This window comes from Lepus europaeus, chromosome X, assembly GCF_033115175.1.
Source record: "Lepus europaeus isolate LE1 chromosome X, mLepTim1.pri, whole genome shotgun sequence".
NCBI lineage: Eukaryota > Metazoa > Chordata > Mammalia > Lagomorpha > Leporidae > Lepus > Lepus europaeus.
In genome coordinates, this window is record NC_084850.1 from 67,878,692 (window position 1) to 68,022,870 (window position 144,179).

The 144,179-nt window shown below is 38.7% G+C and overlaps 1 protein-coding gene across 1 annotated transcript; it reads left to right on the forward strand.

Annotated features, from left to right (window-relative positions):
* The first annotated feature begins 7,562 nt into the window (after window positions 1-7,562).
* On the forward strand, window positions 7,563-97,097 carry CYLC1 (cylicin 1). Its single transcript, XM_062183054.1, has 7 exons — window positions 7,563-7,657; window positions 58,316-58,369; window positions 65,810-65,902; window positions 86,747-86,787; window positions 88,267-88,385; window positions 94,348-96,093; window positions 97,065-97,097. Exons 1-7 carry the CDS (start codon window positions 7,563-7,565, stop codon window positions 97,095-97,097), a joined length of 2,181 nt encoding a protein of 726 aa, XP_062039038.1.
* Window positions 97,098-144,179: the final 47,082 nt, after the last annotated feature.

Genomic DNA, 144,179 nt, shown 5'->3' on the forward strand with positions numbered 1-144,179 from the left:
CACGTGCAAACACATGGAGATTGAACAACATGCTCCTGAATGAACAATGGGTCATAGAAGAAATTAAAAGAGAAATCAAAAATTTTCTGGAAGTAAATGAGGATAACAGCACAACATACCAAAACCTATGGGATACAACAAAAGCAGTGTTAAGAGGAAAGTTTATATCAATAGGTGCCTACATCAAGAAATTGGAAAGGCACCAAATAGATGAGCTTTCAAGTCATTTCAAGGATCTAGAAAATCTGCAGCAAACCAAACCCAAACCCAGTAGCAGAAGAGAAATAATTAAAATAAAAGAAGAAATCAACAGGATTGAATCAAAAAAAAATTACAAAAAATCAGCCAAACGAGGAGCTGGTTTTTTGAAAAAATAAACAAAATTGACACCCCATTGGCCCAACTCACTAAAAAAAGAAAAGACCCAAATCAATAGGATCAGAGATGAAAAAGGAAACGTAACAACAGACACCACAGAAATAAAAAGAATCATCAGAAATTACTACAAGGACTTGTATGCCAGCAAACAGGGAAATCTATCAGAAATGGACAGATTCTTGGACACATACAACCTACCTAAATTGAGCCAGGAAGACATAGAAAACCTAAACAGACCCATAACTGAGACAGAAATTGAAATAGTAATAAAGGCCCTCTCAACAAAGAAAAGCCCAGGACCAGATGGATTCACTGCTGAGTTCTACCAGACATTTAGAGAAGAACTAACTCCAATTCTTCTCAAACTATTCAGCACAATCGAAAAGAGGGAATCCTCCCAAATTCTTTCTATGAAGCCAGCATCACCTTAATTCCTAGCTACAAAAACAATCAAATACCTTGGAATAAACTTAACCAAGGATGTTAAAGATCTCTACGATGAAAACTACAAAACCCTAGAGAAAGAAATAGAAAAGGATACCAAAAAATGGAGAAATCTTCCATGCCCATGGATTGGAAGAATCAATATCACCAAAATGTCTATTCTCCCAAAAGCAATTTATACATTCAATGCAATACCAATCAAGATACCGAAGACCTTCTCCTCAGATCTGGAAAAAATGATGCTGAAATTCATATGGAGACACAGAAGACCACAAATAGCCAAAGCAATCTTGTACAACAAAAACAAAGCCGGAGGCATCACAATACCAGATTTCAGGGCATACTACAGGGCAGTTGTTATCAAAACAGCATGGTACTGGTACAGAAACAGATGGATAGTCCCATGGAACAGAATAGAAACATCAGAAATCAATCCAAACATCTACAGCCAACTTATATTTGATCAAAGATCCAAAACTAATCCCTGGAAAAGGACAGACTATTTAATAAATGGCGCTGGGAAAATTGGATTTCCACATGCAGAAGCTTGAAGCAAGACCCATACCTTTCACCTTACACAAAAATTCACTCAACGTGGATTAAAGACTTAAATCTACGACCCGAAACCATCAAATTATTAGAGAGCATTGGAGAAACCCTGCAAGATATAGGTACAGGCAAAGACTTCCTGGAAAATACTCCAACAGCACAGGCAGTCAAAACCAAAATTAACATTTGGGATTGCATCAAATTGAGAATTTTCTGTACTGCAAAAGAAACAGTCAGGAAAGTGAAGAGGCAACCAACAGAATGGGAAAAAGTAATTGCAAACTATACTACAGATAAAGGATTGATAACCAGAATCTACAAAGAAATCAAGAAAATCCACAACAACAGAACAAACAACCCACTTAAGAGATGGGCCAAGGAACTCAATAGACATTTTTCGAAAGAAGAAATCCAAATGGCCAACAGACACATGAAAAAATGTTCAAGATCACTAGCAATCAGAGAAATGCAAATCAAAACCACAATGAGGTTTCATCTCAGCCCGGTGAGAATGGCTCACATTCAGAAATCTACCAACAATAGATGCTGGAGAGGATGTGGGGAAAAAGGGACACTAACCCACTGTTGGTGGGAATGCAAACTGGTTAAGCCACTATGGAAGTCAGTCTGGAGATTCCTCAGAAACCTGAACATAACCCTACCATACAACCCTGCCACCCCACTCCTTGGAATTTACCCAAAGGAAATTAATTTGGCAAATAAAAAAGCCATCTGCACATTAATGTTTATTGCAGCTCAATTCACAATAGCTAAGACCTGGAACCAACCCAAATGCCCATCAACAGTAGACTGGATAAAGAAATTATGGGACATGTACTCCATAGAATACTATACAGCAGTAAGGAACAATGAAACCCAGTCATTTGCAACAAGATGGAGGAATCTGGAAAACATCATGCTGAGAGAATTAAGCCAGTCCCAAAGAGACAAATATCATCTGTTTTCCCTGATCGGCCACAAATGAGCACCAAAGGGGAAACCTGTTGAAGTGAAATGGAAACTACAAGAAACGATGACCTGATCAGCTCTTGTCCTGACTCTAGATGTACAATGTAATACTTTATCCTTTTTAGTATTTTGTTGTTGCTGTTGTTGTTGTTCTAGTACTAGTGGTTGAACTTTGTAATTAACACACAATTATTCTTAGGTGTTTAAATTTTAACTGAAAAGTGATCCCTGTTAAATTTAAGAGTGGAAAAAGAGAGGGAGGAGATGTACAATTTGGGACATGCTCAATCGAACTTGCCCAAATGATGGAGTTAGAAAGGTGCCAGGGGATTCCAACACAATCCCATCAAGGTGGCATGTACCAATGCCATCTCACTAGTCCAAGTGATCAATTTCAGTTCACATTCGATGGCTCTGATAGGTCTAAGAATCAAAGGGATCACACAAACAAGTCAAGTGTCTGCTAATACTAACTGATAGAATCAAAAAGGGAGAGAAAGATCCAACATGGGAAGTGGGATACACAGCGGACTCATAGAATGGCAGACGTCCTAAACAACACTCTGGCCTCAGAATCAGCCCTTAAGGCATTCGGATCTGGCTGAAGAGCCCAAGAGAGTATTGTAGGCATGGAAAGCCAAGATACCATGGAAAAGAAAAAAAAAAGAAGACCTAAATGAAAGATCTCTGTGAGTGAGATCCCAGTGGAAAGAACGGGGCCATCAAAGAAGGAGGTGGTACCTTTCTCTGAAGGGAGGAGAGAACTTCCACTTTGGCTATGACCCTATCGGAATAAGATCAAAGTCAGCGAACTCTAAAGGCTTCCATAGCCCTGGCAGCTCATGACTAGAGCCTAGGGAGATTACTGACGCCATGAACAGGAGTGTCAGATTGTTAAGTCAGCAACAGGAGTCACTGTGTACTTACATCCCATGTGGGATCTGTCCTTAATGTGTTGTCTAATGTGCAGTGATGCTATAACTAGTACTGAAACAGTATTTTTACACTTTGTGTTTCTGTATGGGTACAAACTGATGAGATCTTTACTAATAATATACTGAATCGATCTTCTGTATATAAAGATAATTGGAAATGAAAAAAAAACCTGGTGTTAAATTGGAAATGGCATAGAAAATTAATTAATTTTTCTTTAAAAAAATTATGTAGGATCTCTGCCTTTAATGTGCTGTACACTCTTATTTAATGCTATAACTAGTACTCCAATTGTATTTTTTTTCACTTTGTGTTGTTATATGTGGGCAAACTGTTGAAATCTTTACCTAATATATACTAAACTGATCTTCTGTATATAAAGAGAATTGAAAATGAATCATGATGTGGTTGGAAGGGGAGAGGGAGTGGGAAAGGGGAGGGTTGTGGGTGGGAGGGAAGTTTTGGGAGGGGGAAGCCATTGTAACCCATAAGCTGTACTTTGGAAATTTATATTCATTAAATAAAAGTTTAATTAAAAAAAAACAAATTGGGAAGGAGGAAGTCAAACTATCCCTATTTACAGATGACATAATTCTATATATAAGGGATCCAAAAACTCCACTAAGAGACTATTGGAACTCATAGAAGAGTTTGGTAAAATAGCAGGATATATAGTCAATATACAAAAATCAACTGTCTTTGTATACACAGATAATGCCACAGCTGAGAAAGAACGTCTAAGATCAATCCCATTCACAATAGCTACCAAAAAAATCAAATACCTTGGAATAAATTTAACCAAGGATGTCAAAGATCTCTAAGATGAGAATTACAAAAAGAAATAGAAGAGGATAAAAAAATGGAAAAATCTTCCATGTTCATAGATTGGAGAAATAAGTACCATCAAAATGTCCATTCTCCCAAAAGCAATTTATAGATTCAATATGATACCAATCAAAATACCAAGGACATTCATCTCAGATCTAGAAAAAATGATGCTAAAATTCATATGGAGAGCTGGCGCCGCGGCTCAATAGGCTAATCCTCTGCCTGCAGCAGCAGCACCCCAGGTTCTAGTCCCGGTTGGGTCATCGGATTCTGTTCCAGTTGCTCCTCTTCCAGTCCAACTCTCTGTTGTGGCCCGGGAGTGCAGTGGAGAATGGCCCAAGTGCTTGGGCCCTGCGCCCGCATCAGAGACCAGGAGAAGCACCTGGCTCCTGGCTTCGGATCAGCGTGGTGCGCCAGCCGCAGCACTTCAGCCACAGCGGCCATTGGGGGGTGAACCAATGGTAAAGGAAGACCTTTCTCTCTGTCTCTCTCTCACTGTCTACTCTGCCTGCCAAAAAAAATTCATATGGAGGCACAGGAGACTTTGAATAGCTAAAGCAATCTTATACAACAAAAACATACTACAGGGCATTTATAATCAAAACAGCCTGGTACAAAAACAGATGGATAGACCAATGGAACAGAATATAAATGCCAGTAATCAATCCACACATCTATAACCAACTTATATTTGACCAAAGAGCTAAAACCAATCCCAGGAGCAAAGACAGTCTCTTCAACAAATGGTGCTGTGACAACTGGATTTCCACATGCAGAAGTATGATGCAAGACCCCTTCCTTACACCTTATACAAAAATACAGTCAAAATGGATTAAAGATCTAAATCTATGATCGAAATCATCAAATTATAAGAGAACATTGAGGAAAACAACAAGACATTGGCACAGGCAAAAACTGCTTGGAAAAAACTCCAGAGGCACAGGCAGTCAAAACCAAAATTAACAAATGGTGTAGTCAGGCTGCTCCACTTCTGATCCAGCTCTCAGCTATGGCCTGGGAAAGCAATGGAGAATGGCCCAAGTCCTTGGGCCCCTGCACCCATGTGGGACATCTGGAGGAGGCTCTTGGCTCCTGACTTCAGATCTGTGCGGCTCCAGCATTTGCAGCCAGTTGGGGAGTGAACCAGCAGATGGAAGACCTTTCTCTCTCTCGCTCTCTCTCTTGCTCTCTGTCTCTCTTCTTCCCTCCCTCCCTCTCCCTCTCCTCTCCCTCCCGCCCTCCCTCCCTTTCCTTGTCTCTCTGTGTGACTCTTTCAAATAAAATAAACAAATCTTTTTTTAAAAAAAAGCACAAAGATAGCACTCATAAGTAGATAAAAGCCAATACATTTTTTAAAATGGGACTACATCAAATTAAGAAGCTTCTGTACTGCAAAAGAAAGTCAGGAAAGTGAAGAAGCAACCGATACAATGGGAGAAATTATTTGCAAACTATGCAACAGATAAAGGATTAATAACCAGAATTTACAAAGAAATCAAGAAACTCCACAACAACAAAACAAACAACACACTTAAGAGATGGACCAAGGGCTTAGACAGGCATTTTTCAAAAGAGGAAATCCAAATAGCCAACAGACACATGAAAAATGTTCAGAATCACTAGCTGTCAGGGAAGTGCAAATCAAAACCACAATGAGGTTTCATCTACCCCAGTTAGGATGGCATTCATACAGAAATCAACAAACAACAAATGCTGGTGAGGATGTAGGGGAAAAGATACAGTAATCCACGGTTGGTGGGAATGTAAACTGGTGAAGCCACTATGGAAGACAGTATGGAGAGACCTCAAAAATCTGAATACAGACTTACCATATTACCCAGCCACCCCACTCCTGGGAAAATACCCAAGGGAAAGGAAATCAGTAAACAAAAGAGCTATCCGCACCTTCATGTTTATTGCAGTTCAATTCACAATAGCTAAGACATGGAATCAAACTGATGTCCATCAACAGAAGACTGGATAAAGAAATTATGGGATATATACACTATGGAATACTTCACAGCGAAAAAAATTAAATCTAGTAATTTGCAATGAAATGGAGGAATCTGGAAAACATCATACTCAGTGAAATAATCCAGTCCCAAAGGGACAAATACATATGTTCTCCCTGATCAATGAGAACTATAGAGCACCTAAAACAAATCTATAGAAGTGAAATTGACATTTCAAGAAGGGATGACTTGAGCTGCCCTTGTCTTGACTATTGAGGAACAGTTTAGTTTTTTTGTTTTTTAGTTTTTATTTCCTTCATACTATTTGTTGAACTCTTTACTTAGCATAGTGTTAATCGTATGTGTTTAAAGTCAATTGAAAATAGAACTCAGTAAAAAATAAGAGTAGGAATAATTAGTGAGGAGGAAGTTTGCAACCGTAAAGTTGTATAGTTCTGCATACATTCCTAAGGACTTACTTCTTAGAATACAGGTTAAAAAACTTGTCATGTGCTGTACACTGTTATTTAATGCTATAACTAGTACTCTAACAGTATTTTTTCACTTTGTGTTGCTATGTGGGGGCAAACTGTTGAAATCTTTACTTAATATATACTGAACTGATCCTCTGTATATAAAGAGAATTGAAAATGAATCTTGACGTGAATGGAAGGGGAGAGGGAGCGGGAAAGGGGAGGGTTGCGTGTGGGAGGGAAGTTATGGGAGGGGGAAAGCCATTGTAATCCATAAGCTGTACTTTGGAAATTTATATTCATTAAATAAAAGTTTAAAAAAAAGAAAGAAAATGATAATTGAGGGCAAAATACCTTACTTAAAATAAATACATAATTGACCCTAATGATAGAGACATAAATATGACTAAAATTAATTTAATTCTTTATGTGTGCCCTCCATTCTCTCTTTAAACCTAACGTCCAATCAATAATCTCACTGGCTTCTATTAAGTATATCACATGCTCTGGAATTATGTTATCATTGACTTTAAAGGAAGTGTAAGAGAATATTTTTCACATGGAATGGCAAACAGTTTTTAGCGAAAACAGAAATCCTAAAACAGGCATGAGATTTCTCTTAGGTATTGTGTAATATATATTTCTCTTATATGGTATTCTTGTAAGAGAAAAATTGTCATTTAGAATTTGTCTCAGAGAATTCAAAGGTAGGAAAGGACCTGTTATAAGACTTGATTAAATTATAGTTGAGGAAGAAAGACTGAGAAAACTTAAAAAGGAAAGAAAATAAAATATACATGTAGAAGATGGCAGAATAGTGAGGGCATGCACCGATAGTCTGGGAAAACATAGTTTAATAAAAGTGGAGTTACTGTAGCCTCAGGAAAAGGCTCAGGGAAAAATTGCAGAGGAAAATCCCGAATCTAGTGGATGTGACACGGAGGACCTACGGGGAGAGCAAGGTCACCCACCGCGTGGAAGCCCAGCCCCGCTGAGCCACCATGGGAGCCTAGCCGCCGTGGGGAACCCAGCCGCCATGGGGAGCCCAGCCACGGGAGCCCAGGCACAGAGTCGGGAGCCCAGCTGCAGAATCCACTCACCAGCGCTGAAAGGGGAGCTCTGGAAGCCAAGGTGAGACAGCGCGCTTGTGGGGCACCGCTGCACCAGCCACTGCCGCCCTTCCCCCAACCCACCCTGGGATGGACATTGAGACACGCACAACTGAGTGAGGGAGGAAATAGAAAATGGAACAGAGTGAGTAGCACCTGCAGAGAGTGCGCGATTCAGGGGGACTAATTGAGGGACTAAACAATCCAGGATCCCTCCCCCAAATCGGAGCTGCGGGGTGGGGGGGGGGGGAGCAGCCATCTTGTTTGTTTACATTCAGGCTTAAAGGAGAGCTGCTTCCCTGGCACACTAACCTTCAGGGGCAGAGCCCAAAGGTAGAGTAGAGCAACAGGACACCTTGCGCAGGGATGGGCAGCGAGGGAGGGCAGTTCAAAGCCCTGATGCCAGTCTACTCAAGTTATCAGGAAAAAAAAAAACCTGAATAGTGCCCACGGGAAGAGAGCAGAATCCAGGGGGCAAACTGAGGGATCAAAAATGCCAGGATCCTTAGGAATCGCCCAACCAGCAATCAGAGCTGCAGCGGGCAGAGTGCAGCCATCCTGTTTGTTTACATTTGGGCTTAAAGGAGGCTGGCCTCTGCTCCAAAGGGGGAAGCAGCAGGGGCGGAGTCCAAAGGTGGTCTGGAGCTACTTGACACTCCTCATGCAGGAGGTGCAGTGAGAGAGAGTGGCTGACCAACGAACCCCAGGCACAGACACGTAAGGACGAACATAGGAACAAGGAAACTGGCCCCTAAGGGGCGGAGATTGGCACCTCAAAGCCCTGACACCAACCCACGCAAGCTACAAAAAATAAATAAATAAATAAATAAAATTAAAAAACAAAAAAAAAGTAAAAAATAAATAAACAAACTCTAGAAGGCAGAGCAGCCTGCTTACACTGGATATTGGTACAGACTCACAGCAGTCTATTACAGAGGGAAATCAACTGGAAAAACCACCCAGATAGAATGCCAAAAAACAAAACAAAAACCCACAATAAGAATACAGAAGAACATATAAACTCGCCAATGGAGCACACTAAATCAACCATAACAGAGGCTGAAGAAGAAGAATTTGAAACCATGCCAGAAAAACAATTCAGAAAATTAATAATCAGATTACTTAGAAATAATGAGAAACAGTGTCGAGAGCTGAACGAAAAACAAGCCCAAGGATTAGAGATCCTAAAGAGAAGCCAGAATGAAATACTGGAAATGAAAAACTCAATTGACCATATAAAAAACACCGTGGAATCCCTCGGAAATCGAACAGATGAAATAGAAGACTGAATATCAGAATTTGAAGACAAAATTCCAGAAATAATACAGTCAGTTCAAACGCAGGAAGAAGAAATTAAAAAATTTAAAAATACGGTCAGAGACCTACAAGATTCAATCAAACAGTGTAATGTTCAGATAATAGGAGTCCCTGAAGAGATGGAAAGAGAGAATGGATTGGAAGGTGTTTTCAATGAAATAATATCAGAAAACTTCAAACAAAGGCAGCTGGATAACAACAGCCAAATTCAACAGATAGCCAGGACTCCATATAGGGTAGACCAGAAGAGAAATTCACCGCAACACATTGTGGGAACACTCAGCTCAGTGACACACAAAGAACAAATCCTAAAATGTGCCAGAGAAAAACGACAAATCACATTCAGGGTTAAGTTAATCCGACTCACCCCAGACTTCTCATCGCAAACACTGCAGGCAAGGAGACAATGGCATGATATATTTCAAGTTTTAAAAGACAAACAATGCCAACCTAGAATACTATACCCTGCAAAGCTATCATTTATGAATGAAGGGGAAATAAAGATCTTCCAAGACAAACAGAAACTGAAAGAATTTGTATCCATACATCCAACCCTACAACACTTGCTCAAAGACGTGCTGCACACAAAGATACAAAAACAAGAACTTCACTGCAAAAAAAGCGAGTGTAGAGTAACCTAAAAACAAAGTTCAAAATACATAAACAGCTCATTTCAGGAATCATGAGTGGGAAAAGACAGTGCTTAACAGTAATCACACTGAATGTGAATGGTCTTAATTCTACTACCAAAAGATATAGACTAGCTGATTGGATCAAGAAAGAGAATCCATCTATATGCTGCCTTCAGTAGACACACCTTATCAGCAAAGATGCACACAGACTGAAAGTGAAAGGATAGAAAAAGATACTCCAAGCTAACGGAAAGCAAAAAAGAGCTGGTGTGGCCATCCTAATATCAGACAAAATAGACTTTAACATAAAAACTATTAAAAGAGACAGAGAAGGGCACTATAGAATGATTAAAGGATCTATCCAACAGGAAGACATTGCTATTATAAATGTATATGCACCTAATTACAGGGTGCCTGGCTACCTGAAAGAATTACTAAAGGATTTAAAGGGAGATATAGATTCAAATACAATAGTAACAGGGGACTTCAACACCCCACTCTCACCAATAAACAGATCAACCAGACAGAAATTCAACAAGGAAACAACAGAGCTAATTGATGCTATAGATCAAATAGACCTAATAGATATCTTCAGAACCTTCCACCCCACAGCCACAGAGTTCACGTATTTCTCCCCAGTACATGGAATGTTCTCTAGGATTCACCATATGCTATGCCATAAAGGGAGCCTCAACAAATTCAAAAAAATTGAAACTATACCATGCAGCTTCTCAGACCATAGCGCAGTGAAACTCGAAATCAACAACCCAAGAATCTCTACACCATATGCAAATATATGGAGAATGGACAACATGATCCTAAACAAACAGTGGGTCATCTAAGAAATTAAAAGAGAAATCAAAAGATTTCTAGAAACAAATGAAAATGATAACACAACCTATCAAAACCTGTGGGACACAGCAAAAGCAGTGCTAAGAGGAAAGTTTATAGCAATTGGTGCCTACATCAAGAAGCTGGAAAGGAACCAAACAAATGAACTCTCCATGCACCTCAAGGATTTAGAAAAACAGCAGCAAATCAAGCCCAAATCCAGCAGGAGGAAAGAAATACTAAAGATCAGAGAAGAAATAAACAGAATTGAAACCAAAAAACAATACAAAAGATCAACAAAACCAGGAGCTTGTTCTTTGAAAAAATAAAAAAAAATTGACACACCATTGGCCCAACTAATCAAAAAAAGGAGAGAGAAGACCCAAATCTGTAAAATCAAAGATAGTAATGGAAATGTAACAACAGACACAACAGAAATTAAAGAATTATTAGAAACCACTACAAAGAGATGTATGCTAACAAATTGGGGAACCTGGGAGAAATGGATAGATTCCTGGACACATACAACCTTCCTAAACTGAGCCATGAAAATATAGAAAATCTAAACAGAACCATAACCATGAAAGAAATTGAATTAGTAATAAATGCACTACCAAAAAAGAAGAGCCCAGGACCGGATGGCTAAACTGCCGAATTTTACCAGACATTTAGAGAACAACTAACCCCAGTTCTTTTCAAATTATTCAAAATGATTGAAAGGGAGGGAACCCTCCCAAATTCTTTCTATGAAGCCAATATCACCTTAATTGCTAAGCCCGGAAAAGACACAACAGAGAAAGAAAACTACAGACCTATCTCTCTGATGAACATAGATGCAAAAATACTCAACAAAATTCTGGCAAACCGAATCCAACTGCACATCAGAAAGATCATTCACCCGGACCAAGTGGGATTTATCCCTGGTATGCAAGGATGGTTCAATATTCGAAAGTCAATCAATTGAGAAACAAAAATCATATGATTATTTCAATAGATGCAGAGAAAGCATTTGACAGAATACGACACCCTTTCATGATGAAAACCCTAAGCAAATTGGGGTTAGAAGGAACATTCCTCAACACAATTAAGGCAGTATATGATAAACCATGGCCAGCATCATATTGAATGGGGAAAAGTTGGAGGCATTTCCATTGAAAACTGGCACCAGACAGGGATGCCCACTCTCACCATTGCTGTTCAATATAGTCCTAGAAGTGTTAGCCAGGGCCATCAGGCAAGAAAAAGAAATTAAAGGGGTACAAACGGGAAAGGATGAAGTTAAACTATCCCTATTTGCAGATGACATGATACTATATATAGGGGACCCGATAAACTCCTATAAGAGACTATTGGAACTCATAGAAGAGTTTGGTAAAGTAGCAGAATACAAAGTCAACGCTCAGAAATCAACAGCCATCGTATACACCGATAATGCCAGGGGCGAGGAAGAACTTCTAAGATCAATCCCATTCACAATAGCCACAAAAACAATAAAGTACCTTAGAATAAATTTAACCAAGGATGTCAAAGACCTCTATGATGAAAATTACAAAACACTAAAGAAAGAAATAGAAGATGACACAAAAAAATGGAAAAACCTGCCATGCTCATGGATTGGAAGAATCAATATCATCAAAATGTCCATTCTCCCAAAAGCAGTTTACAAGTTCAATGCAACACCAATCAAAATACCAAAGTCATTCTTCAAAGACCTAGAAAAAACGATGCTGAAATTCATATGGAGAAAGAGGACACCGAGAATAGCTAAAGCAATCCTTTACAATAAAAACAAGGCCGGAGGCATCACAATTCCAGACTTCAAGACATACTACAGGGCAGTTATAATCAAAACAGCCTGGTAAAGGTACAAAAACAGATGGATAGACTAATGGAACAGAATAGAAACACCAGAGATCAATCCAAACATCTATTACCATCTCATATTCAACAAAGGACCTAAAACCAACCCCTGGAACAAGGATAGCCTCTTCAACAAATGGTGCTGGGAAAACTGGCTGTCCACATGTCGAAGTATGAAGCAAGACCCCTACCTTACACCTTATACAAAAATCCACACAACATGGATCAAAGAACTAGAGATGCACCGCGACACCATGAAACTAATTGAGAGCATAGGGGAAACACTTCAAGATACTGGAACAGGCAAAGAATTCCTGGAGAAGACCCCAGAGGCACAGGTAATCAGAGATAAAATAAATAAATGGGATTACCTCAAATTAAAGAGTTTCTTTACAGCAAAGGAAACAGTCAGGAAAGTGAAGAGGCAACCAACAGAATGGGAAATGTTGTTCGCAAATTACACAACAGATAAAGGATTAACAACTAGAATCTACAAAATGATTTAAAAAAAGCACAGAATCAAAACAAACAACCCAATAAAAAATGGGCCAAGGACCTTAACAGACATTTTTCAAAAGAGGAAATCCAAATGGCCAACAGACACATGAAAAAATGCTCAGGATCCCTAGCCATCAGGGAAATGCAGATCAAAACCACAATGAGGTTTCACCTCACCCCACTTAGATTGGCTTACATACAGAAATCAACCAACAACAGATGCTGGTGAGGATGTGGGGAAACAGGGACACTAATCCACTGTTGGTGGGAATGCAAACTGGTAAAGCCACTATGGAAGATAGTTTGGAGAGTCCTCAGAAACCTGCATATAACACTACCACAGGACCCAGCCATCCCACTCCTTGGAATTTACCCAAATGGAATTAAAGGGGAGAAAAAAAGAGCCATTTGCACCTCGATATTTGTTGCAGCTCAATTCACAATAGCTAAGATGTGGAATCAACCTAAATGTCCATCAACAGATGACTGGATAAAGAAGCTATGGGATATGTGCTCTATGGAACACCATACAGCAGTAAAAAACAATGAAATCCGGGCATTTACAACAAAATGGAGGAAGCTGGAAAACATCATGCTGAGTGAAATAAGCCAGTCCAAAAGGGACAAATATCATATGTCCTCCCTGATCGATGGCAACTAAACGATCATCTAAAATGATACCCATTGAAGTGAAATGGACACTATGATAGACAATGACATGATCAGCCCTTGTCTTGACTGTTGAGGAACAACTTACTATTTTATTACTTTTAGTATTTTTGTTGTTGTTGTTGTTGTTGTTGCTAAGTGAAATGGACACTATGAGAGACAATGACAGGGTCAGCCCTTGTCTAGACTATTGAGGAACAACTCACTATTTTATTCCTTTTAGTATTTTTGTTGTTGGTGGTGGTGGTGTTGTTGCTTTGTTTGTTCTACATAAGGCCACTGGTTGAACTCTGTAATCAATGCACAATCATTCTTAGGCATTTAAAATTAACAGAAAAGTGATCTATGTTAAACATAGGAGTGGGAATAAGAGAGGGAGGAGATCTATAGGTTGGCACATGCTCACTCGGACTTACCTCCAATGGTGGAACTAGAAATGTGACAGGGGATTTCAAATCAATCTTACCAAGGAAGCAGGTACCAATGCCAGCGCACTTGGTAAAGTGATAAATATAAATACACAACCGATCAAAAGATAGGGTATGTGTCAAAGAAATTTCACAAATAAGACCAGTGTAAGCAAATAATGAAGGATAGAATTAAAAGGGAGAGAATGATCCTGCGGGGGAAGCAGGACACACAGCAGACTCATAGAATGGCAAACACCCAAAACAGCACTCCTGCCTCATAATCAACCCTTGGGACATTCGGATCTGGCTAAAAGGTCCATGAGAGTCTCACAGGCATGGAAAGCCATGACACGGTGGCAAAAAAAAAAAAAAAACAATCTAAATGAAAGACCCTGGTGAACAAGACCCCAGCAGAAGGAACAGGCCATCAAGGAGAGAGGCGCCTTACTCTGAAGGGAAGAAGGAACCTCCACTGTGTTACGGCCTTGACTAAACAAGTTCAGAGTCGGTGAACTCAAGGGGCTTCCATAGCCTAGACAGCTCATGGCAAGAGTCTCGGGTGATTGCTGACGTCATAAATAAGAGTGCCAAGTGTTAAATCAACAACGGGAGTCACTGGGTACATGCTCCCCACGTAGGATCTCTGAACTTAATGTATTTTACTATGAAACTTAAAAACACTACTAGTCAAACAATACCCTATACCTTGTGCGGTTGTGTGAGTGCAGCCTGTTGAAATCCTTGCTTAGTATATACTAAGTTGATCTTCAGTATATGAAGGTAATTGAAAATGAAACTCAATAATGGGCGGGATGGGAGAGGGAGAGGTGAGGACCATGGGAGGGAGGGAGGTTGGGGGGGGGAGCCACAATAATACAAAAGTTGCACTTGCACTTTGTAAATTCACATTTATGAAATAAAAAAAAGAAATATCTACTCTACCACATTTATTGCAGCACTATTCACAATAAACAGAAAAACCATAATCACATGAATGGTTAAAGAAGCTGTGGCATATATACACAATAGAACACTATCCAGCTATAGAAAAAAATGAAATCCTATCATTTGCAGCAAAATGGTTGGAACTCATAGACATTATGTTAAGTGAAATAAGCTAGACACAGAGAGACAAATATTCCAAATTCTCCCTCTTATTTGGAAACTTAAAAAAAAATCTCAATCTGAACATGGAATACTAATTTCTAGGAGTTAGTTGTGAGGCATGGTGGGAATAAAGGGAGATTGGATTTAAAAATAGGGAGAGATGGGAGTGGTCATACTAATATGAGATGTTAATGGGAAAGTTGGATAGGGTAAATGAGAACTCTTTGTACTACCTCACAATTTTTGTTTTCTAAACTTAAACTACTCAGAAATAAAAAGTTATTAAAAATAAAAATATTTGAACAAATAAGCTCTTTAAAACATATATATATATATATATATATATATACACATTAACAGGTTGGATATCAGTATGATTTAAATGTATTGGAAACAATAAGAGAACCATTGCTGTATAGTGGAAAGTAAAATCGCATAGAGAATTGTGTGCCTCCATGACTAAAGCGATTTGGCATTGTAAGAAAATTTAGAGGTCATATCATATAGCCCATCATCATATTCAAGGAAGTAACGTAGTTCACATATCATCCTTTTCATAGCCCTACTTTAGTTTCTATACCCATCAAATCATAACCTGAAAAAATGCCTTTCATTATCTTTCACACTGAAACCTATAAGACAATCGTGAAAGAAATTGAAGACACAAATAAAAGGAAAGCTGTCTCATGACTATGAATTGGACAAATTAACATTAATTAAATGGACAAATCAATATTATTAAAATGTTCATACTACCAAAAGTGATCTATAGACTCAATGTAATCTCTATCAAATTTTCAATCAAGTTTTCATGGAAATACAAGAAAATTCATATGGAACTTCAAAACCCTGAATATCTGGCAAGCATGAGCATAAGAAAGAAAAAAAAAACAAAGCTGAAGAAACTGCACTATTTCAAATAATGCCACAAACCATGAAAACAACATGGTACTGAAATTTAAAATACCACACAGACAATTGACAGAAATAGACTTCAGCAGTGAACCCACTCATGTATCTAGTCACTTGATTTTTGACAATGATGCAAAGAACGTAAAACAGGAAAAAGATAACTTCAATATTTGATGTTGGAGGACAGGATATCCATGTAACAAATGAAATTTTACTCTTATACAATACTGAAAAATTCAAAATGAATTGAAAGCTTAACTGTGAAACTTGAACTGTAAACCTTCCAAACAAAAATATAAGCAAACACTTTTCAGAATGGCTATCATTAACAAATTATTAACAAATATTATTAACAATGAGAGTGTGAGGAAAAGGTAAAATTTGTACATAGTAGGGGGAATATAAATCAATACAGCTATTATGGAAAACAGTGTGGAGAGTCCTTTAAAAATGAATATGATATTATCCAACAATACTGCTTCTGGATTGTAATGAAACCAGTTTGTCAAGGTGTGGTATAGCATGTAAAGCTGCTGCCTGCGATGCTGGTGTCCTATATGGGTGCTAGTTTGAGTCCCTGCTGCTCTACTTCCAATCTAGCTCCCTACTATTGTGCCTGAGAAAGCAGCAGAAGATGGCATAAGTATTTGGGTACTACACCCCTGTGAGAAACCTGGAAGAAGTTCTTGGCTCCTAGGTCTGGCCTGGCCCAGCCCTGGCCATTGCAGCCATTTAGGGAGTACACCAGCAGATAGAAGATCTATGTGTTGTCTTCCTTTCTCATTGTAATACTGACATTCAAATAAATAAATAAATAAATCTTCTTTTTAAAAAAGGAAATATGGGGGTTCCAAGATGATGGAATATTGACCGGGCAGTCTGCTCTATGCAAGGTGAAAATAGTAAAAAAAAAAAAAAGTGGGGAAAGTGCATTCTCAGAGGAAAGTTGCAGGGCTAACTGTACTGGAGATTCTGTAGAATCAGGAGAGACACTGTGGATCTGCGTGGAAGGTGCAGATGGTCAGCAATGAGCACGGACACAACAAATGACCCCAGTAGCCCTGAACCAGAAAAAGCACCCACTCTGGAAAGCAAGGTGAGGTCAGACTGCACCAGCCCATGCCAATGTTAATACAACCTGAGGGAGAGCCTAGTGGACTACGCTGTCTGGCCCAGAACCCTGAGGGGAACAGGGCGACTGCTCACCTACAGGGGGGAAAATGGCATGTCTCTCTCTCCCCATCTCCTTCACATCTCTCTCACACACAACAGCACCCTGTATCCAGCTGTGAGAGGGTGGGAACCATTTTAGACATAAGTAGGTAGCAGTTGCTGCAGCTCTTGTGCGCTCACCTAGCAGCTCGTGGGGACATTCTCCATCCTGTCAGTAGGGGCAACCACAGCAATTCAGGTGCAATTGGCAGGAAGGTGTCCAACTTGCCAGAGAGGCAAAAGCAGCAGCTCTGCTGTGCCCACTCAGCAACAGGCAGGAAGGGGGAGCCATTCTGACAGAAGTACCACCTGTGGAGACTCTTGTACATGCCCAGCATGATTGCGAAACTTGTAGGGCTGCAGCCGGCAAGTTTTATGCACCTGTGTGATTCAGGAATTCTATCAGAAAGAAAAACATGCATTCCTCACTGACTTTGAGTCTGGTTGGGAGGGTTAACAGGGGGCTGGGTATGAACATTTAACTATGAGATGCCCCTAATCTCTCAAAATATCAGTCTCTGGGGCTCCAGGGCTCAATCCACCTAGGCAGAACACCCACAAGCAGTGGTTCAGGGAAACCCTCAGCCTCATGACAGGGAAACCTGTGGTTGGCACAGGTCAAGAAGGTGGAGTGGATCCTCTTGCAGTCCTTGATCTTGGGAGTGCTGAGTGCTGAGACTGTGAAAACACTGTGAGTGCATGAGAGGGTGCAAAGTGAAGCTGGGTCTCTGTGCAAACACTGGATGGCTCCACATGCTCAGAGCTCCCTGATTGCCTAAGTCAGGTCACTGCAGCAGGATCTGGGCTCACAATGAGGACTGCACAGATCCCTGGTGTGGTCCATGTGGGAGCAGTGGTGAGCATTACATGCACAGAGTGCTAACACCCAGGCACCAATCACCTTGGAAGAGAGGAAGTGAGTGTGTGGTCAAGCCAATCGAGGTGAATACATCCCCCTTCTGTTAACAAGAGGAGATCTAGTACACCCAACTTGGGTGTCAACATTAATACTCACCCTACACTGTGGAAATTACCAGAATTTCATGGCCACACCCAGCACACACCTCTGGGTATTCACTGAAAGAGCAGACATTCCACTAAAACACAGAAGCATACTTCAAAGACAAAAGTCATCAGAGGAAATCAACAAGTATCTCCACAAATGCCTAAAAATAAATAAATAAACTGAAGAAACAACATTAAGAGAGACAACAGGAAACCCCCAAAGGAACACAACAACACTTCAACATTAGACTCTGAAGATGAAGAGATCAATTAAATGCCTGAAACAGAATTCAAAAGATTAATCATAGGATTATTCAGAAACAATCAGAAGCAAATCCAAGAAATGAAGAAATTCATACATGAAATGAATGAAATTTTTCCCATGAAATTGAGATTTTAGAAAGAAATAAAATGAAACACTAGAAATGAAGAATTGAATATATTAATTTTGAAAATTCAGTGAAAAGTCTTAACAGACTCAGTAGGGCAGAAGAAAATCTGATCTAGAAGACAAATCTTTGGAAATTTTTCAGTAAGACAAAAGAAGAGGAGGAGGAGGAGGAATAAGAAGAAGAAGAGGAGGAAGAAGAAGAAGGAGAAGAAGACAAAGAGGAGGAGGAGGAGGAGGAAGAAATAAGAAAAATGAAAAACAGTGTTGGAGATTTATATTATACTATCAACTGGCCCAACATATAGGTCTTACGAGTTCCTGAAGGTTTGGAAAGAGAGAATGGATTAGAAGGCCTGTTTATCGAAACAATTACAGAATGCCCCCCCCATTTGAAGAAAAAAGAGATGTCCAAGTAGAGGAAGCACATAGAACTCCTGATAGAAATGACCAGAAAAGATCTTCGCCAGGACACACTGTAGTCAAGATTTCCACAGTAAAACATAAAAAATAATTCTAAAATGTGCATGAGAGAAAAGCCAGATTATTTTCAGAGGATCTCCAATTAGCCTTACAGCTGACTTTTCAACAGAAATCCCACAATCTAGGAGAGATGGAGAGACATAGTCCAAGTCTTAAGAGAAAAAACTTGGGCTGCCACTGTGGCATACTAGGTTAAGCATCTTACTGTGGCACCAGCATTCATGTGGGCATAAGTTCAAGTCCTAGCTGCTCACCTTCTGATCCAGTTCCCTGCTGATGGGCTGGGAAGGCGGCAGAAGATAGCCCAAGTGCTTGGGGCCCTGTACCCACGTGGGAGCCAGAAGATGCTCCCAGGTTGAATATGCTGACTTGCTTTATGGTCTAGAGTACTACACAGCAGTAAAAAAGATGAAATGGATGCAATTGGAAAGCATTATACTTAGTGAAATAAGCCAGTTCCAAAAAAATAAATACCTGATCTGTGGAAATTAATAGAGTATCTAAAAGGTAATCTATTGGAGTGCAATTGACACTTTGAGTCGTGTTGATTTTCAACAGTCCTTGTCTTGACTATTGAGGAACAGTGTTTTTGTTGTTGTTGTTATTTTCTTTTGCTATTTCTTCATATTCTTTGTTGAGTTGTTTACTTAGTTTAGGGTAAATGTTATGAGTATAAAATTAACTGAAATTATATCTCTGCAGAAAATAAGAATGGCAATAGGAGAGGGAGGAGAAAGAAGGATTAGAGATGGGAGGGAGGGGTAGTAGGGTGGGAAGAATCATTATCTACCTAAACTGTGTATGACATTTGTATTCCTTAAATAAAATTTAAAAATAAAAAAGAAATATCTATGCTTCTTTTTTAAAGCCACAGTATTCATGGCCAAACTATGAAATCAACCTAAATTCCCTTCTACAGTTGAATGGATGAAGAAAATGTGGGATACACAGCAGACTCATAGGATGGCAGATGTCCTAAACAACACTCTGGCCTCAGAATCAGCCCTCAAGGCATTCAGATCTGGCTGAAGAGCCCATGAGAGTATAACAGGCATGGAAAGCCAAGATATCATGGAAAAAAAAAAGACCTAAATGAATGATCTCTGTGAGTGAGATCCCAGTGGAAAGAACGGGGCCATCAAAGAAGGAGGTACCCTTCTCCGAAGGGAGGAGAGAACCTCCACTTTGGCTATGACCCTATCGGAATAAGATCAAAGTCAGCGAACCCTAAAGGCTTCCATAGCCCTGGCAACTCATGACTAGAGCCTAGGGAGATTACTGACGCCATGAACAGGAGTGTCAAATTGTTAAGTCAGCAACAGGAGTCACTGTGTACTTACACCCCATGTGGGATCTGTCCCTAATGTGTCATCTAAAGCCAAGTGATGCTACGACTGGTACTGAAACAGTATTTTTATACTTTGCATTTCTGTGTGGGCACAGACTGATGAGGTCTTTTCTAATTATATACTGAAGTGATCTTCTGTATATAAAGAGAATTGGAAATGAAAAAAAAAAAAACAACCTGGTGTTAAAATGGAAATGGCATAGAAAATTAATTAATTTGAAAAAAAAATTATGTAGGATCTCTGTCTTTAATGTGCTGTACATTGCTATTTAATGCTATAATTAGTAATCCAATGGTAGTTTTTTCACTTGATGTTGCTATATGGGCATAATGTTGAAATCTTTACCTAATATATACTAAACTGATCTTCTGTATACAAAGAGAATTGAAAATGAATCTTTACATGAATGGAAGGGGAGAGGGAGCGGGAAAGGGGAGGGTTGCGGGCGGGAGGGAAGCTATGGGAGGGGGGAAGCCATTGTAACCCATAAGCTATACTTTGGAAATTTATATTCATTAAATAAAAGTGTAATAAAAAAAAGAAAGAAAATGTGGTATATACATGCAATGAAATATCATTGTTTTTAAAATAAACAGTAAAAACATTTGCAACAAGGATGAATTGAAGAACATCACATTATGTGAAATGTCAGGCAAAGAAATACAAAACTTCATGTTGTCATGTATATATGGATTCAAACTCAAATAAGCAAAGTGTAGAATGCTGGTACAGAGACTGGTGGCTGAGAGAATGCATACATAGTGACAAAAGGATATAAAGTCTCAAAGAATATGAATACATTTATTTGGAAGTCTATCGCACAGTGTGGTGAATATATTTAACATTATTGTATATTATATTTCAAAATCATAGAGAATCAATTTCAAAAGTTCTCACCACAAAAAAATTATCTAGATGATGAACATATCAATCAGCTTAATTCAATTATTGCATATTGTATTCATAAAGAATACTATAACTTTGTATCCTTTAAATATATATGATTATGAACTATCAATTTATAACTAAATTATTTGAAAAGAATATAATACTTAGGAAGAAATTTAACCAAAGTATTGAAGGATCTGTACAGCAAAAGTTAGGAAATGTTCATGGAAGAAATTAAAGAAAAAATATTGTTTACATGGAATGGAATGCTTGATATTGTTAAAATGTTTACATTAAGAGCCTGGTGCTATGGCAAAATAGGTTAAGCCACTGCCTGCAGCACCTGCAACCCATATGGGCACTGATTCATGCCCTAGCTAGTCCTCTTCCCATCCAGCTCTTGCATAATAACCTGCGAAAGCAGTAGATGTTGGCCCACATGCTGTGCCCTTTCACCCATGTGGGAGACCCAGAAGAAACTCCTGGCTCCTGGCTTCAGATCAGCCCAATTCTGGCCATTGTGGCCATTTGGGCAGTGAACCGGTATGTTTCAGTTGATTTCTCAACAATGTTGCAGTGGGTTCGTTTCTGAGAGGAGCAGCGTGGTGGGGGCAAGAGGCGCGGAGTCACCACACAGACCCCGGGAGTCGGGTGAAAGCAGGCTTGAGGCCAGCAGCCCGCAGACTTGTTTATTACAGTTGGTACAACAGCTTATATAGCCAAGACCAGCCAATCTGGTCAAGGGGTGGTCTATGACCAAACCAATCACAGCCTGTTGCCAGGCAGTTTCCAAAGCCATCCAATCACAGCCTATTGCCAGGCAGTTTCAAATCCATCCAATCACAGCCTGTCGCCAAGCAGTTTCCACAGCCATCCAATCACAACCTGTCACCAGGCAGTTTCTGTTGCCAGGTGGGTTTCAAAGCCATTCCTGAGTAACTGATGCTCGCTTGCCAGTGGCCACCTTGGCATGGCCTTCTCATTCCACTACATGTGCATACATGTGTATACATCCATTGATGGACATCTATATTGATTTCATTTCTGTGTTATTGTGAATAGTGCTTCCGCAAACATGAGATTGCACATTGTAAAGCAAAAGTAGCTGGTGGACAATCAAATGGGCACTGTGAATTCCCATAAAATTGTATTTACAAAAACAGGTGATGGGCTGGATTTGACACACTGGTAGACTCTTATTTATTAGTTTATTTTTTAAAAACAGAGATGGATACAGAAAGAGCTTCCATTTCCTTGGCTTACTTCCCATGCCTGCAAGATCTGGACCTGGACCAAGCTGGTCAGGAGTCAGGAAAATAATCCAGTTATCCCACATGGTAGCTGGGACTCAATTACTTGAGCCATCACCCTCCGCCCCTCAGAGTGATCAATAGTGGGAAGCTAGAATTGAAGTGGAGCCAGAACTCAGAACCAGGCATGTTGGTATGTGTTATGGATATTCCAAAAGACTTCTTTTTTTCATTTATTAAACTTTTATTTAATGAATATAAATTTCCAAAGTACAGCTTATGGGTTACAATGGCTTCCCCCCTCCCATAACTTCCCTCCCACCCGCAACCCTCCCCTTTCCCGCTCCCTTTCCCCTTCCATTCACATCAAGATTCATTTTCAATTCTCTTTATATACAGAAGATCAGTTTAGTATATGTTAGGTAAAGATTTCAACAGTTTGCCCCCATATAGCAACACAAAGTGAAAAAACTACCATTGGAGTACTAGTTATAGCATTAAGTAACAGTGTACAGCACATTAAAGGCAGAGATCCTACATAATTTTTTTTAAAAAAATTAATTAATTTTCTATGCCATTTCCAATTTAACACCAGTTTTTTTTCATTTCCAATTATCTTTATATACAGAAGATCGATTCAGTATATAATTAGTAAAGACCTCATCAGTTTGTACCCACGCAGAAACACAAAGTGTAAAAATACTGTTTCAGTACTAGTTATAGCATCACTGCACATTAGACAACACATTAAGGACAGATCCCACATGGGGTGTAAGTACACAGTGACTCCTGTTGCTGACTTAACAATTTGACACTCCTGTTCATGGCATCAGTAATCTCCCTAGGCTCTAGTCATGAGTTGCCAGGGCTATGGAAGCCTTTAGGGTTCGCTGACTTTGATCTTATTCCGATAGGGTCATAGCCAAAGTGGAAGTTCTCTCCTCCCTTCGGAGAAAGGTACCTCCTTCTTTGATGGCCCCGTTCTTTCCACTGGGATCTCACTCACATAGATCTTTCATTTAGGACTTTTTCTTTTCCATGGTATCTTGGCTTTCCATGCCTACAATACTCTCATGGGCTCTTCAGCCAGATCTGAATGCCTTAAGGGCTGATTCTGAGGCCAGAGTGCTGTTTAGGACATCTGCCATTATGAGTCTGCTGTGTATCCCACTTCCCATGTTGGATCGTTCTCTCCCTTTTTGATTTTATCAGTTAGTATTAGCAGACACGTGTCTTGTTTGTGTGATCCCTTTGACTCTTAGAGCTATCAGAGCCATCAATTATGAGAGAAAATTGATCACTTGGACTAGTGAGATGGCATTGGTACATGCCACCTTGATGGGATTGTGTTGGAATCCCCTGGCATGTTTCTAACTCCATCATTTGGGCAAGTTCGATTGAGCATGTCCCAAATTGTACATCTCCTCCCTCTCTTTTTCCATTCTTAAATTTAACAGGGATCACTTCCAAAAGACTTCTTAAACACTGTACCAAACACCCCAACCTTGGTTGACATTCCATGACTCCTGTAACTGGTCACTAGGTACACAATTGATATCTAGTAATATTGGTACATGTTTGAACTTGGTACAAATAGTATTTAAATATAAAACTCCTACAGAGATAGTTCATCTTTGCCCAGATAAAATCATTTCTGTAAATTCAGATTTTGATTTAGCTGTGATACACATCATTCTGGTGATCTTTGCACACCTAAAAAAGTATGAAGATATTGCTAAATGAGGACAGAGACTTTTGAATTTGTTTCAGTAAAATCTGTGTAGTTAACTGAGTATCTAAGGCCTTTTAGAATGCTTCTGGGGATCTTGACAACTGCAGGCAGTCTTTGTAGCTCCTTGATTATCTTTATTAAGATTTATTTTTTATTTATTTGAAAGGCAGAGTTATGGGGGTTGGGGGAGAAAGCTAGATCTTGCATCCACTTGTTCACTCACCAAACGGCCACCAAGGTCCAGGGCTGGGCCTGATTATCTTTTTCTCTCCAATTCAATTGATTGATCAACATGCTAACAATTAGGCCAATCAGGACAATTATCTGTCTCACTTGTTTGAATTAACAGAAGCTGCTTATACGTTTATACCAATCACTGTAATTAAAATGGGCTCAAAACTCTAAAAAACAAAAAACATGGGAGTGCATATATTGACTCCACTTCCTTGGTTTATATTTTCAGAAGTGGGACAGTTGAGGATTCTGAGATATCATGCTGCATTACACTAGCCGAATAGACTATCTTGGTGACTCTTGTGTCATGTTTTCCTTCAGTTTTCTAAAATGACATGTAGTCAGCTAAGAAATATTAAATTTAAAAAAATAAAATTAAAAATTCAATGACAAAATGAGGTGTAAAACAGAATAACTGGGGCTACTGTTGTAGCACAACAGGTTAAGCAGCTGCCTGAGATGCCAGCATCCATATGAGCATCAGTGCAAGTCCCAGCTACTCAACTTCCAATCCAGCTCCGTGATAATGCACCTGAGAAAACACCAGAGGATGGCCCAAGTCTTTGGCCCCCTGCCATCCACATGAGAGAACCAGATGGGCTCCCACTTCCTTTCTTCAGCCTAGCACAGCCCCACTGTTGCAACCATATTGGGGAGTGAATCAATCGATAGATGTCTCTATCTCTCCATTTCTCCATCACTCTGCCTTTCAAATAAAAATAAAACAAATATTTGAATGAGAATAACTAATGAATTGCTTCTTCTCCTGAAGTCAGAGAAGCATTATGTTTCCAAATCTGTATATATTAAATGCATGAAATTGTATTCCTTAAAAAATAAGTTAAAAAGAAGAGATTATCTATGGACAGGTATTGTGGCAAATCAGGTTAAGCTATCATCTGCAATGCCAGCATCCCATATGGGTGTTGCAGTTGATTTCTCAACAATATTGCAGTGGATTCATTTCTGAGAGGAAGAGCGTGGTGGGGGCAAGAGGCACGGAGTCACCACACAGACCCGGGGAGTCAGGTGAAAGCAGGCTTGAGGCAAGCAGCCCATGAACTCATTTATTTCAGTTGGTACAACATCTTATATAGCCAAGACCAACTAATCCAGTCAAGGGGCAGTCTATGCCCCAACCCATCATAGCCTGTTGCCAGGCAGTCTCCAAAGCCATCCAATCACAGCCTGTTGCCAGGCAGGCTCCATTGCCAGGTGGGATTCAAAGCCATCCAATCACAGCCTGTTGCCAGGCAGGCTCCATTGCCAGGTGGGTTTCAAATCCATCCAATCACAGCCTGTTGCCAGGCAGGCTCCCTTGCCAGGTCAGCTTCAAAGCCATTCCTGAGTAACTGATGCTCGCTTGCCAGCGGCCACCTTGGCATGGCCTTCTCATTCCACTACATTTCCCCCTTTTCGTTTACTTTTGAGCAACGGGAGGCATGATTCTTGGCCATACCATTGTTGACCCCGTTTCCATATGGTCTCCGTATGCAGCTGTGCCTGTCTTAGGTTGTCCCCCAGGGGATCTTACCTGTCATTGACTAACCTGCGCTCAAATCGAGAGACCACAGGATTGCTTGCTCAGATAGGGGTAGGAATGAGGAATAATGGTTATCAGGAATGGCATGACCGCACACAGGCTGTGGGCCATTTGAGTGGCTGACCAGAGCTAGTGGGGTACAAAACAGTAACAGATATGGCTATGGGCAGTTTCTCAGGGTTGGATGATAGAGCAGGTGTGTCTGCTAATAAGGCGGAGCCTCGGTCTTGTTCAGCTGGTTCTGGCTGGCTGTCATTTGCAGGCTTGATGTTTCTGGCTGGTACCCAAATGGGCTGTTCCGCATTCTCTGGAAAGACACAAGCATATCCTCAACCCTTGGTTAGCAGAGGGTGTGGTCCTTTCCATTCTCCTGTCAGGGGGTCTTTCCAACTAACCATAGGGGCTGGGGTCTGGGATGGAAAGGATCCCCAGTGTTTATAAGCTGGGCTTATCCCTTGGGAATCAAAAGTAAGAAAATTGATAGTGAAAAGGACCTCAGTCAAAACAAGCTGTGGGTCTGAGGGCATATGATTGTTTTTTTGTCTTAGTAAAAGATCTTTAATCGTCCTATGAGTTCTTTCAATGATTCCCTGTCCCTGTGGGTTGTATGGGATACCTGTGGCAGACTCTATGTTCCAAGATTTCAGGAAGGAATTAAATTCCTGTGATGTATACACTGGCCCGTTATCAGTCTTTATGGTCCAGGGGACTCCAAGGACCAGCATGGCTGATTTAACCACCTTTATCACATTACTAGCCTTTTCTCCAGATTGGGCTGCGCAAATACAGCCTTTGAATAAGTATCTACCACCACATGGACAAACTTAAATTTACCAAAGGAGTTAATGTGGGTGATGTCCACTTTCCATAGCTTATTAGGAGCAAGGCCTCGCGAGTTCACTCCTGCTTGTTGCAGTGGGCCTAACAGGGCAAGGGGTGCACAATTCCTGCAAGAGTGCACTAGGTGTTCGCAATGGCTCATTGTTAGCTCTGGGAAAAGCAATTTTATGTTGCTTGCTGACATATGAAATTTTTGTTGTAAATTATGGGCTTGTTCTAAGTGTCCAATGGAAGCCGTGTTGCAGGAGATAAGACGATCAACCTTTCTGTTGCCTTGGAAAATAAACCCAGGTAACCCAGTATGTGATCTTATGTGTGATATATACCATGAGTATTTTCAGTTCTCAGTTAGCTCTTTAAGTGTTGTGAACATCTGATCAATTGGCTTATTGGTTGGGTTAAAAACTGCAAAATGGATCGTCTTTGCTACCTGTACTGAGTATTTGCTGTCCGAAAATATATTTACTGGTCCATCTTGGCTAAGGAGTAGAACCTTGACTACTGCTCTTATTTCTCCCAACTGTACTGATCCCCCATGGGGTTCTACATGGATCTTACTTTTTCTGTTAAAGATTTGATCACTATTCCAAACAGTGACTTGGCATCCGTAAACACACATGGTGCCATGGGTATAGGTTGATTAGCAGGGAAAGCATGTTTTGGATAGTCTATTTCTAAGGTTTTTTTTATGAATCTTTAAAACTAATTGCTTTCATTTTAATCCTTAGTCTAGAGCAGTCCTCCTCAAGCTTATGGTGCCTGGGGATCAGCTGCAATGTTCAATGCACATTCTGATTCCATGTGTCAGGATGGACCTGGGACTCTGCATTTCTACTGAGCTTGCAGGCAAGGCTGCTGCTGTTAGTCCAAGGCCTGCACTTTGAGAATTGCTGCACTGGCGCAATCTAATGCTAGTTTCTATCCATTTCTGAGCCTACCCATTTCTTTCCCAGTGGTTCTCAGCTGGGGGCAGTTTCACTCTCCATAACACATTTGGTGACACCAAGACACATATTTGGTTGTCACAGCTGGGAAGGGGATGCATGGAGTGGGTAGCATTCTACAACGTACAGGACAGCTGCAGCAACAAGGAGTTTTCCAGCCCAGATATTAGTAGTCCTGTGGTTGACAAACCCCATTTATCTCACTCCAAATAGAGCTGCTGAATGAAAGGTCACCTTCCCCATGTTTCCACCCTTGGAAGAACAGTTGTGTGAGTATTTAAATTTTAACAAGATTCAGTATTGAGACTTTAGTCCCATAGCCCAGTTGCTGCTTTGCATGTGAAGAGTCAATCTTCACTTTCTATATATTAAACACCCCACTGCCTTGGCTTTGAATCAAAGACAGAAGCAGCTAAGGTCCGTTTGGGGTTTTGTTTGTTTATTTTAAATATTAATAAAGGTCCTCCCTGCCAAGTATAAAATAAATATATATTGTTATAAGTACATGTTATTAATAAATCTCAGCTTAACCTTTTGCATAGGTTTGTATTCTCTGCTATGATGGTGTTAAGAACATAGAAGAGGGAGCCAGTGTTATGGCGTAGTGAGTTAAGCAGCAGAAGAGGCCTTGGGAAAAGTCCTGGGGTCCCTGCAACCACATGGGATCCTGGAGGAAGCTCTTGGCTCTTTTTTTTAAGATTTTATTTGAGAGGTGAAATTTCAGATATAGAGAGGGAGAAACGGAAAGGTCTTCTACCCACTGGTTCACTCCCCAAATGGCCAGAGCTGAGCCGATTTGAAAACAGGAGCTTGGAGATTTTTCTGGGTCTCCCACACAGGTGCATGAGCCCAAGCTCTTGGAACATCTTCCACTACTTTAACAGGCTATAAAGAGAGTTGGATCAGAAGAGGAACAGTGGGACATGACTGCTGCCCATATGGGATGCCAGTGCTGCAGGTGGAGACTTAACCTTACTATGCTATGGTGCCAACTCACTCCTGGCTCTTGGCTTCAGACTAGCAGCCCCAGCCCTTGAGGCCATTTGGGGAGTGAACCAGTAGATGGAATACCTCTCTCTCTGTCTCTCCTTCTCTCTTTCTTTCAAATAATTTTTAATTATAAAAAAGAACCTAGAAGAGAAATTTCAAATACCCTGCTGGCATTAAGATAAAATTTTTTTTATAAACATATGCAGAAAGAACTATAATTCAGGTTTAGGTTAGAGAATTACTCTGCTTTCTTCAACTTCTACCGATGACTTACTGGTCATAGTTCTAGTTACTTGAGGTTTCTATTTGTCTAGAGTATAAGGTAAATATGACTGATAATGAGTGGTTTCCACAAAGTATAACAGAATTGCTGAGCTCCTAAGATTGGATAAAGGAATTATATGAAAGGAACGAGTTTCAAATTATATGATAGTTAATGGTAGGAGCTAGAGGCAGACTCCTGAATCTCACCTGCTTTAATTATTAGTTCTTGACTTTAGCAGGAAAAGCAAGTTTGAGCCTTGTGACCTTGGCAGGCAACTGTAGAACACAGCATGGTGGAGGTAAAATGGCGCCCCCTGAAGTTGTGCAGTGCATACTCCACAGCCTCATGCACAGCCCTGGGCCATAAGCACCTTTTAAAATCATTCTGCTATTTCCTCTTTTGAGAATGAAGATAATTATTTTTTTAACTTTTATTTAAAGAATATAAATTTCCAAAGTACAGCTTATGGATTACAATGGCTTCCCCCTCCCATAACTCCCCTCCCACCCGCAACCCTCCCCTCTCCCGCTCCCTCTCGCCTTCCATTCACATCAAGATTCATTTTCAATTCTCTTTATATATAGAAGATCAATTTAGTATAAAGATTTCAAGAGTTTGCACCCACATAGGAACACAAAGTGAAACATACTGTTTGAGTACTAGTTATAGCATTAAATCAAAATGTACAGCACATTAAGGACAGAGATCCCACATGAGGAGCAAGTGCACAGTGGCTCCTGTTGTTGACCCAACAAATTGACACTCTAGTTTATGGTGCCAGTAACCACCATAGACTGTCGTCATGAGTTGCCAAGGCTATGGAAGCCTTCCAAGTTTGCCGAATCTGATCATATTTAGACAAGGTCATAAAAGACAGGGTGAGGATAGTAACCAATGATCCTAAGAGTGGCATTAACCAGGTCTGAACAATTATACAGCATTAAGTGGGGAAGAGGACCATCAGTACACACAGGTTGGGAGTAGAGCCATTGGTGGTAGAGTAGAGGTTATGATTACAAAGGAATGAGGCCCAAGTGTGCTAGACAGGGTCTAGAACAAAGGACAGAGTCATTATTAGAGGAGCTAAGAAAGGTGCTGTCTAAGCTACAATTAAGTTTTCTGATTGAGAGGCAAGTAGAACCCGACAGAAGGGGCTTGATAATAATCTGGTGGGCTTTAGGCCTTGTAAGTTAAGAGGCCCTGACCTATCTATCTCTTCACATGGGGTACATCCTAAGGGAGGTGTGAACCTCCTAGGGGAAGGCACTCTTGTTGACTTTCATTACTTGGCTGGCCTGGGAGGAGAGCTGGCCAGGTAAAGGCAGGTGGCATCTCTACCAAGAAATTTACAGTTCTGCCTGCAATGTTGCTGACCATGCTTGGCCGTCCCCTCAGCTGCAGTGGTCACTTTGGAAGTTGGGCTGAGTGAAGGGCTTTTCAGCTTAGAGCCAATAAGATCTGTGGCTCTGACCTGGGCATCCTTCGACTCCAGGGAAGGTCCATTTCCAGTGATCCAACTCTTGGCAGAGCTGCCAGGGCTCTTCACAAGCTGACTTCTGCTGAAGCCCAGGCTTACCACATTGAAAGCCACTGCAATGGACTGGCCTGTTGGGTCTCCTTGAGGGCAGATCACTGTACAGATCAGCCATTAATAGGCCTGCCACCCATTGCTTATGATGCCTAGCTTTCTTTTCCTCCTGGTTTGTGTTAAAGCAGACCAGAGGATGCAAGTCAAGGGAGTGCCCGTTTCCCATCTCTAATCTTCGGTGGCCTGAACTACAAGTCTATAGTCACAGGCATGTTCTGTAGTAGTTTTTCTAAGGTAGACAATGCCCATGAGGAAAATTATATTCTCACTTTAAAACTTTCTTTCCCTTTGGTCTGAAAGGGAGGTTTTTTTCTACTTACTGTTTACTTCGCTGATGGCGAAGTGAATCTAGCTATGAGATTATTATTTAAGCTCTTATTTTGACTATGCTATTACAGAAAAATGTTAGCCATCTCTTTTATAAGGTTCAAAGATTAAATTGTGCGTCCTACAGATTCCTTTATAATAGAATTAGTTTCCTACCTTGAAGAGAATAGAGAAATGAAAGAACAAGTTGGGCTTAGAATAGAGAAATGAGGGAGCAAGTCCTAGATTGCTTGCTGAAAATAGCAGTATTACATGAATACTTAGCAAATAGTTTCAACCATTAGATAACAACTTAAGAAAACATTTACCAGAAGGTCCAATGCCTTCTATAAATTTTAAGAATCATGTATTTGGAAACACCTCTTAAATATCTAACATGGTATAGTTTAACCAGTAAACTTAAGCACAACCATATAAAATGTTTTTAAATTCTATCTACCAACAAGTATAAAACATATGATACACAGATTCAGGTCACACAAATTAAAATGTATCTTTGATTTTAGCATCTTAAATTTATGGACAATCTTATCTATAAGCCAATTAAAATAAAACTCTTATTAAATTTTCCCATGTGGACATACAATATGTACACACATATAACATAACATAATAGACCAATATAGCAATTTTAATAATAGCTTTTAAAATCTTTAACTCTTTTTGTAGATTGCAAATTGATTTGAATTGCTTTTTGTTTTTAGTAACCTCAGTTAACCATACTTTCTCTCAGTTGGTACTGTTAATACATTTTTGGCTTCATCTGTTTACAGAGCCACCCCAAAGTACTGGATACAATAGAAGTGGCTGGAAAAAATCCATAGGAACCTATAGGAGGACAGCTAAACACAAAACCATCAATGCTTTAGTTTTATAAGCAGCAAATCATATATAACTATGGATGACAAAAGACTTTAAGTTGCCATGTTTAAAATTATAAACTCATCAACCAACAAGAGGCACTTGCTTACTTCACAGTATTTTTGAAAGCACCTGTAGGATTTTACAAGTATTTAACCCTTTAGGCCTCTGGGGCTTTCTCATTAAGATAACCATCATGTCTAGTAACACAAGATCATTAGACTTTTTAATTCTCAAACATTTGTGTTAATAGCATTTTCCATTATAGAAACTTAAAATTTGGTACCACGTCACATCTTGACAGTACTTCTAATATAATCCAAATAGCCTGATTAGTTGGTGTCTCTATAAGATGAGAGACATAGGTCCTTCGATTTTTTCAGTTGGGCCCAAACTGGAAAAACCAAAGTCCAAGATTTACTGGAAATGTTAGAGACCAGATTGTTTGAAACTTTGATTTTTTGAATGGCTGTCAAGAATGCCAAGAAGGCTCAAAATCCAAAATATCTGGTTGAAATAAGATTCCTTAAAATTACGACATAACATATACCAAATTTGATCATTGTTACAATGTGGTTATTCAAATCTTTGAAAATAAGCACATAGTTAAATAACCCATAGCTCTTAATAAAAATTCAGCTGTTTTTGAACAATTAGAATTTAACAGACATCAAGAGAACATAATAGATTACTTTAACACATTGCTTTAACAGAGCATCAGAGTTTAATTCTATGTCAAAGAGAAATTGAGCTTCCTGTGATCTTATGCTGTGAGGTTTCCTACCTTTACCTTCTTTCATATCGATGACTGTGTTTCTGTGCTTCTGTGTATAACACATCTTGTTTCTAAGGTTTGTAGTTTCTGGAGTAGCCTGTCTGCTGGCAGGTGATTGCCAACCTGTCCTGGGAAATTTATCGTTAAAATTTGAAAGAGCATGCTATTCTGCATCAATGTCGACAGTTCTAATTGTGATAGTGGTAGGACCACTATGTCTGGCTCTGTGTTAAATATCGTATTGGTATAATATCTTAATTTAAGTCCCATCATAAGGATGGCATCTACTTTGTTTACTATTTTACGACAATCGCTCCAGGCTATGTGCACCCAAAAAAGTGGTCCGTGTTGTTGCCAAATAACTCCTAAGGGGGCCTTGAGGGTAGATATGGTTATGGCAAATAGAGGCACCTGAGGGTCATATCTAAAGGTTTTTAAATTTGATAACTGGGTGTTAATCTTTTCTATAGTGGATTTGACTGCTGGTGTCAATGTGATTTTTGAGGAAGGGCTGTTTCCCTTAGTCAGTAAATCATATAGCGGTCTAAGTTCTGCAGGTGTTAGGGGAAGGAAGGGCTTCAGTCAACTGACTTGGCCACATAGTTGCTGAAGTTCATTAAGTGAGTATTTATGCTTGACTTTTAGGTTTGGGCCCATTGGAGATATATGGGAGGAGATTTGATAACCCAATAATTGAAAGGGAAGAAAATGTTGTACATTTTCTGTGTCAATAGACAAACCTAGGAATTGTAAATTTCTTACTGTCTCACTTAGACAGGCATTCAGAGTTGCTGCATTCTTGTGAGCAAGTAAGATATCATCCACATAATGTATGACCAAGCACTGATCTTTAAGTGTGCTGGTCGCATGAGAAACATATCTTTGGCAAATGGCAGGGCTATTTTTCATGCCTTGTGGGAGTACTGTCCACTGGAATCTATTTGCAGTGAGCTGGAAATTGGGCTCCCATACTGTAAAGCCAAAGTAAGCCTTATCCTGCTCCGCAATGGGAATGGAAAAGAAGCAATCTTTGATATCAATGGTAACTATGTGGTATCCATTAGGAATGGCCCCTGGATGGGTAATGGCAGCCTGGAATGTTCCCATCTTACTTATATTTTTGTTAATAGCTCTCAAATCCTGTAGAAGCTTATATTTTCCCTGTTTCTTTGGTATCACAAAAATGGGTGTGTTATGAGGGCTAGTGGAGGGTTCTGTGTGTCCCTTTTCCAATTGTTCCTGTATCAATTCTTTAAGAATGCTAAGTTTGGGTTGTATTATTGGCCACTGCTCTACCCAGATGCTTCCTGTTTTTTCCCATTCAATGGGGATTGGGCTTGGCTTTTGTATGAGGTGAGCAGTGGCCCCTAGAATTGGGGGTGAATCTTACTTGTAGGTTCTCCATTAAAGCTGTTGTCTTGTGGAGATTTGTGATCCATAGTAAGGACTGCTTGCATTTGTGATAGCACATCTCTCCCCTATAAGGTCATGGAAACCTCAGCAATTAGTGGAAAGATGGTTCCTGTATCTGCATTGTCATCTCACCAAGATACAGGTGTGATGACCTCATCAGCCAATTTTAATCCTCCAACACCTTGGAGGTCAGGTCTGGGTACTGTCTTCCTATGTTGCATTTTTCTTGTGTCCCTAGCTTTCAAGACAGTAATGTATCAATTAAACCCACAAAGGCAATGTCATCTAAATATAGGGTCAATTACGGCCTCAGATTGAAGATGGGCATCGACCAGTTAATGGTGGTGGGACTCCCTCTTACTTGCTGGGCTGAGGGCCGTCCCACTGGGAGTTTAAAGGCTTGGTCTTGCAATCTTTTGCCCAATGAAAGCCTTTTTTACATCTGGGACACAGCGTTTTGGGCTTGCCCTGTCTTTCAGCATTTGGTCAGTTTCGCCGTAGGTGTCCTATTTCCTGGCATCCCCAACAAACTGGAGGGTCACTAGACTTCTTTGTGTTCAATTTGTTAATGGCTGAAGCCAGGGCCTGTATGGGTGTATCGGCAGGGTTTACCTCCTTTGTAGCTACTATCTATTTAGAAATGTCTTCATAACGGACTGGGGTGATTGCAGCTTTTGCCTCTTTGGTAGCACCTTCCCAAGCTAATTGTTTGACCAAATTGTCTTGATCAGGGCCAGGCAGTAATCTTTTCTCTACTGCCTCCAAGACTCTGGTAAGGAAATCAGGGAACCATTTGCCTGGGCCTTGAACTAGATTTATAAAGAGCTGACTATAATCAGGAGGATTTATATTTTTTAAGGCTTTAATTGCCAAATCTCTGACCTGATCAGAGGCAACTACTCCAATGTGGGCTTGTTCTTGAAGATATATGTAGGTGCCTTCTTGTAAGCATATCAAAGGTTACTGCTATTCCATAGGCAGCATTATTCCTTGCCACAGTTTCAGCCTCTTACTGATAGGAGGCTTTCTACTGTAAAAACTGTGGTCTTGACAAACATGCTTTGAAAAGTGTAACCCAGTCAAAATGAGTTTGAAGGTTTGCTGCCCATTGTTTGAGCACTTGTTCAAAGTAGGGAGAGTCAGGACCTGACTCTTGAGAAGCCTTTTTTAGTATAGTAATGTCATTTATGGGTGTTGGAATTCAGGGCCTGAATTCTGCATCCGCTCCTACATTAACAGCAAATGTGCAGGTGGGATGGGGTCTAGCGGCTGCCCTAAGAGCTTGGCGTGTCCGAGTACTGCCACAAATGTGGGAATCCTCACTGGATGCAGATGGGATGACCTCGCATGAGTTATTGTCTCGAGGTCCTCTAAGTTACACGGGTATGTGGGGGGTGGCTGACTAGGCATTGCTACCCTGTTTGCTACCTTGTTTGCTACATTGTTTGCTACCTTGTATGCTACATTGTTTTTTGACTGTCGGAGCTCTCTCTCCCTAAGTCATCAACTATTGTCTGTGAGACAGACACCTGGAGTGACAGGGTTTTATCACTCACAGATTCACTATGTTTGGTAATCTGTATGCACTTCTGAGAGGGGGGTATCTTTCCCATGTCTGAGTGCTTAAGAGTGACATGGCATGCCAACTCTAGCCAAAGGAAAGACACGCACAGCACTGCTGCCATAACAAAGCAAATTCCTAGCACCTCAGCTGTGGATGGCATTTTGCAGGAGGTTTCCCTACGTTAGACAAACAGATAGTGGTGTATCAGATCATACGTATGTCCTGTGCTTAGTGGGGGACTTCCTTGATTCGTTAGGTCAAGGCCGTATGCCCACACGGTGTCTCCAGAGCGTCACCTCTCTCAGTGAGGGAAGATGACTTGGTTCCGAATTCTGGGATGATCAGTCCCTTATGTGAATTCGCCGGGCGAACCGAAAGTAAAAGGAGGAGCCGAGAAGCGATGTACGCTTCTGGGCAGTGTGTGCCTAACCTGGGGTCACTTAGACCGAGGACAAGGACAAGGAAAGGGGCATAGGAGGGGGTTCTGTGCTCACCCTCACAGAACCAAACAGCACACAAAACACCGAAAGGCCTTCTTGCCAAAATGCAGGGGGGACCTTGCCTAGTCCAACAGGCTGTCTCTTTCTCAGTCATGTTGGTGCGCCAGATGTTGCAGTTGATTTCTCAACAATGTTGCAGTGGATTCATTTCTGAGAGGAGGGGCGTGGTGGGGGCAAGAGGCACGGAGTCACCACACAGACCCGGGGAGTCAGGTGAAAGCAGGCTTGAGGCAAGCAGCCCATGAACTCATTTATTTCAGTTGGTACAACATCTTATATAGCCAAGACCAGCTAATCCAGTCAAGTGGCAGTCTATGCCCCAACCCATCATAGCCTGTTGCCAGGCAGTCTCCAAAGCCATCCAATCACAGCCTGTTGCCAGGCAGGCTCCATTGCCAGGTGGGTTTCAAAGCCATTCCTGAGTAACTGACGCTCACTTGCCAGCAGCCACCTTGGCATGGCCTTCTCATTCCACCACATATGGGTACTGATTTGAGAGCAGCAGAAGATGCTCCACATGCTTGGGACCCTAAATTCATATAAGAGATCTGGAAGAAGCTCCTGGCTTCTGCCTTCAGCCTGCCCCATCTCTGGCATTTGCAACCATATGGGGGTGTGAACCAACAAATGGAAGATATTTCTTTCTGTGTGTTTCTCTCTCTCTCTCTCTCTCTCTCTCTCTGCCTTCCAAATAAACAAATAAATCTTTTAAAAAATATGTTCTCTGATTCCTGGACACACACAATCTACCAAAATTGAGTCATGATGACACAGAAGATGTAAACAGACCAATAACAAATATGGAAATGGAATCTGTAATAAAGACCCTGCCAATAAAGAAAAGCCCAGGACTGGATGGCCTCACTACTGAATTCTACCAGACATTTAAAAAAGAACTAACTCCAATTCTCTAGCTTTTCAAAACAATTGAAAGGAAAATAATCCTCCCAAATTTCTTCTATGAAGCCTGCATCACTTAAACTATTAAACCAGAAAAAGATACAAGAAAGGGAATGATAGATAAATATCTCTGATGAACATAGATGCAAAAATCCTCAACAAAATACTAGCTAATCAAATACAACAAAATATCAAAAAGATCATTCACCCGGACCAAGTGGGATTTATCCCTGGTATGCAGGGATGTTTTAATATTCACAAATCAATGAATGTGATGCATCACATTAACAAACTGAAGAACAAAAACCATAGAGATATCTAAATAGATGAAGAGAGAAATCATTTGATAAAATACAACATCCTTTCATGATGAAAACCTTAAGTAAATTGGATATAGAAGAAAAACTCAACACAATCAAGTCTATTTGTGACAAACCCATGGCCAGTGTCTTATTAAATGGGGAAAAGCTGGAAGCATTCTCCCTAAGATCCAGAACCAGATAAAGATGCCCACTCTCAGCATTGCTATTCAATATAGTCCTGGAATTTTTATCCAGAGCAATTAGGCATAAAAAAGATATCAAAGTGAGACAAATTGGAAAGGAGAAAATCAACATATCCCTATTTGCAGATGACAAGATTATATGTATAGGAGAATCAAAAGACTCCAATAAGAGACTATTGGAACTCAAAGAAGAGTTTGGTAGAGTAGCAGGTTATGAAATCAACACAGAAAAATCAATAGCCTTTGTGCAAACAATGCCATGGCTGAGAAAGAACTCCTAAGATAAATCCCATTCACAATAGCTACCAAAAAGATTAAATACCTTGGAATAAATTTAACCAAGGATGTCAAAGATCTCTATGATTAGAATTACAAAATATTAGAGAACTAAATAGAAGACACAAATATGAAAAAAATCTTCCATGTAATGGTTGGGAAGAATCATATCATCAAAATGCACATTCTACCAAAATAAATTAACATATTCAATAAAGTCTCAGTCAAAATACCAAAGACATTCTTAGTAGATCTAGAAAAAAAAATGATGCTAAAATTTCTGTGGAATCACAGAAGACCCTGAATAGCTTAAGCAATCATATAAAAAAAATAAATAAATAAAATGGGAACATCACAACACCAGATTTCAAGATTTGCTATAGGGCAGTTATAATTGAAACAGCCTGGTACTGGCTCAAAAACAGACAGGTAGACCAATAGAAAAGAATAGAAACTCTGGAGATCAATCCATGAATCTACAACCAACTTATCTTTGGCAAAAGAGCTAAAATCAATCCCTGGAGTGAGGACAGTCTCTTCAACAAATGGTGCTGGGACAACTGGATCTCCACATGCAGATGTATGAAACAAGACCCTTACCTTACACCTTACACAAAAACTCACTCAAAATAGATAAAAAAAAAAAAAAACTAAATCTACAACCAGAAACTATCACATTTGTAGAGAACATTGGGGAAACTGCAAGACATTGGCATAGACAAAAACTTCTTAGAAAAGATGCAAGATGGCCGGCGCCGTGGCTTAACAGGCTAATCCTCCACCTTGCGGCGCCAGCACACCGGGTTCTAGTCCCGGTTGGGGCACCGGATTCTATCCCGGTTGCCCCTCTTCCAGGCCAGCTCTCTGCTATGGCCCGGGAAGGCAGTAGAGGATGGCCCAAGTCCTTGGGCCCTGCACCCGCATGGGAGACCAGGAGAAGCGCCTGGCTCCTGCCTTCGGATCAGCGTGGTGCGCTGGCCGCAGTGGCCATTGGAGGGCAAACCAATGGCAAAAGGGAAGACCTTTCTCTCTGTCTCTCTCTCTCACTATCCACTGTGCCTGTCAAAAAAAAAAAGAAAAGAAAAGAAAAGATCCAAGAAACACAGGCAATCAAAGCCAAAAGTGGCAAATGGGATTATATCAAGCTTAGAAACCTCTGTACTGCAATTGAAACATTCAGCAAAGTGAAGAGACAACAAAAAGAATGGAAGAAAATATTTTCAAACTATACAATTGATAAATGGTTAATATCCAGAAACTAAAAAGAGTTCAAGAAATTCAACAACAATAAAACAATCAAGTTAAGAAATGGGTAAAGAATTGAACATGCATTTTTCAAGCAAGGAAATTCAAATGGCCAATAGACACATGAAAAAATGTTCAGGCTCACTAGCCATCAGGGAAATGCAAATCAAAACCACAGTGAGGTTTCACCTCACTCCAGTTACAATGGCTCTCATACAGAAATCAACAATAAATGCTTGTGAGGATATGAGGAAAAGATATCCTAATCCACTATTGGTGGGAATGTAAACTGGTGCTGCCACTGTGATAATATGGAGATACTTCAAAAATCTGTATATAGGCCTACTATATGATCAAACCATCCCACTCCAGGAAATTTTTCCAAGCCAAAAGAAATCAGCAAATGAAAGAGTTATCTGTACCCTCATGTTCACTGCAGCACAATTCGCAATAGCTAAGATATGGAATTAACCCGGATGTTCATCAACTGTTGACTAGAAAAAGAAAGGATGATATATAGACACTATGAAGTACTACTGAGCTACAAAAAAATAAATTCTGTCTTTTGCAACAAGATAGTTGCAAGTGGAAACTACCATACTTAGTAAAATAAGCTGGTCCCAAAAAGACAGATAATATATGTTTTCCCTGATCCAAGGTAACTAATAGAGTACATAAAATATCATGTATTGGAAAGGTGGCCAAGATAGTGGTATAGCAACAGGACATTCTGATTAACACAGGGCAAAATAGATAGTTAATAAGGAAAGGGGATAAAAGCTGGTGACAGAGCCATGAGAATTTCCTGCAGAGAAGCCCAGGAGTCCAACAGAGACTGGAGTGGGGGGCCACACTGAGGGAACAAAAAAGAAAGGGAAGTGGCTGAGGTGCAGCGTGGGCTCAGTGGAGAAGTCAAACTGGAGACTGATGCTACTCCCCCACTCCCGGCGTACCAGTGAGATACAAGGTCACAAGTTCACAGAGCTGCAGGTAGCAGCTTGCAGGGGAGGCTGGCAAACTGCATTTGAAGTTTCAAGTGGAAAGAATAGGAGAAGAAACAGAGAGATTGAGCACACCCCTGTCCATCTATGTATCCCTCCTCCCTTCAACTGTACTTGCAACCAGCTGGGAGAAGCCATATTGTTTGCTTACAACTTCAAAAGTAAGCAAGGGGCTACCTCATTTGCCTCCCATACAAACTCCCATCAATTGCAGAGGCCACTTCACAGCACCCTCACCTGGTAATGAGGATCACAACATTTCAGAGTAATTACTCCTCTACTATGCAAGTGGTAAACAAGGAGAAGTTCTAAATATCAAAATATCAAGCTTGTTTCATGCACCAGTGAGAAGCAAGCCTGGCCCCAGTAGGTGGGCCATAGAGCACCAGAGCTCTCATACCTGCCTCCACCATGATCAAGAAGTGTACAGGACTCCCAGAGGTGAGGCTGCTTGCCTCTACTTGCAACATACCTCGACATATGTAGCAAAGCTCACCTCAGAAACACATAAAGAAAAGATCTTTAAAAGTGCACAAGGGGCCGGCACTGTGGCACAGCGGGTTAATGCCCTGAAGCGCCAGTATCATATGTGGACACCAGTTTGAGACCCAGCTGCACCACTTTTGATCCAGCTCTCACTATGGCCTGGGAATGCAGTGGAGGATAGCCCAAGTCCTTGGGCACCTGCAACCACATGGGACACCCAGAGGAAACTCCTGGCTCCTGACTTCGGATAAGCGCAGCTACAGCCATGGTGGCCAATTGGGGATTCAACCATCGGATGGGAGACCTCTCTCTCTCTGCCTCTCCTCTTTCTGTGTAACTCTGACTTTCAAATAAATAAATAAAAATATTTTTTAAAAAGTGCACAAGAGAAATGACAACATTCAGAGGAAACCCAATTAGACTTACCCCAGATGTCTCATCACAAACCCTAAAGTAGGCAAGGAAAGGATGGCAAGACAGACTCCAAGTCCTAAGAGAAAAAACTGTCAACCCAGAATACCACACCCTGCAAAGCTCTCATTTATGAATGAAGGAGAAATAAGGATCTTCCACAACAAACAGAAATTGACAGAAATCATAACTACTTGCCCAGCCCTACAAAGGATGCTCAAGGATGTGCAACACACAGAAGCACAGAAACAGGAACATCATTACAAAAGTAGATGAACTCAGAATATGACCCAGCAAAAGTACAAATTAAATCCAAAATAAATAAACAGAACTATTTATGGAAACATGGCAGGGCAAAGACGGCACTTAACAACACTCATGCTGCATGTAAATAGTCTCAATTCTCCAGTTAAAAGACACAGACTGGCTTAATGGATTAAAAAAGAAAACCCATCTATTTGCTGCCTACAAGAAACACATTGCACCAAAAAAGATGCATGCAAACTGAAAGTGAAAAGATGGAAAAAGATAATCTATGCTAACAGAAACCAAAAAGAACTGATGTGAGGGCGGAGCCAAGATGGCGGATAGTGAGGACGTGCGCCTTAGCTTGGGAAAATAAAATTTCATAAAAGTGGAATTACTGTAGCCTCAGGAAAAGACTCAAGAAAAAAACTGCAGAGGAAACGCTTCCGGATCTAGTGGATGTGAAACAGAGGACTTACAGGGAGCCCACCGCGTGGAAAACCAACCGAGATGAGTCGAGCGGCCGGAGATGAGCCAGAGCCACAGAATCTCGCCAGCGCGGGAACCCGAGGAGGGTAAGACAAAGAACTCAGAAACCCAAGACATTGGGGGGGATGGGACAGAGGCCTCTCCCTTCACTCACCAAGCAAAACAAAGAGCACCGCGATTTTACATATGTAAAGCACAGCCAAACTCAGTAACTTTAGCGAAACTCGAGAACACATTGAGGGCTGCATAAACTCTTTGTGTGGTCCCAGGGGTAGATCAAACAAATTCTCACAGAGGCCAGATTTCAACTACCCTCAACTCCACTCCCAACTGAGTCAAAAAAAAAAGAGAGAGAGAGAGAGAGAGAGCCAGCAAGGAGCAAGTGAGTGAGCAATCTGGGAGAGTCACTCTTTACACAGCCTTAAACCTGAAAAATCAAGCATAGCTCTCTGGCCACACCCATCACAGCCCCTAAGGATTCAACAAAGCAGACAGCTCACTTAGAGGCATAGTATAACGAGGAAAAAAACACCACAGCAAAAAAAAAAAAAAAAAAAAAAACCAAAAACACCATAAATTATCTCCAATATGCCAAACAACAAACATAGAAGCCGAGGTAACAAGAGCAAGGAAGACACTATGACGCCCCCAAGTGAACAAGACACGCCATGCAAGATTATGAAGATGAAGAGATAGAGGAAATGCAAGAAGCAGATCTCAAAAAAATGATAAGAACATTAAGAAGTTCTCAAAAACAAATTTTTGAACTACAGAAATCCTTCATGGACAAGATAGAAAATCTCTCCCGTGAAAATGAAATATTAAGGAGGAATCAAAATGAAATGAAACAACTAGTAGAACAGGAAACTGAGATAGTGACCAAAAACCACAATGAAATGAAGAACTCAATAGATCAAATGACAAACACATTAGAGAGCCTTAAAAACAGAATGGGTGAAGCAGAAGAGAGAATATCGGAATTAGAAGACAGAGAACAGGAAAGGAAACAGTCAAATCAAAGAAAAGAAGAAGAAATGAGAAATCTAAAAAATACTGTCAGGAATCTACAGGATACTATTAAAAAAACCAACATTCGGGTTCTAGGAGTTCCTGAAGGCATGGAGAGGAAGAAAGGATTAGAAGGCCTTTTTAGTGAGATACTAGCAGAAAATTTCCCAGGTTTGGAGAAGGACAGAGACATCCTAGTACAGGAAGCTCATAGAACCCTAATAAACATGATCAAAAGAGATCCTCACCACGACACGTCGTAATCAAACTCACCACAGTGAAACATAAAGAAAAGATTCTAAAATGTGCAAGAGAGAAATGTCAAATTACTCTCAGAGGATCTCCAATTAGACTTACAGCTGACTTTTCATCAGAAACCCTACAAGCCAGGAGAGAATGGCGAGATATAGCCCAGGTACTAAGAGAGAAAAACTGCCAGCCCAGAATATTATATCCTGCAAAGCTCTCATTTGTGAATGAAGGTGAAATAAAGACCTTTCACAGCAAACAGAAATTCAAAGAATTTGTCGCCACTCGTCCAGCCCTGCAAAAGATGCTTAAAGATGTCTTACATACAGAAACACAGAAACTCGGTAACCAATATGAAAGAAGATAAAGGAAGGAAACCTCACAGCAAAAGACCACAAGAATCTCAAACCAGATATTAGAAAATATCTTTGGCAAATGGCAGGGCAAAGTTACTCCTTCACAATAGTCACATTGAAAGTTAATGGCTTGAACTGTCCAGTTAAAAGACACCGATTGGCTGATTGGGTTAAGGAACAAAACCCATCTTTTTGCTGCTTACAAGAAACTCATCTTTCCAACAATGATCCATACAGACTGAAAGTGAAAGGCTGGAAAAAGATATACCATGCCAACAGAAATGAAAAAAGAGCGGGCGTAGCCATCTTAATATCGGACAACATAAACTATACCACAAAAACTGTCAGGAGAGACAAAGAGGGGCACTATTTAATGATTAAGGGATCCATTCAACAGGAAGATATAACAATTATCAATGTATATGCACCTAATCACAGGGCACCAGCTTATTTAAAAGACTTGTTAAGGGACTTAAAGGGAGACTTAGACACCAATACAATACTTCTGGGGGACTTCAATACTCCACTCTCAGAGATAGACAGATCAACAGGACAGAAGATCAACAAGGTGACAGCAGATTTAAATGACGCTATAGCCCAAATGGATCTAACAGATATCTACAGAACATTTCATCCTACATCTAAGGAATTTACAATCTTCTCAGCAGTATATGGAAACTTCTCTAGGATTGACCACATATTAGGCCATAAAGCAAGTCTCAGCAAATTCAAAAGAATTAGAATCATACCATGCAGCTTCTCAGACCACAAAGGAATGAAATTGGAAATTAGCAACTCGGGAATCCCCAGAGCACGTGCAAACACATGGAGATAGAACAACATGCTCCTGAATGAACAATGGGTCATAGAAGAAATTAAAAGAGAAATCAAAAATTTTCTGGAAGTAAATGAGGATAACAGCAGAACATACCAAAACCTATGGGATACAACAAAAGCAGTGTTAAGAGGAAAGTTTATATCAATAGGTGCCTACATCAAGAAATTGGAAAGGCACCAAAGAGATGAGCTTTCAAGTCATCTCAAGGATATGGAAAATCTGCAGCAAACCAAACCCAAACCCAGTAGAAGAAGAGAAATAATTAAAATCAAAGAAGAAATCAACAGGATTGAATCCAAAAAAACATTACAAAAAATCAGCCAAACGAGGAGCTGGTTTTTTTGAAAAAATAGACAAAATTGACACCCCATTGGCCCAACTAACTAAAAAAAGAAGAGAAAAGACCCAAATCAATAGGATCAGAGATGAAAAAGGGAATGTAACAAGAGACACCACAGAAATAAAAAGAATCATCAGAGATTACTACAAGGACTTGTATGCCAGCAAACAGGGAAATCTATCAGAAATGGACAGATTCTTGGACACATACAACCTACCTAAATTGAGCCAGGAAGACATAGAAAAGCTAAACAGACCCATAACTGACACAGAAATTGAAACAGTAATAAAGGCCCTCCCAACAAAGAAAAGCCCAGGACCAGATGGATTCACTGCTGAGTTCTACCAGACATTTAGAGAAGAACTAACTCCAATTCTTCTCAAACTATTCAAAACAATTGAAAAAGAGGGAATCCTCCCAAATTCTTTCTATGAAGCCAGCATCGCCTTAATTCCTAAACCGGAAAAAGATGCAGCATTGAAAGAGAATTACAGACCAATATCCCTGATGAACATAGATGCAAAAATACTCAATAAAATTCTGGCCAATAGAATGCAACAACACATCAGAAAGATCATCCACCCAGACCAAGTGGGATTTATCCCTGGTATGCAAGGATGGTTCAACGTCTGCAAAACAATCAACGTAATACACTACATTAACAGGCTGCAGAAGAAAAACCATATGATTCTCTCAATAGACGCAGAGAAAGCATTTGATAAAATACAACACCCTTTCATGATGAAAACCCTAAGCAAAATGGGTATGGAAGGAACATTCCTCAATACAATCAAAGCAATATATGAAAAACCCACGGCCAACATCCTATTGAATGGGGAAAAGTTGAAAGCATTTCCACTGAGATCTGGTACCAGACAGGGATGCCCACTCTCACCACTGCTATTCAATATAGTTCTGGAAGTTTTAGCCAGAGCTATTAGGCAAGAAAAAGAAATTAAAGGGATACAAATTGGGAAGGAAGAACTCAAACTATCCCTCTTTGCAGATGATATGATTCTTTATTTAGGAGACCCAAAGAACTCTACTAAGAGACTACTGGAACTCATTGAAGAGTTTGGCAAAGTAGCAGGATATAAAATCAATCCACAAAAATCAACAGCCTTTGTATACACAGGCAATGCCACGGCTGAGGAAGAACGTCTAAGATCAATCCCATTCACAATAGCTACAAAAACAATCAAATACCTTGGAATAAACTTAACCAAGGACGTTAAAATCTCTACGATGAAAACTACAAAACCTTAAAGAAAGAAATAGAAGAGGATACCAAAAAATGGAGAAATGTTCCATGCTCATGGATTGGAAGAATCAATATCATCAAAATGTCTATTCTCCCAAAAGCAATTTACACATTCAATGCAATACCAATCAAGATACCGAAGACATTCTTCTCAGATCTGGAAAAAATAATGCTGAAATTCATATGGAGACACAGAAGACCTCGAATAGCCAAAACAATCTTGTACAACAAAAACAAAGCCGGAGGCATCACAATACCAGATTTCAGGGCATACCACAGGGCAGTTGTTATCAAAACAGCATGGTACTGGTACAGAAACAGATAGATAGACCAATGGAACAGAATAGAAACACCAGAAATCAATCCAAACATCTACAGCCAACTTATATTTGATCAAAGATCCAAAACTAATCCCTGGAATAAGGACAGCCTATTCAATAAATGGTGCTGGGAAAATTGGATTTCCACATGCAGAAGCTTGAAGCAAGACCCCTACCTTTCACCTTACACAAAAATTCACTCAACATGGATTAAAGACTTAAATCTACGACCCAAAACCATCAAATTATTAGAGAGCATTGGAGAAACCCTGCAAGATATAGGTACAGGCAAAGACTTCTTGGAAAAGACCCCAGAGGCACAGGCAGTCAAAACCAAAATTAACATTTGGGATTGCATCAAATTGAGAAGTTTCTGTACTTCAAAAGAAACAGTCAGGAAAGTGAAGAGGCAACCGACAGAATGGGAAAAAATATTTGTAAACTATACTACAGATAAAGGGTTGATAACCAGAATCTACAAAGAAATCAAGAAAATCCACAACAACAGAACAAACAACCCACTGAAGAGATGGGCCAAGGAACTCAATAGACATTTTTCAAAAGAGGAAATCCAAATGGCCAACAGGCACATGAAACAATGTTCAAGATCACTAGCAATCAGAGAAATGCAAATCAAAACCACAATGAGGTTTCACCTCACCCCGGTGAGAATGGCTCACATCCAGAAATCTACCAACAATAGATGCTGGAGAGGATGTGGGGAAAAAGTGACACTAACCCACTGTTGGTGGGAATGCAAACTGGTTAAGCCACTATGGAAGACAGTCTGGAGATTCCTCAGAAACCTGAACATAACCCTACCATACAACCCAGCCATCCCACTCCTTGGAATTTACCCAAAGGAAATTAATTTGGCTAATAAAAAAGTCATCTGCACATTAATGTTTATTGCAGCTGAATTCACAATAGCTAAGACCTGGAACCAACCCAAATGCCCATCAACAGTAGACTGGATAAAGAAATTATGGGACATGTACTCCATAGAATACTATACAGCAGTAAGGAACAATGAAACCCAGTCATTTGCAACAAAATGGAAGGATCTGGAAAGCATCATGCTGAGTGAATTAAGCCAGTCCCAAAGAGACAAATATCATTTGTTTTCCCTGATCGGCGACAACTGAACACCAAAGGGGAAACCTGTTGAAGTGAAATGGACACTATAAGAAACAATGACCTGATCAGCTTTTGTCCTGACTCTAGATATACAATGTAATACTTTATCCTTTATAGTATTTGTTGTTGTTGTTGTTGTTCTAGTACTAGCAGTTGAACTCTGTAATTAACACACAATTATTCTTAGGTGTTTAAATTTTAACTGAAAAGTGATCCCTGTTAAATTTAAGAGTGAAAAAAGAGAGGGAGGAGATGCACAATTTGGGACATGCACAATCAGTCTTGCCCCAAATGATGGAGTTAGAAATGTGCCAGGGGATTCCAATACAATCCCATCAAGGTGGCATGTACCAATGCCATCTCACTAGTCCAAGTGATCAATTTCAGTTCACATTCGATGGCTCTGATAGGTCTAAGAATCAAAGGGATCACACAAACAAGTCAAGTGTCTGCTAATACTAACTGATAGAATCAAAAAGGGAGAGAAAGATCCAGCATGGGAAGTGGGATACACAGCAGACTCATAGAATGGCAGATGTCCTAAACAACACTCTGGCCTCAGAATCAGCCCTTAAGGCATTCGGATCTGGCTCAAGAGCCCATGAGAGTATTGTAGGCATGGAAAGCCAAGATACCATGGAAAAGAAAAAAAGAAGAAGACCTAAATGAAAGATCTCTGTGAGTGAGATCCCAGTGGAAAGAACGGGGCCATCAAAGAAGGAGGTACCTTTCTCTGAAGGGAGGAGAGAACTTCCACTTTGACTGTGACCCTATCGGAATAAGATCAAAGTCAGCGAACCCTAAAGGCTTCCATAGCCCTGGCAACTCATGACTAGAGCCTAGGGAGATTACTGACGCCATGAACAGGAGTGTCAAATTGTTAAGTCAGCAACAGGAGTCACTGTGTACTTACATCCCATGTGGGATCTGTCCTTAATGTGTTGTCTAATGTGCAGTGATGCTATAACTAGTACTGAAACTGTATTTTTACACTTTGTGTTTCTGCGTGGGTACAAACTGATGAGATCTTTACTAATTATATACTGAATCGATCTTCTGTATATAAAGATAATTGGAAATGAAAAAAAAACCTGGTGTTAAATTGGAAACGGCATAGAAAATTAATTAATTTTTAAAAAATATTATGTAGGATCTCTGCCTTTAATGTGCTGTACACTCTTATTTAATGCTATAACTAGTATTCCAACAGTATTTTTTTTTCACTTTGTGTTGCTATATGGGGGCAAACTGTTGAAATCGTTACCTAATATATACTAAACTGATCTTTTGTATATAAAGAGAATTGAAAATGAATCATGATGTGATTGGAAGGGGAGAGGGAGCGGGAAAGGGGAGGGTTGTGGGTGGGAGGGAAGTTTTGGGAGGGGGAAGCCATTGTAACCCATAAGCTGTACTTTGGAAATATATATTCATTAAATAAAAGTTTAATAAAAAAAAAAAGAACTGATGTGGCCATCCCAATATCAGACAAAATAGACTTTAACACAAAAACTATTAAAAGAGACAAAGAAGGACACTATACAATGATTAAAGGATCGATTCAACAGGAAGATGTGACTATTATAAATGTATATGCACCTAATTACAGGGCATCAGGCTTTTTAAAAGAAATGTTAAGGGACTTAAAGGGACATATAAACTCAAACACAATAGTAATGGCGGACCTCAATACCCCACTTTCAGCAATGGACAGATCAACCAGACAGAAAGTCAACAAGAAAACAACAGAGTTAATCAACACCAAAGACCAAATAGACCTTGCAGATATGTACAGAGTCTTCCACCCTACAACCACAGAGCACACATTTTTGTCTCTGATACATGGAACATTCTCTAGGATTGACCACGTGCAAGGCCATAAAACAAGTCTCAGCAAATTCAAAAAAATCGATATGGTACCATGCATCTTCTCAGACCATAATGCAAGGAAACTGGAAATCAACAACTCAACAATCTCTACATCATATGAAAACACATGGAAAATGAAAAAAAAGTTTCTGAATGAACAGTGAGTCATAGAAGAAATCAAAAGAGAAATAAAAAATTCTGGAAACAAATGAAGATGACAAAACAACATATCAAAATTTGTGAAATACAGCAAAAGCAGTGCTAAGAAGAAAGTTTATAGCAATTGTGCCTATATCAACAGACTGAAAATGCACCAAATAAATAAATAATTTATGCCCTTGAAAGATCTAGAAAACAACAGCAAACCAAACACAAAACGAGTAGAAGAAAAGAAAAAATTAAAATTAGAGAAGAAATCAACAAAATTTAAACCAAAAACAAATACAAAAGATCAGAAAATGAAAAACTGTTTATAAAAAAAATTGACACACCATTGGACAGCTAACCAAAAAATGAAAAGAGAATACCAGAAGAGAGAAGACCCAAATAAATAAAATTAGAGATGAAAAAGGAAATGTAACAATATATACCACAGAAATAAAAAGAATCATCAGATAATACTACAAAGAGCTATATACCAACAAACTGGGAAACCTAGAAGAAATAGATAAATTCCTGGACACACACAACCTACCTAAGCAGATCCATAACCAAGATAGAAGTTGAAGAAGTAATAAAGATCCTCCTGCCCAAGACTGGATGGCTTCACTGCTAAATTCTACCAGACAGTTAAAGAAGAACTAACTCCAATCCTCCTCAAGCTATTCAAAAAATAAAGGGAAGGAATCCTCCCAAATTCTTTCTATAAAGCCAGCATTACCTTAATTCCTAAATCCGGAAAAGATGCAACAGAGAAACAAAACTACAGACCAATTTCCCTGATGAACATAGACACAAAAATCCTCAATAAAATTCTGGGCAATAGAATACAACAACACATCAGGAAGATAATTCACCCTGAACAAATGGGATTTATCGCTGATATACAGGCATGGTTCACAAATCCATCAATATGATACATCACATTACCGAATTGAAGCACAAAAACCATATGATTATCTCAATAGATGCAGAGAAAGCATTTGACAAAATACAACACCCTTTCATGATGAAAACTCTAAGCAAGCTGGGTGTAGAAGGAACGTTCCTCAATACAATCAAATCAATTTATGAGAAACCCACGAACAGCATCCTTATGAATGGGGAAAAGTTGGAAGCATTACCACTGAGATCCAGAACCAGACAAGGATGCCCACTCTTACATTGCTATTCAATAGAGTCCTGGAAGATTTAGCCAGAGCCATCAGGCAAGAAAAAGAAATCAAAGTAATTCAAATTGGTAAAGATGAAGTCAAATTATCCCTGTTTGCAGATGATTTGATACTATATATATGGAACCAAAAGGACTCCACTAAGAGACTACTAGAACTCATAGAAGAGATTGGTAAAGTAGCAGGATATAAAATCAACATACACACAAAAAAAAACAGTCTTTATATACACAGACAATGCCATGGCTGAGAAAGGACTTCTAAGATCAATCCCATTCACAATAGTAACAAAAAAATTCAAATACCTTGTAATAAATTTAACTAAAGATATCAAATATCTCTATGATAAAAAAGAAATAGAAGAAGATATCAAAAAATGGAAAAAAAACTTCATGTTCATAGTTTGGAAGAATCAATATCAATAAAATGTCCATTCTTCCAAAAATAATTTACAAATTCAATGCAATGCCAATCAAAATACCAAAGACATTCTTATCAGATCTAGAAAAAAATGGTGCTGAAATTCATTGGGAAACACAGGAGACCTCGAATAGCTAAAGCAATCTTATACAACAAAAAACAAAGTTGTAGACATCACAATACCAGATTTCAAGACATACTACAAGGCAGTTATAATCAAAACAGCCTGGTACTGGTACAAAAACAGATGGATAGTGCAATGGAACAGAAAAGAAACACAGAAATCAATCCAAGCATCTACAACCAACTTATATTTGACCAAGGAACTAAAATCATTACCTAGCGCAAGGGCAGTCTCTTCAACAAATGGTGCTGGGATAACTGGATTTCCACATGCAGAAATTTGAAGCAGGACCCCTACCTTACACCTTACAAAATAATCCATTCAAAATGAATTAAAGACCTAAATCCATGACCTGATACCATCAAATTACGAGAGAGCATTTGGGAAACCCTGGAAGACATTGGCACAGGCAAAGTGTTCCTGGAAAAGACCCCAGAGGTACAGGCAATAAAAGCCAAAATTAACAAATGGGATTTCATCAAATTGAGAAGCTTCTGTACAGCGAAATAAACAGTCAGGAAAGTAAAAAGGCAACCAAAAGATTGGGAGAAATTATTTGCAAACCCTGTAACTGATAAAAGATTAATAACCAGAACATATAAAGTAATCAAAAACCTCCACAACAAAATTAACAACCCCATCAAAAATGAGCAAATGACTTAAGCAGACATTTCTCAAAAGAGGAACTCCAATTGGCCAACAGACACATGAAAAAATGCTCAGGATCACTAGCCATCAGGGGGATGCAAATCAAAACCACAATGAGGCATCACCCAGTTAGAATGGCTTTCATACAGAAATCAACAAGCAACAAATGATGGCGAGAATGTGGGGAAAAAATTACCCTAATCCACTCTTGGTGGAAATGAAAACTGGTAAAACAGTTTGGAGATACCTCAGAAATCTGAATATACTCCTACCATACAACCAAGTCATCCTACTACTTGGAATTTATCCAAGGGAAATGACATCCACAAAAAAGAGTTATCTGAACCTCCATGTTTATTGCAACTCAATTCACAATAGCTAAGACATGGAATCAACCTAAATGCCTTTCAATGGAAGACTGGATAAAGAAACTATGGGATATGTACTCTATGGAACGTTACACAGTGGTTAAAAAAATCCAGTCATTTGCAACAAAATGGATGAATCTGGAAAATATCATACTTAGTGAAATAATCCAGTCCCAAAGAGACAGATACCATATGTTTTCCCTTATCTGTGAAAATTAGCAGAGCACCTAGAAGGAAACCTGTAGAATTGAAATTGACACTATGAGAAGCAATGACTTGAACAGGCCTTGTCTTGACTGTCAAGGAACAGTTTTTTTATTATTATTTTTTTCTACATAATACCATTGGCTTAACTCTTTATTTAACAAAGAAATAATCATAGGTGTATTAAGTCAATTGACAATAGATCCCAGTTAAAAATAAAGTGGGAATAAGAGAGGGAGGAGTTGTACAGTGCAGCACACATTCCCATGAACTTACCCCTAAGGGTAAAGCTAACAATTTGTCATGGGACTCCAAATCCCATTAAGTTAGGTGGTACTAATGCCATCTTACATGATAAAGTGATCATATTAAGTGTGTAACTGATCATATAGATATGATTACATGTAAAGGGGATCACATAAATAAAACCAGTGTCCAGTAATAACAATAGATAGAATTTAAAAGGAGAAAATATTCCAACACGGGAAGCAGTCCACACAGCAGACTCATAAAATGACAAATGCCCTAAACAGCACTCAACCTTAGAATTAACCCTTAATGCATTCAGTTCTGGCTGAAAACCCCATGAGAGCACTTCAGGGATGAAAAGCCAAGATACGGTGGCCAAAACTGTTGTGCATGAAGGATCTCTGTGAGTGAGACCCCAGTGGAAAGAAGGGGCCATCTAAGAAGGATGTACTGTTTTTTGAATGGAGGAGAGAACCTCCACTTTGCTTATGTCCCTGTAGAAATACTGACGGAGTTTGTGGACTGAGAAGATTTCCATAGCCTTGGCAGCTCATGTCAAGAGCCTCAGGTGATCACTGACATCATAAAAAAGTGTTAATTGTTAAATTAACAACTGGAGTCACGGTACACTTACTCTTCCTATAGGACCTCTGTCCTTAATGAGTTGTACTATGAGAATTAACTGTAAAACTTGTTCTCAAACAGTACCTTTATACTTTGTGGGTATGTGGGTGCAAATTGTTTAAATCTTTATTTAGTATAGAGTTGGCCTTTTGTATATAAAGTTAATTAAAAATGAATTTCAATGAAGAATGGGATGGGAGAGGGAGTAGCAAGTGGGACGGGAGTGGAGGTGGGAGGGCGGGTACTGGGGGGAAGAATCACTATATTCCTAAAGCTGCACCTATAAAAACTGTATTCATTAAATAACAACTTTCTTAAAAATAAAATGTATCAGAGTAAAATGAACATTTTCAGTTTGATGATTGCTTATAGCCCTTGTCTCCTCAGTTGAGGAACAGTGTTTTTTTTTTTCTTCATTCTTTTTGTTGAACTATTTTACTTAGTGTATGGTTAACTTTAATAATTATTAACTAAACTAAAAGTAGATCTTTGTAAAAATTAAGAGTGGGAATGGGATAAGGAGGAGGAAGAAAGATTGGAGTGTGGGCGGGAGGGAGGGTAGGGTGAAAAGTGTCACTATGTTCCTAAATCTGTACATATGAAATACATGAAACTTGCATAAATTAAATAAAATTTTTTAAAGATGCAAATAGCATACATATGAAGATAATTTCCCCCAAACAGAATCCTACCTCCTCCAATTATTTTGTTTCTATGAGGAAAAATTCACATTTACAAATTTCCTTCCAAGAACCTTATTCTAATTCAGTTATGTACATAAAATTTGTTTTCAGGTTTGAGGGGCAACATTATCTTTCAAACTTTTCAATATAATCTTAATGATTGTACTTTGACTAAACTTACATATTTAAGAACACACATTATTTTTTAGAGAAATAACACTGTGAACACAAAGCTTTTATATAAATAAAAAAGCCAGATTATGAAGATTATATCCCAGATTACAGCTGTTTTTTATAGAGGAATGTTTATATTCTTCAAAGTTCCTTTCTACCCCTATAACTCTTTGATGCTCACACATACACTCACACGTTCACTGTCCTGTGTGCACACATTCACATACAAAACTTGTTAAAATAAAATATCAAATAATTCATTATTAAGCCAGATAGATTAATTCTATTAAATACATGAAAAACTAATTTGTCAGTCTAAGCTTTAAAAATTGTGCACTGTAAGATATAACTACTCTGTGCTTTCCCTTTAAATTTCTCCTAGTCATAATCTCTTTATGATGTCACTACCCAATATCACCAGTTTGAACATACAACGCTGAAGTCCTGGCAACATACAGGCAAGGGAAATGTCTCTTCCAAGTTTGTAAGTCCTTTTTTAAAGATTTTTTACAGTTTTTTGGTAACTAATATGCTTAATTGGGTTACATGTATATATGATTAAGTATAAAGAACATTTCTTTCATGGTTACTTTATTTTTAGAATGAAAGTTGTATTTTAAACAAAGATATGAAACTACCATCAATATCTTGGGTGTTTGGCTTTTGAAATTTAGTTATTTCAGGCTCTTTTGCGAAATAACTGAATGACTTTGACCATTTTACCTTTCTGAGCCTGTTTCTTACGTTTCTTATTTATCTGTTTATTTATATTTATCTGTTTCTTATTTTAGGGAGAATGGAAGAAACTAATGTACATAAAGACATTTTAAAATGTAAATCAGAGTAAAATTTAGTAAGACTTCAATGTATTAGTTCAGTGTACTTAACTTAATGTGTAGGTAACATTAGATCATTTTATTCAGATAAAATGGAAGACAGTAGGGGCACAGTGGTGTTGGGGCACAGTGGGTTAAGTTACCTCCTGAAAAGATGGCATCCCTTATGAGAATCAGTTCAAATTCCACTGCTCTGCTTCCAATTCAACTACCTGGTAATGCACCTGGGAAAGCAGTGAGAGATGTCCCAAGTACTTGGGCCCCTGCCACCCACGTGGGAAACCCAGATGGAGTTCCTTGCTCCTGGCTTCGGATTGGCTCAGCTCCAGCCATTGTGGCCATTTGGGGAGTGAACCAGTGGATGGGATCTCTCTGGCCTTCTCTATATCTCCATCTCTCTCTCTCTCTCTCTCTCTCTCTCTCTCTCTCTCTAATCCTGCCTTTCAAATAAATACATAATCTTTAACATAAACTCTTTTTTAAAAAATTGATTTTGAAGGGCAGGATTACAAAGATGGAGGAAGAGACAGAGAATCCATCTGCTGGTTCACTCCCCAAGTGGCCACAATGGCCAGAGCTGAACCAATCCAAAGCCAGGAACAAGGAACTCCATCCAGGTCTCCCACTTGGGTGACAGGGGCCCAAGTACTTGGGACATCTTCCAATGCTTTCCCAGGTGCATTACCAGGGAGTGGCATCGGAAATGGAGCAGCCTGTACTTGAACCGGTGACAATATGGGATGCCAGCATCACAGGTGGCTTAACACACATGTCAAGATGGTGGCCCTAGTGAGTTTATCTTTTAAAGGAACAATAAGTAGAAGACAAAATATTATTCACATGGAATTAAACAGCAGTACAACTGCATTCTTTCAGTTCTGGTTGTTATTTTACAAGCTGATCTCTTAAAGTATATTGTTGAAAGTAAAAAAGGAAATAAGACAGTTCAGGTCATGTTAACTTGAAACTATCAGCTAATACCCATATGTATTAATTGGAACCATATGAGATTACTGATTATTAAAAATACTATCCTTTCCTAGTGGATAAGAATGCAGAGGTAATTCACTTGACTGGACTTAAACAGGTCTTTTTGTACTCCTTATTCTATTCCATTGGTTGATTGTCTTTGTGTCAATGTTACATTGTATTAATTACTATCATCTTAAAATAATTGGATATATTAATATTTGGTATTGTATATATTTCACATTTGTTATTTTCTTCCAAATAGCCTTGCATATTTAACCATTTCTTTTCCATATCCAATTTATAACCAACAAGTCCAATATCAGAAAAAAAAACATTTATTGAGATTCAATTAAATAAATATATCAATTTAGGGAGAATTTCTATATTTATATGACTAAATCTTCCTGTCTCTGAAAATGGTAAATACATCCATTTCTTTAGGTTTCTTAAATTTATATTAATGTTGCTTTCTGCTTCACAGTGTAAAGATATCACACATGTATTAAGATTTATTCCCACATGTTTGGTATTTTGAGGAGATACAGAAATGGTATTTCAAAAATTATTTTCTAATTGTCACTAGGATATAGAAATATAATTTATTTTTAAATTTTATTTTTAAGATTTATTTATCTATTTGAAAGGCAGAGTTACAGAGACGCAGAGAGAGAGAGAGAGAGGTCTTTCATCTACTAGTTCACTCCCCAGATGGCTGCAACAGATGGAGCTGTGCTGATCTGAAGCCAGGAGCCAGGAGCTTCTTCTGGGTCTCTCACACAGGTACAGTGGCCCAAGGACTTGGGCCATCTCCTACTGCTTTCCCAGGCCATAGCAGAGACCTGGATCAGAAGTGGAGCAGCCGGGAATTGAACCAGCGCCCATATGGGATGCCAGCACTGCAGGAGGTGGCTTTACCCTCTGTGCCACAGTGCCAGCCCCTGTAATTGCTTTTCACATTTCATGTTTGTGTCTAACAATCTTAGCACTGATTAATTCTAGTAGTATGTCTATAAATATTTTGCATTTATATTAGTAATGCTGCCTGTTAATAATGACAGTTTGGGGCCAGCACTGTGGCCTAGCAGGTAAAGTTCGAGTCCTGGCTGCTCTACTTCTGATTCAGCTCTCTGCTATGGCATGGGAAAGCAGTAGAATATGGCCCAAGTGCTTGGGCCGCTGCACCACATGGGAGGCCCAGAAGAAGTTTTTGGCTCCTGGCTTCAGATCAGCGCAGCACTGGCCATTGCAGCCATCTGGGGAGTGAACCAGCAGATGGAAGACCTCTCTCTCTCTCTCTCTCTCTCTCTCTCTCTCTCTCTGCCTCTTTCTCTCTGTACCTCTATCTTCAAATAGATAAATCTTTAAAATGACTGTAAATAATGACAGTTTCACTTTTTTTTTCTATTCTGACACTTTTAATTCTTCATGTACTGTCTTTCTTATTGATTTGACTAAATCCTCCCATGCAATGTTAAGTTAATGTTCTTCCAGGAGACATCCTGCTGTTGTTCCTGTTTTCAAAGAGTTCAAGTTTTCAAGATTGAGTATTACATTTGTTATAGGTTTACTTTAGATTTCCCCTATTTGATTAAGGAAAAATACTTTATATTCTTTCTTTGTTAAGAATTTTATCATTATGCTTAGTGAAATTCGTCCATCCCAAAAAGTCAAATACCATATGTTTTCCCTGATCACTGGTCTAATAGAGTTCTAAAATGTTATGTACAGGTAAAAATAACATTTTGAGATTCAATGGTTGTTAATATCCCTTGTCTCTTCAGTTGAGGAACAGGGTTTTTTTTTCCATACTATTTGTTGAACTCTTTACTTACTGTAGGGTTATTCTCATGAGTATAAAGTAAACTGAAAATAGATCTTTGTACAAATTAAGAATTGGAATAGGAGAGGAAGGAGCAAGAAGGGTAGGAGTGCGGTGGGGAGAGAGGATAGGATGGGAATAATCGCCATGTCCTTAAATTGTGTATCTGAAATGCATGAAGTTTGTGTACCTTAAATAAAATTTAAAAAGTAATTTTATCATGAATAAGTACTGGGTTTATCAAATGATTTTTACTACATATTGAGATTATTATTGCAATTTTACCTCATTTATTCTAATGTTTGTATGTACTGAATTTCAAATATGAACCAACATGAAATAAATTCTACTTGGTCCTGATATGTATTGGTCCTCTCTATGTATTAAATTTGCCAATTTGCATTTGCATCTATGTTTGACAGATTCAGCCCTGTAATTTTTCCACTAACAACTTTGTTACTTTTTGATATTCAAGTTATACTTTCTTATTAAGAAAGGTAAATGTTGAGGTCAGTGCTGTGACTTAGCTATAAAGTCGCTGCCTGCAGTAAACTGGCATCCCATATGGGGGCCAGTTTGAGTCCCGGCTGCTCCACTTCCAATCCAGCACTCTGCTATATCCTGGGAAAGCAAAAGAGGATGGCCCAAGTCCTTGGGTTCCTGTACCCACATGGGAGACCCTAAAGAAGCTCCAGGCTCCTGGTTTTGGATCGGCTCGGCTCCAGGTGTTTCAGCCATTTGGGGAGTGAACCAGTGGATGGAAGACATTTCTCTCTTTCTCGCCCTCTCTCTGTCTGTAACTCTACCTCTCAAATAAACAAAAAAATCTTAGAAAAAGAAATGTAAATGTTTACTTTTTCCCATTCTTTGAAGAGTTTGTAAACAACTGTTATTTCTGTTTTAGGTGTCTGGGAGAATTAAAGAAAGAAAACATCCAGATGTGGAGTTCTCTGCATCAGTAAGTTCTTAATTATTGTATCAACTCCTTTAGAATAAGAAAAGTAATTCAGATATTCTGTTCTACTTATTTCAGTTTTCATATGTGTTCTTGCCCAAAAAATGGCCATTTTATTTAAACTTCCAAATTAATATGCACAAAGCCTTTGTTTTCACTTTCATTTCTAATTTTACCCTTGTTATTTTGTTTTCTTCCTACATTATTGAGCATAAAGCTTTCATTTTCCCTTTCATTTCTTATTTTACCTTTTTTCCCATCCTACATACTTTAGTTTTAATTGGTTGTTGTATTTCTACTCCTTTAATATCTATATAGATCATAGATTTTCAACCTCTTTTTTTTACTATACATAAATTTCCCTGCAAATAAACATTTGTAGCCCACTAATATAAAAATATAATTTTATTTAGGATATTCAAAATTTTGTCTAATTTTTATTGTGGTTTGTTTTTCACTTCTTTAGAGACATTTGTTGATCTGATAATGTTGAGCTGCTATTCTTAAGCAGAGGATATTAAGATGAGTTGCTTTTCTCTTACTGCCTTCAAAATTTTTTGTCTTTAAGAACTCAGTCATGGCCGGCGCCGTGGCTTAACAGGCTAATCCTCCACCTTGCGGCGCCGGCACACTGGGTTCTAGTCCCAGTTGGGGCACCGGATTCTATCCCGGTTGCCCCTCTTCCAGGCCAGCTCTCTGCTATGGCCCAGGAAGGCAGTGGAGGATGGCCCAAGTCCTTGGGCCCTGCACCCGCATGGGAGACCAGGAGAAGCACTTGGCTCCTGGCTTCAGATCAGCGAGATGCGCCGACTGCGGCAGCCATTGGAGGGTGAACCAACGGCAAAAAGGAAGACCTTTCTCTCTGTCTCTCTCTCTCACTATCCACTCTGCCTGTCCGAAAAAAAAAAAAAAGAACTCAATCATGCATCTGGAGACAATCTATATTTGATATGTTTGGAGTTGTTTGGGCTTTATGGATTCACATATTTGTTTTTAGAAGTTTTATGACATTATTTTTAAAATAATCTTTCTGTAGATTTTCTGCTCTTTCTGGTTTGCTTATGATATCCTATGTTTCCAGGAGGCTTTCTTTGGTCTTCATTAGTCTTTTTTTTCTTACTGTTTCTCTATTTGGTAATTTCAAATGACTGTCTCCAACAATAAGCTCACTGATTATTATTCTGCTTGATCAGTTCTGCTGTTAAAGTATTATAGAACTTTTCACTTCAGTCCTCTTGTGCTCATTAGTTCCATAATTTTTGTTTTGTTCTTTTTTATTGTTTAAATTTCTTTTTTGAATTTGTCACTGTGTTTGTGTACTGGTTTTCTGATAGTTTTTAATTGCTTAAGTGTTTTCTCTTGTAGTTCTCTAAATTTCTTTAAGACATTTATTTTAAATTGTCCAGAAGGTGGAAAGTCTCCATTTGAGGATGGGGAAGTTATGTTAATAGGGTTGTATTTTGTCCCTTCCATGGATTCATGTTTCCTTGACTGTGATCCTTGTGGATGTTTTTTTAATATATGTACACTGGAAGAACTAAGCACTTATCGCAGTCTATACAGACTGATTTTAGCAGGAAATGTCCTTTATGAATCAGTCTATCAAGAGATTCTGAGAAAGGTATCTGGCATGGTTCATAGGTAGACTTGTTGCTAGAGTTCTCTGATAGGCTGACCTAATACGTATATCAACAGGTAGTGAATCTGGAGCCTGGGTCCATGGAGTAAGGCTGGAATCTGGATTGTGGGAGCTGGTTTGAAGTCTGTGTCCACAAGAACTCACCTGACACTGGATTGACCTTTGAGCCCTAGGCTGAAAGGGACTAAGAAGGTGCTTGGGGGCTCTAGGGCTTAAGTCAATGGGCATTGGCCTGGAGCCTGAGTCATGCGGGTAGGCTTGCACTGGAGTGGGCCTGGAACCTGAGTTTGTGGTGTGAGACCTGCATTTGGAGTCTGTGTAGGACAACTTGAAGTTCAGGTCTACAGGGGTGCTCCTGGAGCTGCAAACTGTGTGGAATGCCTAGTGCCAGGGTATACTGGGACAAGCCTGGACTTTGAGCACACTGGAGTGGGACTGAACATTGGGTTCCCTCTAGCCCAGGGTTCCTGAAACAGACTGAAGCCTTTGGTTAGGCTGTTGCTGTGAAATTCCTGGAGCCTGGATCTAGTATGGTTTGGAGCCTGGGTCTGTGTGCTTGCCTGGAGTAAAGGTCTGTGAGTACCAACCTAGAACCAGAGTTAACAGGGAGCCTTTTGCCTGGGCCCATAGGGGCTTGTTCAGTGCTGGAGTCTACTGGGATTGCGACCTAAAGCCTAAGTCTCTGAAGTAGACCCTGGACCTGAATCTTTTGGAACCTAGGTCCACTGGGTCCTGCCCAGGGCCTGGGACCACAGAAACTAGCCCAAATCTGAGATTTACCATACCAATCTGGTGCTATCATATGGTTGAATGCAAGGTTAGAATATGTCGTCATGGAGTCTGGGACTGCAGCGGCTGGCATGATGCCTGGGTTGCCCTGAAGCCTGGGGACATATGATCTAGGCAGGTACTAGGCTGGTCTGAAGCCTGCAACTGCAATGGTTGGCCTAGCACTGGGCATATGTAAAGCCTGTTTCTGTAGGGGCCAACCTGGAGTGCCTGAGGTCACAGGACTGGCCTGGAACCAAGGTCTATAAGTGACAACTGGGTACTAAAGTGAGACTGGAGTCTGGATACACAGCTATCAAGACTGGTACTTGGGATTGTCAAGACTGGTCTGGACTTTAATGGGTCTTTATTTGTGGAGGCTGGATTGGTATCTGGGGCCATGGGAGCCAGCCTTGATATGGAGATCTTTGAGCACCAGCCTACGACCATTGGTGCCTGCTTGCCGCTGAGACGTGCTTAGAGACTAAGTGTTCAAGATCATCCTAGAGACTGGGGCCATACAGTTGACATGGATATTGAGTTTGTGGGGGCTCAACTACTTCTAGGGCAGGTGAGATGTTTGGGACCAGTTGGATCTACCTGGAATCTCAGGCAGACTGGAGCCTGAATCTGCAGGATTCATTTACTGCTGGGTTGGACCTGAAAACTGAATCTGTGGGAGTCATCCTGGTTCTGCGGCATGTGTTCAGACTGGAACTACAGGGGTCAGCTTTGTGATAAAGTATGCCTGAAGACTGCATAAGCAGAGACAGCCTGCAGCTTAGGGTTATGGGGATCATCCTAGTTCTGGGTTTTACTGGGGTAGGCATGATCTTGGGACCCCAGTCAAAATCCTGGGCTTACTTCATTTTTCTCCTCTCAGCAGAAAGGTTTACCTCTCTTCTCTGTGTCACCTGGTGCTGGAGGAGAGGTCATGTGGATAGTGTGAAACTGTCCTTCCTATCCACTTCAGGACCTCTTTTCTTATTTGTGCTATATTCTCTCAAGTGGCTTGTATAGGTCTTGTGAAGGTGTTTTTATGTGTGAGTAGCTGTTCAAATTGATGTTTCTGAGAGGGAAACAATAGAGGAAAGTACTATTCCATCATTTTATTGCTGTCACTCTTCACTATGTTGCACAGATTCTATTCTTATTCTTACTTTCCAAATATCTGGGGAGTTTTTAGTTCCCTTTTTATTACTGGAGTTTTTGATTAATTCAACTGCAGTCATCACACATTGCATATGATTTTAATACATGGATACTTATTCAGACTTGCTTTATTGCCCAATATACAGACACTCTATCATTAAATATTCCTTGTGAACTTGGCAAAGGATCTGCCCTATTTATTATCTCAATCTAACTTACTTTGACATTAGTAACTTACTTTGACAAAGGTCCATGGAAAAATGGAATTAGACTTATTTTCATGCAAAAAATTAAATCCATGTATAAGTTTTTTCATAATATGCATTTTCCAAAAATGTCTTGAAGACCCTTCCTATGCATAGATTTGAAGAAAAAAATTGCACCAAAATAAATATTTCTTTTGTCTCATTTTCCATGAACTTTTAAAGTACTCTAATAATAACTCCTCTTTCTTTTTATTTTCAGACTTTTTGTGTACTTTTATTTCTGGTATATCTCATTTTTTGCTTTTTTATTTTTTATTCTATTTGAGTTATGCAAGTATTATATATTTCCTATATACAGATTTGGAAACATAGTGGGACTTTCCCCCCTACTCCCTGCCCACCCACATTCCAACTCTTCCTCCTCCCTCTTGGATTCCCATTCTTGATTTTTACAGTGATCTATTTTCAGTATACTTAATGATCATATAGCTCACCCTACTCTAAACAAAGGAGTTCAACAAATAGCATGAAGAGAAATGTAACAAAACAGAACAGAATCTTGTTCCTCAATGGAAGAGACTAGGGCTATAAAAGATCATCTATTCTTGAAATGTCTATTTAACTCCAATACATTACATTTCAGTTATTTCATGAGTTACATCAGATCAGGGAAAACATATGATATCTGTCTTTTGGGGACTGGCTTATTTCACTAAGTATAATGGTTTCCAGTTGCAACCATCTTGCTGCAAGGGAGAAGATTTCATTTTTTTACAGGTGAGTAGTTATACCATAGTGTATATATTTTTTAAATAAAACTTTTATTTAATAAATATAAATTTCCAAAGTACAGCTTACAGGTTACAATGGCTTTCCCCCCCCCCATAACTTCCCTCCCACCTGCAACCCTCCCCTCTCCCACTACCTCTCCCCTTCCATTCACATTAAGATTCATTTTCAATTATCTTTATATATAGAAGATCAATTTAGCATATATTAAGTAAAGATTTCAACAGTTTGCATCCACACAGAAACACAACTGTAAATTACTGTTTGAGTACTAGTTATAGCATTAAATCACAATGTACAGCACATTTAGGACAGAGACCCTACATGAGGAGTAAGTGAACAGTGACTCCTGTTGTTGACTTAACAAATTGATACTCTTGTTTATGGCATCAGTAGTCACCCTAGGCTCTTGTTATGAGTTGCCAAGGCTATAGAAGCCTTTTGAGTTCGCCGACTCTGATCTTATTTAGACAAGGTCATAGTCAAAGTGGAAGTTCTCTCATCCCTTCAGAGAAAAGTACCTCCTTCTTTGATGACCTGTTCTTTCCACTGGGATCTCACTCGCAGAGATCTTTCATATAGGTTGTTAGGGGTTTTTTTTTGTTGTTTTTTGTTTTGTTTTGTTTTGTTTTTTGGCCACAGTGTCTTGGCTTTCCATGTCTAAAATACTCTCATGGGATCTTCAGCCAGATCTGAATGCCTTAAGGGCTGATTCTGAGGCCAGAGTGCTGTTTAGGACATCTGCCATTCTATGAGTCTGCTGTGTATCCCGCTTCATTATGATCAATTGTGAACAGAAATTGATCGCTTGGACTAGTGAGATGGCATTGGTACATGCCACCTTGATGGGATTTAATTGGAATCCCCTGGCATGTTTCCAACTTTACCATTTGGGGCAAGTCCGACTGAACATAGGCCGATCTATACCTCTCCCTCTCTTATTCCCACTCTTATATTTAACAGGGATCACTTTTCAGTTATTTTTTTATTTTTATTTATTTTTTTTACTTTTTGACAGGTAGAGTGGACAGTGAGAGAGAGAGAGACAGAGAGAAAGGTCTTCCTTTGCCGTTGGTTCACCCTCCAATGGCCGCCGCAGCCAGCGCACTGCGGCCGGCGCACCACACTGATCCAAAAGCAGGAGCCAGGTGCTTCTCCTGGTCTCCCATGGGGTGCAGGGCCCAAGCACTTGGGCCATCCTCCACTGCACTCCCAGGCCATAGCAGAGAGCTGGCCTGGAAGAGGGGCAACCAGGACAGAATCTGGCGCCCTGACCGGGACTAGAACCTGGTGTGCCGGCACCACTAGGTGGAGGATTAGCCTCTTGAGCCACGGCGCCGGCCTCAGTTATATTTCAACACTTAGAATAATTGTGTATTAATTACAGAGTTCAACCAATAGTATTAAGTAGAACAAAAAAAATACTAAAAGGGATAAAGTATTAAGTTGTTCATCAACAGTCAGGGCAAGGGCTGATCAAGTCACTGTTTCTCAAAGTGACCATTTCACTTCAACAGGTTGCCTTTTTGGTGCTTGGTTAGTTATGTATATATATATATACATATATATATATACATATATGCTATATATAGCATAGTTTCTTAATCCAGTCAACAGTTGATTGGACTTCTGCATTGACTCCATATCTTAGCTAGTGTGAATTGTGCTGCAATGAATATAAGGTACAGATAACTCTTTTGTATACTGATTTCTTTTGATTTGGGTAAATTCCCAGGAGTGCAATGGCTGGATCACAAGATATATGTATATTCAGATTTCTGAGGTATCTCCATACTGTCTTCCACAGTGGTTGCACCAGATTACATTCCCACCAGCAGTGGACCAGGGCAGCTTTTTCCCCACATCCACACCAGCATTTGTTGTTTGTTGATTTCTGGGGTGAGGTAAAACCTCATCGTGGTTTTTATTTGCATTTCCCTGATGGCTATTGATCCTGAGCATTTTTGCAAGTGTCTCTTGGCCATTTGAATTTTCTCTCTTGAAAAATATCAGTTTAGGGGCTGGCACTGTGGCACAGTGGGTTAATGCCCAGGCCTGAAGTATCCCATATGGGCACCGGTTCGAGTCCCAGCTGCTCCACTTCTAATCCAGCTTTCTGCTATGGCGTGGGAAAGCAGTAGAAGATGGCCCAAGTCCTTGGGCCCCTGCACCCGTGTGGGAGACCTGGAAGAAGCTCCTGGCTCCTGGTTTCATATTGGTGCAGTTCTGGCCATTGCAGCCAATTGAGGAGTGAACCATCGGATGGAAGACCTCTCTCTCTCTCTCTCTCTCTCTCTCTCTGCCTCTCCTCTCTCTGTGTAACTCTTGACTTCCAAATAAATAAATAAATCCTAAGAAAAGAAAAATATCTGTTTAAATCCTTTGCCCATTTCTTAACTGGATTGTTTGTTATGTTGTTGTTGATTTTCTTGAGCTCTTAATATATTCTGCATGCTAACCCATTATCAGTTGTGTAGCTTGCAAATATTTTCTCCAATTCTGTTGGCTGTCTCTTCACTTTGCTAAGTGTTTCTTTTCAGTGCAGAAGTTCCTCAGCTTGAAGTAGTGTCATTTGTCGATTTTGGATTTGATTGCCTGTGTTTCTGGGTTCTTTTTCAAGAAGTCCTTGCCTATGCCAATGTCTTATAGAATTTCCCCCTAGGTTCTCCAATGATATGATGGTATTGGGTCATAGATTTAGGTCTTTGATCGATTTTGAGTGGATTTTAGTGTACAGTGTAAGGTAGGAGTCTAGTTTCATACTTGTGCATGTGGAGATCCAATTTCCCCAGCACAATTTGTTAAAGAGACTGTCCTTGCTCCGTGGATTGATTTTAGTTCTTTTATCAAAGATAAGTTGGCTGTAGATGTATGGTGTGATTTCTGTAGTTTCTATTCTACTCCATTGACCTACAAGTCTGTTTTTGTGCCAGTACCAGGCTGCTTTGATGATGACTACTGTGTAATAAGTCTTGAAATCAGGTAATGTGGTATCTCCAGCTGTGTTTTTGTTGTATAAGATTACTTTAGCTATTGGGGTCTGTTGTGTGTTTCCATATGATTTTCAGCATAGTTTTCTCCAGATCAGTGAAGAACGTTCTTTGTATTTTGATTAGGATCTCATTGAATCTGTAAATTGCTTTTGGTTGTATGGACATTTTGCTAATGCTGATTCTTCCAGTTAATGAACATGGAAGATTTTTTTCATCTTTTAATATCTTCCTCTATTTCTTTCTTTAATGTTTTGCAATTTTCATCATAGAGATCTTTGACATTCTTAGTTAAATTTATTCCAAGGTATTTTATTGTTTTGTGGGTTATTGTGAATGGGATCTTAGAAGTTATTTCTCTGCTGTGACATTGTCTGTTTATACAAAGGCTATTGATTTTGTGTGTTGATTTTATATCCTGCCACTTTACCAAATTCTTTTATGAGTTCCAATAGTCTCTCAGTGGGGTCTTTTGGATCCCCTATTTATAGGATCATGTCATCTGAAAATATGGATAGTTTGACTTCCTCTTTTCCTATTTGTATCCTTTTGATACCTTTTTCTTGCCTAACGGCTCTGACTAAAACTTCCAGGAATGTATTAAATAGCAACTGTGAGTGTGGGCATCCTTTTCTGGTTCCATATCTTAGGAGGGATACTTCCAGCTTTTCCCATTCAAAAAGATGCTGGTCATGGGCTTCTTGTATATTGCCTTGATTGTGTTGAGGACTATTCCTTCTATACTCTTTTTTCTTATGGTCTTCTTCATGAAAGGATGTTGTATTTTATCAAATGCTTTCTCTACATCTATTGAGATAATCATATAGTTTTTGTCCTTCAGTTTGTTAATATGATGTATCACATTAATTGATGTTGAACCATCCCTGCATACTGAGGATAAATTCCATGTGGTCTGGGTAAATGATCTTTTTTTTATGTGCTATTATATTCAATTAGCTAATATTTTGTTGAGGATTTTTGCATCTATGTTCATCAAAGATATTGATTGATAGTTCTCTTTCTCTGTTGCATCTTTTCCAGATTTAGGTATTAAGGTGATGCAGGCTTCTTAGAAAGAGTTTTGGAGGATTTCATCCTTTTCAGTTATTTTGAATAGCCTGAGAAGAGTGTGAATTAGTTCTTCTTTAAGTATCTGGTAGAATTCTTCAGGACAGCCATCTGGCTCTGGGCTTTTCTTTGTTTGGAGGGTCTTTATTAGTGATTCAATTTTTATCTTGGTTATTGGTCTGTTTAGGGTTTCTATATCTTCACTACTCAATTTTGGCAGTTTGTAAGTTTCTAGGAAATGATCCATTTTTTAGGTTCCCTAATTTGTTGGCATACAGCTCTTTGTAAGAGTTTCTGATGATTCTTTTTATTTCTTTGTTATCTGGTGTTACATTTCCTTTATCATCTCTAAAATATTGATTTGGGTTTTTCCTTCTTTTTTGTTTATTTGTCCCAATAATGTACCAATTTTGTTTATCCTTTTAAAAACAGCTCTTCATTTCACTGATTTTTGTATTTTTATTTCAATTTTGTTTATTTCTTCTCTAATTTTAATTTTTTCTTTCCTCCTACTAAATTTGAGTTTGGTTTGTTGTTGGTTTTCTAGGTTTTTGAGATGTATTGGTAGCTCATTTATTTGGTATCTTTATGGTTTCTTCATGTAGGCACCAATTGCTATAAACTTCCCTCTTAACACTGTTTTTGCTGTATTCTATAAGTTTTGATATGATGTATTGTCATCTTCATTTGTTTCCATAAATTTATTGACATCTCTTTTGATTTCTTCTATGACCCACTGTTCATTTAGTAGCATGTTGTTCTGTCTCTATGTGTTTGCATATGGTCTAGAAATTCTTGAGTTGATTTCCAGCTTCATTCCATTGTGGTCAGAGAAGATGCATGGAATGATTTCTCTTTTCTTTTAATTTACTGTTACTTACTTTGTGGCCTAGTATATGGTCTATCCTAGAGAATGTTCCATGCACTGATGAAAAGAATGTGTATTCTGCCACTGTGGGGTGAAGTTTCTGTAGATATCTGTTAGGTCCATTTGGTCTATTTGTCAATTAACTCTTTTGCTTCCTTGCTGATATTCTATTTGGTTGATTTCTTCATTGCTGAGAATAGGATATTGAAGCCCCCCATTACTACTGTATGGGAGTCCCTGTCTCCTTTTAAGTCTATTAACATTTCTTTGAAATAGCCAGGCACCTTGTAATTGGGTGCATATACGTTTATTATAGTCACATATTCCTGTTGAATTGATCTCTTAATCATTACATAGTGCCCTTCTTCATCTCTTTTAACAGATTTTATGTCGAAGTCTATTTTGTCTGAAATTAGGATGGCAACACCAGCTCTTTTTTGGTTTCTGTTAGCATGGAATATCTTTTTCCATCCTTTCACTTTCAGTTTGTGGGTATCTTTGTTGGTGAGTTGTGTTTCTTGTAAGCAGCAAATAGATTAGTCTTGTTTATTAATCTGTCCAGCCTATCTGTGTCATTTAGCTGGAGAATTGAGGACATTTATCTTCAAGGTCACTATTGATAAGTAATGACTCAGCCCTGCCAATTTCCCCTAAATATTCCTATTGTTTAAGTTAGATTTCTTTTGTATTTCTACTAGGGGCTTTTCTGTCTTCTCAGACTTTCATAATGATGAAAGTGTTTCTTTCTGTTTCTGTGTGTAGCACATCCTTAAGCATATTTTGTAAGGCTGGATGAGTGTGACAAATTCTTTCAATTTCTGTTTGCTATGGAAAGCCTTTATTTCACCTTCATTCAAAAATGCAAGCTTTGCAGGGTATTGTATTTTTGGTAGACAGTTTTTTTTTCTTTTAAGACTTGGACTATATTTCACTATTCCCTTCCTGACTGTAGGGTTTCTGATGAAAAGTCCATTATGAGTATAATTGAAAATCTTTGTTTTCCCTGATCGGCAACAACTGAGCACCAAAGGGGAAACCTGTTGAAGTGAAATGGACACTATAAGAAACAATGACCTGATCAGCTCTTGTCCTGACTCTAGATGTACAATGTAATACTTTATCCTTTTTAGTATTTGTTGTTTTTGTTGTTGTTGTTGTTCTAGTACTAGTGGTTGAACTCTGTCATTAACACACAATTATTCTTAGGTGTTTAAATTTTAACTGAAAAGTGATCCCTGTTAAATTTAAGAGTGGAAAAAGAGAAGGAGGAGATGTACAATTTGGGACATGCACAATCAGACTTGCCCCAAATGATGGAGTTAGAAATGTGCCAGGGGATTCCAATACAATCCCATCAAGGTGGCATGTACCAATGCCATCTCACTAGTCCAAGTGATCAATTTCAGTTCACAATCAATGGCTCTCATAGGTCTAAGAATCAAAGGGATCACACAAACAAGACAAGTGTCTGCTAATACTAACTGATAAAATCAAAAAGGGAGAGAAAGATCCAACATGGGAAGGGGGAGACACAGCAGACTCATAGAATGGCAGACGTCCTAAACAACACTCTGGCCTCAGAATCAGCCCTTAAGGCATTCGGATCTGGCTCAAGAGCCCATGAGAGTATTGTAGGCATGGAAAGCCAAGATATCATGGAAAAGAAAAAAAAAAGAAGAAGACCTAAATGAAAGATCTCTGTTAGTGAGATCCCAGTGGAAAGAACGGGGCCATCAAAGAAGGTGGTACCTTTCTCTGAAGGGAGGAGAGAACTTCCACTTTGACTATGACCCTATCGGAATAAGATCAAAGTCAGCGAACTCTAAAGGCTTCCATAGCCCTGGCAACTCATGACTAGAGCCTAGGAAGATTACTGACGCCATGAACAGGAGTGTCAAATTGTTAAGTCAGCAACAGAAGTCACTGTGTACTTACATCCCATGTGGGATCTGTCCTTAATGTGTTGTCTAATGTGCAGTGATGCTATAACTAGTACTGAAACTGTATTTTTACACTTTGTGTTTCTGCGTGGGTACAAACTGATGAGATCTTTACTAATTATATACTGAATCGATCTTCTGTATATAAAGATAATTGGAAATGAAAAAAAAACTGGTGTTAAATTGGAAATGGCATAGAAAATTAATTTTTTTAAAAAATATTATGTAGGATCTCTGTCTTTAATGTGCTGTACACTCTTATTTAATGCTATAACTAGTACTCCAACAGTATTTTTTTTCACTTTGTGTTGCTATATGGGGACAAACTGTTGAAATCGTTACCTAATATATACTAAACTGATCTTCTGTATATAAAGAGAATTGAAAATGAATCATGATGTGATTGGAAGGGGAGAGGGAGTGGGAAAGGGGAGGGTTGTGGGTGGGAGGGAAGTTTTGGGAGGGGGAAGCCATTGTAACCCATAAGCTGTACTTTGGAAATTTATATTCATTAAATAAAAGTTTAATAAAAAAAGAATTAAAAGAAAAAAAAGAAAATCTTCTGAAAGTAATCCTTTCTTTATGTTTTACTGTAGAAAGTTTGACTATAATGTGTCATGGTGAAGATCTTTTCTGATCATGTCTGTTCAGAGTTCTGTGTGCTTCCTCTACTTGGACGTCCCTTTCTTTCTCAAAATTGAGGAAGTTTTCTGTGATTATTTCACTAAGTAGGTTCTCCAGACTATCCTCTCTTTCTACATGTTCAGGAACTCCTAAGACCCGTATATTGGGCTGATTGATAGTATCCCATAAATCTCCAACACTGTTTTTATGTTTTCTATTTTCTTCTTGTTTTTTTTTTTTCCCTAAGATTTCCAATGATGTGTCTTGTAGTTCGGATGTTCTTTCTTCTGCCTCTCCAAGTCCGCTGTTAAGCCTTTCCACTACACTTTTATTTGGTCTATTGAGTTCTTCGTTTCTAATATTTCATTTTGATTTCTCTTTACAATCTCAATTTCATGGAAAAAATTTTCATTCATGTCTTGTATAATTTTCTTTTTTTATTTTTATTTTTGACAGGCAGTTAGACAGTGAGAGAGAAAGAGAGACAGAGAGAAAGGTCTTCCTTCCATTGGTTCACCCCCCAAATGGCTGCCATGGCCGGCACTGCACTGATCCAAAGCCAGGAGCCAGGTGCTTCCTCCTGGTCTCCCACGCAGGTGCAGGGGCCCAAGCACTTGGGCCATTCTCCACTGCCTTTCCGGGCCACAGCAGAGAGCTGGACTGCAGGAGGAGCAACTGGTTCTAGAACCCGGCACCCATATGGATGCCGATGCCGCACACAGAGGATTAACCAAGTGAGCCACAGCGCTGGCCCATCCTGTATAATTTTCTTTAGTTCATGTATTTGCTTCTGATTCCTTTAGAGTAATAATAGGATTAATTTTTTGAATTCTATTTCTGGAATTTTCTAAATCTCTTTATCTTCACATTCTAATATTAAAATGTTGTGTTTTTGTGGGGGTCATAGTGTCTTCTTTATTCTTATTTCTTGAATTTCTGCACTTATTTTTTGGCATTTGTGGATTTAATGTTTATCTTTTACTTCTGATGGCTTTTATCTTTGGGTTATGCTTCTGTGGCTTAGTGGAATGTGTGCACTTTCAGAGAATACAAAGAGGTGTGTGGTGGGTGTAGCCTAGGAGTTCTGGTAAATGCTCTAGGGTGGGGCAAGTTTCCAGGTAACACCCAAGTTGGGCTTGATGGAACTCAATACCCAGCTACACCCTGCCCCTTATCATGTAACCTCAGAGTCCCCAGTGTCTCAGAACTTAAGGCTCCTGCAGTCTCCAGGTTCAGAGGTTTCCCTCAGCCCTGGCAGTCTGTATCAACAGAGAGGTGGGTCTTCCCCAGACCACTCCTCCTAAGCATTTAGACTCTGGGAGGCAACAGGCACAAGTCTCAAATATATGTCTAGCCACCTCCCAGCCAGGCTTAAGTCAGTGGGGACTGTGGATCTGCTCGAATCTCTGAATCACACACACGTGAGACACTGACCAAATGCCTACTCACCTCTGTCAGTTGTTATGTGTGCACTCAAGGGGTTCTTTGGATGATGCCCTCTTCTAAAATGTAACCCACCTTCTCTCAGCCATACAGTGGGCTCTGTTTTGGAGACTTTGAAGGGAATCAAATGTCTCCATCCTCCTCCACTGGGTCTATGGGCAACTGCCAGCTACTGCCAGACCCCAGGGCTCCAGTCCAGACCCCCGAAACACTCTCCCTCCAGTTCTATCACCACAGGTTGCTGCAGTCCATCCTCACCACAACCTCCAAACTGCCACTCTCCGCCGCTGCCACTGCACTCAGACTCGTGCTGCACGTCAGTACCCTCTGCTCAGGTTCAGTCCTTTTTGCATCCTGCCATGGGGCTTCCTGGGCAGTTTTCTCTCCAATTCTCTGTTGAGAGTGCACCTTCAACACTTTTCTCCTCACTGTTTATCCCTAGCTCAGCGAAGCATGCCACTCCCTAATCCACCATCTTTTCACCCCCTGGTAAAAAGCATACATACAGGGTTTTTTTTTTTTTAACTTACTGTAACAATATCATTTTATTTTTAAGATTCATTCATTCATTCATTCATTTGAAAGGTACAGTGACAGAGAGGGAGAAACAGAGATATCTTCCATCTGCTGGTCAATGGCCTCAATGGCTGGAGCTGGGCCTGGCCAAAACCAGGAGCCTGGAACTCCATCCAGGATCTCCCACATTGGTGGCAGGTATCCAAGCACTTGAGCCATCTTCTGCTGCCTTCCCAGGCATATTAGCAGAGAGCTGGATTGGAAATAGAGCAGCTAGGACTCTAACCAGCATCCATCTTTGATGCTGACATTACAGGATACGTCTTAACCCACTGCAGCACAAAGTCAGACCCAACAATTTCATCATAAATTTAGCCCACTTACGGGGCCAGCACTGTGGCACAGCAGGTAAAACTGCTGCCTGCAGTGCCGGCATCCCATATGGGCACCAGTTGGAATCCCAGCTGCTCCACTTTCGATGCAGCTCTCTGCTATGGCCTGGGAAAGCAGTAGAGAATGGCCCAAGTGTTTGAGTCCCTGCACCCACATGGGAGACCCAGAATATGCTCCTGGCTCCTGACTTCAGATTGGCCTAGCGACTCCATCCATTATGGCCAATTAGGGAGTAAACCAGTGGATGGAAAACCCCTCTCTCTCTCTGCCTCTCCTCTGTGTAACTTTGACATTCAAATAAATAAATAAAAACAATTTATTCCACTTACTTTTAATTTGTTACTTTTATTTTTGGAGTTAAATCTAACATTTCACATTTTGTATATAATTTGTCCAGTATTTTAGTCTCTAGTTTGATTTTCTCGCTTGCCTTTGTATCAATCAAGTATCCTTGTTACATTTGCCTTGTGTTTTCCTACAAGTTACATATTCTTTCAATATTCATTTTTAATAAAATCTTTTATTTTGAAATAATCTTTTGTTTACATAAAAGTTAGAGATGATATAGAGTTATCTTGCATCTATCACCCAGTTTCCCCCATTGTAAACATCTCATATTATTATTATTGCTACAGTAGTCTGGTTCATTTATCAACAATGTTGGTAAATTGATATTATTGAAAAATTTACAATTCATACCATTTTAAAATTTTTTTCCAGAATCCAAATCAGGATGCCATATTTCCTTTATCTGTCACACTTCTTTTAAAAACATTTTAATTAATAGTAATTGTACATAATCATGAACTACAGTGTGACATTTCAATACCTGTATAAAAAGTTTACTGTTCAAATCAGGGTAAGCAATATTTTCCCTTCTTTGCCATTAATTTTTGATTGTATATTCTAGCTCCTTTCTTCTATTTGCTAATAAAATATGTAATAGCTTATTGTGAACTATATAATCACTCCCATTATGTTGTGTTGTCTGTTTAATCTCAGATTTTATCCCTCATTTCTCTATTCTAAGCCCAACTTGTTCTTTAATTTCTCTATTCTCTTCAAGGTAGGAAACTAATTCTATTATGAAGGAATCTGTAGGACGCACAATTTAATCTTTGGACCTTATAAAAGAGATGGCTAACATTTTTCTGTAATAGCATAGTCAAAATAAGAGCTTAAATAATAATCTCATAGCTAGATTTACTTCGCCATCAGCGAAGTATACAATAAGCAGAAAAAACCTCCCTTTCAGACCAAAGGGAAAGAAAGTTTTAAAGTGAGAATATAATTTTCCTCATGGGCATTGTCTACCTTAGAAAAACTACTACAGAACATGCCTGTGACTATAGACTTGTAGTTCAGGCCACCGAAGATTAGAGATGGGACTTGGGCACTCCCTTGACTTGCATCCTCTGGTCTGCTTTAACACAAACCAGGAGGAAAAGAAAGCTAGGCGTCAGAAGCAATGGGTGGCAGGCCTATTAATGGCTGATCTGTACAGTGATCTGCCTTCAAGGAGACCCAACAGGCCAGTCCACTGCAGTGGCTTTCAATGTGGTAAGCCTGGGCTTCAGCAGAAGTCAGCTTGTGAAGAGCCCTGGCAGCTCTGCCAAGAGCTGGATCACTGGAAATGGACCTTCCCTGGAGTCGAAGGATGCCCAGGTCAGAGCCACAGATCTTATTGGCTCTAAGCTGAAAAGCCCTTCACTCAGCCCAACTTCCAAAGTGACCACTGCAGCTGAGGGGATGGTCAAGTAGGGTCAGCAACATTGCAGGCAGAACTGTAAATTCCTTGTTAGAGATGCCACCTGCCTTTAACTGGCCAACTCTCCTCCCAGGCCAGCCAAGTAATGAAAGTCAACAGAGTGCCTTCCCCTAGGAGGTTCACACCTCCCTTAGGATATACCCCATGTGAAGAGATAGATAGGCCTGGGCCTCTTAACTTACAAGACCTAAAGCCCACCAGATTATTATCAAGCCCCTTCTATCAGGTTCTATTTGCCTCTCAATCAGAAAAATTACTTGTAGCTTAGACAGCACCTTTCTTAGCTCCTCTGATAATGACTCTGTCCTTTGTTCTAGACCCTGTCTAGTGCACTTGGGCCTCATTCCTTTGTAATCATAACCTCTACTCTACCACCAATGGCTCTACTCCCAACCTGTGTGTACTGATGGTCCTCTTCCCCACTTAATGCTGTATAATTGTTCAGACCTGGTTAATGCCACTCTTAGGATCATTGGTTACTATCCTCACCCTGTCTTTTATGACCTTGTCTAAATATGATCAGAGTCGGCAAACTTGGAAGGCTTCCATAGCCTTGGCAACTCATGACGACAGCCTAGGATGGTTACTGGCGCCATAAACTAGAGTGTCAATTTGTTGGGTCAACAACAGGAGCCACTGTGCACTTGCTCCTCATGTGGGATCTCTGTCCTTAATGTGCTGTCCATTGTGATTTAATGCTATAACTAGTACTCCAACAGTATGTTTCACTTTGTGTTTCTATGTGGGTGCAAACTGTTGCAGTCTTTATACTAAACTGATCTTCTGTATATAAAGAGAATTGAAAATGAATCTTGATGCAAATGGAAGGGGAGAGGGAGCGGGAGTGGGGAGGGTTGCGGGTGGGAGGGAAGTTATGGGAGGGGGAAGCCATTGTAATCCATAAGCTGTACACTGGAAATTTATATTCATTAAATAAAAGTTAAAAAAAATTCTCAGATTTTATACTCATTATCCAAACTCCTTGTGTCTCCCTTATTCTCCAAGCCTCTACTAATTACTTTTGTGTACAGATGGAATTTTTTTTACCTTTAACATATAAGGAAGGATGTGTAGTACTTGTCTTTGTCAGGCTCATTTCACTTAACACAATGCCTTCCAGTTCGATCCAGTTTACTGAAGATGCGAGATTTCATTCTTTTAACTGCTGAGTAGTATTATATATATAATACTATAAATAATATATATAATTTTTATATGATATATAAAATATTTATATATAAAATTATAAATACTATAATGTATTATATATAATACTATAAATAATACTGTAATACTATATATAAAGAAACACATTTTCTTTATCCATTTGTCTGACTGTGGACACACTGATTCATTCCATATCTTGGTAATTGTGAGCAATGCTTCAGTAAACATGGTGGGTTAGGGACCTCTGTGGATATAATGATTTCATATAATTTGTATATAAACCCAGTAATGACACTGTTGGATCATATGACAGCTTGATTTCTAGCTTTTCAAGGAACCTCCATACTCTTTGCCTTAACTACTGTACATGAATATATTTCAACCAACAATGTTAAAAAAAAAGCCCCTTTCTGCACATCTTTACCAGTATTTGTTGCTTTCTCTCTTTTTCGTAATAGCTATTCTAACAGGAATGAAATATCTCATTTCTTTAGGACTAATGATAATGAGGATTTTTTTATATGTATTTCTGCTTTTGAGAAATACCTATTCAAGTACTATGCCTGTTTCTTAACTGGATTGGTTATTTGTTGTTGTAGTCCTTGTTGCTGTTCTTGAGTTTTGTGAGTCCCTTATGTATTGTGGATGTTAATCTTAGGTCAGATACGAAGCTTGAAAACAATTTCTCCTATGTTGACAAATGTGTCTTCACTCTGTCAATTGTTCCCTTTGCTGTGCATGAGCTTCTGAGTTTGAAATAAACTCATTCATCTAGGTTTCACTTTTGTTGCCAATAATTTGTGGATGTCATCCAAAAAAACATTACTTACATCAATTTTTTGAAGTGTTTCCCCTGTTTCCTTCTAGTAATTTCAGTTTCAGGTATCACAGTTAGGTCTTTGATCCATCATGAGTTGATTTTATTATATGGTGAGAGATAGGGAAATAATCGTTTTCTTCTTTTTTAAAAATTTATTTTAATTTGAAAGGCAGAGTTACAGAAATACAATGGGAAGAGATAGGTCTTCCATCCACTGGTTAACTCCCCAAATTGTCACAACAGCCTGACATGGACTGATCCAAAGCCAGCAGCCAGGAGCTTCTCCCTTTTATCCCACTTGGGTGCAGGGACCCAAGTACATAGGTGATCTTCCACTGATTTCCTTGGTGCATTAGCAAAGAGCTGGATAGGAAGTGGAGTAGCAGGGACTCAAAGTGGTGCTCATATAAGATGCCAGCACTGTTCTCAATAATTATTTTCTTCTACATAGGTGTATTCAGTTTTGGCAGTGCTATGGAAAATACTATCCAATGTATGTTCTTGTTACCTTTTCAAAATCAGTTGGATGTATGTTTGTGGGAATAATTTCTGAGTTCTCTATTGTATTCTTAATAGAATATATGTCTGTTACTATGCCAGTGTATGATGTTTTAATTATCAAAGTCAAGTATTCTGATGCCTCCAACATTATTTTTCACTTATCTTTTTTCCCCTCAAGATCCCTTTGGCCATTCTGGGTCTTAAGTGGTTCCATATGAACTTTAGGATTGTTTTTGTAATTCTATAAAGCATACCATTGGTATTTTGATGAGGATTTCATTGAATGTGACTATTGATTTAGTTACTATGGACATTTTAACAATCTTGACTCTTCCATTACACAAACATGGACTATATTTCCATTTTTCATATCTTCTATGATCTCTTCCATCAGTGTTTTGCAAGTTTCATTGTAGAGAATTTAATTTTTTGTTAACTTTATTCCTAAATATTTATTTTTACAACTATTGTGAATGAGATTGCCTTCTCAATACCCCTTTCAGGTAAGGTCATTATTGGAATTTGAAATGCTACCGTTTTTGTATGTTGATTGTGTATCTCATGACTTTATTAAATTGGTTTCTCTGTTCTAACAGTTTTTTCATTAGAGTGTTAGGTTTTTCCACATATAAATTTTTTCATCTGAAAGCATGGATATTTTGACTTTCTCTTTTACAGTTTTGATGACCTTTAAGAGTAGTAAAAGTGGATACCCTTGTCTTGTTCCAGGTTTGAGTGGTAATACTTTCAGCTTGCCTCCCTTCCCCAATTAAGTATAATATTGGTTGTTGGATTGTTATATACAGTCTTTATCATTTTGCGGTGTGATCCTTTGATACCTAATTTTTGAGCACTTCTTATCATGAAGGGATACTGAATCATATTAAATGCTTTCTCTGCATCTACTGAGGTTATATGTTTTTTGTTCTTCATTCTGCTAATGTGATTTATGACATTTAATGATTTATGAATGTTGAACCATCATTGCTTTTCTGGGATAAATGCCACTTGATCATGTTGTGAGATCTCTTTAATGTACTATACTTATTAATGTGCTGTTAGATTTAGTTTACTATTTTGTTTAGAATGTCTGACTCAATATTCATCAAGAATATTGATCTATAGTTTTCTGTGTTGTTTCTGTGTTTGGTTTTTTCACCAGGGTATTGATAGTCTCAAAAGAAAAGTTCAGCAGAGTTTCATCCTTTTCAATTTTCTGAAATACTTTGATAAGTATTGGAGTTACTTCTGAAATGTTTTATAAAATTCAGGTATAAAGCCCTCTAGTCATAGTCTTTTTTTTTGATAGGAGACTTTTAATTACTGATTTAATCTTGTTACTTCTTACTAGTCTTATTAAATTGTCTATATGTTCTTTTTTTGTAAGATTTATTTATTTACTTATTTGAAAGTCAGAGTTACACAGAGAGATAAGAAGAGGCAGAGAGAGAGAGAGAAAGAAAGTGAGGTCCTCCATCCGCTGGTTCATTCTCCAAATGGCTACAATGGCCGGAGCTGGGCTGACCCAAAGCCAGAAGCCAGGAGCTTCTTCCGGGTCTCCCACAAATGAGTGCAGGGACCCAAGGACTTGGGCCATCTTCTGATGCCTTCCCAGGCCATAGCAGAGAGCTGGATAGGAAGTGGAGCAGCCTGGACTTGAACCGGCGCACATATGGGATGCTGGCACTGCAGGCAGCATCTATACCTGCTACGCCACAGCACCAGCTCCTGTCTATATCTTCTTGATTTAATCTTGGTAAATTGTATGTATCCAGGAATGTACGCATTTCTTCAAATTTTTCCAATTTGTTAGTGTATAATTATTCATCTCACATTCTTATCATTCTTTGAATCTCTGTGATATCAATTATATTGTTTTTATTGCAATTTCTGATTTGATTTGATATTTTTCTTATCTTTTCAGGAACCCTGATTTTTATTTGTTGATTTTGTTAGTTTCAATTTCATTTATTTCTGCTCTGATCCTTATATTTCTTGTCTCTTGATAATTTGGGGATTGGCTTGTTATAGTTTTTCTAGGTCCTTGAGGTGTATCATCATATGGTTTATTTTAATTTTTAGTGTATTTGTTGTTGCTATAAAGTGTCTTCTTATTGATTTTGCTATATCCCACAGACTTTGATTAATCATGTTTTCTTTTTCATTTGTGCCAAGAAATTTTTAAATTTATTTTGAAAATTTTTTCAATGATCCATTGGTCATATTGAAACATAGTGTTCAAGATCCATGTATTTGTAAATTTTGAATTGTACTTTTTTTAAAAAAAAAGATTTACTTATTTATTTTAAAGTCAGAGTTACACAGAGAGAGAAGGAGAGGTAGAGGTAGAGGTAGAGGTAGAGGTAGAGGTAGAGAGAGAGAGAGAGAGAGAGAGAGATCTTCCATCCACTGGTTCACCATCCAATTGGCTGCAGCGCCCGGAGCTGTGCTGATCCGAAGCCAGGAGCCAGGAGCTTCCTCCAGGTCTCCCACACCAGTGCAGGGGCCCAAGAAATTGGGTCACTTTCCACTGCTTTCCCAGATCATAGCAGAGAGCTGGATTGGAAGAACTGGGACTTGAACCAGCACCCATATGGGATGCCAGCACTGCAGGCAACAGATTTACCCGCTATGCCACAGCGCTGGCCCACTGCATTGTTCTTGTCTGAGTTCTAGTTTTATTCCTTTGTGTCCTGAGAAAACACATGTTATAATTTGGATTTTTAAACATGTATTGACTTGATTTGTAGCCTAAGATACGATCTATCCTGGAAAATGTCTTGTTTGCTGATGAAAAGAATGTGAATTCTGTAACTGCTAGTTAAAATGTTACAGAACTTCTGTTAGGTCCACTTGCTATATAAAAGATTAAGGACTTATCTGTCTTTGTTTACTTCCTGTCTGGATGATATGTGCATATTTGATATGGGGTACTGATGTCTCCACTAGTATTGTATTGGTGCCCATCTCTCTTTAGATCTTTTTAAAAAGTACTTATTATGAAGTGAAATGGACACTATGAGAAAGTGAATTGATCAGCTCTTGTCCTTCCTGTTGATGTACAATGTAATACTTTATACATTTTAGTATTTTTTTGTTCTAGTACTGGTGGTTGAACTCTGTAATTAACACACAATTATTTTTAGGTGTTTAAATTTTAACTGAAAAGTGATCCCTGTTAAATATAAGAGTGGGAATAAGAGAGGGAGGAGATGTACAATTTGGGACATGCTCAATCGAACTTGCCCAAATGGTGGAGTTAGAACCATGCCAGGGGATTCCGATACAATCCCATCAAGGTGGCATGTACCAATGCCATCTCACTAGTCCAAGTGATCAATTTCAGTTCACAATTGATCACACTGATAGGTCTAAGACTCAAAGGGATCACACAAACAAAACTAGTATCTGCTAATACTAACTGATAAAATCAAAAAGGGAGAGAAAGATCCGACATGGGAAGGGGGAGACACAGCAGACTCATAGAATGGCAGATGTCCTAAATAGCACTCTGGCCTCAGAATCAGCCCTTAAGGCACTCAGATCTGGCTCAAGAGCCCATGAGAGTATTGTAGGCATAGAAAGCCAAGACACACTGGGAAAAAAAAAAAAGAAGACCTAAATGAAAGATCTCAGCGCGTGAGATCCCAGTGGAAAGAACGGGGCCATCAAAGAAGGAGGTGGTACCTTTCTCTGAAGGGAGGAGAGAACTTCCACTTTTACTATGACCCTGTCAAAATAAAATCGAAGTTGGCGAACCCTAAAGGCTTCCATAGCCTTGGCAACTCACGACTAGAGCCTAGGGAGATTACTGATGCCATAATTGTGTCAAATTGTTAAATCAAAAACAGGAGTCACTGTGTACTTACTTCTCATGTGGGATCTGTCCTTAATGTGTTGTCCAATGTGAAGTAATGCTATAACTAGTACTGAAACAGTATTTTTACACTTTGTGTTTCTGTGTGGGTGCAAACTGATGAAATCCTTACTTAGTATATACTGAATCGATCTTCCATATATAAAGATAATTGAAAATGAAAAAAAAAAAGCCCTTGGTTTTAAATTGGAAATTGCATAGAAAATTAATCTTTTTTTTCATTTATTAAACTATTATTTAATGAATACAAATTTCCAAAGTACAGCTTATGGGTTACAATGGCTTCCACCCTCCCATAACTTCCCTCCCACCCGCAACCCTCCCCTTTCCTGCTCCCTCTCCCCTTCCATTCACATCAAGATTCATTTTCAATTCTCTTTATATACAGAAGATCAGTTTAGTATAGATTAGGTAAAGATTTCAACAGTTTGCCCCCATATAGCAACACGAAATGAAAAAAATACAGTTGGAGTACTAGTTATAGCATTAAATAACAGTGTACAGCACATTAAAGACTGAAGAGCCCATGAGAGTATTGTAGGCATGGAAAGCCAAGATACCATGGAAAAGAAAAAAAAGAAGAAGACCTAAATGAAAGATCTCTGTTAGTGAGATCCCAGTGGAAAGAACGGGGCCATCAAAGAAGGTGGTACCTTTCTCTGAAGGGAGGAAAATTAATCAATTTTTAAAAAATATCATGTGTGATCTCTGTCCTTAATGTGCTGTACATTGTGATTTAATGCTATAACTAGTACTCCATCGGTATTTTTCACTTTGTGTTACTATGTGTGGGGAAACTGTTGAAATCTTTACTTAATATATACTAAACTGATCTTCTGTATATAAAGAGAATTGAAAATGAATCTTGATGTGAATGGAAGGGAAGAGTGAGCGGGAAAAGGGAGGGTTGTGGGTGGGAGGGAAGTTATGGGGGGGGAAGCCATTGTTATCCATAAACTGTACTTTGGAAATTTATATTCATTAAATAAAAGTTTAAAAAATAAAAATAGAAAAATAAAAAGTATTTATTTATTTATTTATTTATTTGAATTGTAGACAGAGAGGGACATAGAAAGAGAAATCTTCCATCCATTGGTTCACTTCTCAAATGCCCAGAATAACCAAGAGTGGTCCAGGTTGAAGCCAGGAGCCTATAATTCAATCTGGGTCTTCCATATGGTTGGCAATGACCCAAGTAATCGAGCAATTGCTTACTGCCTTACAGAGTGTGTATCAGCAGAAGGATGAAATGAGAAGTTAAGCTGAGACATGAACCCAATCATGGCCAAAGCAGTCTCAACCACTACACCAAATCCCTCCCCATCCCATCCCTTTATATCTAATAATATTTCCTCTATATATTGGTTAATACAATGTTGGTTGCATGTATATTTACAATATTTATATATTCTTGATGAATCAATCTTTGTATCAATATATAAAGTCATTCTTTGTTTCTTTGTATGCTTTTTATATAAAACCTACTTTAAATGTTATGAAATTAGCTACTTCTGTTTGCCTTTTATTTCTATTTGCATTGAATATCTTTTTTCCAACCTTTCACTTTCAGTTTATGTATACATTTCACCTGTGAAAAAAGTTTCTGGTAGGCAAAATATAGTTAGGTCATGTTTTTTCCATCTATTTGGCCAACCTATACCTTTTGAATTCAGGGTATAATCCATTTACATCCAAGACTGATATTGATAAGAACTAACTAATCATTTTGTTAATTGCTTAATGATATATATATATATATATATATATATATATATATATATATATATAGTTTCTTTCTGCCCCTTTTATTCTCTACTTTTGTGTTTTGGTGGTTTTCTGTCTTCTGCCCCTTTTATTCTCTACTTTTGAGTTTTGGTGGTTTTCTGTCATAAGATTTTATTTTCTTCTCATTCTTTTTTTAAATGTGTGTATGTATGTCCCATTAGAGAATTTTGTGTTGCCACGTGTTTTCATGATGGTTCTTATGAACCTTTTACTTACCAGGTAGGATTATTTACAGAATTTCTTGTAGGACTGGTCTGGTGGTGATGAATTCCCTCAGTTTTTGCTTCTCTGGGGAAAATGTGTTTCTCCTTCACTTCTAAAAGATAGCTTCACTGGAAATATTATGCTTTGTTGAAAGTTTTTCCTATTTTTCTTTCAAGACCTTGAATATATCATTCCATTATTTTCTGGCCTGTAGGATTTCTACTGAGAAGTCTGCTGTCTTTAGTCTAATGGGTTTTCATCTATATGTAACTTGATGATTTTCTCCCATTATCTTTAGGATTCGCTCCTTGTCCTTAACTTTTGACAATTTGACTATGATATATGTAAGAAATTATATTATTTGGTTGAGTGTGAGTGGGATCCTTTGAGCTTACTGTATCTGTATGTTCATATCTCTTTCAAGACTTGGGAGGTTTGCAGCTATTATTTTATTACATTGGTCCTCAATGAATTTTTCTTCTCTTCTCCTTCAGGTATCCCCATAATACAAACATTGGATTGGATTGTTTTTAAGTCATTTCCCGTTATTTTTATCTGACTGGGTTATTTCAAATATTTTATACTCATGATAAAAAATTCTTTCTTTAATTCAAACTCTCAATGGTATCTTTTTTTAAAGTTTCTCAATCTGGAAATGTTGATTGCTTCTTTTTAATGATTTATACATCTTTGTTTAGTTTCTTATTCGTATTATGAATTGTTTTCACATTTCTTTGAGCTGATTATCTTTATTCTCATTCTCATTGAGTTTCCTTAATGTCATTAGTTTGCATTATTTTCAGGCATTTAATAGATTTCTTTCAAATAAGGACCCTTTTCTGGAGAACTATTGTGTTATTTTGGGCATATCATGTTTTCTGGCTTCTTCATGTTTCCCATGTCCCCATGTTGATACCAACACTTCTGGTCTAATTGTTTCTTCTTTATGGAGTAGATTTTATCACAAAAGATTTTTGCATTCAGATGGGGTACAGAGTGCTGTTTGTGTAGTTGCTCTGTCTTCTGTCCTGAGTCCAGGCACGAAAACTGTGATTTATTTAATTGCAATCAATGTCAGAAGTGTCTATGAGTGTCAAAACTCTCTAGCCTGCAGGTATTCATAGAGGTAGACATGTGACTTTGAACTGCACATCGTCTTGCAAAAGTTTCCATCTTCATGCCCCAGAAAGTTATGTTCAATCACATTGTGGTTTGTGATGAAAATGTCCACATTTCTAGTACTGCAAGACATTCAGATTACTGTCCCCTCATCCAGTTAGGTGAGGCTGGAAATGTTGGAGCTTTTATTACCAATATTTGTGGCCCTAGAATTGTGGGATGTAGATGGGCTCTTCCCCATATCCTATTGGGTGGATGTGAGCAATACTGAGACATAACATTGATATACTCAGTCCCAGCGTTAAGCTATATAAAGTGGACCTTGCCGAGCTCCTATGGGGAAACAAAGTTTATGCAGTGGACTTTGCACTGACAGGTATGTACCTGGAGCAATGGAAAGTAGATAGGGTATTCCCCAGGTCACAACAGATGGGTTCAGGTGACTATGAGAAATATAATACAAACAGTCACAGTCTCATAGCTTCAAGACAGAAAGGGTAACTTTCACAGTTCCAACAGGAAAAATATGGATTATTCTGGGGATTGTGTACTGGCAGCTGTGGGTCTGCAGCTGTAGAATAGAAATATGGCTTTTATCTGGTCCCATAGGGTAAGCACATGGTGAGTTGTTCCTGGGGCTTATAGAACCAACAGTCACCGTCTGAGAGCTGCAGGGTGAAATCTAAATCTTAGCCAGGTTTCATAATTTGAGCAAAAATTATGCTTGAAATTATGTACTGGAAGGCATGGGTCTGGAACTTATGGAATGCAGATAGGGCCCTCCCTAAGTCCCATTGGGTGACTTTGTGAAATACAGCTCCAACAGGCATAATTCCAGAGCTTCAGTACTTGGAGGGTAACTTATCAAGATACTACAGTCATAGACACAGAGTTGTAGCATATGGTGGGGCCCTTTCCCAGTTCCCAAGGGTTGAACTCAGGTGACTCTGGAATATGGCTCCAATGGCTGCAGGCACAGATTTACATCTCAGAGAGTTTTTAAATCCTTTTAAAACCTTGAACTGCAGTTATTTCCTTTCATAGCTTTAAATATGCTATTTTAGGTTTTCTGGCTTCTTTTTTTCTCTTTTATGTCAAGATATAGATTATAATTACCCATATACTTAAAGAGTATATGTATATGAGTTTATAACATACAGTAAAGACTAAGAATACACCTTAGAAGTAAAGAAAATGTTTCAAAAGTTTGACTCTATTTGCACTTCCAATATACTGATACTATGCTGATATAAAGCAGATATTTGGTATTATTTGGCTAAATCGTTCCTTTTCTCATTATGTTTTGGTTGCCTTTTCTAATATTCTCAAAAAATGAGATGCATGTGCAGGAAGTTCATTGAAGTGCAAAAATAAGATACTATAACTTAATTTATATTTTTTTCTTTATTTCTGATTATTTTATATTTTAATGTATGAAGTATAATGTGTATCCTTAAATAGGCCATGAATTATGTAGAAATGTAAGATGTTGATGTGCATAAGCTTGTTTACTATTGAAGGTCTTTGCTAAGCAAAGTCTACCAAACACTACTGTGGACTGAGAAGTCAAAATCAATGAAGTTGGAAAACTTTTTTTCCAAAATATGAAAGCATCAATCCAGTCAGTAAGGTTGACTTGTGTTGCATTAATGTGCTCTCAGCACAAGCTAATCAAGTAATTAATGAACTGCCTTTGGAAAAGCAAAACCTTGAAGTACTTCAGAAAACCATGACATTTCCTTTTCAAGGCCATTCAAGTCAGTTATTCTTAACCACAACTGAGAATCAAAATCACCTGAAATCGTTTTTGAACATAGACTTACTTAGCCAAACTCACATATTGATGCACAGGTCTGAGAGCAATTGTCAGGCGTGTTTTATGTTTTCAAACATTCCATATTAAATCTAAGGTTTACCTCCAACCTAGGAAATTGTACTAGATATTTTATTCTTCAATATTTCCTAAATCTTTCTTAAGTACATTTGTTATTTGGTATTGAGAATGAGCTAGGCTTTGTGCTGCATAACAGAATGTGACTCTAAGTGAAAATAGTTTTTACTTTCAATATAAACATATTTGATCATTTTGACTTGTTTTGTGTTAAAGAACTTACTGATTTAGATCAGTTTGAAAATCAAACTCTTGAGGAGATATTTATGTTAACTGTGATTTGAGTATTACACAATGTATACATATTTTTAGATATACCCCATTAACATGCACAAAATAGATTAGAACCAAATCAAATGGGCACTTACCAAATGGAAAGTATCATAGACCAATTTTCCTACATTAGTTGACAATTCAAAATCTAGATCAACACTTATATAAACCTTATCATATATTATTAAAAATATTTAAAAGTGTGTCTTTTCCAAATTTATTTAGTTAATTTAGAAAAATGTGAATTTTGACTGTTCCACTAAAATATTTGGCAGTGATTGGTTCGATTTACTGTGTATATAATTAAATATCTTATTATTTTAAAAATTGTCAAGTTAATGTTTTATTTCAGGTTTTGGTACATGGTATATTGCTATTTTTGTTCAAGTTTCTGGTGAAAATACATTTAGACTAGGAAAGGGAAACTATAATGTGAATTAAATATAGACATTCATAGATAATAGAAATCAGAGAATATATAAGAGTTCCCAAAGTGTTAATGTTGAGGGTTTATTGATAATATTAAAAATAATTATCCATAGTACAAATTGAATTAAAGATTTTTTTCTTTTTTAATAGACAAGAAGGAAACATCACAATGTATGACAATGTTATTCCAAGTATGTATCTAGTCTTTTAAGTTTAATATTTTTAGATTTGAAACTAATTTTAAGACTAGTGACTAGTATCCTCCATTAAATATAATGAAGCAGAAAAAAATCTTATTTGCTACAATTTGATAGAAGCATGTAAGTGTGTGTGTATGTACATGATTGTCAATTAATGTGTGTATAGTATGTTTAAAATATTTCTGACCTTGATAAAGGTTTGTACTAGCTTATTTAGTTTGTTCTTCCTCATAATACAAACCAACCTTACTTGCATAAGATTCCTTTGTGTTTATAATTCACAATTACAATGCCTGAAGCAGAGAAGGCAAATATAGTCAGGAGAAATGAAAGTAGTTAATAAATAGTGCATTTGTTGAACAATCAAATTTAGACAAGTTCTCGTTAATATATTGAGCTTAAATATGCCTATCCTGTTGTTTCTTTGCATAATTTGTTCTAGTTCTTCCCTCAAGAAACATATAAAAGAAGTTGTCAACATTGTGGTTAAGAGCATAGATTTGAGACAAAAAATATCTGTGTTTGAATGTTAACTCTGCTACTAAATTTATGATTTAGGGTCAGTAATTTAATCTGTCATTGAGCTTTATATTTCCTCATCTGCAAAAGGAAGACTATTATACAATTCAAAGGGTTGATATAAAAATTAAATTGACATGTATAACATGCCCAGAACACATTCTGACACATAGAACACACTGAATACATGTTACCAGTTGCAATTGTACTATTATTTCCACTACTATTCTCCCATATAGCAGGTCATCTCCAGAAGAGCAATCTTGAGTTTCCCCTTCAGTTCCTCTTCTGACATATTTTTGAGAGTTTGATTCTCATCACTCTATTATGGAACCCCTCAAGTATGTATACACTTCTCTTTAAGTAGAGTGACCCAAACTTAATACACTATTTGGGTCTACAGCCATGATTTCTGTACCTTGAAATGCCATTGAGGTCAGAAGAGTGCAAAAATAAACACAAAGATTTGATCAGTCAGGAAGTTACTGACCACTTTATGCTCAGCACTGGGCTGGTTACTTACGGGGATGGTAGAAGGAAAATTCATACTGTTTGCAATAAAGCCACAATGACATACAGAAAATAAACCAAGATAGAAGAATTTATAAACACATTTGAAAGTTAACATTGAATCTTTCTGTATATCTTAATTCCTACTGCTTGATTATTTTACCATCAGTGATTGAAGTAACTATCAGTGAAAATCGGTTTAATCCAGAAAATAAAATTACAAATATCATTTTAAATGTAAGTCAGTGCTAAATGAGGAAATCAGCTTTTATTTTCTCTGATTGTTGGGCCAATAAACTGCAAATTCCAAAGGGGGAAAGTTATATTTTGAGTTCTAAATTAGGTTAATTTAAATAATCTATTTCTCGCTCAAGAATATTTCAGTGTTGATGAAACTATGTTAATTAACTCCAAATTATTTATTGCTCTCTCTCATTTTAGTCATTAAATCTAGCAAAAAATCACAGAATCAAGAACACCTCACTTTGACATTTCCCAAACCACCTCAGCCAGGTAGAGAAGAGAAATCAACACCTTCAGAACTACAAATTACAGTTCCTGTAAGTATTGAGAAATTTGTATTCAGAACTAAATACAAGTTGCTATAACACACATAAATACAAATAAGCCATGAGTAATTTGAATTTTATAATGTGCTGAAATATTTTTATTTATAATTTAAGAAACAGAAAAGATTGTCCCCCACCTGTTTCAGAGTAAACTTTTATTTACACATGGCTCTCCACATCAAAGGAACAGTAGCTAAAACACTAGGCAAGCTGAAAAACATAATGCTGGAGGTGGGGAAATCTATTAGAAAATGTTCACCTGCTCCAAAACATGTTAAATTTAATCTTCAAGCAGGAGCAACATTGATGAGTCTCAAGTACTCCCCATTTCTTTAAATCCAGAATTCAGGATACTTTATACTAGTATATTCAAGTTTTCTTCTGCTTCTGTAAAGTGGAGTTAGCCTCTCAACTATCAAAAGCAAAAACTAGCATACATGGATCAACCACTGTTATGAAAAAAATATTTTCAAAACATTACCCAAATCAAAACTATAGTCAATGCATTGAATCAAAAAGGAATTCAACCAATAGTAAAAGAAAAAAAATTACTTTTCCCAAAGATATTTTCTTATATATCCTTTGAACTTCCTGTGATCTTTTCCATGAGGTTTTCTTCCTTTACCTTCTTTCATATTGATGACCATGTTTCTGTGTTTCTGTGTGTAACACATCTTTAAGCATCTTTTGCAGGGCTGGACTAGTGATGACAAATTCTTTCAATTTCTGTTTGCTATGAAAGGTCTTTATTTCACCTTCATTCACAAATGAGAGCTTTGCAGGATATAATATTGTGGGCTGGCAGTTTTTCTCTCTTAGTACCTGGGCTATGTCTCGCCATTCCCTTCTAGCTTGTAGGGTTTCTGATGAGAAGTCTGCTGTGAGTCTAATTGGAGATCCCCTGAGAGTAATCTGACATTTCTCTCTTGCACATTTTAGAATCTTTTCTTTATGTTTCACTGTGGTGAGTTTAATTACAACTTGCTGTGGTGAGGATCTCTTTTGGTCATATTTACTAGGAGTTCTATGAGCTTCCTTACTAGGATGTCTCTGTCCTTCTGCAAACCCGGAAAGTTCTCTGCAAGTATCTCACTAAAAATGCCTTCTAATCCTTTCTCTCTCTCCATGCTTTCAGGAACTCCTGGAACTCGAATGTTGGGCTTTTTAATAGTATCCTGTAGATTCCCGACAATATTTTTTAGATTTCTGATTTCCTCTTCTTTTCTTTGGTTTGACTGTATACTTCCCTGTGCTCTCTCTTCTAAGTCTGATATTCTCTCTCCTGCTTCACTGACTCTGTTTTTAAGGCTCTCTAATGTGTTTGTCATTTGATATATTGAATTCTTCATTTAATTTTCGTTTCTCTTCACTATCACACTTTTCTGTTCTACTAGTTTCTGCATTTCATTTTGATTCCTCCTTAAGATTTCATTTTCACGAGAGAGATTTTCTATCCTGTCCAGTAAAGATTTCTGTAGCTCAAGCATTTGTTTTTGAAAACTTCTAAATGTTCTTATCATAAATTTTTTGAAATCTATAACTTGCATTTTTTCTATCTCATCATCTTCAAAATCTTGAATCGGGGTATCTTGTTCATTTGGGGGCATCATAATGTCTTCCTTGTTCTTATTTCCTCAGTTTCTGCTCATGTTGCTTGGCATTGTGGAGATATTTTTTGGTTTCTTCTTCCCTCACTGTGGTGTTTTTTCTTGTTATAATATGACTGTATTAAGTGGACTGCTGCTTTTGATGGATCCTTAGAGGCTTGTGAAAGGTGTGGCCAGAGAGCTCTGTTTGGTTCTTCAGGGTTAAGGGTGTGCCAAAGGTGACACACCCAGGTTAGGCATGGTAAATCTCTCTCTCTCTCTCTCTCTCTCTCTCTCTCTCTCTCTCTGATTCAGAAGGAAAGTAATTCCACACAGCTGAGCAGAATTGAAGGCAGTCAGTTTCTGTTCTCTGGCTCCTGTGGGTATAATATTCATCTGCTCTGTCCCAAGGAGCACCCAAAGGATCTATGCAGTCCTCAATGTAAGCTCAAATGTCTCTGCCATCTCCCACCAGGTTGCCAAGGATACCAAGTTTGTGTACTCTCCCGAGAGTACTCACACCTCCGTGAGTTCTCTCCCACATCTTCAGTTTTTCGCACTCTCAGTACATTAGCTCCACAGATTCAGTAGGTCCTAACCTCCAATTATTTCACCCCCCACGAATCAGGTTTTTCTGCGTGGCTGATGGCGGGCGCAGCTTTTACGTGTGTCCAAAATGGCGCCTGCTCTTTGTCTTGCTCACCTTTGAAAGGTGAGTGGAGAGAGAGACTCGTGTTTGTAGTGGTCCCTTTTTTTTTCCTCTATCCTTTGGTTAGCCTGGTGAACTTTCCCCCATGGGGCTTCAAGCCTCGTTCCCTCTAGCCTCCTCCTTCCACTTTCCCACCAGTGTCTCAGGCTACTGAGGGTTCACCTCACCTCCCTTTCCAGCACTGGTGCCTATGGCTGGGGTCCCGAGCCGTGGGTGGCCGTGCCCTTCATGTATGTCCACCATGAACCATTAGTTCTGGAAGAGTTTCCTCTGTTGTTTCTTCCCTAACTCTTCCTTGAACCTGCAGTATTTCCACTTTTATTAAACTGTGTTTTCCCGGACTATCCAATGTGCTCCCTTCCTATTCTGCCATCTTGCTCTCCTCCAATTGTGTTAATTCTTCCAATGCATGAACATGGAAGATTCTTCCACGTTTTTTCTATCTTGTTTTATTTTTTCTGAAATTTTTTATAATTTTCATTGTAGAGGCCTTCACTTCCTTCGTTAAATTTATTCCAAGGTATTTAAATTTTTATAGCTATTGTTAATGTGAGTCATCTTACAAGTCCTTTCTCAGCCATAACATTTTCTGTCCATACATAGGCTATTGATATTTTGTGTATTGATTTTATATCCTGGAACTTTACCAAACTCTTTTATGAGCCTCAATAATCTCTTAGTACAGTCTTTTTGTTCCCCTATAAATAGAATCATGTCACTTGTGAACCAGGATAATTTGACTTCCTCCTTTCTTATTTGTATTCCCTTGATTTTTTTTCTTGCCTTATAGCGCTGGATAAATCTTCCAGAACTATACGGAATAGTAGTGGTGAAAGTGGATATCCTTGTCTGGTTCCAGATCTTAGTTTGAATGCTTCCAACTTTTCCCTATTCAATATGATGTTAGCTGTGTGTTTGTTAAATATTGTGTTGATTGTGTTGAGGAATGTTTTTTCTGTCCCCAATTTGCTTAAGGTTTTTATGAAGAAAAGTTGTTGTATTTTATCAAATGCTTTCTCTGCATCTATTGAGAGAATCATGTTTTTTGTTCTTCAATTTATTAATTTGATGTATCACATTTATTGATTTTTATGTGTTGAATCATCCCTGCATGTCAGGGTCCACTTGATCTGAGTGAATGATCTTCTTAATATGTTGTAGGATTCTATTAGATAGTATTTTTTGAGGATTTTTGAAACTGTGTTCCTCAGTAATATTGGTCTCTCACTCCCTTTCACTGCTGGATCTTTTTCTGGCTTTGGAATTAAGGTATGATGGCCTCATAGAAGGACTTTTGGAAGAGGAAGATTCCCTCTATTTCGATATTTTGAATAGTTTGAGAAAAATAAAAATTAATTCTTTTTTTAAAGATTTATTTTATTTATTTGAAACACAGAATTACAGAGGGTGGTAGAGACAGAAAGAGGCCTTCTGAGTGCTGGTTCATTCCGCAAATGACCACAATGGCCAAAGCTGAGCCAGAAAGCCAGGAGCCAGGGGCTTCTTCCAGGTTCAGGGGCCCAAGAACTTGGGCCATCCTCTGCCGTCTTCCCAGACACATTAGCAGGGAGCTGGATTGGAAAGTGGAACAGCCAGGACCCCAACAGGTGCCCGTATGGGAAGCCAGCACTGCAGGCAGGGGTTTTAACCCCGCTGCGCCACAGCATCAGCCCTTAAACTAGTTCTGCTCTTAAAAGTTTGGTAAAATTCAGCAGTGAACCCACCTGAGCCTGGACTTTTCTTTGTTAGGAAGATTTTTATTACTGATTCAATCTACTTATTGGTTATTGGTCTATTTAGTTTTTCTATATTTTCGTGACTCAAGTTTGGTAGATTTATGTGTCTAGGAATCTATCCATTTTTTTCTAGATTTTCCAATTTATTGGCTTAAAACTGTTTTTAGAAATTCCTTAAGTTTCCTTTTATTGTTATGTAATACATTGTTACATCTCCTTTTTTGTTTCTGATTTTATTAATTCTGGTCTTCTCCCTAATTTCTTTTATTTGCTTTGGCCAATGGTATATGATTTTTTATTTTTTTCCAAAAATCAGCTTTTCATTTAACTGATCTTTTGAATTTTGGGGGGTGTCTATTTTGTTTATTTGTTCTCTACTTTTAATTATTTCTTTCTTCCCACTAATTTTGCTCTTGTTTATTCTTGTTTTCCTAGGTCCTTGAGGTGCACTGATAACTCATTTACTTGATGCCTTTCCAATTTCTTGATGTAGGCACCAATGGCTATAAACTTCCCTCTTAACACTGCTTTGTTGTATCCCATAAGTTTGATATGTTGTATTGTCATCTACATTTGTTTCCTGAATTTTTTAACTTTCCTTTTGATTTCTTCTGTCACCTACTATTCATTTGTGGCATGTTTTCAGTCTCCATATGTTTGCATATGTTTCAGACATTTTTGTTAATTTACTACTTCATTCCATAGTGGCCAGAAAAAATACATGGTATGATTTCAATTTTTTTTATTTGCTTGAGACTTGCTTTATGGCTTAGCAAGTGTTCTATCCTAGAGAAAATTCCATGCACTGATGAAAAGAATCAGTATTCTTCAACTGTAAGATGAAATGTTATGTAGATATTAGTTAGGTCCATTTGTTCCATAGTGTCATTTAGTTCTGTTGTTTGTTAATTTTCTGTCTAGTTGATCTGTCCATTGATGAAATTGGGATACTGAAGTCCCCCATTTATACTGTATTGGAGTCTATGTCTCCCTTTAGATCCATTAACATTTGTTTTTAATAGCCAGGTGCCCTGGCATTGGGTGCATATACAATTATTATAGTTACATCTACCTGATTAATTGATCTCTTAATAAATACTTATGCCTTTCTTTGTCTCTTTTAACAGCTTTTTGTGTTAAAATCAATTTTATCTGGTATTAGGATGACTATACCTGCTTATTTTTGCTTTCCATTAACATGTAATATCTTATTCATTACATCCTCAGTGATGCAAGTTTCATGCTTCTCTTCATTGCTGCCTATACAGCATATTTGAAGGAATATAAGAAATAAATCTAAAATCAGTCTCTGTGGTCACTTATTACAACCAATTTGAAAATAAACCACACCATTATTACACGAATTAATGTAACTCAAAAGTTTGTTTCATTTTATATTCTTGGATCCCTTTTTGATACTTAACAGTAGGGATCTCAGGTTTTCAATTTGACTTGAGATTTGAAACAGGAGCAGGAATGAGACTCATCCTGAAGACTACAACTATCACAAGAATTTTCATAACTTCAAAAGGATGATCTTTTTTCTGAGTTTACCTGGATATGAGGGGTGTGCAATTATCCCCCCCAAAATATCTTCTATAAATGGTTTTAAATGATTATGAAGATAAGCTACAGAATATCATGGATAATTCTTTGTGGGCCTATTCCACTCCTAATATGAGCCATTATCTGAATCATAAATCTTGCCCTAAATTCTCATCCAAAGTTTTCTTATTTCCAAAATCATGTTATCACACACATGAAACACACAACACACACACAAACTCAACCTGGAAAGGTAAAATTTTTTTTCAATTTTAAATGAATGGTAAGTGAAAAGATATCTTTGTTTTTCATGTTACAATAGAAAATGATACAACTTATTCACAAAAGCTTATCATTATTTTAACAAACCTTTTCAGAGGCATTACAAAAGAAAATTAGAGGAAGGTCAGAAGCCAACTCATAAATGGATAAGGCATTCTTTAAGAAAAAGTTTCCAAAGACCAATTATGTACTTAGCTACCAGAAGACAGGCTCCATTCCCATATATGCGTACACCCAAATCCCCTCCTAAAAAGGCACAAACTAAGAAGTCCAGAGATGACAAAAAAGGAACAGCTTTGAAGAAAAATTTCAAGAGAAAAACAGATCTATATACTACAAATGTAGATTCTGTGAAAACAACGCAAGATGAGAAACGTAAAGGAAGAACTAAAGCGTTTAAATCACCAAAAACATCACATGAAAATGAGCTATTTGGTAAATCGGAGTGCAAGTCAGAAACAAACCAAGAATCCAAAGTGCCTAATGTAGTCTCAAAAAAGGATAAAAATAACAATAGGAAAGATTCAAAGAATTGTGAGGAGACAGATATTTCAACCGTATGTGCCAAGAACAGTGCAAAGAATAAGAGCTCAAATATCAATTGTGATGTCAAGTTACAGACTTACTCAAACGATAGTATAAATATTAGTTTATTGATACCTGTAGAGGAATCTAGTGGTGACTCTATGGATTTTGAAGCATGGTTTAAGAATTACTCACAAAATAATTCAAAGAAACCTGGAAAGAAGGACACAAAGAAGGATGCAAAGAAAGATGACAAGAAGAAGGATGCAAAGAAGGATGCAGAGTCTACCGATGCTGAATCTGGAGAATCAAAGGATGCAAAGAAAGCTGGAAAGAAGGACACAAAGAAGGATGCAAAGAAAGATGACAAGAAGAAGGATGCAAAGAAGGATGCAGAGTCTACTGATGCTGAATCTGGAGAATCAAAGGATGCGAAGAAAGATGCAAAGAAGGACACAAAGAAAGCTTCCAAGAAAGACGACAAGAAGAAGGATGCAAAGAAGGATGCAGAGTCTACCGATGCTGAATCTGGAGACTCAAAGGATGCGAAGAAAGATGCAAAGAAGGACACAAAGAAAGCTTCCAAGAAAGACGACAAGAAGAAGGATGCAAAGAAGGATGCAGTCTCTACTGAATCTGAATCTGAAGCAGAAGCAAAGGGCAAGAAAGATGACAAGAAGGATAAGAAAGAATCAAAGAAAGATGGCAAACGAAAGTCGGTCGTTTTGGATTCCAAATCTACTGATGCCGATTCTGAATCTGAAGGCGATTCAAAAAAGGGTAAAAAAGATGACAAGAAGAAAGGTTCAAAGAAAGAGGACAAAAAGGATGCAAAGAAAGCTGCAGAGTCTACTGAAACTGAATCTGATTTGGATTCAAAGAAAGGGAAGAAGCCTTCAAAGAAGGAAAAGAAAGATTCCAAGAAGGATGATGCAAAGAAGGAATCAGAGTCTACTGATATGGAATCTGATGCGTCTTCCAAGGCAGGCCTCAAGAAGGCTGCGAAGGCCAAAAGTTCAGATGCTGAATCTGAAGACTCACTAGGTAAACCTGCAGCTAAAAAGAAAGCTGATGATTCAGACGCTACATCTGTAGATTCCAAGAAGGGAGGAGAACCAAGGAAAGGATTCAGAATGTCATCCAAAAAGACAACATTCAAAGAAAAGGGGAAAAAACCAAGTACAGGTAGAGTGCCTCCATCAAGACAAAGACCACCACTTCCTCCTTGTGAGCCTTTACTGCCATCACCTAAGGTCAAACGTCTCTGTCGGTGCAAGACAACTCCTCCACCACCAAAACCAAGATATGCTCCTTTGGTATGTTTACTTTTGTCTTACTTTTAGGCCAAATTGTTTGCAATATACATCTTCATACATTTTTTGTTGAAACTCTGACTCAAGGTGATTTCTTGTAGCTTTCCTTGTTTGTGATGGTCTGGTCTTTAATCACAATGTTGCAAAAAAGCATTGCTATAATCTTTGAAAAACAAACACTTAATTGCAGATTTTTGCAGATGTGAACCTATGGAGGCAGCAAATGGTGGCTTTGGTCCCTGTCACCCACATGATATACCCAAAATAAGGAATTATGGGCTCCTGGCTTCAGTCGGGCATAGCTTCTACTATTCTAAGCATTTGAGTAGTAAGCTAGTGGATGAGAGATTCTCTCTCTCTCCCTTTCAAGTGAATTAATAAATAAATATTTAAAAATTATTAAAGAGCAAAGTGAATACTGCAATATCAAGAGAAAGAAGCAGAGAAAAATTGTGTGGGATTGCAACTAAACAAAAATCTGCATGTTGGTTCACAAAGAGTACACAGTAATATCCCAATGTGAAAATAGTTGTATTAGTGTGGTGGAATTTTGAATGACTATCAGTTATTTTTAATACAATTTGTGTTATTACATTATATTTTCAATTTTAAAAGCTCTAATCCATTAAAATGTTCATGAGAGTTAGACTAGTAATGCAATATTGCTGACCCTCAATTCCTGTGCAAGCACTGGTGACTGGGTGAGCATTCAGTACTTCAGTACTTCTTCCCCTTCAGGGAGCTTGCTGAGCAAACACACTAATAGACACTATCTTCAGAGACTTTGAATTGATAATTCTGGGGTAGAGTGGATTCCAAGGACCTGCATTATAAAAAAGAAATAATAAAAATGATACCCAAGTTCTCTTCCACTTATGGCATTTGTGCTTTTATGTGGTCCTTAACACACCAGGGATTTGCTATAATTAACAAATAATTTTATTTCTAATTTTCATTTTTTACTTCATTTTCAGCCTGAAGCAGAGTGGATTCGTAAGCTGCTCTAAACGGCGACAGAGCACTTGGTTTCACAGAATGGCCTTACCGCAGTAAGCACTAATCACTCTCAAATGAACATTTCAACTTCTGTGGAACTGTAATGAATAAAAACAAGTCTTCCATGACTATCATGAGCTTCTTTTTGTGTACTTATAGACATGATTTATAGAGATCTGTTCTTTATTTATTATATGTCTGAACTATTCAAACCAAAATTATCTAGCATTTTATCTCATGTTCTGAAGTTTCACTCTAACCATTTCTGAGTTTTAGTTGAAATGTAGCAATCTTCCTTGGAATGTCCTTATTATGTTTAGTTGAACTTCTCTTTTATTTAGCATTCAAAAGATATAAAGAGAGAATGTAAGGAAGGAACCAGATCATCCACATCCTTAAAAAATAGAAAATTGTGTATAGATAGTCTTCACAAAGAATCTGCTTGATCAAATTTTAGTTAGGCTCCTGAACTTTCTCCTAGGCCTAGCTGGGTACTTATAAAATTCAGTTTTTGCAGTTTAGCAAAATATCTACTGTGGCTTTAAAAAAAGAATAATTATTTGAAAGGCGAGTTACAGAGAGAATGGAGGAGAGACACAGAGATCTTCCATCTGCTGGTTCACTCCCCAAATGGCTAAAACAGGCTGAGCTGGGCCAATCCAAAGTCAGGAGCCAGGAAATTCGTCTAGGTCTCCTAACTGCAGGAACCCAAGAACTTGTGTCATCCTCCACTGCTCTCCTAGGCACTTTAGCAGGGAACTGGGCAGGAAGTAGAGCAGTCGAGACACGATCCCAATTGGTGCTGCAGACAGCAGCTTTACCCATTGCACTACAGTGTCAGCCCCAACTCTGACATTTGTAAAGATTTATTTGTTCATTTATTTCAAAGGCAAAATGACAGAGTAAGAGCAAAAGCGAGAGAGAGAGAGAGAATCTTTCATCCACAGCTTCACTCCCCAAATGACTGTAGCAGCCAGGAATGGTCCAGGCAGAAACCAGGAGCCATTTCGGTCTAGGAATCCCCATTAGGGCAGCAAGGGCTCAAGTACTTGGGCCATCTTCTGCTGCCTTCCTAGGCATACTAGCAGGAAGTTGGATTAGAATAGCCAAGTCTCCAACCAGCGCTACAATATAGGATGTTGACATTGCAAGCAGTGGCTTAATCCTCTCCGTCACAATGCCAGCCTTCAAATACTCACTCTTGATATCTGATCACCCTCTCTACATGATCAGTTTTTTATCCTCCATCACCTCAGAGGTGATATCTGATACCCCTAGAATTCCATTTAGGTCAGTTTAGTGAGAATATCCCCCCTCTTACTCCTGACAGCTCAGCAATTTTTGATCCATTGAAACCTGCCCAGCTCCTTGGCTATACATTCTCACCTGCCCATGCTGTATTCAGAGTGGACCCCTATATCTCTCTGCCCATTGCAAGAATATCATTGCTATGGTCCTCGTTCTCCTTTAAAATAAAGTCTGTTTAACATTGTCAACAAGTGTCATTTAATATGTTTTTCTTTAACACTGCTTTCCCTACACACATTGAGAATTCTAAACATAATCATTTACATTTAGACCCTTCCCCTTTTTGCTTATTTCTTTATTTACTCATGAATTGCAAATGCCAGCAAGAGAATAACAATTTATCAATTATTTTACATATTTCTATGAATATACTTGTCACATTCTTTCTTGAGAACAGAATAGTGGCATCACTCAGTCTGGTTTCTGCCTTTTTGTTATAATCTTCACTTCAGTTTCCTCTCATAAATGATTAGATTCTAGGCTCAATTCTTAGAGGTTTTGTTTTTCCAAGTCATTTGATATTAGTACGCATATCTAAATGACATACAACAGGGTTTTTATTCAAACATTGTAAATAGGTGCCACTTAGAAATAATCTGACTTTAAATAAGTGATTGGTTTTCTATATAATAGTACTACAATACAATTGAATGACAGGTACATGTGGAAAACAATAAAGAATCTATACAGTGAGATGGAAAGATCCTCAATAAAAACTTACTATTTAAAGATTTATTTTTATTTAAAAATCAGAGAGAGTAGGAGACATGGGAGGAGTGGGGGAGGAGAGAGAGAGAGAGAGAGAGAGGTCTCCCATCTGCTGGTTCACTCCCCAAATGGCTACAACAGCCAGGGTTGGGCCAGGCTGAAGCTAGGATCCCATAGCTACTTTCTGGTCTCCCATGTGGGTGCAGGGGCCCAAGCACTTGGGCCATCTTCTGCTGCTTTCCCAGACACATTAGCAGGGAGCTGGATTGGAAGTGGAGCAACCAGTTCTCAAACTGAGATGCTGGTGTCACAGGTGGAGGTGTAACCTGCTATGCACAATGTCAGCACCCCCAGTAAAAATTTTAAGTGAAGGAAAAATCAGGGGCTGGTGCAGTGGCTCACTTGGTTAATCCTCCGCCTGCGGCGCCAGCATCCCATATGGGCGCCAGTTCTGGTCCCGGTTGCTCCTCTTCTAGTCCAGCTCTCTGCTGTGGCCTGGAAGGGCAGTGGAGGATGGCCCAGGTGCTTGGGCCCCTGCACCCACATGGGAGACCAAGAGGAGTCACCTGGCTCCTGGCTTCGGATCAGCGCAGTGCTGGCTGTGGCCGCCATTTGGGGAGTGAGCCAACAGAGGAAGGAACTTTCTCTCTGTCTCTCTCTCACTGTCTATAACTCTACCTGTCAAATTAGAACAAAAAAGAAAAAATAAGTGAAGGAAAAACACAGTGTGTAAGAGGGTATATGCTGTATTAACTATAGTGTTTTTAAAAGAAAAGAGAATATATACTAGCATTTGCCTGTATGTACATAAAGGAACTCAGAAAGAATATAAAAAAGTGATTACCTAAAAAGAGCAGTGTTGAGAGAAACAAGTCAGTGAAGGAAAGAGATGATGTTTATACCCTATCCAGATATTCAGCCAGTAATGATTGCTAAAATACTAAAATGTCTTCCAAATAGTTGACCAATGGCAGCTATGTTGTTTACCCCCAATCTTGAATACTACTCTGGCCTTCTCCCTTAAAACACCAAACATCTTCCAAGAATCAAAAGACAAGATATAATTACAAATAAAAAAAATACCTATTCAGTTAAACATTTGTGAAGGGTATGTTGGTAGAGTCTTTAGACTTCCACACAGGTCAGAAACTTATGAAAAGAGGAAGGAATAAAAGGACAGGACAGGAAGATCCTCTGGTACACTAAAGCTCATAGAAAATCTCAGCCTGGTCTATAGGCAGCCCAAACCAAAGATTTATCTTTTAAAATGGACACCCAAGGTTCTCAACCACTGAAAGTATTCCAGTGCAAACATAGTCTCAGCTTGAATACGTGTGAGCCTCACATGAACAGAAGCTGTAGGATACCCGCTGACTATACTCCTCATAGCAGGCACTCTCTTAAAGTGAGATCTAAGTAGACACTCCCATGACTGCCACAGCATAAATGCACTTCTCCAGGTTCACTTCTGCAAAGGTACCAAGGACTTCTCCTCTGTAGGAGAAATCTGAAACAGGTAAGATAATGCTAGCCCATAAATATGTGTAATGTTATGTAATAACGAAAAATTTTTATTAAAGAAAGAAAATATGATAGAAAAACTATTGCCTTATCACACAGTCGATCTTAGGGCCACAATTAGTCTGTTTCCTCTTACACTGTCCTTCTAAATTCCCTTGATCCTGCCCTATCACTTCTTCAAGTCTTAGTGTCTTACCTGGTAGTATGATCCCTGAATTTATTCCTGAGGAGTCTGAGACCATGGTAAGTATATGCTTTTCATACTCCATTCACGGTTCAAATTGTGCAAGGGGGTACCAAGACATGCCTATGTAGACCCTGTAGCTTCCACTTATGTTCCTTCATTCCCACATTGTGAAAAGTAAATCTGCCTCCCCCTTCTCAGACTAAATTACAATTGTCGAGATGGCAACTTTACAACAGGCATATGGAGTCTAAAGTGTCCTGGCAGCAGCCACAACTTCTACTTATTTTTCAAATAATTATTGATTTTCATCTACTTGGAAGTCAGAACAACTCTGTGTGTGTCTGTGTGTGTTTAGAGAGAGAGGGAGAGAGAGAGAGAGAATCTTTCATGTGCTGACTCATCCCTCACATGCCCACAACAATCAGGGCAGGGCCAAGACAAAGCCAGGCTCTCAAAGCTATTTAGGTTTCTCATGTGGGTTCAAGAGTGCAAACACTTGGTTCAATGCCTGCTGCCTCCCAGGATGCATTATGAGGAAGCAGGATAAGAAGTAGTGGAGCTGGGACTCAAACCAGTTCTCTGATATGGAATGCAAGCATCCCAAGAGGTGGGAGTATAGAGTACTTTTTGGGCAGTAGTTTTACCATTAATTCTTAGTACAACACACTAAGGGCAGAGGTCCTACATGGGGAGCAGGTGCACAGTGACTCCCGTTGTTGATTTAACAATTGACACTTATTTATAATGTCGGTAATCACCCGAGGCTCTTGTCATGAGTTGCCAAGGCTATGGAAGCCTCTTGAGTCCGCCAACTCCGATCTTGTTTAGACAAGGCCATAGTCAAAGCGGAAGTTCTCTCCTCCCTTCAGAGAAAGGTACCTCTTTCTTTGATGGCCTGTTCTTTCCCTGGGATCTCACTCACAGAGATCTTTCATTTAGGTAATTTTTTTTGCCACAACGTCTTGGCTTTCCATGCCTACAATACTCTCATGGGCTCTTGAGCCAGATCTGAATGCTTTAAGAGCTGATTCTATGGCCAGAGTGCTGTTTAGGGCTTTGGCCATTTTATGGGTCTGCTGTGTATCCTGCTTCCGATGTTGGATCATTCTCTCCTTTTTAATTCTATCAATTATTTGCAGACACTGGTCTTATTTACGTATTCCCTTTGACACTTAATCCTATATATTTTTTTCCATTTATTAAACTTTTATTTAATGAATATAAAATTCCAAAGTACAGCTTATGGGTTACAATGGCTTCCGCCCTCCCATAACTTCCCTCCCACCCGCAACCCTCCCCTTTCCCACTCCCTCTCCCCTTCCATTCACATCAAGATTCATTTTCAATTCTCTTTATATACAGAAGATCAGTTTAGTATAGATTAGGTAAAGATTTCAACAGTTTGCCCCCATATAGCAACACAAAGTGAAAAAAAATACCATTGGAGTACTAGTTATAGCATTAAATAAGAGTGTACAGCACATTAAAGACAGAGATCCTACATAATATTTTTTAATTAATTAATTTTCTATGCCATTTCCAATTTAACACCAGGTTGGTGTGTTTTTTTTCATTTCCAATTATCTTTATATACAGAAGATCGATTCAGTATATAATTAGTAAAGACCTCATCAGTTTGTACCCACAAAGCTCACAATTGATGACTCTGATAGGTCTAAGAGTCAAAGGGATCACACAAACAAGACAGGTGTCTGCTAATACTAACTGATAAAATCAAAAAGGGAGAGAACGATCCAACATGGGAAGCGGGATACACAGCAGACTCATAGAATGGCAGATGTCCTAAACAACACTCTGGCCTCAGAATCAGCCCTCAAGGCATTCGGATCTGGCTGAAGAGCCCATGAGAGTATTTTAGGCATGGAAAGCCAAGATATCATGGGAAAAAAAAGACCTAAATGAAAGATCTCTGTGAGTGAGATCCCAGTGGAAAGAACGGGGCCATCAAAGAAGGAGGTACCTTTCTCTGAAGGGAGGAGAGAACTTCCACTTTGACTATGACCCTATCGGAATAAGATCAAAGTCAGCGAACTCTAAAGGCTTCCATAGCCCTGACAACTCATGACTGGAGCCTAGGGAAATTGCTGACACCATGAACAGGAGTGTCAAATTGTTAAGTCAGCAGCAGGAGTCACTGTGTACTTACATCCCATGTGGGATCTGTCCTTAATGTGTTGTCTAATGTGAAGTGATGCTGTAACTAGTACTGCACTTAATCCTATATTTATGATCAATTATGAACTTAAGCTGATCACTTTAACAAGTAAGATGGCATTGGTACATGCCACCTTGATGGGATCGAATTGTAATCTACTGGTACATTTCTAGCTCTACCATTAGGGATAAATCCAAGTGAGCATATGCCAAACTGTACATCTCCTCCCTCTCTTATTCCCACTCTTATATTTAACAGGGACCACTTTTCAGTTAAATTTAAATGACTAAGAATAATTGTGTGTTAAAGAGCTCAACCAATGGTATTAAGTAGAACAAAAAAACACTAAAGGAATAAAATAGTAAGTTGTTCCTCTACAAATCAGGACAAGGGCTGATCAAGTCATTGTTTCTCATAGTGTCCATTTCACTTCAACAGGTTTCCTTTTAAGTGCTCAGTTGTCACTAATCAGGAAGAACATATATTTGTCCCTTTGGGACTGGCTTATTTCACTCAGCATGATGTTTTCCAGATTCCTCCATTTTGCTGCAAATGACTGGATTTCATTTTTTTTACTGGTGTATAGTATTCTATAGAGTACATATCCCATAATTTCTTTATCCAGTCTACTGTTGATGGGCATTTAGGTTAATTCCAGGTCTTAGCTATTGTGAATTGAGCTGCAATAAACACTGAGGTGTTTTATTTGCCAATTTAATTTCCTTTTAGTAAATTCCTAGGAGTGGGATGGCTGGGTTGTATGGTAGGGCTATATTTAAGTTTCTGAGGAATCTCCAAACTGACTTCCATAGTAGCTTTACCAGTCTGCATTACCACCAACAATGGATTAGTGTCCCTTTTTCCCCACATCCTCACCAGCATCTGTTGGTAGATTTCTGTATGTGAGCCATTCTAACCAGGGTGAGGTTAAACCTCACTGTGGTTTTGATTTGCATTTCCCTGATGGCTAGTGATCCTGAACACTTTTTCATGTGTCTGTTGGCCATTTGGATTTGTTGAACTTTTTACATGGTTTCTTTGCTTGGATTTGTTGACATTACTGCATCTGTTGGATTATGATTTTCACAAAAATTTTGGCTATAATTTCTCCAAAATTTGTTCTGCCTCCCTTTCCCTGTCACTGCTTGATATGCTATACCTTTTTTTAACCTTCTTCAACATGCAGAATACAATTATAATTATGGTTTCAATAGCTTGATCAACTAACTCCATTATCTGTATCAAGTCTAGGTCAGGTTCTATTGATTATTTAATTATGAATATGTTTTTCCTATTTTCTATAAGCCTGAATATTTTATTGGATATCAACTATTGTGATTTCACCTTTTTGGATGCTGGGTATTTCTGAATTCCTATAGACACACTTCAGCTTTGTTCTGGAATGCAGAGGGATTATCCAAAAGTTGTTCCCTTTTGGTTTTTTCCTTTCATATTTTTAGTTATAATCAGAGAAGTATTTAATTTTTGGATCATTTTATAAATACTGAGAATACTCCTCTGAGTATTGTTTCTCATGACCCATAAACTCTGAAGTTTTCCACTCTAGCTGGTGAGAACAGGCCCTATTCTTAACCCTGTATTAGCCTCAATTATTCTTCACTCTAATCATCTTCCCAACTGTGGGTAGTTTCCTCAAATATTTTTTGGATGAGTATACATCTAAATTTTCAAGGAGAACTCTCTCTCATTCTATGGAGTTCTGTCAGCATAGTCTTCTCTTCTCTGGTACTTCATTCCATGGATTATCCTTATGTGCAGACTCTCAGAGACTCAGGGAAATCAGAGAAACTGCCACACTCCATGAGTTTCTCCTCCATGAACCGCAGCCTGCAAATTCTCTCAAGGCATTAAGTTGGGGCAACTGTAGCACTCACCTCATTTGCTTCTTATTTCTTGGGAATCATTCCTCTTTGTTGTCTTATTCCAGTGTTTTGAATAATTTGAGACCCTGTTACAACATTTTGGCAAGAGTTGGAAATCTTGGTTTTATTTCTAAAATAAATTCCAAAAAATATTTGTACTCACAGCTAAAGAAACTCCATAATTGGCTTGTAAGTATATGGAAGAGCAGATGTGTATATGAGAATTCCTTGTAAAAATATAGTGTCAGGACAGGCATTTGGCATAGCAGTTAGACACCACGTGGGATGCCTGAATTCCATATCAAGAGTATCTGGGTTTGAGTCCTGGTTATGCTGCAAATTTCAACTTCTCACTAATGTGAACCCTGGAAGTCAGCAGATGATGATACAAATATTTGGGTTCCTGACACCACATAGGGGACCAAGTTTGAATTCTCAGCCTGCTCCAGCCCTGGAATTTAGGGTGTAAAATAATGAATGGTAGATCTCTGTCTATTATTCTCTCTCTCTCTCTTTCAAATAAATAAATAAATAAATTTTAAAGTTGGTGAAATTGCCACACAGAAATATCCAACATCCTTAATTTGTTATTCAATGATTTCAAAATGTGAATCTAATTTACTTTTCTGGATTTACCTCTCTGAATCCATTTTTCAGAAATTTCACTCTACTTCTATCAATTTCCTCACTTTTTAAAAAATATTTCATTTATTTATCTGACAGGCAGAATTACAGACAGTGAGAGAGAGAAAGAGAGAAAGGTCTTTTTTCCGTTGGTTCACTCTCCAAATGGCCGCAACAGCCAGAGCTGCGCCTATCCGAAGCCAGGAGCCAGGAGCCTCCTCCCAGTATTCCATGCGGGTGCAGGGGCCCAAGCACTTGGGCCATCCTTCACTGCTACCCCAGGCCACAGCAGAGAGCTGGACTGGAAGAGGAGCGGCTGGGACTAGAACCGTCGCCCACATGGGATGCCGGTGCTGCAGGTGGAGGATTAACCTAGTGCACCACAGCACCAGTCCCTCCTCACTTTTTATATACTGCTATATGACTTTGTAATGTAGTTTAATAATCTTAGGATGTATATACACAAGTTAAAGCTATTTGTAGTTTTCTTGTGATGCCTTTCCTTGGCTTTTGGTGTCAATATTATGCCAGACTGACAGACTGAAGAGGAAATGATTTTCTATTATTTTCTGGAACATTTTCCATATAGTTAGTATTGTTTCTTCATTAAATGTTTGTTGTAATTCACTAGTGAAGTATCTAGTTTTCTTATATTTAAGGTTTAAAAGAATACAAAGTTATTATGTCAAAACATTTCATGCTAGAAGACATCATGTTAGATACATCCCTGTATCATCAAGGGACCTTGGTGATTATATCAGGCTCACCCAGGTAAACCAGGGTAACCCCATCTCAAGATCCTTAATCACATCTATAAAGTTCTATTTGCCAATAAAGTAATCTTCACAGATTTTGGGAATTAGGACATGGGTACATCATGGGCCCATTATTCAATTTGTCATACACCTTTTTTGCTTTCTATCTCCACTTAATGTTCTTCTTATTCTCTTCAACTTTGCTCATAACATTGCTCTGGTACCTAGAAAACCTACCCAGGTCATACTTCAGGACCTCAATAAATTCTCATCTTCATGAAGCTGTCCATGACCAACAGAGCACAGCGTTCTCTGATGAGGTTTCTCAGCATCCATGACATATACCAATAGCCTAGTTTTGTGATACCTCCTATATAGTCTCATTACGTTATTCTCTATTATTCAACATATGTATCATACACTTAGGGTTTTTGAAGGAAAAGGTATTTTATTAATCCTTATTTTTATAGATTTATTTATTTACATGAAAGGCAGAGTTACAGAGAGTCAGAGGGGGAGACAGAAAGAGCGAGAGATCTTCCATCCACTGGTTCACTCCCCAAATGGTTGCAATGTCCAGAGCTGGGCCAATCTAAAACCAGGAGCAATGAGCTTCTTCCAGGTCTCCCATGCCAGTGCAGGGTCCCAAAGACTTGGGCCATCCTCTGCTGCTTTCCCAGGGACATCAGCAGGGAGCTGCATCAGAAGTGGAGCAGTCAAGACTTGAACTGGCACCCATATCAGATGCCAGGACTGCAGAGGCTTTACCTGATATGCCACAATGCTGGCCCCTATAATCCTTGTTTTAACATCACATATACACTATATACTTAGTGTATAGTGGATAATCAATAGTTATGTGTTTAATCAATACTTTGTAAAATGACTTAGTGAATTAATGAATCAATGAAAATGATCATGTTCTACAGTTTTCTGAATTCATTCTTTTAACAAACATTTCCTATATTCCAATAATATCTCAAGAACTATGCTGCTATAGACACAGAGATCAATGAAACAAAATCTATGCCTTCAAAGAGTTGACAGGCGGGGACAGCATTGTGATATCGCAGGTTAAGACGCTACCTGTAATGCATGGATTCCATACAGGTACCAGATCCAGTCCCAGCTGCACCACCTCTGATCAATCTCCCTGCTAATAGGCCTGAGAAAGTAGCAGAAGATTTCCAAGTGCTTGGGCCTCTACACTCAACATGGGAGACTAGGAAGAAGCAAGACTTCAGCCTGGCACAGCATTGGCCATTGCAGTCATTTGGGGAGTGAACAGCAGATGGAAGAGATTCTCTCCCCCCCCCTTTCTCTCTCCCTCTCCCTCCCTCTCTCCCTCCCTCTCTTCCTCCCCCTCTCTCCCAACTCTGCCTTTCAAATAAATAAATCTTTAAAAACAAAGAGTTGACAGGCTTGTAGTGGAAGCAAAATTTATTTGAAACTATTTATGATATACTAGTGTAAGTGTGTGATACAATGTAAGTGTAGAGAAGCAGTTAATTATGGGGTGGGATGGAAAGTGTGGATCATTAATTAAATGAAATTAATATAACAGTCTCAGATTGTAAGACCCCTGCTAAAAGTAAATATTAAAATAATGTTATAGTAAAGGGTTAAAAAGTTTAGCTGCTGACAGTAGACATCCCTTAAAATAACTGTGTCTCCACCTGCCTGCAGAATAACCTTGGGAAACTGCCTTGTGAAACTGCTCTGTGTAACTGTCTCACGCGATAACACTTGCAGAAGTCCGGAAAAGAGTTGCAATAAGGTTCTGTGACCATTGTATAAACTTACCCCTTCCCTCGCTAAAATCGCAACAAGAGTTTGCCCTTCAAAATAGCTAATCACCAAATGCCCCGCATACATATGTTAATCAGGTGGCTATTGTCTTTAAAAACTGCTGTAACCCCTGCTCCAGGCTCTCTCCATCTCTCAACCGCCTGTGGTGCTGGGGAGCCCACTTGCACAAACGTTTAATAAATATCCTCTTGCTCTTGCATCTTCTGGTCTGGAAGTTGGTTTTTTGGGTGACCACCCGAGTGCGTTGGATTCCCAGATTTGGGGTCCTTCAAGATGTCAAAAAGTATATTTGTAAGAAGACAAAAACTACTAGGAATCTCAGCCTCTGAAGAGCAGTTTGTGGAGTATTTTTTTCTTATCTTTCAATATGTGAAAATAGAAGATGGAATAGTACTCCATCCACTCCATGCAGGTCTCCAATGCTGAGAGTGAGGATACAACTACTTGCTCCATTTTCCACTACTTTCCTTGGTGTATTATCAGGGAGCTGTATCAGAGGGACCCCAATAAATTCTCACCTTCATGAAGCTGTCCATGATCAACAAACAGTAAGGATAACTCTGCAGTGAGTTATTCAGAATTTTGTGAGCTACTGTTTCGATCGGCATCACTGGATACTAACCATTTTGACCCACGGCATAGTCTTGAGAAGAAAGAAAGGAAAAGGTGGCAGGAAGAAGGAAAAGAGTGGCAGAGGGAGATGAGGAGGAGGGGAAGAAATAGGAGGAAGAAGGAAAGGGAGGGAGGAGACAGAAAGGGTGAATTCAGCATGATATGCCTTGAAATTCATAGAAGTCTGTTTCTTTTAGCCTAGACAGCTTTTCTTTACAAGAAAGGAGAGCTCATTGTCTGCCTGATGCTAGTCCAGAGACTTCAACGAAGTCATAAACCCATTAATGATTTAATAAGACTTAATCAAATCCTTAGTTGAGTCATTTTGTTATTACATCCAAAATGATTTAGTACCATGTTTTTAACAAAATGGATCAAAGAAAACTATATATTTTAGAAAGTAAATCATTTATGATACTCATTGGTTATTCATTTCTGCTTAAAACACATTTTATAATTCATTAAAGTACCTTTGAAAACTTAATTATTTTCTCTCCCTAAGGCTTACAATGTGTTTCTGTTAGAAAATTAAGTTTAGTACTAAATGTTAAAGTATTGGGAAATTTTCATTTGGCCTGTAGCAGCAAATATATTTATTTGAATTCATTAATTGGAAACGGAATTAATCATGTCTTTGACATCTTATGAAGAAAGTACCAACTATAAATCTAATGGTTCTAAATCATCTTTATATTTTCAACTACTGGGCATCATTTCCAGGTGTTCCTGGTATGTGCTCTTGCTTAAAAATATGGACTTTTGGGTGCAAAAAAACTTAGAATAAGGTTGCCAAAAGAGTTTGGTTTCTTATCTTAGAAAACATCACATATTAAATTCAGTTTCTGGTGGAATTGATAGGAGGGCTCTCCTTCTCTTACTCTCTCTCTCTCTCTCTCTCTCTCTCTGCCTTTCAAATTAATAAAGAAATGTTTTTCAAAAAAATGGGGTTCAGCATTGTAGCACAGTGGATTAAACTGCTGCCTGCAATGCTGGAATCCCATATGGGTTTCTTGTTCATGTTCCAGCTGCTCCACTTCTGATACAGCTCCCTGAAAATACACCAAGGAGAGTAGTAGAAAATGTAGCAAGTACTTGGATCTCCGCTCCCAACATGGGAGATCTGGATGGAGTGGATTGTATTCCAGGCTCCTGGCTTTTGGCCTCATGCAGTCGCAGACATTGAGGCCATTTGGGGAGTGCACAAGTGGATGGAAGATCTGTGTGTGGGGGTGCCTTCCTCTCTCTGTAACTTTGCCTTTCACATAAATAAATAAATCATTTTTAAAAAGAAAAGAAATTGATAGGAAAATTAGTTCTGGTGACTCCAAGAAAAGTAAGATGTAGAAAGTAATGTAGTTAAGTTTGTGAAGATCTGGACTAGAGCAGTGGGGGTGGGAATGGAATGGAAGAGATATATAACCCACATATCCAGGTCTCTCCAACTTGGAGATGGTTCAAATGAAAGACTGAGAATACAATGAAACAGTAAATGAAACTGCATGGAGTCAAAAATCCAGTATTACACTATACTCAAGTCTATTTTACTGTCATATGCTTGGCATAATCACATGTGGGTTTTTTTTTTCAGTATAAAGCTAAACTACCTCTCCATATAATTACAAAATACATTCATTTTTCTATATGCACAGGCTCCACATCTGTAGATTCAATCAACTGCAGAGAAAAACAATTCCAAAAACAATTTTGAGGGGTCAGATCAAGATGTCTGAACAGAGAGCTACTTTACTCATCTTAGCCACAGAAAAATACCTGAAAAAAAAAGGCCCATATTTTCAGGAGACTAACTGAGGGAAAATTTCAGTGAAAAGGTTATGAGAACTGAAAATAGCAGACTCCAAAAGCTAGCAGCTCCTACACCACTGGCACCCTGGCTAAGGTGGGGCAGCGTGGAGACAGATGTGATCTTGCTGAAAAAAAGGTAAGCAGAAAGCACTATGTCCCCTGCCATTGCTGCAAACCAGCAGCCTTAACCAGAGGAGAATTCCACTGTCCTCACTGACTTTAAATCCAGTCTAGAAAGCTGACTGAGAGCCAAGGAACTCCTTTGGTCAAAAAACAGAATCAACATTGCCTAACTCTATACACAAAGCATCAAACCTGAACTGTGGTAGAGTCCTAGCTAACTCTATTCTGCATTTGGGAACAAGAAGAAGCCTCTTCACCACAAAAAGACCCCAGATCTGTAGTCAGACTGCTTTTCATGGCAGAGAGCTGTAGCTGCAGGGTCTCTGTTCAAAAAACCAGAGCCATGCTCTCATATATAATCTAGGGAAGTTCACTTCAGCTTGGCTTAAAACTAACAGCAGTCCATTAAAATGTCCTAGAGGACAAGATCCTCAACATCTACTAACTCATAGGGCTGGATTCCCAGAACACAAGCACCAGAATCACATTTTCAGGGCCTCTGGGAACAGAGAGATGTTCCTTCTGTTACCTACAGCTCTAGAACTGTCACTGTTGGTGCTGTAACCTTGTAGGAACTCGCTGTTGCATGTGCTATCTAGAGAGATCTATCTGAATTCCTCTACTTCATGTTTACATCTGTCAGTTCACATCCCCAGCACATCAGGCACTCACCCTGTGAGACCTGGGGAAGGACTCCACTGCATTGTGCAGCTCAATTATGACTATCAGTATTAGATTCCTCAGAGTCACAGGAATCTACCCAGCCTCTGTGCCCTGTGGATGGGACAGTCTAGCAGTGCAGAGTGGATCCTCTGATTGCTTCTGAGTAATCATTGTATAACAAACATTTTGAAAGAATTTGTTACCACTCATCCAGCCTTACAAAAGATGCTTAAGGATGTGATACATGCAGAAACACAAAAAGATAATCATCTCTATGAAAGAAGGTGAAGGCAGAAAAACTCCCAGTAAAAGTACAAAGGAAATCCAAAGTAAACAATAGGAATGTTTGTGGAAAAATGGCAGGGCCAAGTCATCACTTATCAATAGTAACCATGAATGTAAATGGCCTCAACTCTCCAGTTAAAAGAAACAGGTTGGCTGAATGGTTTGAAAAACAAGACTCATCTATTTTCTGCCTACAAGAAAATACCTCACCAACAAAGATACATGCAGGGTGAAAGTGAAAGGATATGAAAGGATATCCAATGCTAACAGAAAGCAAAAAGTGCTGGTGTAGCTGTCTTAATTTCGGACAAAACAGACTTTCACACAAAAACTCTTAAGAGACATAGAAAGGTACTAAGAGTGATTAAGGGATTAATTCAACAAGAAGATGTGACTATAATAAATGTATATGCACCAAATTACAGGGTGCCTGGCTATTTAAAAGCAATGTTAATGAACTTAAATGGAGACATAAACTCCAATACAATATTAATGGGAGGGGGCCGGCACTGTGGCATAGCAGGTAAAGCCATCCCCTGCAGTGCCGGCATCCCATATGGGCACTGGTTCGAGTCCCAGCTGCTCCACTTCTGATACGCTCTCTGCTATGGCCTGGGAAAGCAGTAGAAGATGGCCCAGGTCCTTGGGCCCCTGCATCCACATGGAAGACTCAGAGAAAGCTCCTGGCTCCTAGCTATGGATCAGTGCAGCTCTGGCTGTTGCAGCCAAATGGGGAGTGAACCAGCAGATGGAAGACCTCTCTCTCTCTCTCTCTCTCTCTCTCTCTCTCCCCCCCTTACTCTCTCTGTGTAACTCTTTCAAATAAATAAATAAATAAAACTTTAAAAAATAGTAATGGGTGTCGGAAATCTACGGGTTCCCGACAAGACCGAGATCCATATAGTAAGCAGAATCCACCACGTTTCATGCGCTTTTCAGCTTTTCTTTATTGCTTCTCTCCTTCCTCCCTCGTTCTCCCCAGGCGTCCCTCTTATATAGTCCACAGCCCAATTACTAAAAGTGGGCATGAAAAACAGGATGTGCTTCCTCAAACTATTGTTTCAGTTTGAGTCCTGCATGAAAAACAGGATGTACTTCAGTCCGTTGTTTTGGTTTAAGTGAGCAGGCTACGTGACCTCCAGCCACAGGGAATGGTTGTCACGAACGGCCAGCCTGTGGTTCCCCACAGCTCCCCCTTTTTAGTTTTCTAGCAAGAGAGCGTGCCTGTCTTAGGTCCCCAGCAACGCACCACGGGCTTACCCTTCATGGAAACAGGGAGCGGCTTGTCTCCCTGTTCTGTCTTAGGTTGCTCCGTGTGCTTGCCAGTGGTTACCCGTCATTGACTACCACTCCAGCATGCTGAGCCAAATCGCTTCATCATGGGGGTCGTCCCACTGGATGGCCAACATAGCCTGTCGGATCACCAAGTTGGTGCGCTGTTGCCTTCCCAGCAATAACAGGCAAGTGAGCCGAGGTATTGGACAGAGGCATAGGCCAGGGAAGTGCCCTAAGCAATCCCCAAGAGACACCTTCTTTCTCATTGCAGGCAACACCCGCCACCATCAGCATTAAGGCAAATATCTTATACCCGTGAAGCATTTTGAGCTCTCACAAATACATCTAAAGCACAATCAATAATAATTCCCAAAACTGCAGCAAGGCAGATTAACAGCAAGGCTATCAAAAGGGCACACAACAGTCTTTTTATTCGTCCATATCTGCAGCCGGTTCAGTGGACAGTTCCAAGGGTTGCTCCTCTGGGTCTTTCTCGAGCAGCCGAATCCTTCTCTCTGGTGCCCAAACCAGTTGTGAGGCTCCCTGTGGAGAAAAACAAACCGTACCTCGTACCCTTCGTAGCAAAGGGAACGGGCCCTTCCATTGGTTATCTTGGGGGTCCCTCCATAGGATCATTTGTTTTGTGTTGACTGGAACGTTATCATTCTCAGCCGAGTGTGCAGAGGACTGTTTGTGGGCTGTCTGTGAGGGATGATCAAAACTGTCATATTGGAACATGTGACGTTCTGCTGGGGTCCTGCCGTTTGATGTTTTGTTTAAAAAATGAATGGTAAATAGGGCATAATTAAGTATATCCTTAGGGGAACGGGTGAGTGCCCCTACTCCCCCCTTTGTTTTAATATGATAGTTTTAAGATATAAATTTGCTCACTCCACAACGGCTTGTCCTTGTGGAGTATAGGGAATGTGGGTAATACCAAATTGTTGAACAAAGCGCTTCATTTCTTGAGAAGTATATGCTGGCCCATTATCAGTTTTTATGACTTTAGGAATGCCCCAGGTGGCAAAACATTGCAACAAGTGTTGTTTAACACGTGTCACTGTTTCCTTCGCCATGGCTGATGCCATGAGTACGCCAGAAAAGGTATCCACCATGACATGAATGCATGCCAATTTACCAAACTCTGAGTGATGGGTAACATCCATTTGTCATATGTGGCAAGGAAATAGGCCACGGGGATTAGTCCCAGTGGGTGTTTTAACAGGTTGGAAAGTGACACATTTGGGACAATTGCATACAATTTCTTTTGCAATGCGAATAGGGATTTTAAATTTTAAAGTTTTACTATTAACATGCCATAGGTTATGAAAACTCTTGGCCTGATCCACTACGGTGCTGATTACGAAAAAACGAGATTGTGAATCTGCTGTTGCATTTCCATTGGATAAGGGTCCGGGCAAGCCTGTATGAGCCCTGATAAAGCCAATAAATATGGGCTTGATACGGTGAAATAGGGCTTGTTGTACTAGCTCAAAATAGGCATGGACTGTAGAATGTTTGGAAATTAATGATGGTGAACCTAACTTTGTTACTGCATTAACTACATAAGCACTGTCTGAAAAAATATTTAATGGTCCTGAAACACAACTAATAATTTTTGATACAGCTGCTAGCTCAGCATGCTGTGGAGATGGAGAGGTGGTAACTACTCGAAAAATTTTATCCCCTAGGAGGGCTACTCCAGTTCCTCCTTTAGCCCCATCTGTGAATGCCATGGGTGCTCCTTCCTGAAGTGTTTTGATGATCACATTTGGGTCATCAAATCCCCCATCACTGGGCCGGGCACTTCTTGTCAGGATCACAGCGTCTGCATCATCACCTGCCTCTGCATCTCTGTCCATTTCTGGAAGAGGAAAGACAAGGGGATCTCCCTCGGGGGCAAACTGCTCCCTGGGTGGGTTGTTACTTGCATCAGGCATAGGCCCAATATTTTTGGCCAGTATTCCAATTGGCGTCAACTCCCCTATGGGGAACACACAGCCAAATCCTCTTCCCAACGCAATCAGTGGGTCAGGCCCTCTCCAGAGTCGGGTGAGAGGGTCTCTCCATCTAATGAGCATCTGAGGTTTAGGGGTTAAATGTCCCCAGTGTTTTTGGAACCTTGATTCCCTTGACCCTTTTGAAAAATTTCCTGTGGGTTGTGAGGAATTTTAGTAGAGTGTTGAATCATTTTACGTCTTGGCAGCACTTTTAAACATCCCAATTGGTTATTATCTCTGTAAGATGAGATATATATCTTTTGACATCTCCAGGGGCCCTTTTGGAGATACCAAAAGTTTAGAGTATTTAGAACTTTGATTTTTAGAAACTTTGTTAAAGGTGCCAAGAGAACTTAGAGTATCTGGTTAGAATAGAATTTTTTAACATCCTGAAATGATAGCCCTTCATTAGACAGGGTGATCCTAACACTTTTAGACCAGGTCTAATTATAATGATATTTAACAATGCTTTTCATCAATCTGAACTTAACAGAGACAGTAGAGTACACACTAGATTACCTTGGAAACCAGAAATAAAAACCTTGAACATAAGAGCACACAATATCCTCACATAACTCAGAACTATTTAACAGAGCTAAAAAGAGAACTTTAGAAACAGCAGAGTAACCAATTAAGAAGACACTGTTAAAAAGACACTATAGTTTTTGCAAAAACATATCTGTGAAAGAAACAAGTTTAAAGCATATTAAGGACATGTAAAGACTTGTAAGACCACTTTAGCTGGAAAGCAAAAACATGAATACAACATAGGTCTGACATTATTTACAACATCTTAATACACTTTGTATAATTTGAATTGACTCAAACAGTTGTTACTTTAACAAATTTAGAGTCTCATTCTTTGAGAGTTCCAGGGATCCTACTGGAAGTCCCAAAGTTGTTAGACTCCACTTGAGAATTTAAACTGTTAGAGAGTCAAACCGCTCAGCCAAAAACTAGTAACCAAGGCTGTGGGCTAGATCTGATTAGAGTTAGGTAGTCACTCAAACATTAAAGACAGACAAATCCAATAAAACATGAAACCTTCAAGACACGTGCAAACTCTCAGATAAGTTAACTACAGCAGCACAGAAAAGAGCTGGTCATCAGCATAGGAGCCCATTGTGTAGGACAGGGAAACACATCTGAAACAAAGTGGCAGAGAATGAGACTGGCCAGTTTGCAGCAACACGGGGGAACTCCTTTACTTTACTGTAGCCTGATGTCTGGCCAGTTCCCTGTAAGCTGCTGACCAGAGGAGGAAATCTCCCCCTCCCAGAATGGCATTCGCAAGTCTCCTGCATGCTTAAATTGGCAAACTTACAGGAACAGGCAGAGACCCCTGGGCCAAGTGGGATCTCCGGATATAAGGAAGGAACCGGAGGAGCCATGGGTGGGCGTCTCTCCTCGTCTCCATCCTCGGACACCTTTCGTCTCCATTCTCTGAGGCCCTCTCATCCTCATGCTGACTTCCTGCTTGTAAGGCTCGCTGGACCTCTTCTAATATTTCCGTCCCTTCATCGAGTAGGCGCGTTATTGGCTCTGAATCATCCTGTAAGGCCTGATCAATGACTTGCCACAATCTGAGAATCTCCTGTGGTTTCCCTGCAGCTGTTAACTGTCTGCCTACCCTTCGCCATTGGCTTTCTTCTAGGTCGCCATTCTCTAGAAACCAAGGCAAAACTTCTGCCACAGATCTCGTAAATGCGCAGATCGCAGCTGCTTTCACGGGCGTCCCCATGGATTTCAGCAGGCGGCTTATTAGCACCCTCATTTTTACCACCGATGGTGTGTTTCCCATTTTGAGTTTCCACGGATATCTCCTAGGTTTACCCCTAGACTCCCGTCTATAAATGTTTCAAATTTGAATTTTCTTACCTTCTCCCGTCGGTGAGTCACGGCACCAGATGTCAGAAATCTACAGGATCCCAACAAGACTGAGATCCATATAGTAAGCAGAATCCACCACGTTTCATGCGCTTTTCAGCTTTTCTTTATTGCTTCTCTCCTTCCTCCCTCGTTCTCCCCAGGCATCCCTCTTATATAGTCCACAGCCCAATTACTAAAAATGGGCATGAAAAACAGGATGTGCTTCCTCAAACTATTGTTTCAGTTTGAGTCCTGCATGAAAAACAGGATGTACTTCAGTCCGTTGTTTTGGTTTAAGTGAGCCAGGCTACATGACCTCCAGCCGCAGGGAATGGTTGTCACGAACGGCCAGCCTGTGGTTCCCCACAAATGGGAGACTTCAACACCCCACTTTCAGCAATGGACAGATCAACCTGACAGAAAATCAGCAAGGAAACAATAGAGCTAATTGACACTATAGACCAAATGGGCCTAACCAGTATCTATAGACTTTTCACTCCACAGTTGCAGAATATACATTTTCCTCACTGGTTCATGGAACTTTTTCTAGTAAAGACTATGTACTAGGCCATAAAGTAAGTCTCAGTAAATTCAAAAAATTCAAAATCATACCATGCATCTTCTCTGATCACAATGGATTTGAAGCTGAAAATCAACAACTCATGACTCTCTGGAACATATGCAAACAACAAGGAGACTGAACAACATGCTCCTGAATGAACAATGTATCATAGAAGAAATCAAAAGAAAAATCAAAAACTTTCTGGAAATGAATAAAGATGACAATACATCATATCAAAACATACAGGATACAGCAAAAGCAGTCTTAAGAGGGAATTTTATAGCAATTGGGACCTACATCAAGAAATTAGAAAGGCACCCAATAAATGAGCTATCAATGAAGCTCAAGGACCTAGAAAAACAAAAACAAACCAAACCCAAAAAATAGTAGGAGGAAAGAAATAATTAAAATTAGAGAAGAAACAAACAAAATTGAAACCAAAAAAAACATATGAAAGATTAGTGAAATGAAGAGCTGGTTTTTTGAAAAAGTAAAAAAAATTGACACACCATTGGTCCAACTAACCAAAAAAAAAAAAAAAGAAGAAGTAGAAGACCCAAATCAATAAAATCAGAGACAACTGACAGAACGGGAGAAACTACTTTCAACTACGCAACTGATAAAGGATTAATTCCCAGAATCTGTAAAGAGCTCAAGATACTCAATGACATTAAAACAATCCAGTTAAGAAATGGATAAAGGACTTGAACAGGCATTTTTCAAGAGAGGAAATTCAAATGGCCAACAGACACATGAAAAAATGCTCAGGATCACTAGCCATCAGGGAAATGCAAATCAAAACCACAATGAAGTTTCACCTCACCCCAGTTACAATGGCTTTCATACAGAAATTAGCAAACAACAAATGCTGGCAAGGATGTAGGGAAAAGGGTACCCTGACTGACCCACTATTGATGGGGATGTAAACTGGTGAAGCCACTGTGGAAGACAGAATGGAGATACCTCAGAAATCAGAATATACATCTAATATATAACCCAGCCATCCCACTCCTGGGAATTTACACAAAGGACACGAACTTCTTTTTGTGAGGTAAACCTTACTCTCACACTAAAACTAAGCAAAGACATATAGACACATACAAAAATAAAACTACAGATCAATATCCTTGATTAACACAGATAGAAAAATTCCCAACAAAATATTAACAAATCAAAATTCAACATTATAACAAAAAGACAATACATTACTATCAAGTACAAATTAACCCAGACATACAAGGACAGCTCAACATTCACAAATAAATATTATAAATCATGTCAATAGAATGAAGAAAAAACCATATGATCATCTCAATAGATGCAGAGAAAGCATTCAATAAGATTCAATATCCTAATGGACATCTTGAGATTTAATTGTTGTTTTTAGCCCTTGTTTATACTCTTGTGGAACTGTGATCTTTCCAGTTTTTAACTTATTGAATATTACAGTTGGTGGTGCAGTAAGCCTGTGATGATAGAATGGATTGAAATTATGTTTTTGTAAAAATTAAAGAAAAAAAAGAAAGGAAGAGGCAGATTGAGGGAGGGAAAGTGAGAAGGAGGGAAATATGATTATCTTCTAAAAATGTAACTATGAAATAAATGAAATCTGTTTTCTTTATATTAATAAAAATTGTTTTAAAGATTCAACATCTTTTTTATGATAAAAAAAACCTCAACAAATTCCATATAGAATAAATGTGGCTCAAAATGATAAAGGCTATATATGACAAACCAACAGCCAATATCATATTGAATGTGTAAAACCTGAAAGTATTACCCTCATATCTGAAACAAGATCAATTTCATCACCCTTAGTCAATATATAATTGGAAGTATCAGTGAGAGCAATGAAAGAAGAGAAAGAAGACATCAAAATTTGAAAAGAGGGAAGCAAATTATCCGTGTTTGTAGATGCCATGACTTTATATGTGAAAAAAAATCTAAACACTCCACTAATTCAGTAAAGTCTCAGAATACAAAATCAGCATACGAAAAACTGAAGCATTTTTATACAACAAGAATAATCTTACTGAAAGACAAATCAAGAAAATAATCCCATTCACAACAGCTGCAAAAATGTAAACATTTAGGAATAAATGTAATCAAATAATGAAAGATCTCTACAGTGATTATTATAAAACATTGGTGAAATATTTGAGATCTGTATCAAGGATATAAAAAATGGAAATATATTTCCTATTCATGGATTATAAGAATATCATTAAAACGTCCAAACTACCTAGGCAACATACAGATTTAACACTATTCCTATCAAAATATCAATCACATTCTCTATAAAATTAGAAAAAAAAACCTAAAACTGACATGGAGCCACAAAAGACAACAAACAGCCAAAGCGTTCCAGAGGGGAAAAATTTCAAGCCACAGGCATCACAATACATGATTTAAAGGAATACAACAAAGCTATAGTAAATAAAATAGCATAGGAGTCTCAGAGAGGGAGGAGATGTACAATTTGGGACATGCTCAATCGGACTTGCCCCAAATGGTGGAGTTAGAAACATGCCAGGGGATTCCGATACAATCCCATCAAGATGGCATGTACCAATGCCATCTCCCTAGTCCAAGTGATCAACTTCAGTTCACAATTGATCACACTGATAGGTCTAAGAGTCAAAGGGATCACACAAACAAGACTAGTATCTGCTAATACTAACTGATAGAATCAAAAAGGGAGAGAACGATCCAACATGGGAAGGGGGATACACAGCAGACTCATAGAATGGCAGATGTCCTAAATAGCACTCTGGCCTCAGAATCAGCCCTTAAGGCATTAGGATCTGGCTGAAGAGCCCATGAGAGTATTTTAGGCATGGAAAGCCAAGACACTCTGGGAAAAAAAAAAAGAAGAAGACCTAAATGAAAGATCTCTGTGAGTGAGATCCCAGTGGAAAGAACGGGGCCATCAAAGAAGGAGGTACCTTTCTCTGAAGGGAGGAGAGAACTTCCACTTTGACTATGACCCTATCGGAATAAGATCGAAGTCGGCAAACTCTGAAGGCTTCCATAGCCCTGGCAACTCATGACTAGAGCCTAGGGAGATTACTGACGCCATAAACAAGAGTGTCAAATTGTTAAGTCAACAACAGGAGTCACTGTGTACTTACGTCTCATGTGGGATCTGTCCTTAATGTGTTGTCCAATGTGAACTAATGCTATAACTAGTATTAAAACAGTATTTTTACACTTTGTGTTTCTGTGTGGGTGCAAACTTATGAAATCTTTACTAAGTATATACTGAATCGATCTTCTGTATATAAAGATAATTGAAAATGGAAAAAAAAACAACTTGGTTTTAAATTGGACATTGCACAGAAAATCAATTTTTAAAAAATATCATGTATGATCTCTGTCCTTAATGTGCTGTACATTGTGACTTAATGCTATAACTAGTACTCAAGCAGTATTTTTCACTTTGTGTTTCTATGTGGGTGCAAACTGTTGAAATCTTTACCTAATATATACTAAACTGATCTTCTGTATATAAAGAGAATTGAAAATGAATCTTGATGTGAATGGAAGGGGAGAGGGAGCGGGAAAGGGGAGGGTTGTGGGTGGGAGGGAAGTTATGAGAGGGGGGAAGCCATTGTAATCCATAAGCTGTACTTTGGAAATTTATATTCATTAAATAAAAGTTTAAAAAAAAGAAGTATATGTATGTGTATGTATGTGTCTGTAGATTGTTCCTTTGCTTTTAGAATGCCAGATGATATAAATTGAATTTTAACTCCTAATTTTATTACAGATAAATTATGCTTCATATACTGTGATTAAATTAAGCTCTCTCTGCAAAAAAAAAAATAGCATATTACTGGCATAAAAACCAACACATAAAAATGAAACAGAATAGAGAGCACAGAAATCATTCAATTGCTTTTAGACAAAGGTGCTAAGAACGTACCTTGCAAACAGACTTTTCAATACCAGTCTTCTTGGATGTGAGGGCAATCTGGCTGTGACATTTTTCACCTCATTGATCACCAGGGTTGATTAGGCTGATCTGGCTGGCAAGGCGGGTGTCCCCTTCCTCCCTCACCGCTTCATGTGCGTCCCTCCCGAAGCTGCGCGCTCGGTCAAAGAGGACGACCTTCCCCGCTAGAGGAGGACCGGTCTTCGGTCAAGGGTATACGAATAGCTGCACTCCCCTGCTAGAACCTCCAAACAAGCTCTCAATACCAGTCTTCTCCTGTGCTGACAAATCTGGACATACATATGTAGAAAACTGAAACAGGAGTCCTACCTCTCACCATACACAAAATTCAAGTTAAGACGGATCAAAGACCTAACTGTAAAACTTGAAAATATAAAAGTGCCTGAAGAAAATATAGGGAACACACTTAAAGACATTGATGAAGGCAATGATTTCTTGGATAAGGTCCCCAAAGTGCAGCAACAAGAACAAAACTGGACAAATGGGATTATGTGAAACTTGAAAGTTTCTGCACAGCAAATGAAACAATAAATACCATAAAAAGATCACCAAAGGAATAGGAGTAAATATTTGCAAGCTACTTATCTGACAAAGGATTAATATCCAGAATATATTCGGAACTCAAAAAGCCCAACAATAAAAAGCAACCAACCCAGTAAAAAAAAAAAAAAAAAAGGGCAAAGGACCTCAATAGACAGTTCTCAAAAGAATACAAGTGGCTAACAAATACAGGAACCCATACTCAGTATTACTAACCATCAGGGAAACACAAACCAAAACCACAATGAGATATCACCTGACTCCTGTTAGAATGGCTATTATTGCCGGCACTGTGGCATAGCAGGTTAACGCCCTGGCCCATATGGGTGCCGGTTCAAGTCCCATCTTCTCCACTTCTGATCCAGCTCTCTGCTGTGGCCTGGGAAAGCAGCAGAAGATGGCCCAAGCCCTTGGGCCCCTGCACCCACGTGGGAGACCCCGAGGAGTCTCCTGGCTCCTGGCTTCGGATCAGCGCAGCTCCAGCTGTTGCAGCCAACTGGGGAGTGAACTATTATATGGAAGACCTCTCTGTCTGCCTCTCCTTCTCTCTCTGTAAATCTGACTTTCAAATAAAATAAATAAACCTTTAAAAAAAATTGGCTATTATCAAAAGACAGAACTCGGAGAAGGGGAACTCATATCCTGTTGGTTGGAATATCAATTAGTAGAGCCACTATGGAAAACAGTGTAGAAACTTCTTTAAAAAGAAACAACTATATGGGGCCGGCACTGTGGCATAGCAGGTAAAGCTGCTGCCTGCAGCGCTAGCATCCCATATGGACGCCAGTTCGAGTCCCAGCTGCTACACTTCCAATCCAGATCTCTGCTATGGCCTAGGAAAGCAGTAGAGGATGGCCCATAGTCCTTGGGCCCTTGCACCCACATAGGAGACGTGGAAGAAGCTCCTGGCTCCTGGCTTCGGATCTGTGCAGCTCTGGCCATTGCAGCCAACTGGGGAGTGAACCAGCATATGTCAGAAGACCTCTCTCTCTGTGTAACTTCGACTTTCAAATAAATAAAGAAATAACCTATAAATAGAACTGCCATACAATCTAAGATTCCCACTACTGGATATAAACCCAAAAGCATGCTTTATCAAAGAGATAACTGCACCATCATTTTACCGCTGAACTGTTCACAATAGCCAAGATACAGAATCAATGAAGGCGTTTGTCATCAGATGAATAAAGAAAATGTTTATATATTATATATATGAATATTATTCATCCATAAAAATAGAAACCTGCCATTTTCAGCAAAATGGATGATGAAATTGGATCACATTATTTTAAGTGAAATAAACAACTTTGAAAGACAAATATGACACATTCTCCCTCATATGTAGGAGCTTAATTTAAAAAAAAAAAATCAACCTAAACAAAGAATGTTGATTTCTAGAATCTGAGAGGGATTAGAGGGATAGAGGATAGAGAGTTTGAATAAAAAGAAAATAGGGGAAGTTAGGTGTGGTTCATTAATTGTAAGAAGTATATTATACTAATTTGGGATGTTAATAGGGAAAGTGGGGTGTGGTTTATAGATTGTGACAAATATATCATACTAAAATAAGATGCTAACAAGTAGGGAAGCTGTTGTGGAGTATATGGAAATTCTGCACTACTTCATAATTTTTGCTTTGTAAATTTCAAACTAATTTGAAATAAAATTTTAAAAAGCAGTTTAATTTATACTGAACATGTATATACTTTTTTCATGCCATGACTCCCTAAATAAAATATAAGTTATTTATATAGAAATTATATTGTACTAGGTATCATAATTAATCTAGAGGTGAGTTATACAGGAAGATGTGCATAGGTTATATGTAAATATGACATTTCGTATAAGGGAATGAGTAGTCATGAATCCATGGATGATTGTACTTTCTTTCATTAAACAATGCTTTTTTTAAGTGGCTTCACATAAAAGTGATGTTACCAGTTTCATTTCCACGTGAAACTTGGCACTTCTTTTCACACTGTTGTCCATTTTGTGGGAACTTCTGTTAAGTGTCCTTATTGTTTTAACCCCCTTATAACATGTAGTTATACTAAGTTAAATTTAATAAGCCCCAGGACATCAACACAGGTAAATGAAAAATTTTACTTAATTTATGTATTTTTATAATTAAATTGTATTTATAATTCAAATATCTCTTCTAGTTGTCAGAACTTTAATCTTAGCTAATTATGTATATTTTTCTTAATTCATGTCCTCACTCATCCCATTGCTCCACTTTCTCTCAGGGTTATGTGTAAGTTCTGGGAAAGGGGTTACATTAAGTCACAGAATCTTAAGTTTAAAGTATCTCATTTTCTGTGAACATTGAAACCCAATTGATATTTTTTATAATGTCCATTTACCCATCTGGTTCTTATTTATCCATATAACTCATAGCCATGTCTTCCTTCACATAAATAGGGATTCTCCAAATCCACTTCGGCCTCAGCTACTCTGTATCCCATTTTGGGAAAACTTCGGCTACTCACCCGTTCTACTCTGAGGCTCCTGACAAATTGTTGAAGTTGTCTAAAGCCTTTTCCATCTACATGTGCAATTGCAAGCATATTAGTTATTTTGTGATAATGTTGCATTTGAAAAATAAATCAGAGTGGATTACAGTCACGAATAGTTATTCTTCTTTCTTACAAATCTGTCAATAAGCTTGGAGTAGTTCTATTAAAGGTTAAGGTTTCAAATCAGGTTTGGGTCTGTTTTCACGTTCATTTCAGAACCAGCTGAAATCCAAGGCATGTTTCTTCTCATGGCAGGTGGCTGAAATGCAAAAGCATTAAACCAAACCACACAGATATATTTAAAACCTTTGCTCAATCCTAACTATTAGGGATCTGTTGATCAAATTAACTCATATGGTCAAGCTTGAAATCAATGGCATAGGGAAGTATGCCCCATATACTCTACTGGAGGTTCCACAAGTTCATATGACAAAATTCACAACACCAAAAGTGTTCTTGTGATACCATTTTTAAAAGATTATTTAACAGTAAATACTAACAGTCTATCTACCATGGCCAGCATAATTACTCATTTTCTTCTCACATACAGAGTATATTCATTCTCTCCCCAGAACATAAGATCTCCATCTAATCGTGACACTGGCTCAGAGTCTAGGCTCTGGTGATCTTTAACAGATGTTTCTCACTTTTTTACTTTATACACCTTTTTATATAATCATGAACTATCTAGAGACAAGACTGAAATATCAATTTGGAAAAGAAAAAAGCTAGGAGAACATTTACAGAGGGAAAAAACAGGAACAGCTATAGGAGGCAAGAGAGAAAATCAACCTAGGCATACTTTGACGGATGATTGGATAAAGAAAATATAGTAGATAGACATAATGGCATATTATTCTGTCATTAGAGTAAAATTCTGAAATTTGTAGCAAAATGGATGGAACTGGAGATTATATGTCGGTGTGTGTGTGTGTGAGTGCATGTGTATATGTATGTATAAAACTAATTTACAATAGCCATTACTATGCAAAGGATTAGGGAGGGATGGAAGGTTAGATAATATCTACAAAAATCCAGTGGAGTGAATGTAATAGATCTCAGTGTTTTGCAGCACAGTGGGCTGATTACAACTCACAATAATGTGCAACGTTCTGTATAAGACCTGGAACAAAGGAGCTGATAGGCCCTAAACACAAAGAAAAGATAGAGAAGCAAAAAGATTTGAAAATGCAAAAGCTAATTGGCTGGTAAGGTCACTTTGTGCTATGTAAATGTTTTGAAATATTGCACTATACCCCTTCAAAATGTACAAATATTGCATGTTAATCCAAAATTTAAAATAATTTTAAATTTCAATCCTTAAGAACATTAGAACGCAATTCACACTTTAAAATCATTTGTGGATACAGCTACTTATTAGTGAAATATGTTGACTACTTTATTTCTAGTCAAATTCTGTAATTGGGCAACGCATTTAGGAAACTTTTAGATCTATATCCAAATCATTTTTTTATTTACTAATGCCCTAACCTAGTAGAACAATGATGTGCACAATGTAGATTTGAGGAAGTATAAGTCCAACACTGCCTGAGAATGTTTACTATATTCTTTGACATACAAGTACACACAAGAATTTTAATAAAGTCATGATATGGTACTAAGCACCATAAAACTGTGGAATCTCTCATTTATAGACAATTTTTGTGTCTGTTTCTGTAAATAACAATGTATTTACTAGGTATATTAGAGCTCTCCAGAGAAAAAGAACCAATAGAATATATAACAAATATGTATGAAAAGGGAGATTCATTTGTCTCAAATGATCACAGAAATTGAAAGGTTCCATGACTGCCATCTGCAAGCTGGAGAGACAGGGAAGTCAGGAAAGTAGACCATGCAGTCCCAAGTCAAGATGACTCCCTAAGGGCCACTGGTATAAGTTTCACGTTTAAGAACCTGGAGTCTGATGTCCTTTGGCAGTAGCAAAAAACTGCCCACAAATGCCTGCAACGGTCAGAGCTGGGTCAGCCTGAAGCCAGAAGCCAGGAATTCAATCAAAGTCTCCCATGTGAGTAACATTATTAGTTAAACCAGAGACCATATTTAAATTTCACCATTTTTTGACTAATATCCTTTCTCCACCCAGGATCCTGTCCTACATTCCTCATTGCAATTGCATTTACATCTCATGTTTCTTTAGTCACTTCCAATATGTAACAACTGTTTTTGTCTTCATATCCTTTATCAGTTTTTTAAAATCTACTCTATTTGTATTTGTCAGTGTTTGTTACTAATATTACTAAAGTTTTTATTTAAATATACTGCCATATTTTAGTCTTTATTTTGGTATTGATTTTCAATAAATCAGATTGTTTTGTCAATTTTCTAATCTTTTTCTCAGTAATGACAATATCAGCTTTTATCTTCATTATTTCTTTCATTCTAATTTCTTTATGTACATAATGTGAACAAATTCCATGTATTTCATGCATACAGATTTAAGGACATAATGATACTTCACACCTTACCCTCCCTCTAACCTTCCTTTCATATTTTAATTTTTACAATGACATACTTTATTTTACAATCACAAGCTTAACTCTCCACTGAATATACAACAACTAGGAAGTAAGGAACAATGGTTCTTCAATTTCCTTAATTTTGACTTTTTTCTATTTTATGGATACTTAATTAACCATTTCTTATCAATCTTTATGGTTTTAAAAGTAGAAATATTTCTGGACATAACCATTTCTCTAAATATCATTTTAATCACCTTATACACCAATTTTATGTTAAAGTTCCATTTTTAAGCAAATCTTACTTCATTCTAATTTCCAATATAATATTCCTGCCAATCCATAAAATTTTAGTACATTCTGAATATTCTAATTATAATTTTTGTTAGTCTTCTATAAATTATTTCTAATCTGCTTGCATGGTGATCAAATTAATATAGTTCATTTGATCAATTTTTGTAAATTCACAATACATACTTTAAAAGGCTATAACCTTGGGCCAGCGCCATAGTGCATAGGTTAATCCTCTGCCTGCAGCACTAGCATCCCATATGGGCGCCAGTTCTAGTGCTAGTCCCAGCTACTCCTTCCTTTTCCAATCCAGCTCTCTGCTGTGGCCCAGGAAGGCAGTGGAGGATGGTCCAAGTGCTTGGGCTCCTGCACCCGCATGGGAGACCAGGAGGGAAGCACCTGGCTCCTGGCTTCAGATTGGCACAGTTCTGGCTGTTGCGGCCATTTGGGGAGTGAACCAATGGAAGGAAGACCTCTCTGTCTCTCCCTCTCACTGTGAAACTCTACCTCTCAAATAAATAAAATCTTTTTCTTAAAGATTATCATCTCTAATTATTAGCCACAGAATTTTTGTTTATTAGATCAATTTTCCAAATATGCTGTTCACATTCCATATTTTTATTAAATCTTTGATTTATCAGTTTCTCAGAGTTGCCTTAAATTCTTACTATGATTGTGAATTCGTCACTTCTCTTTATTATGCAGTAAAATTTTATTCTATGTGTGATGTGACTACCTTAACAATATAGATGAAGGGATTAAAAAGTCACTGGTTTTATTTTTAATCATTATGTAATAATCTCCTTTATCCCTAATAATGCTGAATTTTCTAATATTGAAATATATCACATTTTTCCCTATCTTCACTATTCAACCTTCAATATTTTAGATTTTCATCTCTTCTTTTTCCTAATTTAAATCAGTTTTATTGAGGTATATGTAAAGGGTTCCCAAAACGATCCAGGTTCAGTGATTTGCTAGAATAACTCACAGGACTCAGCATGTACTTGCATTAGTAACTATGATGTATTGCAGTAAAAGGACATAGAGCAAAATCAATGAAGAGAAAAAGCAGATGAAGCAAAGTTAAGAGGAAACCAGGTGCAAGTTTCCAGGAGTCTCAGATGGCTCTCCCCATCGAGTCTAACAGGATGTGCTTAATTCTTCCTGCATCAAACTGTGACAACAAGTGTTGTCTACCAGAGAAACTCATTAAAAGATTTTACTGGAGAGGGGTCAAATAGGCTTGCTCTGCCTAGCATATGCTGATATCAGACTCTCAGAAGGAAAGCAGGTGTTCCAAATAAACAATGTTTTTATACAAGTTAGGCACAGAGTGCTACTCAAATCATTTATAGAATAATGGGAATACTCATCAAATCCAAGTTCCCAGATGTCAGTCAAGAACCAAGCCAACCTTGCAAGCAGGCCTTTCTGTTTTAATTTTTTTGAAAATCTATTTATTTATTTGAAAGGCAGAGTTAAACAGAGACAAGGAGAGATAGACAGTTTTTCCACCCACTGGTTCACTCCACAAATGGCCACAATGGCCAGGGCTTGACTAGGCCAAAGCCAGGAACCAGGAGCTTCCTCCAGGTCCCCCACATGGGCGCAGGGGCCCAAGCACTTGAGCCATCCTCCACTGCTTTCCCAGGTGCATTAGCAGGGAGCTGTATCAGGAGTAGAGCAGCTGGACTTGAACCAAGGCCCATATGGGATGCTGGCACCACAGGTGGTAGCTTTATCCACTAAGCCACGCTACAGGCTTGCTGTGCAAGCAGGTTTTTCTAAAGATAGCAATATTGGGCCTACTTATTATGTTAACTCTTTACTAGACATGCTATAATTTACATACAGTAAAATTCCTTTCTTTAAAGTATATATGAAACCACCTCCCAATCAAGATTTAGTTTTTCCTTCACTCAAAAAAGTTAAATTGGTACCTCCCTAGCATTAAACCTCTTTCTAGCCCACTTCTAGATGCAAGACACCATTAACATGATTTTTGATCTTAAAGTTTGCCCTGTTCCAAAAGGATCCATATTTGGAATAGCCAGTAGTGGCTTTTTGAAGGTGGACTATTTGACTTATCATAAAGTTTTTGATATCCATGTTGTTGACTGTATTGGTAATTCATTCCTTTTTACCATTTGTATTCCCATACAATGGGAAGTACAATGTCTTTATATATGGCTTATCTGTTTTCCTACTGAAATACATATTTTTCTTAAGGTAAGGACAATTTTAAATAAGCTCCTACAAACATTTGCAAAACATGGTTTCATTCTTTTCCGACATATCCAGGAGCAGGATTGCTAGGCCACATACAAGTTGAGTAGCCCTTATCAGAAATGCTTTGGACCAAATTTTTTCAGATTTTGGACTATTTTCATATATGTAATGACACATGCTGCAGATAGGAACCAAGCCCAAACACGAAATTCATTTACAATTCACATAAACTTCATACACCTGAAGGTAATTTTATTCAATATTTTAAGTAGGCTTGTGTTTTGACTGTGATTTTTCACATGAAGCCAGGTGTGCAATTTGGTACTTGTAGCATCACATTGGCATTCGAAAGTATTGGATTTTGGAAGATGTCAGATTGCAGATTTTCAGATTACAGATGCTAAGCTTGTAGTAAGCCAGAATTTGGTTTGTTTTATAAGAAACTAATGAATTGGTTCCCAAAGTGGTTGTAACACTTTGCATTCCTGCAAGGACTCCATGAAGGTTCCTGTTTTGCATGCTTATTAGAATTTGGAATTGTTGGGTTATTTTCCTTCCAAAATGTACATATTTTAATAGATATATAATGATATCTCAATTGTAGTTTTAGTTCACATTTTCCTCAGTACTAATGATGGTGGATATTATTTTAATTCTTATTGTTCATTTGCATCTGTTGTGTGTTTGAATGTCTATTTAATTATTTGGTCCATTTCTATTGCTTTATTTGTTTTGAGTTGTGAGATCTTTTTTGCACTTGATGTATGTAAGGTGATGGTAAAAGTTGATTTTTTAAAAAAGCACATAAGGGGCTGGCACTGTGGCACAGCGGGTTAAAGCCCTGGCCTGAAGTGTCGGCATCCCATATGGGTGCTGGTTCTAATCCCAGTTGCTCCTCTTTCTTTTTTTTTTTTTTTTTTTTTTTTTTTTTAATTAAACTTTTATTTAATGAATATAAATTTCCAAAGTATAGCTTGTGGGTTACAATGGCTTCCCCCGTCCCATAACCTCCCTCCCGCCCGCAACCCTCCCCCCTCCCGCTCCCTTTCCCCCTCCATTCGTGTAAAGATTCATTTTCAATTCTTTTTGTATACAGAAGATCAGTTTAGTATATATTAGGTAAAGATTTCAACATTTTGCCCATATAGCAACATCAAGTGAAAAAACTACCATTGGATTACTAATTATAGCATAAAATAGCAATGTACAGCACATTAAAGACAGATATCCTACATAATTTTTTTTCAAAATAATTAATTTTCTATGCCATTTCCATTTTAACACCAGGTTGTTTTTTTTTTTTTTTCATTTCCAATTCTCTTTATATACAGAAGATCACTTCAGTATATAATTAGCAAAGACCTCATCAGTCTGCGCCCACACAGAAACGCAAAGTATAAAAATACTGTTTCAGTACCAGTCGTAGCATCACTTGGCTTTAGACGACACACTGGGGACAGATCCCGCATGGGGTGTAAGTACACAGTGACTCCTGTTGCTGACTTAACAATTTGACACTCCTGTTCATGGCGTCAGTAATCTCCCTGGGCTCTAGTCATGAGTTGCAAGGGCTATGGAAGCCTTTAGGGTTCGCTGACTTTGATCTTATTCCGATAGGGTCATAGTCAAAGTGGATGTTCTCTCCTCCCTTCGGAGAAGGGTACCTCCTTCTTTGATGGCCCCGTTCTTTCCACTGGGATCTCACTCACAGAGATCATTCACTTAGGTCTTTTTTTTTTTTTTCCATGGTATCTTGGCTTTCCATGCCTGCTATACTCTCATGGGCTCTTCAGCCAGATCTGAATGCCTTGAGGGCTGATTCTGAGGCCGGAGTGTTGTTTAGGACATCTGCCATCCTATGAGTCTGCTGTGTATCCCACTTCCCATGTTGGATCTTTCTCTCCCTTTTTGATTCTATCAGTATTAGCAGATACTTATCTTGTTTGTGTGATCTCTTTGACTCTTAGACCTATCAGAGCTATCAATTGTGAGCTGAAATTGATCACTTGGACTAGTGCGATGGCATTGGTACATGCCATCTTGATGGAATTGTGTTGGAATCCCCTGCACATTTCTAACTCCCCCATTTGCAGCCAGTCCGATTGGGCATGTTCCTAATTGTTTACCTCCTCCCTCTCTTTTTCCACTCTTAGATTTAACAGGGATCACTTTTCAGTTAAAATTTAAACACCTAAGAGTAATTGTGTGTTAATTACTGAGTTCAACCAATAGTACTAGAACAACAACAACAACAACGAATACTAAAAAGGATATAGTATTACATTGTACTTCTAAAGTCAGGACAGGAGCTGATCAGTTCATTGTTGCTTATAGTGTCCATTTCACTTAACAGGTTTTCTCTTTGGCGCTCAGTTGTCACCGATCAGGGAAAACAAATGAAATTTGTCTCTTTGGGACTGGCTTAATTCACTCAGCATGATGTTTTCCAGTTTGCTCCATCTTGTTGCAAATGACTGGGTTTCATTGTTTCTTACTGCTGTATAGTATTCTATGGAGTACATGTCCCATAATTTCTTTATCCAGTCTACTGTTGATGGGCATTTGGGTTGGTTCCAGGTCTTAGCTATTGTGAATTGAGCTGCAATAAACATTAATGTGCAGATGGCTTTTTTATTTGCCAAATTAAATTCCTTTGGGTAAATTCCAAGGAGTGGGATGGCTGGGTTGTATGGTAGGGTTATATTCAGGTTTCTGAGGAATCTCCAGACAGACTTCCATAGTGGCTTAACCAGTTTGCATTCCCACCAACAGTGGGTTAGTGTCCCTTTTTCCCCACATCCTCTCCAGCATCTGTTGTTGGTAGATTTCTGAATGTGAGCTATTCTCACCGGGGTGAGATGGAACCTCATTGTGGTTTTGATTTGCATTTCTCTGATTGCTAGTGATCTTGAACATTTTTTCATGTGTCTGTTGGCCATTTGGATTTCCTCTTTCGAAAAATGTCTATTGAGTTCCTTGGCCCATCTCTTAAGTGGGTTGTTTGTTTTGTTATTGTGGTTTTTCTTGATTTCTTTGTAGATTCTGGTTATCAATCCTTTATCTGTAGTATAATTTGCGAATATTTTTTCCCATTCTGTTGGTTGCCTCTTCACTTTCCTGACTGTTTCTTTCGAGGTACAGAAGCTTCTCAATTTGATGCAATCCCAAATGTTAATTTTGGTTTTGACTGCCTGTGCTTTTGGAGTATTTTCCAGGAAGTCTTTGCCTGTGCCTATATCTTGCAGGGTTTCTCCAATGCTCTCTAATAATTTGATGGTTTCGGGTCGTAGATTTAAGTCTTTAATCCATGTTGAGTGAATTTTTGTGTAAGGTGATAGGTATGGGTCTTGCTTCAAGCTTCTGCACGTGGAAATCCAATTTTCCCAGCACCATTTATTGAATAGACTGTCCTTATTCCAGGGATTAGATTTGGATCTTTGGTCAAATATAAGTTGGCTGTAGATGTTTGGATTGATTTCTGGTGTTTCTATTCTGTTCCATTGGTCTATCCATCTGTTTCTGTACCAGTACCATGCTGTTTTGATAACAACTGCCCTGTAGTATGTCCTAAAATCAGGTATTGTGATGCCTCCGGCTTTGTTTTTGTTGTACAGGATTGCTTTGGCTATTCGAGGTCTTCTGTGTCTCCATATGAATTTCAGCATCATTTTTTCTAGATCTGTGAAGAAGGTCTTCGGGATCTTGATGGGTATTGCATTGAATGTATAAATTGCTTTTGGGAGGATAGACATTTTGATGATGTTGATTCTTCCAATCCATGAGCATGGAAGATTTCTCCATTTTTTGGTATCTTCTTCTATTTCTTTCTGTAAGGTTTTGTAGTTTTCATCGTAGAGATCTTTAACGTCTTTGGTTAAGTTTATTCCAAGGTATTTGATTGTTTTTGTAGCTATTGTGAATGGGATTGATTTTAGAAGTTCTTCCTCAGCCGTGGCATTGCCTGTGTATACAAAGGCTGTTGATTTTTGTGCATTGATTTTATATCCTGCTACTTTGCCAAACTCTTCGATGAGTTCCAGCAGTCTCTTAGTAGAGTTCTTTGGGTCCCCTAAATAAAGAATCATATCATCTGCAAAGAGGGATAGTTTGAGTTCGTCCTTCCCGATTTGTATCCCTTTAATTTCTTTTTCTTGCCTAATAGCTCTGGCCAAAACTTCCAGAACTATATTGAATAGCAGTGGTGAGAGAGGGCATCCCTGTCTCGTACCAGATTTCAGTGGAAATGCTTCCAACCTTTCCCCATTCAATAGGATGTTGGCCGTGGGTTTTTCATATATTGCTTTGATTGTATTAAGGAATGTTCCTTCCATACCCAGTTTGCTTAGAGTTTTCATCATGAAAGGGTGTTGTATTTTATCAAATGCTTTCTCTGCGTCTATTGAGAGAATCATATGGTTTTTCTTCTGCAGTCTGTTAATGTAGTGTATTACGTTGATTGTTTTGCGAATGTTGAACCATCCCTGCATACCGGGGATGAATCCCACTTGGTCTGGGTGGATGATCTTTCTGATGTGTTGTTGCATTCTATTGGCCAGAATTTTATTGAGAATTTTTGCATCTATGTTCATCAGGGATATTGGTCTGTAATTCTCTTTCAGTGTTGCGTCTCTTTCTGGCTTAGGAATTAAGGTGATGGTGGCTTCATAGAAGGAATTTGGGAGGATTCCCTCTTTTTCGATTGCTCTGAATAGTTTGAGAAGAATTGGAGTTAGTTCTTCTCTAAATGTCTGGTAGAACTCAGCAGTGAATCCATCTGGCCCTGGGCTTTTCTTTGTTGGGAGGGCCTTTATTACTGTTTCAATTTCTGTGTCAGTTATTGGTCTGTTTAGGTTTTCTATGTCTTCCTGGCTCAATTTAGGGAGGTTGTATGCGTCCAAGAATCTGTCCATTTCTGATAGATTTTCTTGTTTGCTGGCATACAAGTCCTTGTAGTAATTTCTGATGATTCTTTTTATTTCTGTGGCGTCTGTTGTTACGTTTCCCATTTCATCTCTGATCCTATTGATTTGGGTCTTTTCTCTTCTTTTTTTAGTGAGTTGGGCCAATGGGGTGTCAATTTTGTTTATTTTTTCAAAAAACCAGCTCCTCGTTTGGCTGATTTTTTGTAATGTTTTTTTGGATTCAATCTTGTTGATTTCTTCTCGGATTTTAATTATTTCTCTTCTCCTACTGGGTTTGGGTTTGGTTTGCTGCAGATTTTCTAGATCCTTGAGGTGACTTGAAAGCTCATCTATTTGGTGCCTTTCCAATTTCTTGATGTAGGCACCTATTGATATAAACTTTCCTCTTAACACTGCTTTTGTTGTATCCCATAGGTTTTGGTATGTTGTGCTGTTATCCTCATTTACTTCCAGAAAATTTTTGATTTCTCTTTTAATTTCTTCTATGACCCATTGTTCATTCAGGAGCATGTTGTTCAATCTCCATGTGTTTGCACGTGCTCTAGGGATTCCTGAGTTGCCAATTTCCAATTTCATTCCTTTGTGGTCTGAGAAGCTGCATGGTATGATTCTAATTCTTTTGAATTTGCTGAGACTTGCTTTATGGCCTAGTATGTGGTCAATCCTAGAGAGGGTTCCATGTACTGCTGAGAAGAATGTAAAGTCCTTAGATGTAGGATGAAATGTTCTGTAGATGTCTGTTAGATCCATTTGGGCTATAGTGTCATTTAAATCTACTGTCTCCTTGTTGATCTTCTGTCCTGTTGATCTGTCTATCTCTGAGAGTGGAGTATTGAAGTCCCCCAGTACTATTGTATTAGGGTCTAAGTCTCCCTTTAAGTCCCTTAACAAGTCTTTTAAATAGGCTGGTGCCCTGTAATTAGGTGCATATACGTTGATAATCGTTATATCTTCCTGTTGGATGGATCCCTTAATCATTATATAGTGCCCCTCTTTGTCTCTCCTAACAGTTTTTGTGGTAAAGTTTATGTTGTCCGATATTAAGATGGCTACGCCCGCTCTCTTTTCATTTCTGTTGGCGTGGTATATCTTTTTCCAGCCTTTCACTCTCAGCTTGTATGGATCATTGTTGGATAGATGGGTTTCTTGTAAGCAGCAAAAGGATGGGTTTTGGTCCTTAACCCAATCGGCCAATCGGTGTCTTTTAACTGGACAGTTCAAGCCATTAACATTCAATGTGACTATTGAGAAGGAGTAACTTTGCCCTGCCATTTGCCAAAGATATTTTCTAATATCTGGTTTGAGCTTCTTGTGATCTTTTGCTCTGAGGTTTCCTTCCTTTACCTTCTTTCATATTGGTGACCGTGTTTCTGTGTTTCTGTATGTAACACATCTTTAAGCATCTTTTGCAGGGCTGGACGAGTGGCGACAAGTTCTTTCAATTTCTGTTTGCTGTGAAAGGTCTTAATTTCACCTTCATTCACAAATGAGAGCTTTGCAGGATATAATATTCTGGGCTGGCAGTTTTTCTCTCTTAGTACCTGGGCTATATCTCGCCATTCTCTCCTGGCTTGTAGGGTTTCTGATGAGAAATCAGCTGTAAGTCTAATTGGAGATCCTCTGAGAGTAATCTGGCGTTTCTCTCTTGCACATTTTAGGATCTTTTCTTTGTGTTTCACTGTGGTGAGTTTGATTACGACGTGTCTTGGTGAGGATCTCTTTTGATCATGTTTATTAGGGGTTCTCTGAGCTTCCTGTACTAGGATGTCTCTGTCCTTCTCCAAACCTGGGAAATTTTCTGCTAGTATCTCACTAAAAAGGCCTTCTAATCCTTTCTCCCTTTCCATGCCTTCAGGAACTCCTAGAACCCGAATGTTGGGTTTTTTAATAGTATCCTGTAGATTCCTAACAGTATTTTTTAGATTACTGATTTCTTCTTCTTTTTTTTGATTTGACTGTTTCCTTTCCTGTTCTCTGTCTTCTAATTCCGATATTCTCTCTTCTGCTTCATCCATTCTGTTTTTAAGGCTCTCTAATGTGTTTGCCATTTGATCTATTGAGTTCTTCATTTCATTGAGATTTTTTGCCAGTACTGCAGTTTCCTGTTCCACTAATTTTTTCATTTCATTTTGATTCCTCCTTAATATTTCATTTTCACGGGAGAGATTTTCTATCTTGTCCATTAAGGATTTCTGTAGTTCAAGAATTTGTTTTTGAGAACTTCTTAATGTTCTTATGAAATTTTTGCCATCTGCTTCGTGCATTTGCTCTAACTGTTCCTCTTCATAATCTTGCATTGGCGTGTCTTGTTCACTTGGGGGCGTCATAGTGCTATCCTTATCTTTGGTACCTCCGCTTCTATGTTTCTTGCTTGGCATGTTAGAGATAGTTTGTGGTGTTTTTGTTTTTGTTTTGGTTTTGGTTTTTGTTTTTGTTTTTTTCTCTCGTTATACTGTGCCTCTGAGTGAGCTGTCTGTTTTGTTGGAGCCTTAGGGGCTGTGATGGGTGTGGCTAGAGAGCTATGCTTGTTTCTTGAGGTTTAAGGCTGTGTAAAGAGCGACTCTCCTGGATTACTTGCTCCTTGCTGGGACGCTCTCTCTCTCTCTCTCTCTCTCTTTTTTTTTTTTTTTTTTCTTTTGACTCAGTTGGGAGTGGAGTTGAGGGTAGTTGAAATCTAGCCTCTGTGGGTATTCGTTTGATTTATGCCTGGGAACATACACAGGGTTTATGCAGCCCTCAATGTGTTCTCCAGTTTCGCTAATGATACTGAGTTTGGCTGAGCTTTACATATGTAAAATCGCGGTGCTCTTTGTTTTGCTTGGTGAGTGAAGGGAGAGGCCTCTGTTCCCCCTCCCCCCAGTGTCTCGGACTTCTCAGGTCTTTGTCTTACCGACCTCCGTTCCCGCGCTGGCGAGATTCTGTGGCTCTGGCTCCTCTCCCGCTCGGCTCGTCTCGGTTGGTTTTCCACGCGGTGGGTTCCCTGTAAGTCCTCCGTGTCTCATCCACAAGGTCCGGAAGCGTCTCCTCTGCAGTTTTTTTTTTTTTGAGTCTTTTCCTGAGGCTACAGTAATTCCACTTTTATGAGAGTTTATTTTCCCAAACTAAGGCACACGTCCTCACTATCCGCCATCTTGGCTCCGCCCCCTCTACATTCCCAGTTGCTCCTCTTTCAATCCAGCTCTCTGCTATGGCCTGGGATAGCAGTAGAAGATGGCCCAAGTCCTTGGGCTCCTGCACCCACATGGGAGACCCTGAAGAATCTCCTGGCTCCTGGCTTCAGATTGGCACAGCTCCGGTCGTTGTGGCCGTCTGGAGAGTTAACCAGCAGATGGAAGACCTCTTTCTCTGTATCTACCTCTCTCTGTAATTCTTGCTTTCAAATAAATAAAATAAATCTTGAAAAAATAAAATAAAAAGAAGTACATAAAGGGGCCGGCGCTGTGGGGTAGCAAGTGAAGCCAGTGCTGGCATCCCATATGAGCACCAGTTCAAGTCCCGGCTGCTCCACTTCTGATCCAGCTCTCTGCTGTGGCCCGGGAAGGCAGTGGAGGATGGCCCAAATGCTTGGGCCTCTGCACCCACATGGGAGATTGGAGAGAGAGGGAGAGGCAGGGAAAAAGTGAGAGAGCGAGAGCGAGTTTCCATCTGGTCCACTTCCAAATGGCTGCATATCCGCATATCCAGTGCTAGGCCAGGCTAAAGCCAGAGTTTCATCTGGGTCACCGACACAGGTGCATGGCCAAAGTACTTGGGCCATCTTCATTGCTTTCACAGGCACCATAGCAGGGAGCTGGATTGGAAGTAGAGCACCTGGAACATGAACTGGCATCCACTGTGCTTAACCCACTGTGCCACAACACCAAGCCCTGGACTTTGGTCCACTCCTTCTCCTTATCCCTCTCTCCCTTTCAAACAAAATGAGTAGATCTTTTAAGAAGAGAGACAAAAAGACAAGCATATATACACATAAGAGGATTGACTCAACAAGAAGATAGAACAATTGTAAATATATATGCACCCAACACCACACTACCAAAATATAAAAAGTAAACAGTATCAGATCTGAAGAGAAACTCCAACACAGTAATAATTGGGATCTCAACACCCTACTGTCATTAATGGAAAGATCATCCAGGTAGAAAATCAACAATGTGGGGCCGGCACCGTGGCGCAGTAGGCTAATATTCCACCTGAGGCACCAGCATCCCATATGGGTACTGGTTCTAGTTCCGGCTGCTGCTCTTCCAATCCAGCTCTCTGCTGTGGCATGGGAAAGCAGTAGAAGATGGCCCAAGTCCTTGGGTCCCTGTACCCACATGGCACAGCTCCTACTGTTGTGGCCATTTAAAATCAACAGAAGGAAGACCTTTCTCTGTCTCTCCCTCTTACTGTCTATAACTTTACATCTCACATAAACAAAAACATTTTTTAAAAAAATCAACAAAGTCACATCAGAGATGAACCATACTATGGAACAAATGAAACTAACCTTTACAGAACATTTCATCTAGTAGCAACAGAATACAACAGAATATACATTATGTTCATCAGCACATAAAATATCTTCCAGTATAGGTCATTAACTCTACCATAATTTGTGTCTCAGTAAATTTTTAAAACTGGAATGCATATCATGCATCTTCTCATATCACAAATGAATAAAACTAGAAATAAGCAACAAGAACAATTTACAGATACATGGCAATTGAACATGTTTGTGAAGAAATTCAAAAGGAAATAAAAATTTCTTGAAACAAATAAAAAAGAAAATACAACATATCAAAGACTGAGGGATACAGCAAAAGCAATATTATGAGTAAGTTTATAGCAATAAGTGCACACATAAAAAAATAGAACTCTCTCAAATAAACAGCCTACTCACCTGAAGGACTTAAAGTGAGAATAACTCATACTCAAAATTAGTAGGAGGAAAGAAATAAAGCTCAGGGCATAAATAAATGAAATTGAAATTTGAAAACAAACACAAAAAAATCAACAAAAGAGGGGCCAGCACCTTGGCTCACTTGGTTAATCCTCCAGCTGCGGCACCGACATCCCATATGGGCTCTAGGTTCTAGTCCTGACTGCTCCTCTTCCAGTCCAGCTCTCTGCTGTGGCCCAGGAAAGCAGTGGAGGATGGGCCTGGTGCTTGGGCCCCTGTACGCACATGGGAGACTGGGAGGAAGCACCTGGCTCCTGGCTTCGGATAGATGCAGCTCTGACCATTGCGGCCATTTGGCGAATGAACCAATGGAAAGAAGACCTTTCTCTCTGTCTCTCTTTCACTGTCTAACTCTATCAAATAAAAACAAATTTAAAAAATCAGCAAAAGACATTTTTTTCAAAAAGAACAAAATAGACCTTTAGACAGATGAACAACAACAAAAATAAAAACAGGAAAAAAACTTCAGAATTGTACAATTAGAGATGAAAAAGGATACACTAAGACTGATACCACAGGAAAAAGTTACCCTAATCCACTGTTGGTGGGACTACAAACTGGTCCAGCCACTATGGAAGATAGTATGGAGATACCTCAGAAGTCTTAATATAGACCTACCATATGACCCAGCAACCCCACTTCTAGGAATTTGCCCAGGGGAAATGAAATCAGCATATGAAAGTATTATTTGTACCCCCATGTTTCTTGTAGCTCAAGTCACAATAACTAAGACATGGAATCAACCAATATACCTGTCAACTGAAGAGTGGATAAAGAAATCATAGGATATGTACCCCATGGAATACTATACAGTGGTAAAAAAAAATGAAATCTTGTCATTTGCAACAAAATAGATGCACTGCTAACCATTATACTTAGTGAAATAAGCCAGTCCCAAAAAGACATATCATATTTTTTCCCTGATCAAACATAACTAGTAGAGTACCTAAAATGTAATGTATTGGAATGAAATAGATATTTTGAGATTTGATGATTGTTTACAAACCTAGTTTCTTCTGTTGAGGAACAGTGTGGTTTTTTTTCTTCATACTATTTGTGGAGCTTATTTAGTGTAGGCCTCCTAACCTTACAATCATTAAGTAAACTAAAAGTATATCTCCATAAAAATTAAGAGTGGGAATGGGAGATGGAGCAGGAAGAAGGGTTGGAGCATGGGTAGAAAGAGGGGAAGTATCACTATGTTCCTAAATCTGTATACATGTAATACATGAAACTCGTATAACTTAAACAAAATTTTTTTAAAAAGACTGATACCACAGAAATACAAAAGATCACAAGAAAATACCACAGACAACAGTATGCTAACAAATTGGGAAACCTTGAAAAAAAAAGTAATGGCTGGGTACATACAACTTACCAAGATCAAATCAAGAAGATTATAAACTCTAAATGGATATATAAAAAGTAATGAAATTGAAGCAGTAATTAAGATTGTCCCATCAAAGAAAAATCCAGGACCTGATAGCTTTATTTAATTCTATCAAAAAAAAAAACTCTAATACTAATCAAACTAATCTAAAAAATTGGAAAGAATGGAACTCTGTTAACCTATTTTATGAGGTGAGCATTGTTCTGATACAAAACCAAATGAAGAAGACAAAATAAAACCACATGAATATAGATTTAAATATTCAACAAAATATCAACAAACCAAATCCAGTACTACATTAAAAATGTCACACACTAGAATTAAATGGTATTTATCCCTGGTATGAAAGGTAATTCGGCATTCACAAATCATTAAGCATTATAAATCACATCAACAGAATGAATAATAAAAGCCAGTAGATGCAAAGAAAGCATTTGATAAGACTTAACATTCCTTCATGATAAAAGCTCTCAACAAATTAGGTATAGAAGAAATATAACTCAAAGACTATGTATGACAAATCCACAGCAAATGTCATACTGAATGGTGGAAATGTTGAAATAATTTCCCCCTCAGATCTGGAATATGACAAGGATGTCCAGTTTCACCACTCTTAACCCATACAGTATTGGAAGCCTTAGCAAGAACAACCAGGGAAGAGAATAAAATAAAGTGCACTGAAATTGGAAAGTAGCAACTCAAAATATCCATATTTGCAGATGATATCATTTTATATGTGTAAAAACATCAACATTTGACTAATAGCTGTTAGAACTGATAAGCCAATTCAGTACAACAAAATCAACATACAAAAACCAGTAGCATTTTCATACACCAATAATGAGCTTTCTAAAAGGGATATCAAGAAAATTCATCCACAGTAGCTATAAAAATAAAAATTTAGGAGTAAATTTAATCAAAGGAGTAGAAGATCTCTACATTAAAAATTGTAAAATAACAATGAAAGCAATCATAGGAGACACAAAGGAAAGATATTCCATGTTCATGGACCATATAATTAAAATGGTCATATTGCCTAAATCAATCTAGATATTGAATGTAATCCCCATCAAAATACCAATGACATTTTTTACAGAATTAGAAAAATAATCTAAAATTCATATGGAAAAACAAAAGATCCAGAATAGCCCAAGAAATCCTGAGAAACAAAACTGTAGCCATCACGATACCTGACACATAGATCAATGGAACAGACTAGAGAACCCAGGAATTAAACCATGTACTTACAGCCAATTGATTTTTTGACAAAGTTTCCAAGAATATCATTGGAGAACAGATAGTCTTTTCAATAAATGGTTCAGGCAAAAATTGGATTATATATGCAGATCATCATTAGCATTTCCAAGCTTTGCTGTGATGCTGTTTTCTCTTCAGTAGGTGATGGTACAGGAAAGATGTTACATGCAGGGATGGTGTTGTAGGACAGCATTGAAATCACAGAAGTAAAAAAGTTATAATATTTATCATTTTGAGAAGTTTATTTTTATAGGGAAGATTTTTCCCCTAAAATTTTTTCTGGAATGGCAAAATTGTTTCCATTATTAAAAATTGAAGTTGTTAGTTGAAAAAAATGAAATTAGTTCTCTACCACTTACCATATACAAAAATCAACTCAAGATTAAAGACCTCAGTGTAAGACCTGAAACTATTAAATTGCTGGAGGGAAACATAGGAGAAACATTTCAAGACATTGGTGTAGGATTTTTGAATAAGATCCCAAAAGCACAGGCAACAAAAGAAAAACTAGACAAATTGGATTGTATTAAAATCAAAAGTTTCTGCACAGCAAAGGAAATCAATAAAGTTGAGAGAACTGATGGAATTGGAGAAAATATTCACAAGCTACTTATTCAAAAGAAGCAATACAAATTGTCAATCCATGTATGAAAAAGTGTTCAATATCAATAGCCATTTGGGAAATGCAAATCAAAACCACAAATCAAATATCACCACACTCCTATTAGGATGCCTATTATCAAAAAGACATAAGTAACCAATGCTGGTGAGAGTGGAGAAAATGGAAACTCTTATATACTGTTGGTGGGAATGTTTATTAGTATAGTCACTATGGAAAACAGTATGAAAATTCCTTTTAAAACTAGAAATAGAGCCACCATATGATCTAGCAATCCCACTACTAGGGATATATCCAAAATACAGTCTGTCAAAGAGATACCTGTTCCACCATGTTGATTGCATCAGTATTTATAATAGCCAGGATAGGAGTTTATCAGATGAAAGAATGAATAAAATATGGTATATATACACAGTGGTACAACCATTAAAAAGAATGAATTTTTGTCATTTGCAGCAAAATAAATGTAATGAGAAGAAAATCCTATTAAGTAGGCGGAGCCAAGATGGCAGATAGTGAGGGCACGCACCAATAGTCCAGGAAAAGATAGTTTAATAAAAGTGGAGTTACTGTAGCCTCAGGGAAAAGACTCAAGAAAAAAACTGCAGAGGAAACGCTTCCGGATATAGTGGATGTGACACAGAGGACCTACAGGGAGCCCACCACATGGAAGCCCAGCCGCAGGAGCCGAGCCGCAGAATCTCGCCAGTGCGGGAACGGGAGGTAAGACAAAAACACCAGAAACCCGAGACATTGGCGGGGAAGGGCAAAACGGGGCCCAAGTCCCCACTGGGGAAAGTTCACCAGGATGACTGGAGGAGAGAAAAAAATGAATAAATCAGAGAACCAGCATGGACACTAGCCTCTCTCTCCACTCACCTTACAAAGCCAAGCAAGACAAAGGGCAGGTGCCATTTTACATATGTAAAGCAGCAACCACGAGTAGCCAAGCCGAAAAACGAAGACCTAAATGAAAGATCTCTGTGAGTGAGATCCCAGTGGAAAGAACGGGGCCATCAAAGAAGGAGGTACCTTTCTCTGAAGGGAGGAGAGAACTTCCACTTTGACTATGACCCTATCGGAATAAGATCGAAGTCGGCAAACTCTGAAGGCTTCCATAGCCCTGGCAACTCATGACTAGAGCCTAGGGAGATTACTGACGCCATAAACAAGAGTGTCAAATTGTTAAGTCTGCAACAGGAGTCACTGTGTACTTACATCTCATGTGGGATCTGTCCTTAATGTGTTGTCTAATGTGCAGTGATGCTATAACTAGTACTGAAACAGTATTTTTATACTTTGTGTTTCTGTGTGGGTGCAAACTGATGAAATCTTTACTAATTATATACTGAATCGATCTTCTGTATATAAAGATAATTGGAAATGAAAAAAAAAACCTGGTGTTAAATTGGAAATGGCATAGAAAATTAATTTTTTAAAAAATATTATGTAGGATCTCTGTCTTTAATGTGCTGTACACTGTTATTTAATGCTATATCTAGTACTCCAACAGTAATTTTTTTCACTTTGTGTTGCTATATGGGGGCAAACTGTTGAAATCTTTACCTAATATATACTAAACTGATCTTCTATATATAAAGAGAATTGAAAATGAATCTTGATGTGAATGGAAGGGGAGAGGGAGCGGGAAAGGGGAGGGTTTCGGGTGGGAGGGAAGTTATGGGAGGGGGGAAGCCATTGTAATGCATAAGCTGTACTTTGGAAATTTATATTCATTAAATAAGTTATAAAAAATCCTATGAAGTGAGATAAACTAGACAAAGAA

What these genes read in the sequence shown, in the direction of transcription:
- CYLC1 (XM_062183054.1), top strand. Translation starts at nt 7,563, where the DNA reads ATGGGGAGCCCAGCCACGGGAGCCCAGGCACAGAGTCGGGAGCCCAGC. An exon ending in ATGTGGAGTTCTCTGCATCA is followed by an intron (nt 58,370 to 65,809) that starts GTAAGTTCTTAA and finishes TGATTTCTGTAG; the next exon opens with TTTCTATTCTACTCCATTGA. An exon ending in AACTACAAATTACAGTTCCT is followed by an intron (nt 88,386 to 94,347) that starts GTAAGTATTGAG and finishes AAACCTTTTCAG; the next exon opens with AGGCATTACAAAAGAAAATT.